Source organism: Manis pentadactyla, chromosome 13, assembly GCF_030020395.1.
Source record: "Manis pentadactyla isolate mManPen7 chromosome 13, mManPen7.hap1, whole genome shotgun sequence".
NCBI classification, from domain to species: Eukaryota; Metazoa; Chordata; class Mammalia; order Pholidota; family Manidae; genus Manis; species Manis pentadactyla.
Genome location: NC_080031.1, coordinates 5,241,752 through 5,384,191, shown reverse-complemented (window position 1 = coordinate 5,384,191; position 142,440 = coordinate 5,241,752). Strand labels below are relative to the sequence as shown.

Below are 142,440 nucleotides of genomic sequence, written 5' to 3'. Positions count from 1 at the left end.
AGTCTCATGCATTAAGGAGTATTTCCCATTTCCTTTTATTTTATACAAACCACATTTATAGAAATCTACTGGCACAGACAGTGAAAGGCTGTCTAAAATTATTGGCTTCTTTCACTACAGGGATGGGGCAGAGTTACAGGTGCTGCATCTCTTTCTGACACCAGATATAGCTAATGTTCTTTATATTTTTCTTAAGTCAACAGTATTATTTCATTTACGAATATTGCTCTTAGTATTAGACACCGAACATTAATGGTGCTTATTGTGGACAAGATACGCATTTCCTAAGAGCTGGAGGATCACATACGCAATCCCAGCAAACAAACAGCCTGTGTTATGAAGCTTATGTAGAGATGTAACTGCAGTGTCATTTGGGGACCACATGCTGTATACGGAACACATCCATGTTTAAACATTACAATAGTTACTTCTGGGAGGCAGGACCCCATCCACCTTTTAACTTGCTATTGTGATTGTTTGCTTTTCTTATTTTAAAATTCTTCTGTCTTGAGTAGTTTTTTAGAAGAGGGGAAAGTTATTATTAGATGCCTAATTTCTACATCATTTAGAGAACTTCTAAGGGAGATCATTTGGTTTCAGTGGCAAGCAGAAAGATGAGTCTCCAAATAAGGTACATTCCCATGAACACAACTGTTGTTTTGCTTAGAACTCAACTAAAATATGTACCACACAAGCCTACAATACAAGAGCTCAAGTCACGGTGGACAGTCTCACGCTCTTTTTTTTCTACACGACTTTTGATTTTCCCCAAGAATATTTTCCTAGGAGTTTTAGAATGCTATGGATTCCTAGGTGGAATGAGACACTGAAAAACGTTAAGTAATTTTTGCAAAAAGTTCATTTTATATTTAGGCTTAGTATTCAACTCTACATTCTGGAGAGCTTACACTGAGATCAGGTGCTGTGTCAATAACAGGAAAATAAAGACAAATTATGTATGGCCCCCATTCGCAAGGAGGTCTCGGCAGAGAGAGGAGAAATGTACACAAACCATGTAATGTGCAAATACCCAAGTAAAGTACTATGGGAATGTTAAGAGAGAACAATCCACCCTGTTATGGGAGATTCACTTATTCATTCAACAAATATTTACTGAGCATCTACTGTACCCCACACATTCTGTCCCTCTCTCCACTGTGCCAGGCAGAACCTCGAGAACCCAGAGGTGAACACAACAGGAAGGGACCTGTATTCAGAGCTTCTATTCCATGTCGGAGACAGACAAAAATACACGAAAGGCCCTCCCGCGCTGGGGCTTTTTCATCCGCTGTTTCTCCTGCACTGAGGATGTTAATCACTGCACGACTGGCTCCCACTCATTGACACTGGGGTCTTTGCTTTAATGTCACCTCTTCAAACTCCTTCCCTGACCAGTCTGTCTAGAATGGGCTCCCCGCCACCAACCGCCCGCCTTTGGGTCACTCTCTATTTGACTAGCCCACTTTATCTTCTGCAGAGTCCTGATACCTGCCACTAGACAGACGACGGTGGCGAGGACAGGGACAAGGTGGCAGCACTGGAGGAGGGGAACGGCAGACAGCTGGGGAGTACAGTGGTCCCTCTCATTACCTCCCAGCGTTCATGCCACCCCGAGGGATTAGTCTAAGCCAGCCACGTCGAGTCACCCTTGCTGGTGACTAGCTTGGGAACAGACATGCTACCAATTCACGTCTATGAGAGGCAAGAAGTCCATTTCGTCCTAAACAAAAGCCCCTCCTCTAAACACTGCCATGACTGAAGGGGATCCTGGGACCCCCGCAGCCATCTGCTATCAGTCAGAAGAGGAAGCATTAGCATGGCCAGCAAAGAGGAAGGAAGGAAAGAATCCAGGCCTTTTCCGACACTGGGAACCCCTGTGCGACCCAATCCTGATGCCTGTCCTACCTCCAGACTTTCTGTCATGTGGGATAAATCATCTTACAGTTTAAATCAGTCAAGAGTTGGGGTTTCTGTAGCCCAAGGTCAAAAGTACCCTGAGTGATAAGCAACAGGCACAGAGAAAAATTATCCACAAAGACTAAAAGGGAGATTTTGAGCAGGGTCTTGAAGGATTACCAGGAATCTGTCAGGCAAACAAGGGAATCTGGGGACCAGGAGAGAGAAGATGGAAGGAAGCAGGCCAGTCCTGGTACTGGGAACTGCCTGAGCCTCAGACACTAACGTGAAGGCACATGCAGTGCAAGCAGCAGGAATTACCTGAGGCACAAGTTAAAATTCAGCTTTCTCACCTCTAAGTCCATAGGTTCTGATTCACGTCTACAGAACACACTTTATGACATACTGACAGATCTAGAACTTTAAGAGTGCAGTGTAGCTACAGAACAAGGAATCTCAAGGGGTGAGGAAGGTGGAGAGCTGCGGTGGAACAGGTAAGGCGGGGTGAGAGGCCCCAGAGGCGGGAAGCCTTGGGCGAGCAGGCTGACTCCGCGCCTACTTGGCAGTTCCGCCCCAAGTGTCTCTGACGCGGTGCCAGGAATAGCGCAGGTGCGCAGGAAATACTAACAGAGAATATTTAAGTGTTGACTAGTTTCTCCCCTGTCTAGTGGGCAACAGTAAGAAGCTTTTGGGGTACTTCTGGCAACACTGAAGACTCACTGCAAGGTGGAGAGATGGGAGCCCCGGGGCCCTGTTATGGGGCTCGTTCACTTTCCAGGTGACCTGTACCCGTGATAAAGGCTACGCCCAAGGAAGGCGAGAGCGAAGCGAGGGGGACTCACGCTTCTGGGGGAGAATCAACGGCAGTGACCGACTGGCTGTGATGAGGGAAAGGGAGGGTGTGGAGACTTACTGGGTTCTTCTGACCTGGGGTAGTGGGTGCGGAGGAGAGGAAAGCGCTGATCAGTGAGTGCAGATGAGCCTGTGGTGGCCAAGCAAGCGAATGGGTAGATTGAGAGGGGCAGAGGCTGAGAAGCCAGGAGAGCCCCAACTTTTAAAAAAACTTACTTGTCTGCCATCTGTTCTTTTAAAAATACTGTATGATTCCACTTACGTGAGGAATGTAAAGTAGTCAAAATCACAAAGACAGACAGGGTAATGGTGGGAGCCAGAAGTGGGGACAGGACAGTGGGGAGAATGAAGAGTTGTTGTTTAATGGATACAGTTTCAGTTTTACGGGATGCAAAGAGTTACGGGGACGGGTGGAGCTGATGGCTGCACGCTGCGAATGTACTTAACACTACTGAACTGTACACTTACAAATGGCTACAATCGTATTTTTATATTTTATGCTATGCGTGTTTTAACACAATAAAAAATATTCCTCTGTGAAAATATAAAGAAATGAAGTACTGATGATAAGTTACAGCAGGGGAATCTTAAAAGCATGATGCCAAATGAAAGAAGCCAGTCATGAAAGGCCACATATTGTACGATTCCATTTATCTGAAATGTCCAGAATAGTAAATCCATGGAGACCAAAAGTCGATCAGTGGTTGTTAGGGGCTAGGGCTGAGGAATGACTGCCAATGGGTATGTGGTTTCTTTCAGGGACAATGAAAATGTTCTGGAATCACGCTGCCCAACTCTGTGAATTTACTAAAAGCCACTAAATTATATGCTTTAAATGGGTGAACAGTATAAGAATTCTATCTCAGTAAAGCTGTGAAAAATTATATTTTTAAAAAGGTTGATTTTTTTGCAGAATCAACTCTCCAGCTTAGACCAACATGCTACCAAATACTCTGAGACAGGAGCAAAATGGCCACCATGGCCGTACCTGCAAACGAGAGCTGCTTTAGGCGGGCGTTTGACCGAGCTTCCTGGACTTTATCTGTCAGTGACTTCCAGGCATCTGTGAAGAAATAAAATATTCAACCAAATATCTCCCAACACCAATGCACGCATGGGCATCATGTCCAGAATCCCTACAGTGTGACACCACACCCCCACTGCAACAGTTTGTTATTTTCTTAGTGCAAATCAGTTCAGTGCATGAGACAGAAGCCGGGAAGGTGCACCAAGTAGAGCTTCTGTGTGTTAGGAAGGGTACAGGAACAGGAGGGCCATACCCTCTGAAAATGACCCCTGAGATCCCAACGCACTCACGTCCCCTGGTGGCAGTTTGGGTCTCCACCTGAACGTTTGGATTAACTCTATTCCGTGTACCCCTAACCAGTGCGATACCAGCAGCAACGATTTAACAAGGACTATGGGGAGATCAGAATTTCTCAGTTCCTTAAAGTTACGGGTGTAACTAGAAAACTTTTACAACCCCATCTTGCTCTAATCTAAAACTCTAGGATTTCTTACTATCTGTTGGATTTCTGACCACCACTCCATGCTCAATACGTCTTATCTAGAAATCAAAACACTTGGAACTAGCTATTTTTTTGTTCTCCTTACATATCCTTTTTAAAGTCATTCAGGCCTGAATCTTCAGTCATCCCTGACTCTTCTCTGTTCTTCATATACAAGCAGTCAATGTGTGCGTTCTCTCCTCTTCTGTCTTCTGGAAATGGGCTGTATTACCTGACACCTCTATGCAGCAATATTCTCCTTAGGGACGTCCGTCCTGCCTTCTAGTGTCTCCAAGGCTGAGAGTCTTCAGTCTCTCTTTATGGAGCTACCACATTAAGCTTCCTGAAATTCTGCTTTTAATTCCATTCCGCCAGAGTGTCAAAGGCCTCTGGTTCAGCACTGAAGGCCCACACCAATCCACCTTCCCACTGTCTCTCCCGCTATCACCTTCAGGATTTCAACGTCATTTTCCACCTGGCCCCACTCGGAAGCCCACCAAATGCAGTCACACCTTTCTAACTTTGCTTGTATCCTTTCTTAGAAGCCCTTTTCCATTTCTCTTTCCTAACCTGCACTCTGTGTGCTTCTTTACCAGAATCTCCTATTACTCTCCATTGGTTTTTTGATGACCCCAACTGACCCACAGTGATCTTCTTTTCCTTCAAGTCCTCTAGTATTTACTGCCTAGAGAGCAGTCACTAGTCCTTCAACAGCTAATGAACACCCGTATGCTTGGGACACGAAGACAAATAAGGTAAAATTCCAGCCTTCATGGCAAGTTCCCTGTAGAGTAAGACACAGATGTAAAAACATTTTAAGCTACGAAACAGAAACATTTAAGATTCTACAAGGAGCAGAAAGGAGGGAGTGGGAGCACTGATCTGGCTCGGAAGGTCAGGGAAGACTTTCCAAGTGGAATCTTTAAAGATGAGCTGGAGTTCTCCAGGAGAATGAGGCTGGAAGAACGTTCCAGGCAGAGGGAAGGGACGTATGAAGGCAAAGATGAGAGAATGGCATTCAAGGTGCATACATAAGTGGCAGAAGACAAGGCTGGAGAGGCAAGCTGAGGTCTCATGCGCTCTGCGAAGGAGTAGTGTGACCTTAAGTACACCATCTGTATCACTGATTTTTCACATAACTTACAAACTACTTCCCTGATAGTACTAACGTCTTAGGACAAGTTACATGCTAATATAATGCTTCCAAGTACCTTCCATAACACCGCGCACACAACTGCCCACATAAGTGGTACAATACACAGAAAATGCAGATCTAGCTGAAATGGGGCCTGTGCGGATGGGCCACGCCAGCTTAACCCACTCACCTTCAATACTTTCTGCACAGATCTGAAAGCCATCATCACTTGAAATTTCAAAAACAAGTCCTTTCTTGGGCTTTTTCTCAGCGATGCTTTCCTTCCGCTTCTGTTCTTGCTGGAGCCAAAGCATCAGCGGAGAGCTGAAGTCCCTTTCTTCCTCCTCCACGGCCTTGGGTTCTGAGGGAGGAAAGAGACAAGGGCCAGAATGGTGGCGACAGCCACACTGAGCTCCAGAACACTGTCTCTGAGCCGAATGATATTCCGTACTGGATATTATTATTCCTACTTATATTATTATTCCATCCTATATATATAGTATTATACATTATTCCCATTTGCAGGTAACAAAACTGAGGCTCAAACAGGTGCCGCAGCTTGCCCTGGGTCACAGCCAGGAAGTGACTAGAACTTGGCTTTTTTCTACATGAAGTTATGCTGACTCTGTGGCAGAGTGTCTGCTATTTCTGACAGTTTTTTGGTAAGTGATCGCCCACGACAGGGCCAGACTATAGTGGTTGACATGCATGGGGTCCCATGAGGCACTCTTCCAGGAACTTCTCTACATGAACCCAGATAGAGCTCACAACAATCCAGAGAGCTAGCTGCTTTATTATCTACCATTTTCAAGGTGAGAAGACTGAGGCAGAGAGGCTAAGTAACTAGCCCAAGCTCATACAGCTGAAGTAAAGCTGGGATTTCAGCCCAGCAGGCCCCAGAGTCCATGCTATCTGCCATCGCCCCTCACTGCCTTCTTACACACAGACACCTACCAGTCCTCCCGAGGAGTGAGCACATCAGCAGAATGGGATTTCACCCCAAAGCTTATGCCTAGGCATTTTCTCTCCCTGGTTCCCTTTCTGGATGTTCCCTTGATGGAAGTGGGACTTTATATCGAGAACTCTCCACATTGACGTGACCAGATGTTTACTGGTCAAATTCATTAGGCAGAGCAAAAGTGCTATGGAGATGTATCTGGTGTTGTGACCAAAATCTGGTTCTCCTATTAAATGAAAAACATTCTTGGTTTTCTTCAGTACAAGCTAAGGGATGAAGTCCGGTTACCACTAACTTTAAGATCACACTGTTATGAGAACAAGAAGAGCAAAGAGTGTTTATAGGTTTTAGTCTTGTGTCCTGCAGTTGACAAATGATCAGAGTGCGTAGTGGGAGAGCAATGGACCAGGAGACACACACTCTGAGTAGCAGGCTACAATTCTGGCCAATCACTTAACTTCTTTGGAGCTTAGCTTTTTTTTCTTTTAGATCTAGAAAATCAGTCGGTAATGTAGGTGGTTTTTATAGTACTTTTGGCTTTGAAATTCCGATTCTAAACTGTTATTCACCCACATACCTGTACTTTCTTGTTCATTTGCTGGATTCTGTGCTGTTTGAATCTCAGGAAGAATAGCCACTTGCCTAAAGGAAAAGAAAATCAAATGTGAGATGTAATATCAGCTAGTCTTCAATTCAAAGATAAAAACCATCTGTACTCTGAGGCAACTGTGTCAGTTACACAAAACAACTCCTAAAAATGAACCACAGGATGCTTTGTGGGTGACGTACTGAATGAACATCACCACCACACTACTCTGCGGTATATGACATAAAACTATCTTGTAGGAGATTCTTTCTCAAATACTGACATGAAGTTTCTGCTTGTGGAGTTATAGGTTGTGTCCCTGAAATTCTTCTCATACCCTCAGTATTAGAAAAAAATGAAAGGGCACCTGTTAGAAACAGTTCTGGAGTTACTGAAGTAAGTTAGCTGGTTTAACTAAAAACAAAAGCAAGCTGCTTGAATCAGTAAAGTACCATCAATTTTCACTTTTTAAAATTAAATAAATCTTGGAAACAATCTAAATGCAGATCAATAAGGGACCAGTTGAGTAAATTGTTGTGGGTCCATACAACAGAACTGGAGGCAGCCATTAAAAAACTGAGGTGCATCTACATGTGCTGGCACAGAAATATGTTCACAAGTGAACAATAAAAAAGAAAAAACAAGTATAGAACAGTATACACAGAATTATTTTATGCAATAAAGTATATATATTTTCGTATACCCACAGCATATTCTATGCTGTACATGCATAGAAATGTCTGCGTGAATGAAAATAATTCTTAGCAATGGCTACCCCCAGGGACCACATTGGGAGGACGGTAGGCAGGATGAACACAGTACCATTATCCAATATTTAAACAACTCTATGCTGTGTTTCTTTTTTTTTTTTACAAGCATGTATTACTTCCATTTAAAAAACTATGGCAACAAAAATCAATACAAACCAGAGCTATTTTTTAAATGAGGTGGACGTAAATTGAGGGCTTAATCGTAGAGAACTCATTTTTGCACTTACCCTGCAGGCTGCCCACACTCCTTTTGGGAGGACTGCTCCGCATTTGCGGTATCCTGCTGCTCCGCCTCTGCTCCTGGAGTCCTGGAACAGAATCATTTGCATCTTTTCAAGAAAAACCACCAATAAATACATACCGAATGTGGAGGTCAGTTTAAGGAAATGACTCCATCAGGATCTTATAAAATTTGTGAGCTGGGAAACCTAACCTGAGACACAGGTTAGACAGTGGTTACTATGAGGGGCACCAAGAGGGGGTGCAAAGAGCCTTCTGGAACACTGGGAATGTCTTGTCCTGATTGGAATGGTGGCTACACAGGTGCACGCATATGTAAAAACTCACTTGTGCACTTTATATTGTTATACGTCAAAGATATTTTTAAAAAGGACTCCTTGAGGATCTCCAACAGGGGGCTTTCCCCTCGAGGCAGGAATAATCATCCTTTAAAATCCTAGGCCTTTAGCAAAAAAGAAACTGGAGCAAAGAGCAGTACTCTTTTAAATCAGAGCAATGAGTAATTAGAGATGTGGTTCCATCCAAGAGACAAACTACCCAGAGATGGAACTAAATTTGTTCTATTAATCACCTCTCTGAGAAAAAAAAATAAAAATAAAAATCCAGAAAAGCCCCAAGTCATAAGTCATGCAACCTGGACAGAGAAGCGCCCCTCCCAGAGCACTCCCACTTCAACAGCCTCGACTCCAGAGCACAAAACCCCGCAGCCCCAGAGCAGCTAGTCGGCCCTCTCACCCTGTGACTGAGGTCAGGGACGTCGGGTTGGCCTCTTGGTCTGGAATGTGTGCTTCAGAACTGGTCCGCAAATGGGAAGCTTTGTGCTTCTTGCCATTCCCTTTGTCCAAAGGCAGCTGAATCCGCTTGATTTTTGGTTTGGGTTTAGTGGGACCCGGCCCCGAGGGGCTTGCTGCCTGCTGTCCAGAGGACGGAGAGCCCCCAGGAGAGGCTGAGCCGGCCTGCCCAGCTGAGGACAAAGCTTTGCTCTGCTCTAGCCCCATGCTATTTGGAGCATCAACCGTCTGGGTGAAGCTGGACCCCTGGGTCCCCGGAGCAGAATCAAGATCACGCTGGGCAGAGAGAACCCCGGTTTTGCTGGCAAGGAGCTGGTTCACGTGCTGAAGGCGATAATGCTCTTCTGCTTCCCTGGAAGGTGCAGCAGCTGGGAGGCCCGGGGTCTGAGAAGAGGGGAGCACACAGATGCTAGAGGTTGCTGGTATGGCAGCAGCAGAGGGAGTCTGCGATGTCCCCATTTGTGGAAACAGTCCTGAACTTGGCGGTAAAGCCACAGGTTGGTCCTGAATCCCCAGGTTCTGCTGGCTAGCTTTGATTAAAAGATTGCTTATTGAGCCCATATCTGGGGTACCAAGCATCCTGGGGTTGGTCAATGCAACATGTCCCGGAACAGACGTGCTACTTGTAGGGGCTGTAGTTTGCATGGACACAACATTCAAGACGGAGGAATTGGACGCCGGGCCGGACACAGGCCCTGATGTGAGGTGGCTAGTATCCTGGCTTATTGTTGACGTGCCCGCCGCCACGGCAGCAGTTCCTCCCACACTCTGTGGTAACAGGGGTGCCTGTTCAAAATACATGATGCCAGATTTAGACCTTTTTATGATGTTGGGGACAGTTCGGTGAGATGAAGTATTAAGTGACCCCAAATCTAAGAGATTGGGATGATTTGGAAGCTGGGAGGGTGTGAAGTTAATCAGTGTCATGTTGGACACCACATCGGAAGGGGCAATGTTTGAAGGGGTACTAGAGGGAGCAAGTTTTTTATTCTTTCGGGTCTGTAGACGAGATATGGGTCTTTTCTTGAGTCCAGAGGATGGAGTGGCTACTGTGGTAGTGAGGTCTGTCCTCTGGCTGGCTTCTGAAACCAAAAGTTGGGGATCTGGAGGCTGAACCCCAATAAGTAGGCCTGAAGGAGGACTGCTGATGTTAGGTGGGAAACTACTGTGAGTAGGTGCAGGGAAGGTGTGCAGGTGCTGGTGATGAGGCATGGGGAGCAGTCCTTTGCTAGCAGGAGGGAACAGAGACTGAGAAGCTGGCAAGCTCGGATTTAGTCCTGTGGTCAGGGTGAGACCACTTCCCATGGGCCCCAGTACTGAAGTATTTGTCTCCATCACACTGGGTGTAGAACTAACAGAAGAGGTCAATTGGATTTTTTGGGTCACGCCATTTGGAAGAGTTTGGAGCACATAAAGCGGCTGCATGTTCTGGTTAACAACAATGAGTTTCTCAGTGGCTGGTTTCAGGTGGGGTGGAGTGGTCTGGACAGCCGCATTGGAAATCTGAGATGGGCCAGGGCTATCAGTAGAATTGGGCACATATTTCTGGTTCTGGATAGGAACGGTAGGGGAAACAGGTACCTGAAGGCCAGGGGTGCTACTGTTTCTAGTTAAATCCTGACTGTTGCCATGACCTTGCTCCACTGAACCACAGGGAGGGCTGGAGATGTGGTCTGCGTCCATGTGTCCTTGGATGAAATGATCGGGGGTCATGTGGCCTTCGGGGGCTGGATCTACTCCTGGGCTCAGCAGAGCTGAGTCACCTTCGGAGGCGGCCACAGATTTTTCTGGGATGGTCACTCTCTTCTCTCCTGAGTCTGAGATGACAGCTAGTCTACTGGGATTCTGGCTAGGGACTGTGGGGCTCCGGGTGGTCAGGACAGAGAGATCGGATGGGAGCTCTAGAGGCAGCTCGAACTGCTCCTCTGCTGAGATAGAGGAAGAGACACTGCTGTCCACAGGCTCCGCAGTGGGCAACTGCTGAGAAAACACTTCAAAAAGACCCATGTCTTTTTCACGATTACTATCAAGACCCAAACCTTCACCGAGATTCAGGAGTTCTGAAGAAGAGGACTCCGGGCTCTCGCCCAAAGCCTGCATGGATGGAGTATTCTTTAGCACAAAGTCCATTATGTCCGAGGGCAGGATATTCCCACAGTCATCACTGTTGTTATTATCTGAATCGGATTTCAGGAGCTCGGTATTGTAGGTGTCTAGCAAGTTTTTGTCCGAGGGGGTGCTTGTGTGGACTCTGCGGCTCGACTCCAATGAGCTGAGCTGAGCTTCCAAGGACTCCTGTCCCTGGGCTTTAACCCGGCCCACAGAGTGGCAGTTATCCATCTTTGGCTCATTTTTGTGGCCAACGGAACTCTTGATGACATGCTCCTTCTCCCCGGCATCTTCCGGCCGGTCGAGCTTTAAGCTCTCTGTCCCATTTTCCTTACCGTTCCTTTTTGGAATCTGGCTGCCTTTCCTTGTTGTGGCTGAGACACTAGTGTCACTCTCTGTCCCGTCATCAACACCATCCAGCTGTGAAATTTTCGGAAGATCACACTGTTCCTCCTCCCGGAATAAATTATGGGACGCCAGCCGTTCCTCTCCGCCTGAAGAGATCACTGTTCTAGTGAAATTGTAATAGTATAAGTCGTCTTCATCAGAAGTGCTTAGGTCATCAGCCCCGTCCACCTGTCCTTCAGCTGACCTCTTGCCTCGCTTCTTCCCGGAGGAGCTGCTGTAGAACGGAATGTCTTCTTCACCATAGGATCTTACTCCATACAGCGGGGTGAGCCCAAAGAACATGTTAGAACGCGCCCGGGCACTGCGGCGGGGGTATCTCCTCTTGAAAGAGCCATCTTCCTGAGGTTTGGGGCCATCGGGAAGCAGAAGGTTTCTCTCCTGTACTGGAAGATTCTGAAAGCTGTTACTTTGAGAATCCTGGGATGAGGTATTATTGGGGCTTGGCTGGGCCACCGGACCTTCTCCTGGACTTTCAGAGGCAGACGCTGGCTCTGCCAGAGATGCTGCCTCTATTTGCAAAGGGGAGCCAGGACTGTTTTCTTTCAGGGTGTTCTTGGATTGACCCTCACTTTCCATTTTTAGAGGCGTCAGAGTTACTTTGACTGTGCGTTTCCGGGGCGTCTGTGATTCCTTGGCAGGTCCTTCTACTTGCATGGATGGAGCTTTGGGGGCTCCTGGACTAGAAAGGCCTTTGTCCCCAGTCTTATCAGAAGAAACATTATTACACGGTCGCTGCCCCATAAACTCAGGAGTCAAAACTTCATCAACAAACTCTGGCTTTAGGTTTCCGTCCTCACCAGCTGTCACCTGACCAGGTTCCAAAAAAGACTTATTGGAATGCTTTTCTTTGAAAGTTTCTTTACAAGATTTTTTCCCTTTCTGTCTCCTGTCCCTGGAACTAGACCCCACGTGTTCATTGATAATGGATGATCTGTTGCTCACTCCAGACAGCTTCAAGGTTTTGCCTTCAGTATCTTCATCAGGAGGGGGGTTGGCTGATGGGTTAGAATCCATATGTTGGTCTCGATCATTCCTTTGTCCTCTCAAATGGAGTGGTGGGAAGGAGAGGGGCTCTTTAGAAGAAAATGGCACTGAAGAGAGTTCAGCAAAAGTGCCAATTTTGCTAACGTTTAATTCTCCAGATGCTGTACTATGAATCTGTGGGGCCAATTTAGGAATGCCAGGGTAAGCCACGTTATGTGTGGACCCCTCAGAATTTTTGGAACTCGGCATTTTCGTCTTCTCTCCCTTCAAAGAGGAGCTCTTGGATGCCAAGTCGGAAGCACTAGGATGCTTCACTTCCAAAGACGAAAAGCCATCCAAGTGACTGGTTTTGGTGCCCATAGTGGCCACTGTCCTTTGCAAATGTGAAGCGGTGGGAGTGGTTTGCCCTGAATTCGTATTTGAATTCAGAGGCCCTAAGACATGATCAACTGCTTTGGCACCTGACTCGAGATCTGTAGCCGCCCCTAGGGTGGAGACCGAGGAAACACTATTTCTGGAGTAAGTACTCCCGGTTCTCAATGGCGACATTATCCGGAGCTTAGACCGTTGGGGTGACAAGGAAGAAGTACTGTGACGCCTGGAGCCGATGCTTCGAAGCCCAGAGGAGAGTAATGGGTCACCCACTGTGACTATTTCATGAGTGGTTGGGGTGGGACTTCCTAAACAAGGGAGAAAAAGCAATGAAGTCTGTTAAAAACAGAAGAAATGTGTGGTAGTCACTGGTGTCGATGTTTTCGCTATGCAGATTTACAGCTAAGTGAAAAATCAGTGTTTTCAATGAAAAAGGACTAAGATAAAGTTGCCTGAAAGAATTACAAACTAAACGTTTGAGCTGACCTTCCTGGGTCACGCAGGTCAGTGAAGTCCTTTACCTGCAGAAGGCAATGGCCGACAGCCAGGGGATCTCTGTGTTGGAGAATAACTGGGTGTTCGAAGCCTAGGGACCTTTGAGATGACATGATAAAAACAGGAGCTGGAGGTCTGGGAATGAGGAGGTCGGTCTGGTGATGGAGGACTTATCCTTTCAGCTGTGTTTTGATTTTCTTTAGATGAAATTTCTGTGGTAGGAAATAAAAAACTCTTACTAAGAAAGTGCAATTCAATTATCAAACACATACACTGATAAAAAAAAGCCAGCTACTGGGTCAGGCCAAATTAGAGACATATGAGGCCTCCCAAGGGAGTGATGTTTCCCCCCTTTAATCACAGTACTCCCCCAAATGATTCAAGTCCCAGCCTGATTAAAGACTAACCTGCAAAAGATGTTGGACTATGAGCAATGGTCCTATTTTCATCGTGTTCAACTGTGCTATTGATATCTGGCTCTACAACTGGAGGACGGCATTCGACTATCTTGCAGGTGTATACGCAGCGCTTGCGAGCGTCTGTGGTGCTCCAGTACACCCTGGAACACCTGCAAACAGATTTGTAAAAACCACAGTAAGTGAGGGTACAGAGGCGGACACTTAACATTTGTCAAAACCTCTTATCCTAGGTTCCCTGGGCTCCTTAACTTAGCTTCATGTCAGGAATTCTTTATATTACAGGGTCCCCTACCTGGGGAGCTCCAAGCTTTCTCAAGTCCTTGTTTTTTTCCTAGCTTCTCAGAAAATAGCATCAAATCTTTTTGATTGTATTGTAAGCAGGGGACAAAAATAGTAAAATACCCTAAAATACAGCAAAAGAAAAATACTAACCACTACAAGAAATCATTATTGGCTCCACAGTGTGTTACAAATCGAGGAAAGAGCAAACCTGAGGTGTTTCCCTTGAGAGAAAAGCCCCACGGAGACACGGAAAACGTAACTGCTTCAGACTCACTGGTTGCTGATGGAGCTTACTTAACATGACGAGCTGCTGGCTGAATGTGGAGTACAGACTGTGTCTTCAGAATTGGAATGTAGATAAATTGGGAAATATACAGTAAAATGAGACTCCACAGGGGGAGACATAGAAAGGGAATTTTAAATTTATATTGTCAGCTCACCAGAAGTTTAAATAATTTGCTACACAAAGGAAAGACTGTAAACTGTTACTGTCGCATCTGATCATTATCTGGGGGGTTTTTTTTAGAAGGGCCTGTAAAATGGAGAACTGAGGACAGAGGCATGAGGTGTTTGATTCATGACAACATTCTGGAGTTTCAAATCCAGATGAATGGAATCCAGAGAGATTCAGTGGTATCTTATGAGACTGACAAATGACTATGACATGTCAATGACACTTTCCTTCTATAAATGGGCTTAGCTAACATAAAAGGATGTTTTAGTCCCAATCTGTAAGAAACAGCACAAAAGGGTAGTTCATTTTTAGCAGATACAAGCAGCTAACAGGTGTGGCCCTCTCCTCGGTGACCTGCCCGCCGCCTCAGGGTGCTCACGCGGTGGGGCCGCTGCCTTCTCCACAGGGCTACTTACTGATATCCGATAGGAAAGAGCTTATCCTCACAGTCGGAGAGATCATTCAGGAGTCCTAAGCAGTCAATTGTCATGGAGCCTGACCAAGGAAAGAAGAACTCATCAGAGGAGCATCACGAGAAGGCTCACTTTGTAACTGAAGACTTTAAAGGTCCCCGATGGCACATCGAGCCCCCCCAAAAACCCAGGCCCGTGTCATACCAATCATCATGTGGATATTTTCTGGTTCCAAGCCATTGAGAAACTTCCTTCTCAAGCTGATTCCTTCAAAATCCACAAACACTCTTCGAAAGACTTCAAACCCATTCTCAGGAACCACCTTCAATGAAAACCCAGGGTAGCCGTTAACAGGCAGTCCCTTTATGCGTTACGCCTGCGAGACCCACTCTCCTGGGGGCGTGCAGAGCACACTCTCACAGTCACCCTTCTGTTTCACTAGCAGGACTTCTACGCTTCTCCTAAGAGGAGGTGATTCCATGAACACCCAGGAGGAAGATAAAACAAGGTTTATCATTTTGCTGTTTTCAGCCCATTCCCCCTGAATTCCTGGAGAATTCAAAAGCAGCTAAAGCTCTCTCACCTCGCCTTTGATCAAATCCCGATGTCGCTGGCAATACACTTTCTTATCATCCAGGAAGACACAGTTCTTGGCTCGGGAACACATGAAGTGGTAGTTGCTCGTGCAGGATGTGAGGCAGCAACCCACAGTGGCTCCCGGCTTTTGGCAGAATTCACATCGCTAACAATCCAGAGAGCAGAGAGTCCTGGTCAGACTTTGAGATGTTTGAAGCCTCTTCCATCTCCTTATACAACCACCCGATTCTGGGTTTCCTACCATTCATTCCGTTTACTGGCAATCGACCGGATCACAGAAAAGTCACAGGAGCTGCGAAGCCCCCCCGCACGCCCTCTCTCCCCATGGCTGTGGGGCCCTACAGCTATCACATTCAAATACTGCAACGGGATTTACTACTTGGACCAAAACCGTAGTTTTTTTTTCCTAGGAGGCATGATTGATTTAGAGAAGATGAAACTTTGCAGATTAATGCTAAAAACATCCTCTTGCTAGACAGCTATTATATGCAAAAGAACTCAGTCTAGAAACATTACATTAGCCAGAAACAATGGCTCTCTAGTTACTGGGCTTAACAGATCAGCATCAGATTCAAAGATGTCCTTCAGCCAGCCTATATGTCACCATCTTATTCTGTCACAGTCACATCCTGTGCTCCTCTCCAGGGAAGACTTGTTGTTTGTGCTCTCCACACAATTTACTTATGTTTCTTTGCATGTGATTTTTTTGTTGTTCCTTTCTGATAATCCTTCATCATCATCACTTTTGCAAAATACAGCTTTTAAAATTTCATTCCTTCACGGCCCCTTCTGATGACTTTCTGCAGCTCCTGATCACTTTTGACACCCCCATTTCGTGTATGTACTTATGTTGGTTTATCCTATGGAACCTCAGAATGCATTTTGTCTAAATCACTTAATACATTAACACCTTTCTTGAAACATCTGGATTACCTCCCAAGCTAGACAAGTCTTTTTTCTCTATTTCTTTTGTACCCATTTCCCAAGGGTCTGAATAACAATCTACCTACAGTGTATACCGATATTTGCTGTTGGCTAATCACTGGACAGGCACCATGAAAAACATCAGTGAGGTAGCATCCAGCCACAGAAAGAACATCTGGAAGCTGAGAGGGAACCCTTTCCTTAACATTTGCCCATCGGTTCTTACCAACTGCTTGCCCCTGATCACAGCCATATGCACGTTCTTCAGCGATCCGTCATCATCTTCAAACACTTCTGCTGACCACAAAGCGCAATTCACATGAGTCCATTCATTCTGGCCGATGTAGAGCAAACGGCCAGCATCCTAGGAGATAAAGAGATTCCTTTTTTTCTTTGAAGAACAAAATGTCAAAGGAAGTTTTCTGTGGTATTAGCCTTACCTCAGTCAAGATAACTTTAGTATATCAATTATAATTCTTTAATCTAGGAATGCCCACAAAAACCGTAATTCATGTTTCAGTGTTTCTGTGTTTCCACTTCTCTTTTCTAGATTACCTTTTCCACATGCTGGAAATATTTTATAAACACAGAGAACTTAAAAATAAGCACTATGTGGTAAATTTATACAAACACTGGGTTCTTTAGAATCCTATTTCAAAGCCAGTTCTCTCAACTTGCATTAAAAAACCTTTTTTTATTGTAAGCTCATTTTATGACAGGCCCTAACCAAGGCTTTACACACATTATTTCCTTTAATCCCTATAACCATTCTGAGGCAAGTATTATGATAATTCTCATTATTCTCATTTTAAAGATGAAACCGAAGGTCAGAGAGGTTAAGCGCCTTGCCGAGGTCCACAAGCAGGCAGTAAAGCACAGAAATGCATCCAGGCAGCCTACCAGAACTGGAGATCTTAACCACTCATCATATTACAGTGAACTCAAGTTACTTAATATGCAACTTGTATTTTATTGACTTTCATAAGATCCTTCCTGTAGAAATTACTAGACATCAGCAGATTAACTTGAGGCAAATCATCTTCTAAATCAATTAAATCAGTTATTAAAAAAAAACCTCAAGTGCCACTAAGTGACAAACATTCATTAAATACATGATACAGTCATCAAGTTTAGACACAAAGGACAAACAGTTCATTTATGGGTGTCAGCTAAGTAGGACCCCATATGCCAAGGTACTTACATTAGCACTATCATCACCATACATTAAACATAATGCACACTGTCTATTATCTTCTATGCCTGGGGGTGGGTTCAGTTCTGGACTATCTTCTCGACTCCTATCAGTACCTGGCAACCCAAAAGACATCCAGTTAAAATTAGTAATACTGTGTTAATTTCCAGGAAAAAAGAAAATAATTCAGCTTAAGTAGACTATTGCCTATAAATATCAGTACTTTCGAAAAGTGTTCAAGGTTTTGCTATCTTACCATGTTACATTAGAATATTTATATCAATTCCTTGTTAACATCCCAACTGAAGTAAAGATAATGATTTTATTACATTTAAGGATGACCTGGAAATTTCTTTCCAGTCTGCACTTTTATTACACTTGGATTCACAAAGGCAATCATTCGCATAGAGAGAGAAATGGAAAATCACTCTTCATTTGGTGCCTTACTCAAAATTGGGGGTGTAGGAGGATGCAGAGGAGTTGGTGAGTCTGGTTCTCCAGGCCCTTTAGGTTTGGGAGCTGGAATGATTTTCTTCATTAAAGGAGGCTGCTCAGTGTGGCTGTTTTCCTCTCGCTCCTGCCACTGAGCATAATTATGGTCAAGTGAAGGTGGAAGCACTGCGTTTGGTAACATCCCACTGCTGAAAACAATTGAGTCAACAAACATTTATGGAACTCCTGCAACATCGCTAGATTATACAAAATAGCCATATTCTTGACAACCCCAGGTCTTGGCCCTGTGCACCAGCCGTTTGCAGAACGTAAGAACAAGTCACAGAATTCGAAAACTGCCATCACAGCACTTCATTATTTTTAAAAATGTAATTTCAATGTATGACTCTTTGGCTAAACTTCTAAAAACAAATGATAACCCTAACCAAAGAATCAAAAGTATGTACTTAATATAAATTTAAGGTAGATGGAGAATGAGGAGCAGTAGAGAGCATCATCTGAGCTATGAAAGAGAAGCCAATTGTTAACAAATCCTACCCCAGGCTCTCTATAGAGCACATGTGTCATACATATCTACAAGTTAATCCAAATGCCCTAAAATATTATCCACACATAAATAAGGGAATAAAAGACTAAACCAGCACTGAAAAGGTATTTCAACTGACTGACTTTTTAGTATTAAAACCTAGTCTGAAAAGACCCTCTATCTAGAAATGTAAGAACTCTCAGAGTTCTAGCTGATGAAGGGGACAAAAGTTAATACTGAATTTACTTACTTGCTTGAAACTTTATTTGGCTCCCAAAACCTGGACTTCTTGACACTGAACCATGGAAAAACACGTTCCATTTGCTAACAGAAAAACAAACAAAATGTAAACACGGGAATATGCATTCGGAAACTACCTAACCACGCCTAACTTCACTCCAGCTTCGCTGCAATCTGAGGATGATTTCAGGCCACCAAGGGAAAGATCCATCGCTCTGGTGACCTCACCAACTTCCTCCCAAAGAATCAGAGGAACAAATTAAACCAAAAGCTGTCTTATACACATGGCAAAGCAAAATGTAGAAGAGAACAAGTCCGTTCTGTTCATGGGGTAACTACCCACAGATAAGCCTTAAAAACATGAACTTTTAATTTTTAATATCATTCACCCGAATAAAGAAGGACTTGACCATGCTGTTGGCTTTTTTAATCTCTGGCTGCCCTCCATCTGAATTAATGGCTGCTTGAATGATCTTCACGATATCATCACTGAACTCCAACTGTATAGAAAAACAAGGCATTAATTATTCATAAAAGAGTATGCTCTCAAAACCACTTCCTCTGCCCTCCTAAATCATCCAGCTCAGAAATCCAACAGAAAATGGACACCTATTTTATTAACATAGTGCAATTTCTTTTTAGTGGAGGCCTTTGGGATTCAGTTCACAATTAACCTGAGGCAGTCAAGAGATGCCAGGCTAGTAAGGCAAGAATGCAAATAAATTAGCTGTATTATGGTAAGTAATCCAAACAGGGCCACAATTTCTTACTTAGACTAAAATGAATAAGCTATTGAATAGCAAATATGGACTATGAGATAATAAATGATGGTTTCCTATATATTCTTAAAACCATAAATTAAAAGGCATCAATTACAAATGAATATCCTATATGGAAAGACACATTATTGAGATCTCACAGGGGCAAACCAATTAATTTCACATTGGCACGTTTCCATTAAGTTGTAATACAAAGATAATTTTCAGAGAACTCAGATGAAAGTCAAAGAACCATTTTAAGACTCTACCTTCCCTATTGTAACCCACCTTCTGAAACACAGAACTAAAAAATCTCAATACTAATCATTTAATGCTTACACCCAGGCCCATCCCCCAAGACCCAAGGAAGCTAAATGCCCACTTGAAATTTTGGTACTTGGCTGTAGAGACGTACCACAGAGGTGTAATTCTCTTGGTCCATTTTCCTCTTGACTCCTTCCAGATCTAAAGGCTGCTGGTCTTCCTGCTTGCTGACCTCAGTAAGCACCGGGGGGTCAGGGCCCTCCGGGGAGCTGCGGGAAGGGAGACTTTCCTCCGTCTCAGGATTTAAGTCTGGAGGCTTGGCCGCCTGTTGCCAGGAAAGATATGTTACTTTTATCTAACACTGAAAATGAGGCATCTATTCAAATTATATTAAAATTAATAAAGATGGCACTGAATGATTTGTATTATAAAACCTAAATAACATGAAAATCCTCAGAGATTTCTCAAATAATAGAAAATTAAAATTAAAATGAGCCAGTTATCTAATAGTTTGGCTAGGCTAACTTATAAGTTTTGCTTGGTAACTTCTAAATCTTCTAACTTTTGAACCTCGTATGAAGAATAGAAACTGTCCAGTTTCCTTTGAGTAAGACACAGATGGCAGCTAATATTCCTACTCAAAAAATGGAACTCTATTAAAAGATAAATCAGCAGCCTAGCCCTTAAAGTTCTCCATGTGATTCTTCCAACACTGTATCTTGTATTCTCAATGACTGTTTTACAGATGTGTAGTTCATAAGTTAAATGGACAAGTAGTGTTTTCAAATTATGCCCCGGTGGCCCACTACCATCACCGTAGATTAGGCCACCATTCTCTCTCTCTGGGGTTACTACTAACCGCCTCCCAGCCTACGCTCCCACCTCCAGGCTCAGTCATCTCCAATCCGTCCTCTTTCTCCAGTCAGAATCTTTTTTTTTTTTCCCTTAAAAAGCAACTCAAATCAGGTTACTCTTTTGGGTGAAGCCTCCATTGGCTGTCCATAGCCTTCAGAATATAAAGGCCAAATTTCTTACTATAACAGCAAGGCCTATGAAGATGTGGCCCCTTCCTATTTCTTACCCCAAAGAAAGTCCTACTCTTGGCTCTAAAGATTTTCTTAACAATTGAATGCCAAAACAAGTAACTCTACAAAAGTGAATGAAGATGGAAGCAAAATAAAAAACTCAACCTATCAATGAACCATTCCATTACTAGCAAAACCTTCTAAGAACAAAATCAGAAAATGAAATGAGAGTTGAGCCTACTTGTCGGTAGCGCAGCAAGTGGCTGGTGGTCCGGGAGTTCAGCAAGGCTGTCAGAACTTGCTTCAGAGATACCTGTAGCTCCCTTTCCAGGGCCAGGCGCCACTCGGCGGGGTGCCGCTCAGTACAGTTCACACATGTGTAGGCCACGCTCTCTGGCAGATTGGACAGGATCTCATACATCTCATCTAGGAAAACAAAAACGTACAATGATGATGTGCTCTGAAGACTAGGAGAGCAGGAAAAGAGTAAACTATTCCATGGGACTTAATATAAAGTTATATGTTAGGAACAGTATTAAGACTCTAATATCCCATAGGAACTCACACACAGTGATCTCTAAGGGGACATGAATACTAATCCAGGATTTGATTCCTGGGGAATCAATAGTTACGGTATCCACAAAATACAGCAAATAAGTACTTTAAAGGGATGTGTCCAAGATAAACAAGCACAAACTTAACACAATGCTACTTATTCCAGAGACCACAAAAATAAATTTAAAAGACTTCAAATATCAACACTACCATAATTTTATGTTCTAGTACTTTGGGGGCTCTAAGTGCAGCTGTACCAAGAAAGAAGAAAACTGTAATAAAAAGACTCCAACCTTCTGTACCTGAAAGATTCTCACACTTGGAATGGACCCAGCGATCACATTTCCCACATTGCATCATCTTACTTTCATAGTCATCATCATCGTAACACTTATCACACAGAGGGCAGAAGTTTCCTGAAAGCAAAGCAGAGTTTTCAACACAGTTTTGGTTAATATCAATGCCTCAAAGGCCTTTGACGTGCATATGCCAACCTGATCTAAAATGACACTATCTTCTGGAACTACTTACAAATGTCAGCTGGACCTACTACGAATGTTCATGCACAATCGGTAGTGCCACTATTCTAAGCTCTTGGAATGTCACTGGTTTTCTTCTTTAGACCCATTATTAAATGTCTTGAGGTAAATTTTGCAGATGACATAACAGAAAAAGAATGGGAGAGAGAACTTGGTCTCTTAAACATTCCAAAGAAATGTTTACATTTTTTAAAAGAGGTGAGGATACGGAAGAACACAGTTCATTTATACTTTTCCCTTATTCCTAGTACTTTTACATTAGAACTCAGAGAAGCACCTCCTAAAATTCAGCACAATGTACAACCTTCATCAATTCACTTTATCCATGTATCCCCTTGATTGTTTTTTACCTAATATGCTTAACACTGATTTGCTTATTTTAAATAACTTCATTAGTGAACTTTATACCATCATTAGCCAATTCCAATAAATAAGGAGTTTAATATAGTAGTTATTATTTTTTCCCAGCATAACTATTAAAATAAATGTTTGATTAAGTACCACCTAAAATCATTTCTGAAATTATCAAATGTGTAAGAATCTTACTTTGGAAAATACTGGCTTAGAGCACTTCTTGGTGGTTAGCTTTATAAAAAGTTCCCTTAATTCGTCCCACATAAACTAACAAAACATTTCTAGTTGCTATAATATTGTAAGGAAAGAGCAAGACCAGGAACTTAGTATATGTGTTTAAATGGTATTCTTGACAAGATGTGTGAGTTTTCATTTCATTCCACTGGAGTGAGGGTCCAGCTCACCTCCAAAACACCAAGTACAACCTCTAAAGGTTGACAAAAGTGGCTTTTTTGAAGTACCTTTAGCAAAGAGTTTGGCACAGTCATGGCACAGTGAAAAATCATGAGACCACTGTGCGTCCCACCCTTTGCCTGGAGTTGTGGATCCACAGCTCTTGCAGCGAACACACTTGGTACAGATCTGGGAAAGTAGAAAAGAAATTCTTTTCTTAGTTTTAATATCCCTTCTTATTAAAAAAATCTCAAATGCAATCAATTTCTAGAGTTGACTTCTCCACTGGAATGGCTTTTCCCAATAACGGGGTAAGGAAGTTGTTACGCCAACGTCCCTGGGCGAGGCCGTTCCTGCCCTAAGCTGTGCCTGCCGCCCAAGCGCCTGGCCACCTCTGAAGTGGCCTGTGTGTGAGTGCTCACCCAGACTTTCTTCTTCTTCGTGGGTTTGGTGGGGTAGTTTGGTCCCAGGCACTCAGGGTGATAGCTGTTTCGGCACTTATTACACTCCAGCAGCTGCTGTAAGAGAACAGGCAGAAAGGTGAGCATCACATCACCTCCACCAGAACACCTAGTACTTTGGACTCCATTTCATATTCCCTACAAGACAGCACAACACATCATTTTAAGTGTTTAAATTTCCTCATGAATGATTTACTCTCAATTAAAACATTAGGAGTTATTTCCTGCCAAAGACACTCAGGGATGTATATTCTTATAAAGTAGATTCGATTTATTTGGGGGCTTTTATCCAATGCCATGCGTTTTGGTATATTCCCAAGGTTAAAACACCAGAACAGGCCATTGACTGCACCCATTTAAACAGTCAAAATAAACTAAGCCACAGAGAAAAAAATACACAAAACCTAAATTAAAAGGCTGAAGCAGAGATCGGGAGGACTACTCTCACGAGTCACTTTTCTCAGTTTGGTACCTTTGTAGCCTGGTGCTGCCTTCCACACACGTGACAGAACTTGCAGCGGCGACAACACCAATTTTCCAGCTGGTCCTCCAGGGGGCGCTCGCTCTCCTCTAAACAAAACTTGTGGAAGGGCTCACAACAGACTTGGCAATACACAAACTACGGTAAGATGGGAACAGAAGTTGTCAAATAACATGGAGTTATCAAACCAATCCTACTTACATTTCAGGCTTTAGGAGACCAGTGGTAAATAAATATACTTTATTCAATAGATGTTCATAAAGCAGTGACTAGTAAAAGAAAAAAGGTGCAATATTGGGCACTCCAAAAGGAAACTGAAGTGGTGATAACAGTTGAATATAAAGTAACAAAATAAATATAATCCAAGATTTAACTGAATGTGCTAAGTATCATACGACAGGTATAAACAAAGAGCTATGAGAATGTAAGAGTGGGAAGGGGGGAAAGAGAGGGTTTTAAAGGTTTTCTACACTAAACAATTATTAAGCTCTGATTTGTCCTTCCCACCTCTACTTTTAGAATTAAGTTATTTTCATAAAAGGAGTTTTTTTAATTCAAATAAGGATGACCCAGAATTTTCTTTTGCCATAAAACAATTACTGGGACAACTGGTCAACCTAAATAAAGTCTACAGATAAAGTAACAGTAATGTACCAATGTTAATGTGCCAACGTTAATTTCCCAGTGTGATTATCTTTGGTTTTAGGAAATAAACACTAAACTATTTAGAGGTGAAAGGACATATGTCTCAAATTTTTAGAAAAAAATGTGTCTATAGATAAAATGTGCGTATACATTTATTCCTTATTTTGTAAAATATTGACACAAAGAGAAAAGGACAAAGCAAATGAAAACGAGTATAATTTGGGGAATCGCAGTAAAGAGTATACGAAAATTCTTTGTAACATTCTTGTAACTTTTCTGGAAATCTGAAATCATACCAACACAAAATTTTTTAAAAACTCAAATGGAAGAATTAATCAAGCAGGTTATGCCTTTTGAGTGCAATGCAGGCAGTGGGCTGTTCATTCTCTGCCTCAGTTTTTAGGAATCCTGTGGGATTGCTGTGTGCAACTACACACTTTAAATTAGAGCAATTATACTCTGAAAAAAGCCCTGCTTTATCACACAAGTGGAAGGACTGTGCTCCACAGGTTATTCCCATGGGTAGCATATGTGTGTATGCAAAGAGTTTATTCATGTAGGAAAACACACAAGGTACACTCCTGGCACTTGTAGATTGAATATTCTCAGTCTCAATGATACCTAACAAACTCCAGCACTTAGAACAATATACTGCTCATAACAGGCACTAAGAAAGTATTAATGAATGAATACCAGGCAGTAATTTGTAATCTTGCTAATGCATTATTTAATACAGCAAGTGGGCAGGACTGAATCTCTTAGCTAGTGAGTGAGTCTCACTGATGGCTCAACATCTAGATTACAATCTGGCTATGGATTTTCTTTATGACCTTAGAATACCAATGTGATAAATAATAAGCTAAGGAAGTACTCCGTAATTGAGTATGAATGACAAACTACTGCTTCCCATACAATTCCCCCAAAAGTTGGCCTACCTTTCTCTTTCTTTCTTATTGTAAAAAGATGGCACATACTACAAAAAACTCAAAAAGGTATATATAGAAAGGTTTATTATATATACACATATATATACATACATATATGTGTTTGATGATTTACCTTAAAATTAATGCCTGGAGTGCGATTGCTGGGTTAGAGGATATAACCACTTTAAATACAAATACATATTTCCAAAACAGTCCCCTCACAAAGAAAGACTGTACCTAATTTAAATTTCCACCAACAAAAAGTCCCCATTTAAATTCCAGTTTTGGGTCACTGGAAGGCTTAACCCCTCTCTCCTACACACCATGTTTTAATTTCTCATCTTGTGAATCATACATTCCTGTCCTTAGCCTATTTTTTTGCTGGCTGTTATTCCCTTTCTTATTAATTGCTAAAAGCTCTTTATAGACAAGGGGATTTTGATATTCAATTATAAAACCACCATCAACAGCATGTCTTTTTCTAGAACACTGCATCATTTTTTCCATGTTTGGACATCTAGCAAAAAAACCAGAACTCCATTAAAGAGTGAATTTAAGAGATGAGACTACTCAACTTTTCACACTCAGTAACTGCTACTCTGATAAGAAGCAGACTCCTTCCTGAAATCACTAAATAACTTCTAAAGCATTTCATTAGCTGGTCTAAACAGGCGACAGTACCTGCTGTATACCAGCAGAACAAAATATAGTGACTTTTTTCATCAGAGCAAAATAATCTACCATTACACTTTCTGGGGTATCAAGAAGCAGGATATCTTACCTCTACGTGCCCACTACTGGCACAGAGAAAGCAAACCACCCTGGGTGTTATAGGAAGAGAGGTCAAGATTCCCAAGCCTCCCATCTCCCACACATTTTCTGCTTCGCAATCCTCCTGTGAAGACAGAAAGATCATTTATGGAAGTTTTAAAATGACACAACTTTGGACTGAAAATAAGGATGAAAAATATAAAATTAGAGTGACACCAGAATGTCAAGAATACTTCATTTCAATGAGTTCAAAAATGACTGCCGACAACACTTTTAAATCTCAAACTGTTAAAAGGCTCATCTATCAGTTCAATTCATGTCAACTGTAATGCAAAGATAAACTGAGACTGAGCTTGCCTGAGTTTTGCTGATATAAGCCATCATCATGGTTTGATAATGCCTATGTGAAAGAACGCATCCTCAGATGCTAAAGAATCTCACCTAAATGCACTTTAGCACTCAGGATGGGCAGAAGTGCTTCAATGCCCACGTTCTTCACTCAGTTCACAAACAGTGACCTCAAAACACTGCCCAAAGTTCTCAAACACCTGAACCCACCTACTAACCCATCGTTCCCCCACTTGGTGCTGAATTTCCTCTTTCCACACCTTTTGGACACATCATTTTTTAATTGAAAGCCTTATTTAAAGACACTCAGTATACTATGTGGTTCCTAACACTTTTTTACCTTAAAGTCCACTCTGATCCTGTGGACTCCATCTGCTGGGATTTTTTGCTTAGAACTGTTGCCAGTGGAAAGAGTGCTGAGGATGTTCAAAGTGCCTGCATTCTCCTGCTTACTGACCGCAGGTGGTTTTTCCTACAGACAGAAAATGGATAAAGAACAAAACCACATCCCACCAGCCTTCACTTTTCCAACAGATAATATAAATGACAAACCTTATTAACAGATCTGGAAAACATGTTTCCAAAAATAAGTATCCTATAGAAACAGAGAAGTAATCTTCAGAAGATATTTTTTTCCACTGAAGCGTTTTATTCATATGTAAGAATTATATCTCTAGAAAAAGAATCCCAGGATTTTACCTCCTGTGTTTTCATCTTGCTACTTCATGGTCCATGAAACCAGCTAAGGTTGTCAGTACAATGAAATTAAACTGATGGGAAGGGAGCAGGTAATTCTGTCATTTTTCTAGATCTTTGAGCTGCATATCAAATTTTGTGCTGACCACTCCACACTTGTGTAACCTGCCTCTTGAGGTTCACAACGATTTTTCCAGCTCTGTGATCATCAATGATTTTCAATTTGCTAACATATCATGTTTCATCACCAAAGTTAGAAACTGGAGGATGACTTTGGGGCACGGCAATGAGCACCTGGCATTCACTGCCTGTCTTTTCAGTATCACTGAGGCTCTTGACAACATCAGCCAGGACATTCATGGGCACCATTAAGGTGGCATGGAAAGATGACAGAAAGAGCCAGAAGATTCTTAAAGACTTCTCTCTCCCTCCACATTGTTAAGAAAGGTGATTGTGGTAGACAACGATCGCTATAGGATGTTGAGGGCAAAAAACAATTATGCTAAGCGGCCTGCAGCATAATCATAAGCGCAGAGGGCTAGAAAGAAGGGAAGAACAAGGGGAAAGAGACCAAGAAATGAGTTAAAGCCTAAACTTCAAGTTTGTTAATTTGAAAAAACTTCACTGTCATCTACTTAGATGCAGAAATGTAGTTTCACTCAATCAATCACAATAAACGTCAAGAGTAAGGCTATTTCCCTACAGAACAGGACACATCCCTGAGAAATGGCACAGAAGCAAATCTCTCCTCACCTTTTCTTTTGGTTTTTGTTTTACAGGAATACTTGGGCGAGGAGCCACTTTTTTCTGCTTGCTTTGTTCTGGACCTGAGGAATTCAAAATAATGCAGTCAGATGCTACTAAACTTACAGTTGATGCTAAATATAATGACAACGTTAAGACTGATTGATCTGTGAAGGGGCATTAGAAAACACAAAAACTACTTAAACCATAGGCCCGAAATAGGAAATTAAGACAGTATCTCCAACTTAACTGGTTTTCTGCTCCTACTTCTTTATTATTACATAATGGTTAAAGGAGAGCTAATTTTCTGGCACCAAAGCCTTAAAACTACACACTTCCGGTTTCCAAAGTCTGCTTAGGCCTCCAGGGTTCTCTTCTGGTACACACGGCCCAGCAGCAACCCCTCGCCTTCCTCACTCACCTGACTCGGACGGTGGAGGCTGCTTCTTCTTGGGCTCACTGGGAGTGGTTTTGGGAACTTCTTTCCTCGGCGGTGTTGTGCTGGGCGGCTGTAGGGGGACGGCTGGCACTGGCTGGGAGGCCTGCTTGCTGGACTTCCTAGAGGCTGCAGTGGTAACTTGTTTGGATTCAGGCCCTGGGGCAGAGGCGCTCCCTTCCTCACTCTTTTCCTCAACAGGCTTTCGAGGAGGAGGCTCACTGTTGCTTTTCTTGGGGGCAGGATCCTCTCTGGCTGATGGGGTAGGTTTCTGACTAGGGTCCACCACGTTCTTCACAGCAATGCTCTCTTTGCTCTCTTTCTTTTCACTGGTCTTAGACTTTTTCTCTTTCTTTTTCACAGCTAGGGAAAAAGAAACCCACCAAGATTATTTATCTATATGTGAGGAAAATTTTATCTACAATAGAATAGAGGGATGTACAATAATCCTATTCTCAGTTTTCTGCAGCTGAAGTTGACAATGAAAGGCTCAAGAAAGTTAATGCCAAGTCGGTCAGGTGAACAGGTACACTTTTATTGCTCTAGGATATGGAACAGACTATAATTTTTTTTTTGGTATGGATTTCAAATTTATTAAAAGTATGATATCACATCTCAAAAAGAACCAAATATACAATCTCAATGGATGACAGAAAAGGTATTTAATAAAATTCTCAAATGCATATATATATATATATATATTTTTTTTTTGAGAGGGCATCTCTCATATTTATTGATTAAATGGTTGTTAACAACAATAAAATTCTGTATAGGGGACTCAATGCACAATCATTAATCAACCCCAAGCCTAATTCTCAACAGGAACAGACTATAATTTTTATATAAACTTATAATATCTTTTATTATGGAATACTAGAAACATACTCCAAGGTAAAGGGAATAGTAAAATGAACTGCCACATACTTATTGCCCAGCTTCAAAAACCATCAATTCTTTGGAAAAGAGCACTGCATAGACCACAAAACAAGACCAGTCTTCTCTTTACAACTAGGTGTGTATGACTACGTGACATCAAAGCAGAAGCATTTTGGGGAGGGTCTTTTTACAACACTACCTTTTGCTTGCTTCTGAAGGTAGGCTTTCGAAGGCATCCATTGCAGATTCTGACATTTTCTCATCCTAGGATAAGAAGGGATACCATAAAGTAGATTACATTTAGAAGAGAAGCAACTAAAACAAGTGTTATTTGTCTGTAAGAACCAGGGCACCTTCATTCAGGTTCACTTTGAGAAAAACAGGGTTGCTCCTTACTCAGATTAAACCCAAGCCTTTGAATCCTTCAATCAGCAATTTTACCTACCTTCAGGATCCAGAAGAGGCAAATGTCAAATTACACTTGAAATGGGACTCAAACTTCTTGTAAACCAGCACTGACAGGCACCCACTCAAAAATAATCAGTATTTCTTGTAGTCAAAGCAGTTCTGCTCCCTTATGAGATTAATATTCATGTAGTAATCGGAATATAAAATGGACTAAAATCACCTAACAAATCCTTTGTCTGCCACTACAATGCTATAGGTCTATCTTTGGGTTTTGATATATATATCCCACCCCTCAATTCAGTGAAACTCAAACTTAACTGGAAACTATCAATTGAAGTATAAAGAGTCCATCTCAACCCCTAAATTCAGTAGCACAATTTTACCTTGCTCACCTTGTTACCATGTACCTTTCTGCGGATCTGTGAACTGTCTCACTTCTTTCCACTAATAGGACTAAGAGAAAAGTCTTAAGGCCAAACTAAACCTGGACCATTTTCTCCTAGAAATGGTCTCCCCTGAAGTAAATAATGTAGCATTTTTCCCAACTATGTTTCATGTTATTCATTTATTCAGCAAAAATCTACTGATAATATCTGTTCCTTGTGCCAGGTACTTTAGGAGATGCTTAAATGCCAAAATTTCTGTTGGTGCAACTGTCTTGATCCATTTTAAACAAATTATCCCAAAGAGCAGAAAGTGCATCATAAACTGACTGGAAAAGGGGAGGAAAGGCAAAATAATGAAAACTTCCGTATCAAAGACTCCACATGCACGAGAACATTCTGAAAGTGAGGAATCACCCATGCTTCTTCAACGCCATAAAGGTAATTTCAGTTGACCTAGTAAGCATTATGCCTGAACTTGTCAGTCTTTAAGTAGAAACCCTCCAAAGCTGCACTGATATGGCAGCCACTAGGCACACGTGCCTATTTAAGATTTAACTCAACTAAAACAATATGAAATTAAAAATACAGCTCTCCAGTCACACCAACCACATTTCAGTGCTCCACAGCCACCTCGGGCTCACAGCTACAACACCGAAAAGAGCAGGTACAGAACGTTTCCACCACCTTCTAGCAGACAGCATTGCTCCAGAGTGCTCCTTACTTAAGCACGCCCAGCGCTAGCCACATCACAAAACCCAGCTCTGCAACTGATGGGGCGACTCAGGGAGACTCAATCCAACCACACGCGGTTTCCCGATGCATCTCTGCAACACCTCGACATAAATGAGCAAAAGTCACGCCAAGCGTGGGAGCCGCAGGGGAAGGCGCCCACTCACTTGCAACACTGTTTCTTTATGTTGCGGCCACCGAACTTGGGCTTATCCAGGCAGTTGGTACACACGCCACAGTCCTCGGGCACCTGGCAGCCGGGACACTGCCCACAGCGCCTTGATCGCCGTCCTTTCTTTACGGGAGGTTCCTGCGGCGCCTTGTTTCTGGTGACAGGTTTAATTGGTTTGATGGGCGGAGCAAGAGGTTCAGCATCTTCTGAGCCAGCAATTGATGACTTGTCTGTTAAAGAAACTGTCATTAGCTCTGAGGGAGGATCCAATTTCTTCTTGCAAGTACAGGCGAAGATCCTCAAAATCCACTCATATTATTATAGACACTCAAACCTCACTTTAATTGGGACTCCAAAAATGAAATACATTATAATAAAAGTATTCAAAGCAAAACTCGGAGCCTGTTTTTAATAATTATTTCCATGCTTTAGAATGACTCTAACTTGTGCTTTGATGCAGTACAAATCCCAACACTGAAAACAAAGCATCTAACCTAAAGTCAAGAGTATGAATTGAATGCTTCTGAAGACGCTCCAAGCCTGGGAGACACAAGACTCGTCTGCCAGTCAGCTTTGCTTAAGGACTTCCCAGGAGCCTTGCCAAGCTTTCTTAAACTGCGTGGCATCTAGAAAAATTCTGCCCCGGCTTCTGACCCTCTCTCTTTCACTGGGGTCAGTCAGACTTGCACAGCAATCTGACAGCTCTCCTACCCTTCCCTGGCTACCTTGCCATTTTTTCTCTCAAGTACTTTCTCCACTAGAATCCTTGCATATTTGACCTCCCCATACCGTCTGTTTCTTGGACGACCCGGACTAACACACCTAATGCTACGAAGAGCCTCGTGGGCAACCCCAGGACAGATGAGGAGCGAACAAACTGAACGTGTGCTCTGACTTCCAGGCTGACATCCCTGACCTACCATCATTCCCCATGGAAGACAAAATCTTTTCTCGTTCTTCCCATGGTAAGGCACTCAGGGTGGGCATGTCATCAGGAAATACAGCTCGTTTTCGGCCCAGGGCAACAGCAGCTCTTCTGCAGACGTGTTTAATCCGGGGTCCACGCACAGATGTCTCCGATGAGTCACTTTCTTGACCCTGGTATGAGGCAAGTCGAACACAGACAGTAACGGGTATGCAAGTTGAAAATATAATTAAATGAAGTCAAGACATAGTTGATTAGCTTAATAATCGAGAATGACAAAAACTCTAATTGTGCCCAGAGTTGATATGCCATATCAGTATACAGAAACCAATTAATTCCGCATCTTAAAATTAGGAAAAAAAGAGACTTCTAATCAAAAAAACAGAAATCGACTAAGCTTCTATTCCCAATTATACAAGCTCTTTAAAATTCCCCTCAAAATTCAAGCTGCCAGTTTGTATTATTAAAAAGTTCAGTCTAGAGTGAACAGGGCTTATCTAACCACAGACTACTTATATCTCCCTGATCAACAGAGGAGGGGGAAATTGACTATAAATGGAAGTATAAAAGGCTATGGCTCTAAACAGAGATTTCCACATTTTAAAGAGCCACCTCTCCTATTACTAAGAGGCCAACCCCCAAAACACCCAAAATAGTATCAGAAATAAGTCCCATCATATTCCTTCTAGAACTCTTAACTGGAAGAATTACTAAATGTAAATATGGCCCTAGGTTGAAAACCGAAGCCTCTGGTCATCTTAACCTAACTTGGTATGTTGGCATAAATATGCATGCATCTACTACATGACAATTTAAAAAAAGAATTTTTAGTTAAAGATCAGCAGGTTTTCTCCAAAAAGGCCAGTGCCTAGCTCACTTTGTAAAAATAACGCTGTTCTTTGTAAAAACGTGTCATCAACTTAACTGAATTCTACAGAGCTTCTCTGTCCCACAGCTTATGGCTAAGTGCTTCTCATTAGTATTCTGCAAACACCTATCTTCTGCTGCTCTCTTCACTCAGTACTCAGGAAACCCCCGCCCCGCTGCCACGTTCTCTATAGTAAACATCAGTAAGACAATCTGACTACAAAATACACGTTCAAACTTACATCACAGATTCCATTTCTCCAAACCCCTTAAGTACAAACAACCCAGCATTCAACTACCTTTCAGTCTTGATTTGACACTTTCCTATGCGGACCAAGTCCTCAAATCTGTTCTATGTTTACATCTCTACCCCTTAGAATGTTCTCCCCTATCATTTTCTACCTGTCAAAATCCTACCAGTCCTTAAAAGCCCACTGCAAATGCCACCCACCTCCTCTACCCTTTTCCTGATTCCTATGACTGGAGGTAACTAAATATTTACCCTAAAACTTGCTCATAGAAGGGACTTGATAAACGGCTGCATTTAAAGGTAAGATGGAAACGAGTACCTGTGCTTTGGGCTGGTCAGTCTGTTTGAGACTCTTGCTCTTCTCAATCTTGCAGAGCTGGGCTTTGGCCTTTTTTAGGAGGCTGGCAACCCTCTTGTCAGTCATTGGAAGCTTGTCTGCCTGAGCCAACATGGAGCCTATGGAGGAAGTGGAATGTTTAACAGTGCTAGATGAAGGAGTGGGAAGGCAGAGGGTTTTCTCCTTCTCCAGGGAAGGGGCAGTTGGGCCGAGGTCCAAGTTGTTTTTTTCCAGATTTCCTCTCCCTTTCTTTATAAGTATTTTGGTTTTGACAGCTGTTGTATCCCCAAGAGTCACAGAAGCAATATCAGTCCCAGAATCAAGCGATGAAGACTTCTTCCGCCCTGTGGCTTTCTTGGCAGAAGATGAAGTGGCAACATCTTCACCAACAACCTTCTCTTTGGAAACCCTACCCACGGGATACAAAGCAGAGCTACTCTGAATTTCTGATCCCTTTTTCCTTTTCTCTTTCCTGGAGCCCCGCTTATTCTCTTTTTCTCTCTCCCGGTCCCTCTCTCTACTCTTGTCCTTCTCCACGCTCCTGTCAGCGTCGCGGTCTTTGGACAGCTCCTCCGGGGCCTTGTCTTTGTTTCTCCCTCTTTCAGTCTGCGAGCCCGGGGTGAACCACGGGAAGAGCGGCGCGGGGCCCCCGGACGAAAACGGCTCCGCGGGGGCGCCAGCCTGCTTCCTCGGCCTCGGGTTTTTCTCCGCGGAGTCCCCGGGCTGAGTCAGGGCATGAGAAGGAAAGGTAAAAGTTGGGTTTAAGGCACTAGTGGCAAGAGAACCAACAGAAATGCTTAGCGAGGAAGAGACAGAAGACGGCGGGGGGAGAGGCGACAGCTCGGAGGCGCTGAGCCTCCCGCTCCGCGTCCTCATGGAGTGCGAGGGGGACCTCGGTTCTGACCGGATCGGGCTGAACACTTTCCTTTTCCGTTTCCGGTTAGACACTCCCGAGGAGGACGTTCCAGCGGAAGTTCGATTACTAGGCAAGGTCACGGACTCGAATATTCTAGAGTGAGCCTCGCTCGGGGTGAACCGCGGCGCCCTGAGGAGGGGGCTCCTTTTGTGCAGATCGAACCTGGTTCCGGAGTGGAGGGGCGAGAAGAGCCGGGCCGAGGCGGCGGGGCCCGACGCGGAGAAGCCGGACGCGAAGCCCACGTCCTCGGGCGTGAGCGGAGGCGGCCGGAAGTTATCAAAGACGGGCTTGCGGATGAGGCCTTCTTTGGCATACTTGGCTGAGGAGAAGTACTGCGGCTCGGCCCGGGAGTGCTTCAGGGACGTCCAGCGGAACGTGGGCTCCCGCAGGATCGACTTGCGCTTCCCCTGCATGGGCGCAGCGGACGCGGGCAGGAAGGGCGACGCCAGCGGGATGGTGGGCGGCAGGAGCCACGGCGTGTGGTCGGCGAGGCCGGGCGCGGGCTGCAGCGGCGGCGGCGGCGTGAGCAGCGGCGGCGGGGGCGACGACGAGCTCTGCGGCGGGGGCGCGCTCTGCAGGGCCGACAGCTTCCGGGCCGCCCGGGGCCCGAAACTCCGCTCCGACACCGAGAACCGCCGGCTCCGCCGCTCGCTGCCGTCGTCGCTGGGGGGCTGGGGGATCGGCAGCGGCGCGTGCACCTCGGGGGGCTCGCTCCGCGCCTCAGGAAGTGCCTGCACCTCCTCGGAGGCCTGGGAGTCCGAGGAGGTGTCCACGCTGGGGCTGCTGGAGCGGGAGGAGTCCGAGGACACCTGGGAGGAGTGCTGGGAGGCGGCGCTCGACTTCTCCGAGGAGCCACAGGAGGCGGCGCTGAACCTGCTGTTCGGCGTGGACTCCAGCCGGGCGATTTTAATTGGAGGGTCATAATCCTCGTCCTCGATGAAGCGCCGGGGGGTTTTAATGATCCGCGAGGAGATGGCGCTGACCACCGGCATGATGAACTGCCGGATGTGCTTGACCTGCGTCTTCGCCTTTCTCCCTTGCAGCTGCGCCGCGGCCTTTTCCATTTTCTTCTGAGCCCCCTTCCTGGCCCTCTGCAAGAGCTGCTTAGCAATGGTCGCATCTGTCCTTTTGGAAGAAGGAATAATCCTGACGGGCTTGATCCTTCGAGGGCTCTGTCTCACCACTGTCTTATCGTCCTTTGTGAGCGGAGGTGTTCCTTCCTTGTCTTTCCTGACCTTCTGGGGCTTTTCCAGGTCGGAGTTAATGGGGAGATCTGGCGGGGTCTTGATCCTCTCTGCCGACGGAGGCCTTCCGCGCCGACGTACAATCTGTACCCCCTTCCTTCCTATTTGAAGCTTCCCTGTCTTAAACTTAGACTTGAGAGGAGAGAGTTTACCTGCTCTTAATTTTTTAATCTTTGTGGCTTGCTGAAATGTAGCAGAAGGTGTCCGCTTAATTTTTTTCAGGCTATCTTCTTTGTTTCCCTTTGGCAACTCTGAAATGTCCTTTCCGTGTGTTATTTTGATTTTTACTCCAGGGAAGGTGGGAGGTCTTCCTCTCTTCTTTTCGATACTTTTAGAATCTTTCTTCTTGACCTTATCTCCAGATTTGGTCTCTGATTTATTTAGAGGGGAAAACACAGATGGATCTGAGAGGATTGCTGAATTTCGGTCAGAGCCACTTCTAGGTCTCCCACGTGGTTTCCGAGGACTAGTTTTAACTGTGTACAGAAATTAAACAATGAAGAACATATATTTAGCTTTGTAGTTCAGGTCTTAACTAGCTGAATATAATTTAGCACAAGTCATTTGTACTGAACTCTACTTGGGTCTCATGAGGCAATAAAACATCTTAATCGTGCTCAGTCCAAAAAACCTGCCTCGAGGAAATCAAGTAACATTCTACCTAAAAGAACATTCAACTGCCTTTCTAACAGAAAAACTGAGGTAGTAATAAGAGGTTTTCAACCGAGCAATTACTATACAAAACTGGTCTTCCTACAACTTGAGGTGAGCGAGGTTTTTTCCTCAATTCAAAAAATGTGTTAAAAAAAAAATCTGTACTACTTTTTCTGTATCCTAGCCACCAAGATCAGCATTTGGGAACATGATTATAGCAAGTCATCCCATCTATTCAATTCAGAATTTTGGCTTTAATACATTTGAACAAGGTACTCTGAAATCAATGATGCACCAACTTCTATAGGAAAAGGCTCCTGGGGCAGCTCCACTTCCTGTATTTTCAATCTGTTTTGCCAAAGTAATCTAAGAAAGTTTGACCAAACAAAAAAAATACCCATTCATGAGACATCAGAATAATAAGATCACTGAACTCAGTGGCATGTGAACTAATCAGTGAAGTGACACAATGATGTGTCCATTAATCTATTCCCCTACCTGCAAGTTCTTGACTAGTCAGTCCCAAATTACAAAAAAGATTTAACCTTAACTGATGTCAAGAGCAAACCAACAAATTATTACATCAGATTTCTTCTAATCCAAATGAAAGGAATTTGCCAATTTATAAATCAACTCAATTTGCTACTTATCAAGAGACTTACGAAAACAAGTCTGTTTCTAAAATTCTTTGTATCAACCTGTATTTTGTAATGTATTAAGAGTTGGCTAGCCTCTCGTACCTTCTCTTCCTGCAAGCCTTTTCAATGTCTTACATGACTCAACATTCTTTTGAGAATAAAACCTCCCCTAACAGGCACCAAAAGAGATTTATGCCATTATGATGAACATTTCAGACTTGGAACCAACTTTCTCACAGAACAGAAATCAACAATGGTCTTACTGTTGAGCTTTCTAAATATAAATGCTTTCCTCACCAATTAACTTGAGACTTCCCTTAATAGATTAAGGGTTCACAAATCCATTCTGAATATATACTAATTACAACAAAAGTAATGGACTAGGACATAGCAGAGAAATTGTTTCATTTCTTAAATAATGAAGCATATCCAGATGGTTTAACAGAAAGAAAAAACAAACAAGACAACATCCACGGTAGACTTGACAGCCAAGAAAAAAACCTGAGGAAACCAACAAGAAAGTTGTGAGTTAACAAAACAAACTCCTACCCAGAAATATACATCACAAGATTCCTTATCATCATAGTAGATGAACCTGGCCACTCATAGGGGTTTTATTAATTCTGATAACCTCTGCTATCCAACTTTTAAAAGAAGCTTTTAATGGACAAGTAGAAAAAGACCAGAAAAGAGTCCGGCTCTTGCTGCTAACTTCCATAATCCACAACACATTGAAAGAACTTGCAAATCAGTTTCACATAATTGTCATGTATTTTTCTGGGCCTCATTTTGTCATCTATAAATGAAGAGGTTACACCATATGATCCTTAAATTCACTTTCCAATATGAAATTTTAAGATTTCATCACATCTTAAAGAGAACATAGCTACTTTCTAAATGGCTCAGATACTGGGTTACCACTGGCTAACTCCTCCCAACTAGAATGGTAATGCCACATCACAAACTAAGTCAGTGTCAGAGAGCAAGAACTGCCAACATCACATTTAACTAGATTGTCTAACTAACAGAAAATCAAAGAAAATCAGACAAGAACTCAGAATGGCAGCATAGCTGGGGATTGTTTTTTTCACCAGAAGACCTACAGCCCTCTCCTACACAGACCAGAATTCAGAAAGCTATTAAACATCACTTCCCAGGAAGATCATCTCTCAGGAAACTGCTGTTAACTAGAATTTCAAGACATGTTCCATTCTAAATGGAAATATCACCACAGCATTTTTATCTTCTTTATTTTAATATAGCCTTTCTAGGATCAGATAAAATAGTTTCATACGGTGCCAAAATTTAATTTTAGTTCTTTGACAATAGTAGACCAAATTTCACCTGTAAACAACAACAGTCAAATTGTTCCCACAGTCATATATACTACCATATAATTCAAAATGGAGAAATGTGAGGATGCTCTTAGCAGGTTAACTTCACTTTGTCTATTAGGTTTTCCAATCAATCATTCCATGGAAATCTACCCACCATGCCTCAAGGGGTTCCCATAGAGAAGCGACATAAAGAATAAACCAAAAGTGGCCTGACAGAGGAGAGTCTATCTAGTTCACAAGCCATTTCTTACTTAGTGTGAGGGAAAGTGAAGGATGCACGAAAAAATCCCAACATTTAAGACCATCCTTTTCATGCAAAGAAGGCAAGGGGAAGCCACAGTCTCTTAACAAAACTTAAAGGCACCATGCGCTTAATTGGCCATACCTGAAGGAGACCTTGTGGGGCTTCGTACTCTGACTTCTTCATCTGAGCCAAAACCTAAGAACTGCTCATCCTACAACAGAGGAAAATTATTGTAAAATCAGAAACAAAAACATGAATATGAACAGATCCCAAAGAAAATGCCCAGAGGAGACACAAATGAAATTGGAAAATTAGCTTCTATTATATATTCATCATCATCAATCATATGGTTATTATAAAATAACTAAGATTGAAATAAATGGGCCCAGCCATACAGCTTCATTACAGACAAACAGGAGCTGTGTAGTGATTGAACAATGCATTGAAATGTCATCTTTGGTGCATAGTACACGGGGGATAGTCCTAAATCTCAAACTATAGATACAGCCCAAAATGGATAAAAAAACTAATTCAAGTAAGTCAGTCAGTATAATGGCAGAAGTATACAGCCCCAATAAAACAAACTAATCTTTTCAACAAGTAGTTAAGTCTACAGACACATAAGGAATAACATAAATAGTTCATCATCTCTTGTCTACTAGAAGTTAACAGAGACTGAAATTGCCATAATTGTCAGTTCCTTAACTCAGGAATTGACATTTAGATGTGATTTCTGTACATTTGAGATCCAAAGATTCTCAACATGCATTTTATGGCATCATTTAAAAATGCCCTGTGATAAGAGACTTAATGGTGGGCAGCAGCATTTGTGAAAGTGATCAGGAACTGACCACATACAGGGTGAAATGCACTCAAGAACAACTTAAGTAGGGAACCAGTTTATTTTTAGTTACAGGTGGAAAAGGAAAAAGGCAAAAACCTTTCCTTACCTAGAACTTTTCACCTGCCCTTAATAATACTAAGGACTTAACCTATTTTGGACAAGTTCTCAAGAAAAACAGTCTATTTAAACAAACTGATTAACTAGAAATTCACTGATTCAGAGACTGAGTTCTTTCCAAAGACACAGAGATAGAGTTTCAGATTCCAGAAGAGCCACATAAAACAAGACCAAAATAAAGAATGACAGATTTTCTTGAACCTCCAATTTATAATAAGCCCCAAACTAAGTTTCAACAATGAAAGACCCCAATTTTCCTCTCAAGAGCAAAGACCGCATGTATGTGGAATACATCTGTGGATTTTCTGAAGGGCTGTTTCCCCAGTTAGTCTAAAGCAAGAGTCAGGTGCTATTCTGTTTAACCACTTATTAACCAGGAAGAGATGAAAAAATACACGCAACCTGATATACATGCAACTAGCAGGTTTGGCTCTTAAATTTCAATGCTTTTGAGGAGCAAAATGTTTCAGGCCAAGACTGCATATTCGGGAACTGAGAGACAATTCTTACTGAGATCTAAAAAGAGTTTTGCCCTGAGATTGCTAAAATCATTAAAGTATTTAACTGTTTAAGAAAATAGTGAATTTATCCTCTCCAAAGAGATTTGTTTGAAAAGCACCAGAATTCTAAGAATCTATTAAACAAAAATTAAAGGAATACATATTATATAGTACTTTTTACACTGTGTCTGCTTTCAGCATTAAATAAAATTTAAAGTTAACTCTTATTGTGAACATCATTTGTGAATAAGAAGTCCATCTTAAAACTAGGACAACCTCAGACATAGGGCTTAAACCCAAATAAATTTCTGGAATGATTTTTTTCAGTATTTACACTTGTAAGCTAGAAAAAAAGAAGGTGAAAAAGAAGTAGGTCACAAAAAAAGAAGCTCTAACTCACAAGACCCAATTAATCCAAATACTTATTATAATAATGGAAATTCCATATTGTTAATTTCTAAAATGTACTTTGAGGCAGAAGAAAAGACATTTAAAATAGTAATCCTAAAATGTACTTTGAGAAAAAAGCAGTCAAATGAAATAGGCCGTGGCACATTGCCTCAAATGCTGTAAAAAAGTCAGTGTCAGAATGTTTGAGGAGGCCAGGCCAGTCCTCTCATTTGTGGGCATGTGACTCCACTGAGCAGAGGGAGGACTAACTGGATGTCTCAGTTCTGGCACTTACAGGCTATGATATTGGACAAGTCACTTACTATTTTTATATCTCAATTTCTTTCTTTATTGGAGTGGTGTAAGTTATGTAAATTATGTCATTTATATAAAGTCACTCTCAAAAAACTGTAAGGCAACATCTACACTGTAGTTCTTATTATTGATGTGGTTTTAGAAACTGAAGCTCTGAGGGGCCGATGATGTGCCCCAGGTCATAGTTATTACAAAGAACTTCTTACCAAAATAGTTACTTACAATTCAAAACTCTAAATATATTTAAAGGAATCAAGTAACTCACCTACAGTACAAAATTTGCTGTCCTTTTGCCTACTATTAAAGTAACATGATGCCCATTTTCAGATCCTTAAGTCTCTGATATAATTCTTTTTTTTTTCCCGCATTACCTTCATTGAACAACCTGCTAATCTAGGTATTTCACAAAGACACCTGGGGATTTCCCGACACCTACTAGGAGACTACATTGCTAAATGCATGAATTTTATGCTCCAAGTGCTACACTGAGAGTTCTAGCACATGACCAACAATTAAAAGCAACCAAGAGTAAGGTAATAAATGATTATTATTAATCTTTAAAAGAAATATGAGATCTACATTACCTGCAACTTTAGTGAGTTGTTTTTCTGTATTTCATACTTTGGCAAAATGTAAACTATACAATCCTAATTGCAATGTCTCCAAAACAGAGTAGTACTGAGCTGTCAAGTCATGATTAACTAACTCTGCCAATGTTTAAAGTTTGCAAGTACTTCCCAAAATGACAGAAAGCATTAACGTTTTCCTTGTAGTCTGGTGATTGGAATTTTTTTAAAAAGTTCTCAAAAAAGACTCTACTTCTTCCACTCAAAACTTTCTTTTCACTTGAGATATAGGTTGACTTAAAGCATAGTTAGAATAAGTACCCCTTGTTTAAATAATCCAGACATTTTAGCCAAAAACAAAAGCCATCATTGTTATGTTAAAGAATGCTTATCTTCTAACTCTCAACTTCCAATTCCAGGTAAGAGCCTTAAAATAATCTAAGGAAAGCCAAGTACGGAAAGCAATGAGAAAGAACTGCTCCACCAGGGTGCTGCGACTGGGAACCCTCCCTGCCTCGTCTGGCACCCATCACCCCCCTTCAACACGTGGGGTTCCTGAAGATGTAATAAACAAGGTAACAGCGCGTGGGCTTCCCCAGGATTCAACTTGCCTAGAAATCAAGACCAAGGCAAAACATCTGCAAAAAAGACAACAAAAGGAGCTGCAATTAAATCCATGTTTGACCCCGTGACATCATAAGCCTAGACAGCCCTGGAGAGAGAAGGTACGGGAGGCACCACGCATCACAGGACCAAGTACTCCTGGGCACGGGGCCCAAACAGCCATTCACTACACATACTTGCGTCAGTATGGCTGAGGAGCACAGCATTCTCAGGCAGAGGTCAGGCAAGAGCCACCAAACCTACTCCTTCTGGACAGTGATGTCCTTGGAGACTAGATCGCCAAGACTTGAACATGTTCTTACCTCCAAAGCTGGAAAAATATCCTTGCTGAGCTGAGCAGTGTACAATACCATTAAGTCATATTTACCTTCTAGTGAGTAAGAATGCAATAAAGGCTATCTAAGGTCACTTTGCAAGTGAAATCAAATTATAAAAATTATAAATGTATAGAATTTCTTTCATTATGCTCATTCCTAACTGTAAGGTAGCCAGTTGAGAACTTAGAAGCATACCTTTGCTAGTAAATTCGACTGTTACTCATAAGTATCTTAACATTTGAGGATTTTAATTTTATTGGCAAAATTTAAATTCTTTAGTGGCTGGTCATATTTGTAAGCAATGAGGCAATAGGAGTATTTTTTCCACAAGAGAACCTAAATGAACCCAAAGTAAGTATTACTGTATATGTAATAATGTTTACATAGAAAATAAAATGATGAAGACACTTTAGAAAAATACATTCAATTCTGTGTTTCAAGGAATCAGGTACTACTGACAACTTTTCAAACAAAGCACTATTACTTTTACTCGTTCATTCATTCCAAAGCTATTTATATGCTATCTTTTCCAGATGCAAAGATTCCCATTCCCAAAGAGCATCTAAGGCAGTCAGGCAGGTGCACAATTTCAGCCTTCCTTTCAAAAACCAGAGGTGCATTAAAATGTCAGTAAAGGATAAATGCTATGTCATTCATAATCTGGAATAAAAAATGTGCTTAAATCTTACAACAGTTCATTCTTCCTCTTATATTAGTATGTGGTTCATGGAGAAATATACTCAACAAATTTGAAAATTCTCTCAAAGCAATGCGTATCCCCATCCTTCAGTGTTGTAATGAGGCACCACTCTAGCATGAGAAATCAGAGAGGGTTTGGGTAATCAAGACCTAAATCATCTGCAGTGATTAGAGGCAACACAGTTCTTACTAATACCAGTGATCTGATAAACCTCCAACTGGTAGACCTCAACGCCTTTTCCTCCCTGCCCCCAACTAAAATACATAGATTTTAGTTCCTCCCTTAAATCTTCCCAATGTACATACAGCAAAAATCACTCACATGGAGTTCTGCACCTCCCAGGCTAAGGAGAAGGTTCCAAAGGTATTTGAAAACTCTTCTATTAAGCAAGCTCAGCCCCTCTTGGCCCCAGGTGAAGGCGGCCTAGGATGACTCTGCCTTCTTCCTCTCTAGCAAAAGCCTCAGCGCTCCGGAGGACTCAGTTAAGCAGCAGGTATCTCAAACAGGCCCTTTAGCAACTGGATCTGAGCGTTCTTCTCTCCCCAGAACGCAGTCTTAATAGTTTAAAAAAATCAAATTTCTTCAACTGCTACAAAGGTTAACGATGAATCAATTGAGAAGAACCTCTATAACCCCAGACAGTAAGTATCAAGATCACCCTGATACTCTTAATTGTTTGAAATTATTTGTTTTGGAGGCTCAGGTGTTTGGTATCATCATACATGGTTTTCCATCCTAAGAAAAAGTAAAAAAATTACTAAAGATGAAGCACCATGGAGGCGGCTTATTATGCATCTCAGCAGCTCCAGCTAAAAACGAGTAACACTTCTCCTTCGGGAATTTATTCCAGGGAGCTATCACTTCTGCTGGCGCACTTCCCTGCGCGTCTGCTGTTACACGCTCTGAAATACCAAGGTCTTGATGTCGCATTTTAAAGACATGCACACATAATCACTAGTATTTAATTAGCATAAGGGATAAAAAAATGTGTTTATATGTTTGCCTCCTTTTCTAGTGTGTTCACTCTTTGAGGATAGAGACCGTTTACTCATTCCTTTCTGTATTCCTAGTGTCTGGCACAAATTTGACACTTAGTAAATGTTTGTAAAATGAAAATAAAGGATAAAGTTTAAAAAACATTAAGTACCTACTGTGGTAATAGTGCTGTAGGAGAAAATACTGGTGGACTCTACAGAATTAGTATGGTTCTTGTAAGAATACGTAGGGAGAATGTCCTCAGGCTGGTAGGACTAAACCAACTCATTCATCACTCACTCATTAAAATATATGTGAGCCCATTTCTGGGTTAAGGGATGAAGACAGAGATAAAAGACAGCTTCTGCCTTCAAGGATCTGCTAGTCTGTCAAGAGCAGATGATTAAATTAATGGAATACAGTGTTGCCTGTTATGCTAGAGGAATACACATACCAGAGAAGTAACAAGCACAGCAGAAAAGCAACTAGCCTGGTCTTGGAGAAAGGGTCGAAAGCCATGGCAGAAAGGACAAAAACTTCATCTAACTTTTGAAGTGAGAGAAATCAGGGTGGGAGGTACTGCAAGCAGAGAGAAGAACACATCAAAGGCACAGAGGTACAAAAGAGCATGGGAAGGAGCGAAGTCACCATCAGGTGAGGATGGCTGAGGTCCTAGCTGAGGCAGCAAAGGGGCACAGATACTGAGGGAGGAAAAAAAAAAGGCAGAGGCAGCTCCTGAAAGGTCTTAACTGCTTTCCTGAGCTCCAAGTTAATTTTTGAGGAAGTGTGGGCCTCATCCTAAAGGTTACAGCTCATCGGTGATACTGCAGGCAGGAGAGAAGCACAATCGGATTCCTATTTTCAGATCACTATGCCAGTAGTGGGGAAGTACAGGCTGCCTGTAAAATCAGAGGCAGGAAGAATAGTTATGACAGCAGTGGCACTGGGGACTTAAGGGAAAGGGCACATTCTGTAGACAGGCAGAATGGACAAGGCTTTGATATAAAGGGTTAATGGGAAGACTCAATAAAGACTTGCAGGTGTTTGGCTTCAGCTGCTTAGGTTTATGGTGATATTTACCAAGACTGGGAATATAAGGAAGGAGAGAGGTTTATAGAAGGGGGAAGGAGACCACTTCAGACATTTGAATTTGAGGCGTCTATCCAAATCGTAAGACAGCATAATGACCTGGAGAAAACACATATGACCCAATGAACAGACACAGGAATGCTTAAACTGTATGCACACACGCAATCACCCAGGGAGAGAATACTGAGAGAAAGGGAGGGTCAGTCATAGGTCCTTGAGGAATACCTACCCACCCTTAGTCAAGTCCAGGGAAAAGGGCCCCCGAGAAAGGAGATGGAGCTGGAATGGCCGAGGAGGAAGATTGTGCATGGTAAGTACAAGAGTTACAGGAAGACTGTATCATGGGATGGCAAGCCGGGTAAGGAATGAAACTTGTCCAGCAGGAATGTCCACACTGGGAGGTATCAACTATGACCTTACCACGGTCAATTTCAACGCAGTGTCGGAGGCCAGAGGAGCCAAACCGAGAAGGGCTGAGGTGTAATGAGAAAGTGACAGAAAGAACTGAGTAGAGGGTGCTCATTTGAGGAAACTGTTACACGGGAAAGGCAAGATAGGGCCCACGGAAGGGAAAGAACAGCCTGGGAGGATTATTTTTTCAACTGAGTATGTTTCTATGCCAAAGGGGAACACAGCAGCAGAGAAGAGACTGAAAATCCTCAAAAGCAAAGTGACAGTAAATGGAAAAGGGCCTGAGAGGGAATTCTTCCAGTAATTAGTCCAGTAAGCATGGACTTAGGTGCAGAAAAGTCTATCTGCAGGAGCAAGCCTAGACATTTCTCTTTAATCACGGGCAAAATTTTGTTTCTATGGGCACCTATCGGGTGAGAAACACAGCTATCTTCAGATTCTCAATAAGGCTCACAACCTACAAAACGTTTTTAAGAACTCAGCTCTGAAGGAAATAAATCATGGACAATGGCTGGTTAATAAATGGGAGAAGGGAAAAATAGGAAGAAATGGAAAATCAGATGCAAAGATTAGTAAAAGCTATGGAAAAGGGTAGCCAGAGCAGGGCCAAGATAAGAGACACATGGAGTATCAGGCAGAACCTTGCTAATTCTAGAGTGGGGTGGTCAATAAGCAGCAGGGAGCTACTGTTGGTTCCCAAACGCAGAAAAGGATGTTTGAAGTTTATTCTGGAAATAGCACGCAAGTGTGCACGCACATACACACACACACAGAACCAGAGTAGGAAAGAGGCCAGATGGTAGTCTACAGCCATAGTTCAAATGTGACTGCCACTTAGCCACCCAGCAGTTTTTTACTGAGCACCACCAGGCACCGTTTTAGACTCTAAAGATACATAAGTGAAGAACTGACAAAACTCCCTACCCAAGAGGCTACAACCTGGCAGGGACAGAAAATAATGTACGCCACAAAGAAACTAGGGCAGAAAGACTGATGGGGGCTAGCTCTGGGGGTCATCACCAGAATGGTCAGGAAGGGCTTCTTTGAGGTGACAGTTTACCAAGGATGGGCAAACTACAGGCCACAGGCCGTATCAGCCTGCCACCTGTTTTTATTCAGTCCATGAACTAACCTAAGAATGGCTTTTAACATTTTTAAAGGGTTGAAAAAAAAACAAAAGGAAAATATTTCGTGCACATGACAATTATATGAAATTCAAGTTTCAGTGTACATAAATAAAGTTTTATTGGAACACAGCCACACTCATTCACTCATGTATTGTCTATAGCTGCTTTGTACGGCAACAGAGCCGAGTCGTTCCAACAGAGACCATCTGGCCCTTTGCAGAAAAAACTTGCTGAACCCTGGTTTAGACCTAACAGATGAGAAATAGACAGACACATAAATATCTAGCTGGAACAGTACTCTAGCTGGACAGTTAGTGCAAAGGCCCAATGACAGCAACCGGCATGGCATGTATGACAGATGAAGAGGCCAGCGTGGCTCTGTAGCAGAATGAGAATGAGAGGAGATGGTGCCAGAGACCTGACCAGAGGCCAGATCACGTACGGCTTTGTTGGCCAGAGCAAGGAATTTGGATTTATTCTTGCAGTGGTGGGGAAGGGGGTAAAGGAAGAGGCTCCGAGGATTTAAAGAGGGAATAATAAGATGTGATGGATTTACACTTGGAATACATGGTTTCTGTACAAAAAATGAACCTTAGTGATATAAGAGTGCAAGATGTCAGAGTAGTTCAGCCAAAAGGTTCTAATGGATAAATCTGGGGTTTTGGTGGTAGAATTGATGAGAGGAAGTTGGATTTAAGGTTTTGGAGGTAGTGCAGACAGAATATACTGATGGGTTAGCTGAGATATGAATAAAAAAGAGGAACAAGGATAACTCTTGAATTTTAATCCTGAGCAATTGGGTAAATGGCAGTCATTCCAAAACAAGGAGAAAATCAAGACTTTCTGGACATGCTGCACCTGAGACACCTATCATATACCCAAGTGCTTCAGTGCACACCTGCCTCCTTGCCTGGGAACGGCAGTGGCTACCTCAGAGGGTGGCCAAGATGAGGTGAGACAATGCATGCGAAGTACTAAAAATACTGCCTGGCCCATAGGAAACATTCAACAAATGCTCACCACTCCTGCTATTATTACAGACATTTGGTTATAGTCCAAGGATTATACTTCTGGGACTCCAAGAAGTAGTCAAGGTTAGAGACAAAGCTTTAGAAGCCCTTGGTGCACGGATGAGGCCTGGGTGAGGTCACCTAGGGAGAGTGAAGGCAGAGAAGGTGGCCAGAGCAGACTGCTAGGTGGCTCCAACAATCAGAGAGTTGAGTGGAAGAGGAAAGCCGTACAGAATACTGAAAATTAAAAAGAAGTGAGTTCAAGGAAGCAGATGAGCATAGCGTGACAGAACCCAGGTCAACTGTTTCAAGAAGGGGGTGCTCAGCTGGTTCAAATACTGCCCCAAGGTTTAACAGCATGAAGATGGAGAAACCTTTCAGCCCTGCGAGAGGGGGCCTTGAGGCCTTGGGTGTGAGCTATCTCAGCAGAGTCCTAGGGAGGAAAGCCCAGTGGCAGTGGGTAGGGGGGAATGAGAGGTGATAAAGAGTGGAGGGGGCAACTACATAAAGCACATCCCATGAGTTTTACTCTGAAAAGGAGCCAAGAATTGGGTAGGGAGGACATGGGGTCAAGGGCTTTTTAAAAGGATTATATTCAGACAATTTCTTATGTTGATGAGACCAATACAGTTGTGAGAGAGAAATTGCCAACGCAGGAGTGGATGAGAGGGGATGGAACCCAGAGCGCATTAGCAGAGCGGTACTTCTCTGATTATAGAAGGCAGTAGAGGATGTGGTGGTACGTAAGTTCCCTTTTAACAGGAAGGGAGAAGCTATTGAATAACTTGGGAATATTTCAGAATCAGTGAATCAGTAAATGAAGAATATTACTTGAATTGCTCTCAAGAACAATTCTGTTAGTATTAAGTTTTAAGAGGTTCGACCTTCAAATTACGAATTTCCAAAGCATCCTGCAAAGTGCCGTAATTTTAGTCCTTATAATGCATGCTGTATTTTAAGCTGAGCTCAGTAAAGAGAAAGAGAGAAAGGATAGTAAGTTCCATGAGGGAAGGACTTGCTCAACATGAATGCCTCAGTACTTGATCACCACCTTCCTGGTACACAAAGGATGTCCTTTGAAAAAGAATTTGATTTTCCAATCTTTGTCCATTTCTAGCTTTGTTTAGTGCCTTATTTAAGAGTGCCACTTAGGGGGAAGATGAGCTTCTGTGCACGCATTTTTTCATCATTTATAGTAGAAGAAAATAGACTGATGCCTGCAAATCATTTCCAAACAGTGGCTTGTAACAATAATGCTGTTGAATCTATAAAGAAGGGGAAAGTATATGTACTTTAATATGCAAGCACAGTCCAATCCACAGACTCAGGGACAGACTTCTTAAGCCAAGATGACTTCTGCAATGCAACCAGTCAAGAAACATATGCAGTTACGGAACTGACATCACAGTCTCTTGTCAATAGATTGGCAGGAGCAGGGCCGAGGCCAGATTCTGGTCATTGGTGCATAACAGAGAATAATGGTTGTTTGAATGCACAACAGGAAGAGATTTAAACTTTTAAATATGATCTCTGCCTGATAATGAGAAATGTTAACGCACAGTCACCAAGGATGAAAGTGTGCAAAGACAAGATGCCGTTCTTCAATAGCTGGTAAAATTTTCACCCACACAAGAATGAAATCCATTTCCAAGTATTTAATTCATTTCTACTTAGCAGTTATCACCTAAGAAACACAAATGCTACACACTTTGTAACTGGAGAAAGCAGCAAGATGTAGGTCCCTCCCATCCTCACTACATGTCAACAAGAACGTCAGAAGCCAAGATCCTCAGGACAGCTAAGCTCATGAGACAGGTGACCTCCACCCATCCTGCTTCAGAAAAAGAGGTAGTCAGAAAATAGTTCGTTTGCCTTCAAAAAACAAAACAAAAAACAGCACAATGAACGCACGACATCAGAGGGTAAGTAAAACTATACAGAATCTTGGCAATGCCCCAAATTACTCTACAAGATCTTAAAAACCAAAACCAAACATAACAAAAAAAATTAAGAAAGGTGTATTTCCAGACTCCTAGATTCCAAGTCTCAACTGGTTTATCTGCTTGCTGAAGCAGAAGAAATAAGCTCATGTAAAAGATACACTGCAGAAACTAAGTTCATCAACACAATCACAGGATTTATTCTTCCCTGTTAATAGGAAACTACCACCAAGTGACCAGATCCATTTGAACAGGCTGGACAAATTAAACAAACACCAACATTGTTTTCAGAGATGGTTCTTTTTATTATAAGAGGTTTCCCATATGCCAACGTTAAGTAGTTAATTTCATTTTGAGCTATTATGCTCATTCAGTTACAAGTTTCTACTATAAAATTTCAATTTTTTTTCCTTCCACCTTGTTATTTTGGCGCAAATGTCAGGGTGCAACTTTCCTTCTGGGAAGATGCGCTGTTGAGTGACCAATAGCAACTAAAGGAACAGTGAGGAATTCACAACTTCCTTCTCTGTAAAGGCAAATAGGGTTCTCTCTCCATAAAGTCAGCTTTCTGAAGGAGCAACATGAAAGGTTAGATGGCAAGAGTGAACATTCCCCTTGGCAAAAAACATCAGAGCTACTGAGTCAGCCAACACAATTTTGACATATTTTTTAGGAATTAATGTTCAATATATGAGTTGGGAAGTTCTGTGTACTTAATATCTTAAAAACCAAATGACTCTCTTTTGACCACCACGTCATATCTGGAAGTTTGCCATCACACTGGGAGAAGCCTACATTATGCGGCATTAACCTATTAAAAAAAGCCTCTCAGTATTTTTTTTATTACTCCAACACTAGAGTCTCTCAAGTAGAATAAAGAATCATTAGAATTATTCTTTGCCTTATAATCTCTTGCTTTCTGAATTTATACCTGTATGCCTGGTGATTAAAAGTTATAGCAAATTAAAGTATGAATCTCATACTTCCAATTCCCAGAGTTTCTCAAATGACACCCAGTTTTACAATTAGGGAATCAAACTGCTCTTCACTTTGCTGCCCTGGTAGGATTCCTGCAACAATCCAGCTTCACCTTTGAATGCCAGTCATTTTATGAGATTGTCTGGTTAAGAGTGGACAGCATTTACTACATGAAACTTAGAAAATATTCATTATAGGTAAATAACCTTAAATAAACCTAGGATAAATTCACCTACAAGGAATTCATACAGTTCCAATACCAAATTCCGAAGTCCTAAAGCTTCAACAACCCAATCAAGGTTTTGGAACTAAGAGTTGGTATGAAAATGAGCTGGCGTTAATATCAGCTCTGCCTCGACTTTTGGTAATCTACACGAATAATCCCAATTCACAGTTTTCATTCTGACTGTACAGGAAATGCTTTCTGCAACCCAACGTATCTAAAAAGGTTTCATTCTGAGTGCTATAAACTCTCCACATGGCCTCAAAAGCCAAGGGTCAGATGCCTTTGTAATCCTCATTCACATGAAGCAAATTTCTATTAGATTGGGGAGGATTTATAAAGCACTTGTTGTAACACGTCCACAGGCAGTGATGACCTAACAAGGGATATTTGAAGCACATCTCTTTACAACTGAAAATGGAACATAAAAGCTACAATAACTACTTGTTTCCTATGTTGAGACTACACCTACTGTTTTCCCTGGTCTCTCTTGACATTTAAGATTCCCCTCTCAGCTTCATTTATTAAATTCTTCTTCTCCTACAATACCACTATAAAATCATTTCTTAAAGACATTTCTCTGGAGCTTACTACTGAAAGTTAATTATTTCCATAAATTGACAATTCAAGTCAAATACTTCTTAGGAGCCAGTGAGGTGCTAGGACCCCTTGGGGAATATTAAAAAGTATAAAACATGATCCATGCCTTCTAGGATCTGAATAAAAATATACATATATATACTTACTGATTCACAGAATGAGAAGATAGTTTGAGAGCTCATTTTATACATATATAGGCAGCTGTACCTTAAAAATTCACCTCAGGAGATCATAAAATTATTTTGGTAACCTTTTTACCATCAATGTTAATGACAACCATCATTAGCAACAAGTTCTTTATGCAACTAGCCCTTGCTTCAGTTTAAAGCTATTTTTCTCTTGATCTAGTATCCGTGGAGCTGGGAAATAGCTGGTTACCATTCCTAATAATGGATCCATTCATGTTTTTTGAAGAGTTATTAAGTTGCCTGTTAACCTTTCATTCTCCCAACCTTTCCTCATAGGACTGACTTCCAATCATATAATCATCTTTTGAGTCTCCTCAGAACCGTCTCCAAGGTCTCCTCATCCCTTCTAAGTTGAGGAACCTAGAAATGGAAACAACACTCAAGTAAGGGGATGATCAGTGCTCGTGGTACTTAGACAGCTCATAATACCTACATAAAAGGCGATGCTGGCCCATCAGGCTACCTCAGCAGCACTTTAAAAACCCCAATCAGGACTTCCACAAATGTTCTTTGATGGCTCGTAGACTTTCCTCTACCATACTTAAGTCTACTGTTTTTAGAAAGTTACTCAACAAAATCCTAACAGTCTTGTACAATAGTTTATATAATATGTCCTTGCAAAGTATTCCTAAAAGTTGTATGTATATCAAATTTTCAATCAGCGAACATTCAGTGATCACATTCTATATGAAAAGTCACCACTATAAACATCAAACATAAATGATGACTTAGAAACAGTCCATGCCTTAAGGAAATCACAGTCCAACGGGGGAAAGACAGACACAATCAAAAGTTTATTTATGACAAGGTATCCTGAAGTAAATTCTTTAAGGGTAGGTAGGAAGTACAACAAAAAAAGGAGAAGTTGAGCTTCAACTAGTATTGGTATCTGTGAAAGGTTCATGGAGGAGTTGCCATCTGGGGATCCAAGCTGAGCCATTCAAAAGATGACTGAGCTTGAAGGTAGGTTAAGATGGGAAAGACTTTAAGGCAAAGGAGAGGCTTTAACACAAGTATAAAGAAAGGCAGGTACACACAGACTGTGGAGAACATCTAATGGACTGGCATTCAATATGGTCAAAGCACATGAGTGAGAATGTGTGGTCTAGACATAATGTTCAAACTGTAGAAATGTAGGCCAGCTAGATTATGAAGGGCTGAAAATTTTGTCTTATTTTTATTCAGCAAGAAGGCAAAGGGTTTTAGGAATAAAGAGACACCGTCACATCTGTATTAGGAAAACTACTCTGAACACCAAATACAGTGAAAAGGCAGAGGGACAGGTTAGGAGATCACGGTGGCCATCACAATGGTAACGGAACTTAAAGCAGGACAGTAAAACAAAAGCAGGGTGAGATTAAAGAAACACTACAACAGTATCAGGGACAAGCCTCAGAAATGGACTGGATGGGGTGGGAAGGGAAAGGGGTTGAAGACGGCCCAGTGCAGAGAGCGTGAATGAGCTTCCAAACACATACAGGTTTGGACCTGAGTTCTAGCTCTGCCGCTTATTAGCCATATGACTTAAGGAAAACTATGTAACTTGTCTGTGCCTCAGTTTCTTCACCTATCAAAGATGCTGTACTAGGTATTCTAGCAAACGCTTCTTTTAAGAGAGAGACAGCAAAACTCTATTTTTCTTCCTTAAGCATACTACCTCTACTAGTTATCCCAAAACTTTGATCTGTTTCCCACTATTCTACTGGTGGTTACTTTTATTACTCAAGTTAAGTTTCAACCCCCTGAACTGTAACCTACAACTTAGTATTTCTTTTATAATTAAATTATTAATTGCATCCATCTCTGCAGACCAACACTTAACTCTCTCCAAGCTGCAACTTGAGAACAAATGTCAAACAGTTACCAAGTACAGACTAATGGATCTGAAGCTGGGGGTCAAGAACCCTGAAGAGCCTCAGAGTTGCTGTAGGGGGTGGGTGACCAAGAACTCATATTAAAGTAAGGAACACTAGTCATAAAGACCAAGAGTAGCAACCCCAACGTAACTTCCTTGGTCTGGTGACTACGCAAACTCACGGCCACACTGTACTCCTTGGTATCCTACCTGCCTTTTTACTGTCTTGTTCTTTTTCCTCCTTTCTTGCCTTATCTCTAATTGTGTTCGAGTTGGACACCAAGGGGACCCATTGTTACCAAGATGTGTGGCTGGCCTTCAGTTCGGTTCCACCCAGCTGACTGATGAACTTGACACCTAGACCCAAGTCAGGAACACTATAAAGGCAAGATCCCAGCACTCAAATAGGTGTACATGAGCACATATATACATGCACACCTCAACGTAATAAAAAACATTTTATCTTGGTGGGAAGAAAAAAAGTATAGCACTTGTGTCTTTTCAATCTCGGAGTCCTAAAAATAATTAGGGATTCCAATGTACCAGGCAAACTGCTAAGCATTTGCATGCATAATTTCAATTAAGCCTCACAATAATCTTAAGAAGCATGATGACCACTAATTTACCAATGAAGAAACTGAAGCATAGAGCGGTTAAGAAAATTTCCCAAGGTCATTCGGCTAATAAATGATGGAGCCAAGATTTGAACCCAGGCAGTCTAAATCTAGAGCCCATAGTCTTAACAGCTCTTAATTACTATGCTATACTATCCCACACTATTACAGAATAGATAACGAGATTCTCCCCCTCCTTTGTAAAGGTATTTATACATGCACAAATAAAAAATCCTAGCCTGAGAGATTACAAAAGGATTTCCTCGTTAACTAAGCTTAAAGAGATGTTACCCACATGGTTTTACTGCTTATCATTAAAGGTAATAATCTAGGGACAATGCTGGATGTTCGTGTTTGAGCTAAAACTCCACCAATAATCATGCATGGATAGAAGCCCAATATAGGCATGTGTAAATATTTACTCCTCTGGGTGTAGATATTTACTACAGATATTTGTGATGAACTTCTTCCCAGTTTTTAGAACTGAGGTAATATAAAAGAGAGTGTAATGAAAAAAAGTTCTCACAAACACTTCTCACAGGTAATATTCCTCTTCTAATTCAAGACAAAAAGCCCCAATTACTCCGATGTTGTAAACTGAGAATGAACCGACACGACTTCAGCAGACATAGATTGTAAGGGATGGATCTCTCTAACTCAGTTTGCATGTTAGAAAGCAGTTTTGCTGCTTTCTAACACAAAGCAGAAATGCAAGAAAACAGACAAAATATATGGAAGAAACTCCAACTCCAGAAACAAGCACCAGTGGAACAGATCCTACCCCACTGGTACCACAGAAGGCATTGCTGTAGTGACAATAAAAGGTAAGATCTGGGGAAATCCCTTCAGCCTATTTGTCAAATAGAAAAATAACCACTCATTTCAGAGAAAGGGGAATTTTCATACACAGCACAGAAAACTGCCAACTAATTCCACAATTCATATCTTTAACTGTTTCCTTAAAATTAAAACTCATCAGGGTAGTATATTTGATATCTGAAAAGTTAAGCCAAATTTGGCCTCTAAAAAGTTTTGAACTAATCCTACCAGGGGACTTAGATCACCCAGAACAACTAGAAATCACACAACAAAATTCTTTGAAATGCCTCAGTCTTTGAGAGTAAACGCCTGGCAGTGGCTACAGCTTCATGGCCGGCTTCCCCTGGTGCGTAACCTGACAAGGTACAAAGCTCACTGAAATATTTAACAGTGGTGGTATGGATTTCTTTGGATAGGTCAAGAAAAGCAGTTCATCCTTTTTAAAAACATAAAGAACCACTTTATGGGATGTCATTGCCTCAGTCTAGTGTCTGTGTATTTCCTCAGGGCTTTCTCAGAGACCTTATTGAGGGGGCAAATGAAAAGGCTAACAAAAGGACCCCTTTTCTCTCCCTATTCCCAACATAATCCACCTCAGCCACAGGGCCAGTAGCATCCACACTGCCATAAATGCCAGCAATTAGAGAGTCAGGCCATAAAACCACCCACTCAGGTAGAAGGCGCAGGCCTCCAGCTTTCTTGAATGCCTGCCATAAAGATCCTGTACTTCCTTCTTTCAGGTCTTCTTCACAACCAATGACTTGACAGTAACAAAAGTAGCCCTTTGTCCGCCTGCCTCATGTTGATGTGATCAATGAAACCATCTGGGTCCAGGTGAAGGATTTAAGATTCCTTTTTCTCAATAAAGACTGCATTTCCTCTAGTATGCCATATGGGGATCCACTAAAGGAGATGCTGTATTCTGAGCACTAATATTGTGGAAACTAAAGTGAAACTACCTTTTCCAGAAAAATTTTTTTACCTTATTCTGAAACTATTCTAGAAACCTATCCAATTCCAGAACTTCTCAAGAAACACTGGGGCCTACAAAACTATTCTCAATTAGCTGAATAATTTCTAGAAACACCTGAAGTTTTTTCTAATCAAAAAAGTTAATTAAGATTTCAAAGTTTTAACTTCCAATCAAACTTTTAAAATCTGATACAATTTAGAAGCGATCAATAATTTCATCTGGTTGTCTTTACAAGCTACCAGTCCACAAAATCACAAATCTGTGATTTACTCCATGGTAAGACGTTATTTATCAGTCTTTAAACCAATCTGGGTTAAGACCCAAAGAAAGATTTGTTAACAGTGAACTCTTTGGCTTCCTCTCCCCCTACTAGTGCCTACGGGGTTAAGAATCTGATTAAAAATGTAGGTACCTCATGTCAGGCTCATTAGTAATTTAACCTTTCTTAATCCCTGAAAATAAAGTATGTAAACACAGAAGGTCCCATCCCAGCAATCCCTAGAATAAAATCCTCCCCAAATAGTGACACTCACAAAGCCTCCTCCTTTCTCAAAGGTCTATGACACTGGGCTCTCCCCGCCTGGGCAGAGGAAGAATGGAAAGAGAGAGATTCACAAAAGGCCAGACTGAAGGCCTTCAGTGAAGGGCTAGAAGGAAGCTGAAGTTGTGTGCCAACACTAGTGGAATGTGGGCAGGCACAAAGACATCTCAATTAGTAGACCTACAATTAAAACTCAGTAAGTCTCCAAGAGCGAGAAAGCATGCAGTCTGACATGCCTCAGAGCAGGCCTGGCACGGGTTGCCACCCCCTCTAGCCACAGGGCAGGGAATGCGACAGGTACTGAGTCGGCACCACTGCTCTATGGAATGACAGCTCCCAGGTGAGCAAAGGTAGGCGACCAAGTCACGATGGCAGTGTGTTCTCGAACTTTCAGCTTCAATGAGATACATCACTGCTTTGTGAACAATGACTTCTTACATGAGCATGAGCCTGAAGATAATTAAATGGAGGGAAAAAAGGGGACACATTGTATGTTTCCAGTAAGAAAAGTTCTGAACACTGTATTTCTGCTGCTCACTACAAGGTGAAGTCCTACGCTGCAGAGCACATTCACGCCTGCCCTCTGCGACACAGGCATCATCGTTTTGGACCCACAAACACATTAGTGCACTGGATTTTTCTTTTAAGAGCTCACATACCTAAAGGAGTCCAACATCCAGACTGAAAAATAACCTCCCAAAGGGACAATCAGGAACCTACGACAGTGAAAACATGGAAAGCAGCCTAACAAGAGGGTCTCTGAACACCAGACAGTGAGTTGTCTTTAAAATCTGGTCTTCATTTTCCTTTCAAATGAAATCGGTCACCTTCAGCAAAGAATGTTTTCCGTACAGTTACATGCTTCTACTTGGTCCGTATAATGAAAACTTTCCCACTAAGTTGAGATCTCTCTTTCTGATAATAATGCCAATTAAATGGGCAAATGTACAATCTGAGAGGAAAAATCATCAAACAGGCCCAGTGACTGACTCTTTAAATAATGTCAGAATTAGTTCCAACCTGACCAAAATGCTAATAGAACAGAAAGGAATCAGAATAATGGAGCAGGAAAGATTCATGAACTAATATGTAGCCCAACCTTTTCATGTTACAGATGAGAAATTTAAAGGTATAGACGTGCATCGCCCAAGGTCCCAGAACCTGTCAGTGAAAGAGATGAGTCAAGGACAGCCCGTCCACGGCTCCCTACTCTGAGGCTACTGCTTCTCCACTTTGTTTCCTTCTGCCAAGCTCAGGACTAGCTGTGAAAGCAATGAAGAACAACTCCTTCTTCTGGTACATATGCCAGTGAACATCCAGAAAAAATCACCACACTCTCCAACCACATTTCAAGCTGAAGTACCATCCATCACCTTTTCTAGGCCCCATGCAAGAGCTTACCTCTGTCCACCTAAACCAACCTGCCAGGTCAAATGAAAACAAATACATACCAACGTTGTAATTTAGTTTCAATCTATTCCGAATTAAAGTGTGCCATGTTGTGATCAGGATTTAACATTTGGTGAGGTGGTAAAGGAGGTAACTGGATTATTAAATTAACAAAGACTAGTTGCTGATAAATGAGCCACTTCTGTAGTTTATATTAAAAACAACCCAAATTCTAGTCAACAGACAGGATGCTATACTATGTTTATTTAGATGGCAAAGTATAATAGCATTAACAATACCTGAGACAATCCTCAGGGAAGGGGAACACTGACACTATGGAGGGGAAAGGGGAGGCGAAAAAGCAGTCCTCTATCACTTCTTGTGGTGCTCAGTAAAACAGAACTTTAATTCTACTTCCTAATTGTCATACAGACAGACCAAGGAGAACAGCAACCCCTGTATATTTTAAAAATTAATCCCACTTTGCTAGCATTCAGTTGTGAAGAATTCTTAAGTATAGCCGTTACCCAGAGAAGTATTCAATGTTCAATACAAGGGAAGTCAGGCACCTGTGGCAGAGGGAAGGACAAGTCTCCTACGGCCAAAGGAGTTTACACAGGGAAGAGATCTGGAAGTTCTGTCGCCTCTCAACCACCTTAACTTACTAGTTCTCTAAGTACTGACTTACATTTTGTTAAGGACAAGTTATAGTCATAACCCACTTTAAGCAAATCAAAATTTAAAGAGGCTAGAATCACTCTGAGTCACAAAACCATTTCTTCATGAATCCAGACAAGACTCCAAACAGATCTGTGAGTGAATATGGAAACACAGTCTTTAGAACCCTGTATCAGTCCAGGGGAACCTTAAACCTCTCTTCTGAAACTTCATCATTGATTTGTAAGACTCTATAACAAAATGCTCGAGTTCTACACTAAAAACTACCAGGTCAGAGGATGTGATCACTATTGCTTAGGAGGAAACCATACTATGGGTTAGCACTAATCAACCCATAACATCTACCCATACGAAACTGCCTCAAACTACCACTTGAAAAGCTTACCAATGCAACAACAGCTCATTCAAGCCCAATTCAGAAAAAAAAATACTGAAGTTTAATGCAAGGAGTCAACCACTCTTCTCATAATGAAGTAGCAACTACTTTTCAGGCAAAACTCTTTAAGGAGAAGAAACTTATTAATAATGACCTTATTTGAAATAACTGTAATTCCTTCACAGGTTTTGCACTACATGCTACTACTAAGCAAAATAATGCCAGTGGATAAGAAAATGTTAGCACCTGATTAAAACTTTAAAGGTGACTTGTCAAAGACTAACAGATAAAATATTCTGGTGCCCAGACATTAGGTCCCTGAATCCAGGTGGCTCACTTTCTAACCAGTCTCTTGAAAAGCTATGATTGGAAACTGTCAGCATGTAACTTTGCTTTTGAATGTGATAACATTTGGAAAGTGAACATGTGGTCCTTCAATACTGAATATATAAGCATGCTAAACAAGAAGAAAATGCTACTCAGGATCCCCTTAAAATAGACTAACTTCTCCTAATAGAGACTTTCTTATCATACTCAAATATACATGGGGCTCAAATTCTACATATTACCAGGCAAGTCTCAATTTTGAAAATAGGCAGGTAAATGAAATCTCAGTAAGTCTATTTGTTTCTTTTTCTTTCTTTTTTTTTTTTTTTTGCTGCTGTATCTTTTAAAAAAGCAAAATCAACTCACATTTAAGCACCAACTCCATGCAAGTAACCTGAACGGTTCAGTCTTTTTGTCATGTATGAGGCCTTTGGTTCTCCAACTACATGGGATCTGTGTTGTTAGCTTAAAAAATACAGAATTGGCCTTTCAAAAAAAAATAATAATCTACAGCAACCAATAAATAGTCTCAAACAACCCTGCTGCCTGCAGCTGCCTTCCAAAGGCTGGGAAAAGGAGGTGGAGATAGAGCAGAGAGAGGCAGGGAAGAGGGCCGCGGCAGCTAGCTAGAGAGCAAGGAACACGCCCCCATCATGTCCTCCCGGCTTGTCAGAAGGCGGGTTGTTGTCAGTCTCCTGATCAGGCTGCCTTACAGACGATTTTTAAAAAAGGAGGCAGAAGACTAACAACTAAAAAACGCCAGCTCCTGAAAAGGAGGGGCAGGGGTCCCTGGGATCTCCTTCCTCCCCTTCTGCCCAGGACCTTTCCGTATACACCTAACGGGGGGCGGGGCACAGTAGGGGACAAGGGGTTTGCCCAGGACTAACGGCAGTGCACGCAGGAAACGGCTGGTTGTTATCTTTCCCTTTCTGTTTCAATCAAGAGCGCTCCAGAGCAGCAACCCCCTACCCCCCTTGCTTCAGCCCCTAGCAGCTGCTCTTCCTCCTCCAAGCATGCCCCCATCCCTCTCTCCCTCCTCCCCTGCAATTCAAACTCCCCCTTCTGCGTCCAATGGAAAACAAACGCGCAACGCCACTGGCTGAACCTGAACTCAACTTCCCTTCCCAGGCAGGACAACTTTCCTTTTTTGCTGAAGGGGGCTGAATAATGCTTATCAAAGCATCCCTGTTTTGGTCCCAGCACTAACGGGGAAGGGCCAAAGCCCTTGACCCTTCATCCACCTTGGGTTGCCCCCCACCCCGACCCCCCGTAAGAGTCGGAGATAACCCAAACTCCTCCTGCTAAGGAATAACTTTGCTTCCTTACCCTCCTCTTTCTCCCAACCAAAACCAACCACCACCACCACCACACTGAAGTAGACCTGAAGCGGAACCCTTATCTACTCTCCCCACCCCAACCCTGCTTCTCCCACCCCTTCCAAGCCCCAGGATCGGCCTAGGAAAAGGTGGATCAATAATGAAATGACGGAGGGAAGGAGAAGGGCGGGAGGGAGCTAGGGCTGGGACTGCGTGCTCCCCGGCGCGGTGGGTGGGGTAGGAGAGCAGCTGCTTCCCCCGGGAGGATGCTGCCCAGTCCCCCCACCCACCCCAGACACCTCCCCTCACAGGGCCCCCTCCCCAGAGCTGAAGGGGGAGCCTGCCCCCTCCGCAGGGGGAATGGTGGGAGGCTGCTCTTCTCTGAGCCTGGGGGACAGCGGACTGTCCTCCCCTTCAAGATGCCACTAACCCTTCATTCTGAAGGAGGGAAAGGCAGGAGTGAAGGTCCAGTAAGTCCCCACTACCAGCAGGCTGGGAACTGCAGCCCCGTGAGACGGGGGAGACAGGCCGCTGCGCGGGGAGTTCACCGTTACCTCCGGGGGGGGGGGGTGAAGGGTGGCAATCGGAGAGGGGAGCAGATTTTTCCTGGGAGAAGTAGGGTGCGATGCGGGAGGCTCTCTCTGCTTGGGGTGGGGAGCGGGGGGTAGGGGGTGGAGGTGGAGGAAGGGGGAGTGGCTGGTAGTGCAGGGACCTGGCCCGGGACCGGGCGTGGGTTCATCAGGTTTTCGGAAGCAAGGTGCTGGAAGGGACATCGGTCCCCAAGGGTAGGGGAAGATCGTGGCCCCGGATGAGGCCATCACCAGAGGGATGCCCAGGAGGAAAACTGCCCCAGGAGTACAACATCTGCCCAGAGAGGGAGGCGGGGATGTGGCGGGATCAGGTCTCTAGGAGGGAGGGGGGAGGAATCTTGCTCGGATGAGGTAATCTGTGAAAGGGAGGAGGGGTTCAGTCCCGGGATGGGAAACCCCGGCGAGGGGTCCGTGCCAAGGGATTTGGGGAAGGGTCAGGGGAAGGAGGGCGGGGGCGGGGGGCGGGGACAAACGCCCTTAGCCAGAGGGGCCCAAACCCCGGTGTGGGGGCGCCTGGGGTCTGCACCCGCGTATGGGGGTCCCAGATAGGCGGGCCATTTGCCCCGGGTCAAGGACCCCGAGATGGTCCCAGAATCGGGATGCTCCACAATCCTGGATGGGGGAGGGGAGGGGGCTCCGCAGAGGGTCGAGACCCCGGGCCTGGGGGGTTCCTCGCCCCCTTACCTCTCCGCTGCCGCCTCCCCCGCCGCTCTCCCCAAACACGGCCCGGAACCGGCGCAGGTTGGTGCCGATGGCGGCCGAGACCTGCAGCGCCGCGTCGAAGCCCGGGCCCACCCGGAGCAGGGCCGGCCCGGAGGAGGCTGAAGACGATGACGAAGACGAAGACGAGGCGGACGACGAGGAGGCTGCTGAGGCGGCGGCCGCTCCCCCTGGAACCCCAGCCCCGCCGCTTCCCGCCGCCGCCGCCGCCGCCGCCGCGGCCGCCACAGCCGGGGGGGAGGGGGGCGCCCCGGGGCCGCTGCCGCCGACCGGGGGCCCGGGGGGCAGCAGCAGGGCCGGGACGCGTTGCCGCGGGGCGCCCCCCAGGCCCCGGCGCCCCCCGCCGCCGCCTCCCCCGGTGGTCCCGGGTCGGGCGGGGAAGCGCCACCGACAGCTGTGCGCCATGTTCGCCCCGTGAAGTGAAGCAGCGAGAGGGAGAGGCGACAACACAGGGGGGCGGGGAGGCGGAGGGGGGGGGGCCGAGGGCCCCGGAACCTGCCTAGCGCGCTCGGCGCCGCTCAGCGGCCCGCACCCCGCCGGCCGTTACGCAGAGCGCCGGGCGGCGCCCGCCCGCCCTGCAACCTGCATGCCGGGCCCGGGCCTCGCCGCCACGCCCGGCCGCGGCCGCTCATCCCGAGGCCCGGGCCGCCGCCGCCCGCCCGCCTGCCCGCCCCGCAACCTGGATAACTGCATGCCCCGCCCTCCGGGAGCGGCCGGGCCGGGGAAGAGGAGGCGGAGGAGGCCCGGGAGCCCGACGCGGAGCGCGGGTTCCGGGGGAAAGGGAGGGGGCGGGCGCCGGGGAAGGCTGGGGGCGGAGGGAGCCGGGCCGCCCGCAGCCTCGGGAGCCGCGAGGCCGCTTACGCTCGTTCCCGGGAAGCGCTGGGACTCGAACCGCCCGGGAGAGCCGCTTCCAGTGTAAGGCGGCTGCCGGGTCGGGGCGAGTGAGCCTTCTCTGCCTCGAGGCGCGGATACTAGATGGGTTAGCGCGAATTAACGCTTCTAGAATAAAAGAGCCATTATTGTACTGCCTGCAGAACGGAAGCGTCGCCCAGTTTACATATGCAAAATGAAAGGCTCTCAATGAGCGCGCTTTAAAAAATAAAGAGCCCCTCCCATTTTCATGCTGGAGCTGTCTCCGCGTCGCACACACCGAGTGGCAGGTCTCCCGCCACCTCCTCGCCCTGCCACGCTCTCGGGGCTGAGGGTCCGCTAGCTTTCGTACCCTTCCGCGGGGAGCTGGGTTGTGTTTCTCCAGCCCGGGCACCGGGGCCACGGCGTGCTCCGCTAGGCAGGCGGTGTTAGAACGAAGCTGAAGCTGGCTGGCTAACGGGGCCTGGAGGGAAGAGGCGGGCAAAAGCGCCCCCGCCTCTTCTTCCTCAGTTCTCGGCCTGCCGCTGCATGCAAAGCAGACCCTAATGTATGCATGCAGAGGGAGGGGGCTCGCGAGCACGTTTCTGATTAAGAGAGGGGGAGGAGAGGAGCGCTGGGCATTATGATACACTGGGTGGAAGGGGCCCGCCGGCGGCGAGCTCTGCGCGGGGTTAGGAGGCTGGCGGGGAGGAGGAAGAAAGGAGGAGGGACAGGGCGGGGGATGGAGATTCACCGGGTTTACTTTACTGCGGGGAAAGAGAGGAGGGCGCCTCAGGCTGGGCGTTAGAAGTCTGCAAGGCTGGGAAAGCAGCGGAGGGAGGGGTTTGTACCGGGGGAACTTGCGTTGGCTGAGGCAGGAGGATCGATACGCAGCTTGCATCCCCCGAGCCGACGTGGAGTTCGCTGGAAGGTCACGCAGCCTTCCTGGACTCCCGCACGGGTACAGCGCTTTGCATGTACAATATTACAGCCTGGGGCGACGGATTTGGGAAGGAGGGGGAGGGTCGTGGTGAGCAGGTTGCAATCAGTCTGGCCCTGTGGAGGGTGCACTGCGCGCCTCCAGAGAAGGTCCACGGCCTCCTGGTGCTGAAACCCATGTCCCTCCGCCGGCGAAACGTTTGTGCAGAGCGAATGATGAGATGGGGGCCAGAAGGGAGCCGAGAAGGAGAGAAGACACAGGCAAGCTGCAACTCCCCCAACTCGTCCCGGATCGATCGTCGTTCCAACCGCGCAGAATGGAGCCCAGATGGTTTGCACACTCACACGAAGCACACACCACCAGATTGCGTTGTTACATCGGGTGGTTTACTAGGTGCAAAAGGGTGGGAGTAGCGGGAGAGTCCGTAAACGGCAGCCCCGGGACTCTTCTAGGGACATAGACACCCCATTGTGGACGGTTTCTCCATTGCAATATATTTAACGTTAGGTGCTGGGGGTTTGCTTCAGTGTAGCTGCTCTGATCAGTTACAGATTGGCGACCACGTGGATTCCCTCAAGCATCCTGATTTGTTCCCTCTCTCACTCTCGTTTATTTTCTTTTGTATTTGCCCCCCCCATCTTTAATATGCATAACGGTCTGCAGAGGTAATAGGCAGAGAACTGAGTGACACGCCTTATATAACTGAGTCAGTAGGATTTCTTCCCGTCCTCTACTCCTGAGAAATCGTAAGTCGGCTAGGTTCTGAGCAGCGTCCTCACTTCAAGCGCACTTCATTTGGCACGGTGGGAAGTCGGCAGGTCGGGTGGAGGCAGCGGGCACAGAAAGCCTGTGAAGACTGCGTGAAGTCCCCAGCTCAAGCCTCTAGGTAGAAAACTCATTGAGAAATCGTTGTTTGTCTCTTTGCTTCCAGACTAGCCCAAAAGGAGCCAAAACAAACCAGAATTTGGGCTATTGTTGGAAGCTTTTAAGGCAGAAATAATAATACCTTTGTTGAGTGCTGTCTGTGAGCCTTAGTGCTTTATGTGCATTCAGTTTTCACTAACCCTCTGAGATAATTCTGATTTTACAAACGGGGAAACTGAGGCTTAGAGTAGTATCCAAGATCACAGCTAGTAAGTAACAGGACCAAAACTCACTGGGGTCTGACACCGATATCCATTAACCATAGACATACTGATCCCAAAAAGATGTACTATGCCCCCTCACACCCATTAGGATGGCTACTGTCCCAAAAACCCAGTGCTGGCAAGGATGTGGAGAAACTGAAACTCTTGTTGGTGGGAATGTAAAACGGTATAGCCTCTGTGGAAAACAGTATGACAGTTCCTCACAGAATTAGAAATAGAATTACCGTATGATCCAGCGATTCTGCTTCTGAGTATATACCCAAAAGATTTAAAAGCAGAGTCTCAAGATATTTGTACACCCATGTTCATGACAGCATTATTCACAGTAGCTAAGCCATGCAAGCAACCCAAGTGTCCATCTACTGAAGAATGGATAAATAAAATGTGATGATCTGTGCAGTGGAACATTATTCAGTCTTTAAAAGGCAGGAAATTCTGCAATATACTGCAATATGGATGAATCTGGAGGACACTGAGCTAAGTGATATAAGCCAGTCACAAAAAGACAAATAGGCTATGATTCCACTTAATGTGATATTTAGAGTAGTCAAAATCATGAAGACAGAAAGTATAATGGTGGTTGCCAGGGGCTAAGGGCAAGGGAAAAGTGGGGAGTTGTTTAATACGTACAGAGTTTCAGATTTACAAGATGAAGAGTTATGGGGATGGATGGTGGTGATGACTGTACAACAATGTGAATGTATTTTTTAAAAATATATGTACCTTGTACAGCACAGAGAAGACAATTAATGACTCCATCACATCTTCCTATGCTGATAGACAGTGACCACAATAGAGGGGGTGAGGACTTAATAATATGGCTGAATGTTGAAGCCACTGTGTTGTTAATTTGAAACCATCATAAGATTGTATATCAACGATACTTTAATTAAAAAATATATATATATATATGTGCCTTATTCATAAGGTACCTTAAACTGCATGTGTTTACTTCTTATTTTAAATTTAAATTCAATTTCTTTTTCTTAAATATGTAGCTAATATATTCACTATGGTTAAAAATCTTAGGGCATTAAAGTCTTCACTCCACTCGTGTTCTGAACTCCCCTCCCTTTTCCCAGGCATGTCTTACTCTTATCTTAGGAGCAACTAATGTTATTGGTCTGATATATTCTTCCAAAGATAGTCTGTGCCTACACAAGCAAATACATATAGAATTTTCTCATAAATGAAAGAATATCAAACCCATTTCCTGGATCTTGCCTACAAATATCTATCTTGAAGATCATTCCTATAGCATTTCCTCATTCTTTGGGCTGCATGGAATACACCTAGCAACATTTATTTAACCAGTCTTCTATTGGTGGGCACTTCAGTTGCTCCCAAACTTTTGCTTTTTCAAACAATCATGCAGTGTATAACCTTGAATATGTGTAGTTTTGCAAACGTGCACCTTTGTCTGTAGTGTAAGTTTCTAGAAGTGGAGTTTCTGAGTCAAAAGGTATATACATTTGTAATTTTGATAGGGGTTGCCAAGTTGTCCCCAGTAAAGATTGTACCAATTTCATACTCTGACCAGCAATGTTTGAGTGCCTCTTTCCCCACACCCTTCCAAAAAGGATTTTTTGACTGCTTGAGCTTTGCCAACCCAACAGAAATGCACATATTACATATTAAGCTTTTTTTTTTTCAAATGACAAGAGGAAATTTTTAAGAAGCGAACCTCCAATTTTTTACCTTTCTTCCATCTCATGAGTTACTTCTGCTTTGGAGGGAATTCTAGATGTTCACTCCCTTTATCCCTCCCTGGAAAAACTTCACATTGCAAACCAGTATTGCGGCGGAGCCGGCATGGACTCGGAGTCACAAATCTAGGTTTGAATTTCAGGTCCAGTAATTGTAGCTATGTGATCATTATGCCTCAGTTTCCTAATTTTCAAAATTAAGAATTTTCATAGCAAGTTCACAGGATTATTATGAAGATTGGATGACATAATCTAACTAAAGTGCCATCTCTCTCATTTAGATAGAAACAGTTACCCCCACAGGGATGTCCTTAGTCACTGGTGAAGACACCCTCTCTCAAATCAGCAATTTCCTTTCCCCAAACAGGACTCCAGTGGAAAACATTGCATTAGTAGTCCCCAAAGTCCTCAAACTATGAAAAGAACGGTGGCTGAGTTACTTAAACTTGCCCATAGGAAGGTCTGATCATCACTGAACAGAGGGTGTTCAGAATCCTTAGTTGCTGCTTTCTTTTAGGGAAGGAAAGGGCAAGTCCATTATTCTTGTAGAAGGGCACCCTTCCATTAAGGAATCAGTGGTTGCATTTTGCTAGTGCACTGAACCCATGAGTTTCCATTTCTGAACTCTGAAAGAATTAGGGATAGCTCTAAATACTGACCACAGCATGGACTGCTGGCTTCCTGTAAAGGGTTAGGTGTAGTCCTGGCTAAAGGCAAGGACAGGCTGATTTTTGAGCCATGAGCTCTTCGAGAATAGGAACCATGTATTGTTTATCTTTGTATCTCCTGTAACAAGCAGCTTCTATACCGGCCCAATTAATGTTTGCAGAATATATGACCCTTTCCAGCTGACTCCTGGACCGTGGGATTCATATGCAAGGCATCTTGTTTTGTCACAGGATTTTGGCAGTTACATGTGCTGTGCTGATTTGTTTGTTTTTTAAAGATTTTATTTAAAAATGAGTCAAATCGTCTCCATTTGAAATAGTACCAATGACCAAAGGATGTATCTCTCAAAGAGAGAAAAATAGTCGAAATAATTATTGATTACTACTGTTTCACCTTGTAGAAGCTTGGAGGAAATTTTCTGCCTAGTTACCTAGATTCACTCTATGGTAGTCTTCTGATTGGTATCCTTGCCTTCAATCTCCATGCTTTCTGATTTTTCTGTCCTTTTGTTTATACAACAAAGCATTTATTGAAAATCTACTTTGTACCAGGAATTATGTTAGATCTGAAGACACACAGATGCTAATGTCACAAAACTTTCACAGAAACATGAAAAAGAAAAAGGTCTTTGAGAAACAAAGAGTATTTCAGTGTTGCTTTGAACATAATGTATATGTGGGTAAGTATCAAATGATGACTGTCCAGATCATATTAAAGAGTTTGGATTTTATTCTAGAAAAGTTAGGAATAAATCACTTCAAATAGGGACTGACCTGATGGATGCACATCACTGTGGCAATTGGGTATAAGAAGGCAGGCTGCTGGTGAGACCAGAGGCAGAAGATGCAATCAGCATATTTCTGACCTCTTCCCAGCGTTTCAGACTCATATATCCACATGCAGTAGTCCAGATGATGGGTGCTGTGGCAGGAAAGCTGTAGTAATGAAGACAGATTCCAGAGCTATTTAGCTGATGAGTCACTTTTGGTGTCCATTTAGATATGGGGAAAGAAGAAGAGGAACTTTTCTCAGGTTGCTAGCTAGGGTGGATCAGGCAGATGGTGAGACCATCAACTATAGCAAGGACAGCAGGAGGAAGAAGAGGGTTTTGTTTGGTGGTGATGAGTTTGGTTTTAGAACTGTTGAGTTTGAGATGCCTCTGAAATCTGTGAAGTGGAGCTGTCTAATAGGCAGTTGGATATATTGAGTTGGAGCTTGGGAAGAAAATCTAACAGTAGAGATCTGGGACTTGGAAGCACAGAGATGGGAGCTGAAACCAAGGGCATGGATAAGGCCACACAGAAAAGGTATGTGTAGCAAGTAAAAGGAGCCAAGAAGAGAGCCAGAAGAAACCCAAGTCTACTGGGTGGGCTAACAAAGCAGCCAATGAAAGGAGACTGACAAAAAATGCTCAGCAGCAACATTATACTTAACAGCGAGAAGCTGAAAGCTTTTCCTTTAAGATTGGGAACAAGACAAGGATGCTCACTCTCCCCGCTTTTATTCAACATAGTGCTGGAGGTCCTAGCCATGGCAATTGGACAACACAAAGAAATGAAAGGCATCCAGATTGGCAAGGAAGAAGTCAAAGTTACCCTGCTTGCAGATGACATGATATTGTACTTAAAAAACCCTAAAGAATCCACTGCAAAACTACAAGAACTAATATCTGAATTCAGCAGAGTTGCAGGATACAAAATTAATACACAGAAATCTGTTGCATTCCTATACACTAACGATGAACTAGCTGAAAGAAAAATCAGGAAAACAATTCCATTCACAATTGCATCAAAAAGAATAAAATACCTAGGAATAAACCTAACCAAGGAAGTGAAAGACATATTCTGAAAACTACAAGACATTCATGAGAGAAATGAAAGAAGAAACCAATAAATGGAAACACATCCCATGCTCATGGATAGGAAGAATTAGTATTATCAAATGGCCATCCTGCCTAAAGCAATCTACAGATTCAATACGATCACTATCAAAATACCAACAGCATTCTTCAATGAACTAGAGAAAATAGTTCTAAAATTTATATGGAACTACAAAAGACCCCAAATAGCCAAAGCAATACTGAGAAGGAAGAATAAAGTGGGAGGAATGATGCTCCCTGACTTCAAGCTCTACTGCAAAACCACAGTAACAAAGACAATTTGGTACTGGCACAAGAACAGACCCATAGACCAATGGAACAGACTAGAAAGCCCAGATATAAACACAGACATATATGGTCAATTAATATATGCTATAGGAGCCATGGATATACAATGGGGAAATGACAGCCTCTTCAACAACTGCTATTGGCAAAACTGGACAGCTACATGTAAGAGAATGAAACTGGATTATACACAAAAAGCAAACTGAAAATGGATCAAAGACCTGAATGTAAGTCATGAAACCATAAAGTTCATAGGAAAAAACATAGGCAAAAATCTCTTGGACATAAATATGAGCAACTTCTTCATGAACATATCTCCCCAGGCAAGGGAAACAAAAGCAAAAATGAACAAGTGGGACTATATCAAACTAAAAAGCCTCTGTACAGCAAAGGATTCCATCAGTAGAACAAAAAGATATCCTACAGTATGGGAGAATATATTCATAAATTATTTGATAAGGGGTTGACATCCAAATTATATAAAGAGCTCACGCACCTCAACAAACAAAAAGCAAATAAGCCAATTAAAAAATGGGCAGAGGAGCTGAACAGACAGTTCTCTAAAGAAGAAATTCAGATGGCCAACAGGCACATGAAAAGATGCTCTACATCCCTAATCATCAGATAAATGCAAATTAAAACCACAGTGAGATATCACCTCACACCAGTTAGGATGGCCATCATCCAAAAGACAAACAACAACAAATGTTGGCGAGGATGTGGAGAAAGTGGAACCCTCCTACACTGCTGGTGGGAATGTAAATTAGTTCAACCGTTGTGGAAAGCAATATGGAGGTTCCTCAAAAACTCAAAATAGAAATACCATTTGACCCAGGAATTCCACTCCTAGGAATTTACCCTAAGAATGCAGCAGCCCAGTTTGAAAAAGACATATGCACCCCTATGTTTATCGCAGCACTATTCACAATGGCCAAGAAATGGAAGCAACCTAACTGTCCATCAGTAGATGAATGGATAAAGAAGATGTGGTACATATACACAATGGAATATTATTCAGCCATAAGAAGAAAACAAATCCTACCATTTGCAGCAACATGGTTGGAGCTAGAGGGAATTATGCTCAGTGAAATAAGCCAGGTGGAGAAAGACAAGTATCAAATGATTTCAGTCATATGTGGAGTGTAAGAACAAAGAAAAAACCGAAGGAACAAAACAGCAGCAGACTCACAGAAGCAAGAATGGACTAAGAGTTACCAAAGGGAAAGGGACTGGGGAGGGTGGGTGGGAAGGGAGGGACAAGGGGGGAGAAGGGGCATTACAATTAGCACACATAATGTAGCGGCAGGGGACACGGGAAAGGCAGTATAACACAGAGAAGACAAGTAGTGAGTCTATAGCTTCTTACTACGCTGATGGACAGTGACTGTAATGGGGTATGGGGTGGGGACTTGATAATAGGGGGAGTCTAGTAACCATAATGTTGTTCAAGTAATTGTACATTAACGATACCAAAAAAAAAAAAAAAGAACGCTTAGCGAGTTAAAAGGGGACAAGAGGGAAGCCAAAGGAGAAGGTTTCAAACAGAGGAGCTGTAAAAAGTGTCCAGTAGAGCAGAGGCTAAGAAGGACTGCTGAGCGTCCCTCACATTCCTAGGGTGGCCTCAGGTGATCTCTGTAAGCACGCGGCAGTGGGGAGGTGAAGTCTGCAGTCGGACTGTATTTGGTTGCGGCGCAAAGAGGGCAAGGAGAAGCAGGGGGAGGAGAGCAGCTCTTTGGAGGGGCTCAGCTGTGAAGGGAAAGAGAAGGACTCTTGCTGGAGCCCCTTAATGTGTGGTTAAGACTTTGTGGTTTCTTAAAGGTAGTTTTCATTATTATAGAATAATACATGCAGGGTAAATAATTTCCAATAATATGGAAGAATAAAATAAAAAGTCTAAATACCCCTCCATTCCCTCAAAAGGCAATCACTGTTTTTTGTCTAGTATTTCAGAATATAAACAAGCACATATACATAATTTATACCTTTATAAATATGGATGTATACACATGCATGTGCACACACTCGCACATGTGCACACATGCACACATGTGCATTTCTTTACTCACTGTGGATTATACCATGCAAACTACTATGCCTGACCCCTTAATCTTTATCACTTAACACTATGTCCTGGAAAGCTCCCCATCGCTTTCGGATCCTACCTCCTGCCTCTCTCTCCCAGTTCCTTGTGTTCCTACTGCTTCGACCTCCTAGCAGTTCCTGGAACAGAGCAGGCACACTTACACCTTACGGCTTTTGCACTTGCTGTTCCCTGTGCCTGGAATGTTCTTCCTCCAGACATCCTCTTGGCTTCCTCTCACTTCCTTCAGATTTATCCTTAAATGTCACCGCGCAGGCCACCACCTCGCCTTCAGGAAGACTTACCCTGCTGTGTTTTTCTCCACAGCACTTACTATCATGGATCTGTGGACTGGTTCGGTTCAGTTCAGTGTCCCCCACAGGGCATGAGCTCCCTGGGGGAGGCACTTCATCTGCTTTACTGCCCTGCCTCCGGAGCCTAGAACAGTACCTGACTCTTACTACGGGCTCAGTGATACAGGGAAGGCCCACAGAGCCCGCCTCGCAGAGCACTGTGTGTAACAGCAACATGATCAAGAAACCAGCTTACACTGCTTGGATTCTAGTCTTCATTTCCCTTCGGTGTGGGAATTGGTTTCCTCTCTGCAAAACGGGGTCATATTCACGCCTCTGTCCCCAGGTGCTGTGAGGTTTCTTGTGTGAACACATGGATCATGCTCAGAACGCTACCTGACACGTAGGAGATTGTCATCATTGCTGTGATAATTACTCGTGTTCTGTAGCGGTGATGCAGCCGCTCTAATGCCAGCGGCTCCTGTTTCTCGGCCCTTCTTCACCTCTGTGATTGTTCCTTGTCAGCGTCCTCTCTGTGTCCTTGGCCCCTTGGACCCTGGTGTCTCCCGAGCGCTTTGCACATCTTGCATTCCCTCTGCGGAAACTCATGGCTGCGACCCCTCTGCAGACCGCCCTGCCCCCAGGGCCCTGGGACATGAGCGTACACCTGCTTCCAGCGTTGCCAGTCTACTTACTCGGGGTCTACTTACTCGGGGGACTCTGTGACTCGCCAAAGTGTGGCTTCCTCAAGGGCAGGAACAGCTTCTCTGCTTCTGAAGGGGAGGTCTTCTTGGTGGGTGCGCGTGGTGGGTGCTCACAGTCTAGCACAGACCAGAAATAAATGCCTACAGTACATCAGATGGTGAGAAGCGCTCTGTGAGCAGGATAAACAGAGCGGAGCTCCGGGCGAGGCCGAGGTGAGGGAGTTTAGAGGGAATCCTGGGAAGGCCTTCAGAGGAAGGGGATATTTGAACAGGGCGCGGAAGGAAGTGTGAGCCTAAACCGGCCCGTGCAGAGGGCCTGTGTGGCTGGAGCAAAGGGACCGACGGGAACAGTGGTCGGCAGTGAGGGGAGCACAGGAATGGGGGCTGGGGGATTTTAGATTGTATGGGGACTTGAAACGAGATGACAAGCCGTTGGAGGGTCCTAAAGAGAAGATAACAAAATATGACTCAGCACCAGGAAGATTCACTCTGGCTGCTGGTATAAGAATAGACTAGAGAGGCGGGGGGTGAAAGCGGGGAGATCTGTTGGGGGGTCATTGCAGCGGCACAGGCGGGAGGTGGCGGTGTCCTGGTCTTGGGGGGGGGCTGTGGAGGTGATGAGAAACAGATTAAGGATGCACTTTGAAGATAGAGTGAGGATTTGCTGGTGTATTAAATGCAGGTGTGAGAGAAAGAAGAGGATGAAAGGCTACACGCACAAACAAGTGGACCGGCTGTAAACGTGTATCCGCTATATAGCGATACTTGACCAAAGCTGCCGAGGTCAGGAAATAAATACATGCGGAGCTTTAGGAGAACTAACAGGAGAAAGGATGCAAGACACACACCTTCCGTTCACTTGTAGAGAAGGAGCACAAAAGATGGGTCAGTAGCTTGAGGGTGAAGAAAATGGAAAGGTTGGAGACGGGAAAATGCCCCGGATGGGGAGACCTGAGCCTGTGTGTAGCTTGAGGGAAGTAGCAGTGAAAACGGAGGGGAAAAAATTGCCTAATGAAGATGCTGAATGAAGTATCGGAAAAGAATCATCTACATTCAGTCTCCACTCCTTGCCTTTGAATCGTTATCACCTGCCGGTGGCCCCCAGGAAAACTGCCGTCCTAAAACACACCAATGGCTTTCCAGCTGCTGAAACTAATGGAGGCTTTTAGTTCCTGGTGAACTTAGTCTTTCCTGGCTTTGTTGAACTGGAAGCTCTCCTCCCTTGGCTACCCACCCTCTCCCTCCTGCTTCTCCTCTAACCTTTCTATCCCAAACCCCTTCATCGGCTTCTCTGCCTGTGTCCATCCCAAGCGTTGATGTTTCTCTGACTTACGATCCTAGCCCTCTTTTCTTTTCATTATTTCCTTCATTTACTTAAATAGCTACCGAATCCTTGCTACATGCCCGGCACAGTTCTAGGTACTGGGGATAGAGCAATAAGCAACCTCCGGAAATGCCTGCCTTCCCTCATGGAGCTTACCCACTCTTCCTAAGCAATCTCACCTTATTCTCAAGTCACCCTCTGTGTGCCTGTGACTCCAAATTTATACCTCCAGCGCAAACCACCCTTCTTAATTTCAGACATACGTAACCAATACTGTGTTGGGCATCTTCACCAGTATGTCCTTAAACTGAATTCCTCTTCCCACTGCAGCGTGCCTCTCTCTGCGTTCTCTCTTCTAATCACACCACCATCCACTCCCAGTTGCCCATTTCTCCTCAGCATTCCTGCAACAGTGCCCAGTCCCATCATCCTCTGATACGGGACTGAACCCCCTAAAATGTAGGTCTGACAATATTACTTTCATCTTCAAAATACTCCAGTAACCCCTTCTCCTCAAGATCCTCTATTACTTGGTCTAACTCTCCCTCTGCCCTTGCCTCCAACACACAGCTCTTCCTTGTGTTCCTGCAGCCTTACGGAGCTTGAATTCTCTTGTTCAGCCCTTCCTTGGTGTCTAAAATGCCCTTCCTTCCTCTTTTCTCCTCTTGGCTAATGTCTAGACTCTGCTCGGCCGTCATGCCCTGCACTGCAGCCTCCTCCAGCCCCTTCAGTGTGCCCACCAGAGCGCCGCGTGCCCACTGGGGCTGTCCATCTCCACATCCTGGGTGCTGGTTGTGTGGTCCATAATTGTTTGCTACTCTCCTCTAGACTGTGAGCCCTTTGAAGGCAGGAAATGTGTCTTTTATTTCAGTATCCCAAGCACTTAATGTGGCCTGTAACAAGAGTGTGATACATGTTTGTTGAACAGATAAAGAAATGAAATTGGAGGACGGCTAGGGAAAGGTCACTGAGGAGCAGAAAGGAAGCAAATCAAAGGCAAGTGTAGAAGGATAGTTTTGGAAAGAATGTCCTTGATGCTTTCCTCTAGCACAGGAGAAAGGACAGAAGGGTATGATCAGGAGTAGATCTGTTCGAAGTGAAGGGGAAGGACTTGAAGGAGTCCATGCCAACAGTAACTGTTTCCTCTTTAAGGTATAGGGAAGAGTTCCTCTTTTCTGGAAGACCCGCAAGTGACTGAAGGTGTGTAAGAGCATCTTTGAATCTCAGCTTTCACACCAGCAAAGCCCTCAAATCTATGCTGTCCCTTAAACCTTATCTCTTGCCAAGTTGTAAAAACCAAGGAGATCATATAGGACCATATACTTACCTCTAGATAAGTAGCAATGGACCTACTGATCATCGCTTAAATGTGACTTTAAATCCACGCGCTTGAGACCTGTGGAATTCCAAAGCCCCTCCCATCCTATCACGCTTCATATGTGGTTCTGTGTATTGTCGGTGCTGCACTTCCTAGAATTGGAAACATTTTATTCACCTCCAAATTACTTTGAAAAAATTCACTAGACCTAAGGGGGGAGCCTAGTAAACATAATGTCCTTCATGTAATTGTAGATTAATGATACAAAAAAAAAAATTCACTAGACCTAACATTAGTAGGTCATTTTCCTTACTATAGGGAGAAAATGGGTAAAACTGACTGATATTATCCTCCCATTGAGATGTCTAGGTTTTTTTTTTTTTATGAGTCACACTTAAAAGTCTAACTAAAATAGCCTAAAATTGACTTAGGATTCCTTTCAGCCATCAATGCCAACTTATCGTGGCTAACAGGACTGGAGTTGGGTTGATCTAATTTAGACCCAATTTTTATCTGTAGAGGGGATGGAAAATCCAGGTGAGGATTAAGGTCATGGCCTATGTACAAGAGGAGGAGGAAGTCTGAGTTAATTATAACCTAGGTTCTGCAGTCTTAATTCCAGGAAGCGGTCCCTTAGCTAGATGGACAACTTGTTGATTGAGAGGCAGTCTTAGAGGAAATAGAAGCTACCAATTCCTGAATTCTGAGATGAATTTCCACAAACGAAGGTGTTAATACCGAAAGACCAGAATTTCTTGTCCCTTAAAGAAGCCCTTTGGGTAGTTAGCATTTGGTTATTTTCTCTCCAGCAATCTGACTGGCCTGGAAGATTTCCCAAAGGTCATCTTTTTCAAGGCCTGTTGCATAAGGTTGTTTTGACATGTGTTGGAATCTACATTACAATGCATGCATTATGTTTAGTTGTTTATTTCTAGACTTAAAAAAACTCATTGTCTATCTTTCAGGAAATAATTAAAGCAAACGAATAAAACCATGAGAATGTGACCATCACTGCCCAAGGCAAAGACCTCATAATCTCTGACACAAAAGTGTAAGCCTGAATTAAAATGTGTCTCAGATGTGAAGTTATATGAGCTTCTGATATCAAGTTTAAAAACTGGGAACTTATTTTGAAACATTATGGGTAAACACTAGGTCGTCAAATAATGACTGCATAATTCAGCTCTGAAGATGTTTAGCATCAGTCTCTCCTCTTTAGCCTTAGTCTCTTGTCTATTCTGAGCCCCGCCTGTTAACATCTAGCCAATCATATGGCTGAAGAGCCAGAAAAAATCATGGTGTCTGGGGCTCTGATGCCAGTTAGATGTTATGAATCATCACTTGCTGCTGCTGAAGTTGAAATGGAGTGCCTTACGTGTGAGTTCAAGTTCAGATGTTAGTATTTGAATAAACATAAAAGGGAACCATCCTCCTTCCCCACTCCTGCCCTTCACAGTGCAATGACCCACTTAAGTATGTGAGAATGAGAGGATGTGGTTGGAGTCAGGAAACCAGGAGTCAAGTCCTGCATCCCAGTCCTCCGCCCCTGACTCACTCACCTCAGGCAAACGTCCCACTTCATTTCATTTTTGCACTGAAAAGTGACGAGACCATTTTGTCTCGAATCTTCCAAGATGAGTGGTTCTGCTAACCCGCAAGAAGCCTCAGCTGCTGTTGAGATGGACAAATAAGAAAAACATGCAGCTAGAGATACTGTTTTAAGAGAGGGGAAAAAAATGGTTTTTGTTGCTGAACTGTGTTCTTTCCACAGATCGCTTTGAGAGCTTCACTGCTCGGTCTTTATAGGCAACTTTCTTCTGGGATGGGTGGAGTCGGGGGGTAGATGGGATAGCAGGGCAAAGTCAGGGATCCCAAATCAAGGACCATTTGGCTCCAGTGTTTGCCCTCAGTGCAGTGGGGGTGAAATTTGGAGCCTCGGGGGAAGTGGAAATTAGTTTCCCCAATGTAGTAGTAAAAGTGACTGTCACATAACAGAGCATGCTTCTACTAGCACATTCAAGGCAGAGGACACCATAGAAGGGTTCAAGGTGGAGCAATGACCAAAATAGCATCCCTGACTTCATATTTATTTGGCTAAGATTACTTGAAAAAAAAAAGAAAAAAACCAATCCTGGGCTTTCATGATTTCTTTCCATTACTCGTCCTGAAGGTCATTACGATGGGTAACTCCTTTTCTACCATTACTTTAGAATTCACTGTTATCTCAGAACTATATTTATTCACTTGTTCTACTAAGTTCTCTACCCTCTCGAGACCCGGCATGAGATGACATCAAGGTAAAAATGCAGGCTGTCCTTAGGGGAAACAATAGCTATTTTAACAAGCAGGCTATAATTCAAAACCACACAATAATTTTAATTGCTCTTGGACTTGACAACACTGGAATGCATTAAAACTTGGAGCCCCTAAATATAACCTTTCTAACTTTATGCAAAAAATCCAACATACAATTCTTATAAAAACCCATCTATAGGTTGCATGTGTAAATCCTATGAGGAAAAGTATGGCACTATAAACCTATATGTAAGCCTATATATGATTCTTTCAGCTCTAGTAAGTATATAAACTCTGAAATGCAGGCTTGGCAAAGAAAGACGGAGTTAAGATGATCAGTTCCTAAGGAATTCCTGGGATTTTCAGATTTCAGGCTATGTCTTCTGTTGAAGCTCTTCTGCTGCCCATCCTCTCATTCTTCCCTCCTGGGCCTTAAGCAAAAGCAGCCCTCTACCTCCCTTGCTTGGTGGAGACGGGCTGCAGCTAATCAGGGATCCAAGTCTCTGTTTTCAAGTTAGAGGTTGAGAAGCAGGAGTGACTCAGCCGGCATCAGCTTGGTGGCAGTTTCAGCCTGCAGGCCTTCAGGAAATGAGTCCCCCAGGCCTGCATCTCCCTCTGTGGAAACTGCCACTAAATTCTGCTGTTTATCAACCCAGTACCAAACACAGTATGTAGAGTTTGCTGTTTCACTGTTGGAAAACCTACTGTATACAAGCCAGATAGATGTGACAGGCTAGGATTACAAAGGTGAATTAGATAATGTACCTTCCTTAAAGAGCTTACAGTTTAGTAAGGGAAAGAAACACATGTAAATATATCACTAGAGTACAGTGATGTCTGCTACAGAGGCTCAACATGAGGGCACAGAGCAGCAGTTTGGGATCACCAGAAAAGACTCCTCAAAGTGGAACAGAGATGTGCCAGGTAGAAAGAGCCAGGATGAAGGAAACAGGAACAGCATTTATAAAGGTATGGATTCATTAATGGATAAATTCATTCATTCATCACATCTGTATTGAGTGACTTCTGTGTGCTGGGAAATGGGAATACAGCCATGAACAAAATAGACTAAAAAAAATTATTCCTTCATGGGGCTTCCATTTATTTTAGTGAGGTAAAACAAACCATAAACACAATAAACCAGTAAATCATATAGAATGTTACAAGTTGAAATTTTGGGGGAACAGAGGTTTCTTGCAGGTGTCATTGTGGTTGGGAAGTCCACAGTAGAAACAGGGTGATTTGAGGGAGCCAGCCCTGGCACTACCTTGGGGAAGAACATTTCAAGCTGAGGAACCAGCCAGTGGCTAAGGCAGGAGTTGCCTGGTGTGTCTGGGGTGAGGCTAGGAGCCAGCGAAGCAGGTGAAGAAGGGGAAGAGTGGCGGGAGATGAGCTCTCGGGGACGTTTGGAAAGCCAGCTCGTCGGACCTTGCGATCCACTGTAAGGGTTCAAGCTTTGGATCTGAGCGCGGTGGGAGCCGTTAAGCCTTCTGAGCAGAGGAGTGGCAGTGGTCTGGCTTGTATTGTGAAAGGATCACTCCGACTGATGTGGGGAATAGACTGTAGAGGCAAACTTGGAAGCAGGAGGCCAAGGCCGTATCAGCAATCCCAGGGAGAGAGGGCAGTGCATTGGTGTTAGCAGTGGACGTGGTAAGAAATGGTCAGATTCTGGATATATTTTGAATGTAGAACCACCAGGACTTCTGGATGGATTGATATGGAATATGAGGAGTCAAGAAGGACTCCAAAGGTCTTCAGCCTGAGCAACTGGAAGGACTGAGTTGCCACCAGCTGAGGAGAAAACTGTGGAACAGATTCGGGGTGGGGATAGTGAAGAAAATCAGGAGTTCAATTTTGGACATGCTAAGTTTGAAATGTCATTAAACACCAGAGGGATGTATCGAATAGGCAGTTGCATGTATGTCTAGATTTCAGGAGAGTAGTATGGACTGATGGTACAAATTTGAGAGTTGTCAGTGTGTAAATGTTATTTAACACCATGGGACTGGTTGAGATCACCAATGGAATGAGGACAAAAAGAGGAAGGACTGAGCCTTATCTTTGGGAGGCCAGAAGAAAGCTCTGGAACAAAAGTTTACCAGTAAGTGCATCAAACTGGAGGAAATATTGAGTCAAATATTGCTGAAAGGTCAAATAAAATGAGGAATGAGAACTGACTCTTGCATTCAATGTGTAAGAAAAGCAGTTTCAGTTGGGTGGTAGGAATGAATGCCTGACTGGAGTAGGTTCAAGAGAGAACAAGAATTGGAGACAGCAAGTGAATACTAACCAATATTAGTATTGATAACTTTTGAGGTGTTTTGCTGCAAAAGGGAGTTGATTTTGTAAAAGATGGGCTGGGTAATAGTGATACACTCACAGGAACAATAGAGTAGGAGAGAAAACTAATGATATACGTAAGGGGAGAAATGGCACAAACACATCTAGTGGTGGGATACAGGCAAGGTGGAGAATATATAGACAGATGGGTGCAGATAGTAGATGATGTTATGAGAGTTTGTGGAAATTCTCCAACTGCTTCAATTTTCTTAAACAGCAAGTAAGGTCATCTGCTGACAGAAATAATTATGGTCCAAAGAAATACTGTGATTGTCAGGTAGTGTTAAGTGCTTTCTTAAGGAACCAGCCAATCTAAGGCAGGAGTTGCCTGGTGTATTTGGGGTGAGGTTGAGATCATGAATATAAAATAAGACTAGCCACCTTGGTTTACCGACTATATTCAGCTTCTCGGGTGCAAGTGCAGAGCAGGTACTCTCAGCCAAGGATGGGGTTTTGGGAAATGAGCACAACACAAGGAATTTGAGGGTATATTCTAGACAATGATCATGACTGACCATGGAATAGAAGTTAAGTTGGGTGAGGAAAAGAGGACTTGAAGGTCGTGAGGGGGATGGTATCAACTTACTGATGGTCACGGTGACTCCAAATCAGTATAGTTGGGATATTAGAGCTAATGGGTTGGAAGGAAAACAGGTGTTGAGAGAGAGGGAAACATGAAATTGAAACCATGGAGTGACTGAAATTATTGGTAATTACATGGGAATGAGTACCCAAGGAAGGTGAAAAACATAATCATTGGACTTTTTAAGGGAATTGAGAAGCCTAGTTTGCTGCATCATTTATGTCAATGGCTCTCAAATATTACATGGAGACAATTATTAACAGAGATTGCTGGATTCCACCCCCTGAGCTTTAAAGTAGCGCCTGAGAATTTTCATTTCTAAATTTCCTTGTGCTGCTGTTGCTGTGGTCCAGGGACAATACTTTGTAAACTACTGATCTGTGTGTGTTGAAATTGCCATGAATTAAGACAGTAGTTTTGTAGAGTGACAGTGAGCCAGGAGAAAAAAAATGGCAAGAAATAAAGAGCACCACTCCTAGGAATTTACCTGAAGAAAACAAAATCCCTGATTTGAAACATATACACCCCCTATGTTTATTAATGCTTTGTTTGCAACAGCCAAGATATGGAAGCAACCTAAGTGTCCATCAAGAGATGAATGGATAAAGAAGTGGTATATATACACAATGGAATATTCAGCCATAAAAAGAGAATAAATCCTCCCATTTGCAGCAACATGGACAGATCTAGACGGTATTATGCTCAGTGAAATAAGCCAGGTGGAGAACAACAAATACCAAATGATTTCACTCATTCATGGAATATAAAAAAAAAAGCAAAACAGAAGGAACAAAACAGCAGTAGACTCATAGACACCAAGAGGGGCCTAGTGGTTACCAAAGAGGAGGGGAGAGAGTGGGGAGGAGAGGGGAAGGGGGATAAAAGGGCACAATAATTCACAATCACAATGTAAGTTGATCATGAAGACTGTCAAACCACTGTGATGTATATTTGAAACCAACATGATTGTATATTAATACTTTAATTAAAAAGAGTGGCCTGGTGATCAGCAGAAAACTGCATCAGGGGTTGTGGTCAAGGTATTTGCTAATAGATTTAAGGCTGGGAGTTTTCATGGGGATTGGGTTAAATTGCGTGGCCGAAACAATGGCTTGGTAACAAAATGAGATTAAGGCTAAAGGCACATGTCAAGGGCTGTACGTATCTAGCCTTTTATCATCATCCAGGGACTTTATTTGGTAAGCAGGTCTAGTTAAGTTGCCTAAGAGAATCTCTCGTGGAACTGCTACTGTATTCATCTCAAGAGTGGTTACAATTATGCCAAATCATGTTCTGGTAGAAATAAAAACTACCGTAACTAGGAAATGTTAAGCCCTACAACACTGGTTATCACTTTACATAAGATCAGGTACGCTGAGAACTTGTGGGACAAGAACAGCTAGGTAGTAGGGCAAAATAGCTCTGAGAGTACAGAAAGTAATACAGAGTGGAACTGTGAAGAGACAAAGTAGGGAGGTCTACACAGTGGTCAGGAGAAAAGTCAGGGTACAGACTACATACAGTATGGATCATTACCTGGGACCAATTTGTGGTTCCACCACTTACTACTCATGGGATCCTAGCCAAATCCTTTGAGGTTTCTCCTGCTTAGTTCCTGACTTATTAAATGGGCCTGTCGTCTATGCCACGCCATGTGCCTCAGAGGAAAGCTAACGGCTAAATGAGAGTCAAAGCAAGTGTGTTGAAAATATCAAGTACTATACAAATACGGAATACTAAAAAAAGTAGTCATACTGAGCTGTCCTTAGAAATCAGGGCAGAAATACTTAGGTATGTTGAGATGAGTGTGAAGGGAGAAACTTGCTAAGGAAAATCCTTAAGTGTATTCTAGAACACAGGATTAAGTACACTATGGGGGCAGTTTCACATTCAATGTGGTTTTGAAAGCCTCATAAAAAGGCTTTGCTTTACTGACATTTATGTTGAAGAATTCATAGAGCAGTTCCCATAGGAATCACATCTTTGGACCATAGTCTGTTATACATGTAGAACTGGCTTGAACTTGAGCAACTACAATCTCCCCTCTCCTCATGATGCCTACCGCTAAATAGGTGTCTATTCTACATACTGAGAAAAATGCAGGACCACATGCACCCTTAGATGCACCTTTCCATCTTAGCTTTTGTTACTTGGAATTGAAATTGCCTGGTGCTGTGAAGATTATACAAACTGAGGGCAGGAGTTGTGCTGTCAGAATTCTCCAGTGGCTTTCCATCTACCATCCTTAAGATTGTCCAATCCTTAATACGGCAGCATAAGCACTTCCCATCTGGCCCCCACTGTCTTACCTCACTGTTCTCGTCTGTACCTGGTGACTCAGCCATACTTCATTATTTCAAACCCCCAATGTGCCAGACTTAATTCTGATTTAACAGCTTTCGTTCCACTGGCCCAGTGTACCTTGTTCCATGCTTCTTGGCTCTTACTTACTTACTTTTGATGTTACTTCCTGACAGCCACCCTTGAACCCCCTTCTGAAGTTTGGGTTAGACCCTTTCAAGCATACCTTCTACTTCCCTCATTATAGCACTTCTCACACTACTGTAACTCCATGCTTAATTACCTGTCTCACCAGACCAAACTTTGTGAAGCAGACGAAAAGTCTTGCTCATGTTTCTACCATTTAACAGTGCCTGGATTTGGGGTGTAGCCTATCTGATGTACATTGAAGTTGTCAGTGGCAAACACTTGGCACAAATTCAGTGAAAGAAGACCTGAACAGTTCTATACTAGGAGACAAGGCATTTGGGGTTTAGGAGGGCAAAAATAAGTGGCCCAGCAGGAGCTTCAAGGAGCCTACTGCTATTTTAACCTAAGAAAATTTTGTACACGCACTATTAGCCACCATAAATCAGAGGTGTGCTGTGTGGCAGGCAAAGAGCAGGAAGTAGCAGTGAAGTTAGTAAATACCTATTTTGAGGACTTTCTGGGGTGACCATGTCATCAAAAAAAAAAAAAAAGATCAGATTCATATCCTGAATCAACTTGGCCTCTGTAGGTTCTTACTAGCGCTACTGACTCAAACCTTTAAATTTGCTTTTGTCTTATTTTAATACTCACCATGCTTCATATATACTTTGCGAGAGAAACTCATAAAGGTCGTTGTTGTAGTAGTATCTCTTCAGTCTTTTGCTATACATATTTTAAGTCATTTTGAAAAGAGGTAGTTTCAGTTTTGACCTGTGTTCATTGCAGAAGCAGTAAGTTAGGCATTACTCATTTCTGAAGAGCAGCAGTCTCCATGGAGACTTTCTTGCTTATTGCTTAGAAAAGTTGTGCCTGTCCTAAGCTGAAGCAGCAGCGTTCTAAGTGCAGTGGGTAGATTTGGGACTGACTAGATAAATGTTTAATACTATTAAATACTATATTGTGGACCATGTTTTTCCAATATGAAATAATCTTGTGGTTATCACCAGCTGGTAATGCACATTTTATAGTGTCTGCAAGAGTACAATGGATTTAGAAATGTACCAGTGAGCCATTCAAAGATGGTAAGATCCCCAAAAGCCAATGAGTAAGTCTCTCCTGCACAAAGACAGAGAGCAGTCATATCTATTTACTTCAGGGCATAATATTTAGACCCATGGATATGTTACAACCCTGTTTAAATATCCACAGGGAATCTTATTTTTGCAAAGATAGTTCCAAAAATCATAAAACTGGATATATCAGTAATATAAAACACATCAAAATTAGATTAAGAATGTAGAGCATGGCTCTTGTTCACTCTATTCTGGTGTAAAGATGTTACAAAGATACATACTTAGAACACCACCAAGTACCCGAATATTTACTGATACAGGTGTTGTCAAAAAGCTAATTTTAGCAAAGAGAAACCATGCATATTTTATTGTTTATACTATTGATGTGATTTAACTGCAACTCTGGCTTATGGTATTCCCATTTCTCCTACTGTAGTTAAGTTCTAATTTTCTCAAGGCCTTTTTCCTGACTCTTCTGAAAATAAAATTATCATACATTTCAAACTTTCAAATTAAAATATTATCCTGATAAAGGTGCCAGGTTGATATATTCACATATATCCTTTCTAATTTCAGGCTAGGCAAAGACAAGCATTTAGAGCTGTATTAATGTATTAAAGTAAAAGACAATCCAACTTAGTATCAAGAGAAATTGTGCCCTTCCACGAGGTGTGTGATAGAGAAAATACTGGTTTTGATACGTTATCTTATTTTATTCAAGTAAGTCTGATCACACATGGTCCAAGAACACTCAAAAACAAACCAAATATAAACATGTTAAAGGTTGGTCTTCAAACATCATAGCCAATGATGCCACGCTTGCCTATAATCTCACCAACATAAAACCACATCCACACCTCAGTGGCCACCAAACCATTCAGCAGAGCTTCCTGAAAAAAGAAGCACAAATTTTAATGCACATTTTTTTCCTTACATATTTAAAACTATTCTCTTTCGGGATTAAGTGACAGAGAATATAAGGACGCTATTCAAATAAGGGGGCAGTTTTACTCAAAGTCAAGAATTACTGATAACTTTGTTCAACTGCTGAGAACCCTTGAACTTACAATTATGTGGGGTAAGTAGTCCAGAGCTTATAAATACTTTCAAAGCATTCTTTAAAGACCTGAACTGACTTAACCCTTTCATTATTAGTTTATGAGATACTTTATGAGCCCTAAAACGACCCACATCCTGGAAATAGCTGACACATTTAGACAGGGAATTCTTATAAAGGATGGCTTTAAGCAGGCGGGTCTCTGAAAAGACCTTTCTGGTGGGCTAAAGAAAACCTGCAGAAAGATAAAGGACTCTGCCTTCCCCTTTAGACATCATTTTATTCATTTCTTATCTGGCTTAACTCCTTCCAAGTTTCCAGTAACTACCTCTTTCACAGATCAATGTTTCATTGCCCTGAGGAGAAAAAGTGCAACCACAGGTGCAGAGAGCAGCGTTTCATCCAAGTGCAAATGTGAGGCTTGAGACTGCATTGAAAAAAATACCTTTCCAACACCAAAATCAGGCCTTTTCCTTTTAGTACCTTAAGGTTAATTTTGCCCTTCAAATCAGACCAGAAATATTGGAAGTCTCCTGAAAAATAACCATATTTTCCAGGATGTAGGTTCTAAAGCCAGAAATAATTTATTTTTTAGGGTTTTTGTACCTGTGTTTAGATCAAGCAAGAAAATATAAAATCCAAAGTCAATTTCTTAGTCTTTAGATTTTTATCTTACTGCAATTCAATAACCCTTCATATTATATTATATGCTTGCTGGGTTTTGGTATCTTTATCCTTTATACAAGTGTTAGCCGCCCAACTGTGACATAGTCCAAGAGATCTTTTGGCCAAAATGGGGATAGTTCCAAGACTACAGAAGGAAAAAAGTACAGAATCAGCAAAGTGAGCCATCCTATTTTAGTACACTAACCAAACTAAGAAAGGGGAAAAAAATATCTGCCCAGAAAAATGTTCATGTCTTTGTTATAAGACTAACAGGAAACTAAAACATAAAATAGCTGAATTACTTTAACTCCAATGACAAAATTATAAAGATAAATATCTTTTTCAACAGACAGGAGATTCTCTCTCATTATGCTGGTTTCAGCCTCACTGGAAAGTACATATATTAATCAAAACAATCAGAAGAATCCCAAGGGAAGACATTTTCTGTTATGCACATACGTTTTAGTTTAGCCCATAGTTACCTTAACTGTGAGCTGTTTGAAGCTACCAGTCTGAGCACTCCTGACTATTTTTTTCAAGCTCTGAATAGCTGTAGGGATCTCAGTAGGGGTTGGAGGAACCAGCTCAACCTTGGCATAGTACCAAAATGTGGCCAATCGAGGCTTCGAGTAAGTCACAGCAGCTGGAAAACAAAACAAAACAAAACAAAACAACCTAGGATGAACTCACTAGAGACTGAAAGAAGCAGATGTGTGGGCCGGACACAAATATTTATTCATGCATCACTTTCATTCACTGCTTGTACCAAATGTGCACCCGGTGTGAAAAGTCAAAGCTGCTCCGTGGTAACAAGAGGGTTTTAAAGATGCAGAACACCTGTGTCACAGGGACATTCAATCGGGTAGGAAGCTGTAAGCACATTCAATTATGTTAGGACTTCACTAGTGGCTAGCTAGTCCTGTTACTTCATTTATGAGTGGCAAATATAGTTAAACTGTAAGGTCAGCAGATGTTGAATCCAAAAGCAAGAAAAGAGTAACAATGTAAACATATTTTCTTGGTAAAAAGACTAGAAAATTTGGAGGGAAGAGGTGCAGAAGGGGAGGGAAGGAGCTATACAGAAAGGCATCCCTCAGACTAAGATGGAAACTTGTCACAAATTGGCTGCAAATACACATGGAATTATATACCAATTAGTACCCATTTTTGGTATCTTCATCAATACATGCTGGATTAAATCTTTTAACAAGAGCACAGCTGCTGCTCCTTCAAAACACCAAATAAAAATAAAATCTACATGTATTGTTGTATCAGCCAAAACTCACATCAATCACTAAGCTGAAATTCCTCAAGGTATTTACTGTTTCAGGGAAAAACAAAATCTTAACATTCAGGGTAGATGTGAGACTTTGGTAGTGATTTTGGCAAGATAAATGCATTAAAAAAAACAATCCAATACAAATGTAAAAAGAAAATAGCACAAATGCATGAACATCCATAAGGTGTCTGCTGTTCAAAAATGGATTCTCTAAGTCTCTTGGCACTTTTCCTATTATTCATGGCCTGCATTTAGGTATTTCACTACTCTTAGAATTACTTATCTCCATCATACTCTGTGCTTAGGGCCATGGATAAATCTTTAAGCAGACACAAAGCTGTAAGAGACAGCTCTTAACAGAACTGCCAATGCCTGCAAAGTGGGGCCATCAAGAACTACAGTACTAAGGGGTATGTGGGGGGGACTTGGTGAAGGGGGGAGCCTAGTAAACATAATGTCTTTCATGTGATTGTAGATTAATGATACCAAAATACAAAAAAAAAAAAAAAAAAGAACTACAGTCCTGTGTAACTGTCTTTAATAAATTACCTTCAACACACAGATATTCCACCTTTAAAAAAAAAAACCACTGCACTGTACAATTACTGTACTTTAGTTGGTAAATTTCTCAGGGAGTATAGATTAAAAGGTCTGAAAGGGATGTACAAATGAGAAAGTAAATGAATGTTGGATGAAGGGAGCCTCTGCAGGAGAGGGAAGTTACAGATAGGCTACAAAGAAGCAAGACTGAATCCTGTGGAACCAAATTAGAGTTGGATACATTCTTATGAACTTTATTTAGTTTAATGTATACATAAATGGACAGACATGGAAACAACTACATATATGCACTCTAGATGTGGGTTAGTGTACACACACACACCCTTGTCCACTCAGAGTGCCTAGAAGCAACGATATTCTAGTAGTCCAGTAACAGGAACATACCAGTGCCTAGATCTTAGTTTCAAAAAACCACTGTCTAATAGAAGGAACTAGGACTCCTTGGAGAAATGGCTGATTCTAAGGTTGGGGCAGGGAAAATACAAGATGAGTCTGAAGCACCTTGTAGTACCAGAAAAGCATGGGTGTATGTCAAAGCAACAGACGTAGCCATGTGAAAGAGTTCTGTGTCCAAGGCTGCAGCAATATAAACAGCACACTACTGGAAAAGGGAAGCATGAAATAAATGTACATGAATCCATACAATAAATTAAATAAAAAATGGGAAAGAGATGCATCTTTCTCAAAGAAGAATTCCATTTAAATATACGTAGATACTCCCTCCTACAGGAGATGGAATCCCTGCTGTTGGTGATTCTTGCTCCCATCCCCTCTCCTGGCCTACACTTAGTTACTTGCTTCTGAAGAATAGGGTATGGAGGAAAACGTTATATATGTAGGTGGAGAAAACTAGTAACACTACCTAATCCAAGTGTTGAAAGCTAGTTCACCACTGAGGTTATATGGTTACCAAGTGCCTCCTGATATATGATTGGGTACTTCCCTTTGTGGTATCCTTTATCAAAATCCATAGCTACAGGCTAACCATGAGAACACCAGTCAAATTCACACTGGGGAACATCTTTATAGGATACCTAGACAAATACCTACATAGATACCTTAAGACTGTCAAAATCATGAAAGTTAAGGAAAGATTGGGAAACTCACACCAGCAGAAACTAGAGAGATTGACAACTCAATGCAGTGTGGTACCCTGGAGTGGCTCCTGGAACAGAAAGATTAATGAAAAACTGGTGAAACCCAAATCAAGTCCCACTTTAATAAGTAAGAAAACAAACCAGACTTTATGACCTTTCTGGGCAAGTCTGATGATAAAATTACTTCTGCAAACTTCTTGGTCCCCCAGGTGAATTAACATGTATAGTCAGTAGTACTTATTAGGTATTTAACTCACATTTAATACACTGAATTATGCTAGAAAGTGAAATATATTTCCACTTTAATATTATGACCCTAGTTGAATTCTCCTTTTTGAGTACTTCTGGAAGAATAACAACCATTATCGTTCAATTATTCACAAAAGTAGTGGAAGTAGCTTATTTATTTCATAATGAAAAAAAATTATTTTCATATTACTTTTCTTTTTGGATTTTACTATTAAAGTGAGTTTTCAATTCCCCAACACGCACCACCTAAAGATTGAAAGCCATGATAGGAAAAAAAAGTCCACTTGAAATTTAAATAATTTTGCCTCAAATCACCCACAAATTCCAAAGAAATGAAGCTGCAACAATTCCTTCTCTTTTTACTTATGTAAAACTGTGAAGCATTATCCTAACAGTTACCTTGTTTATCTTAGTAAAGTTGCAAATGTTAAGTTTTTTGCAAAAATATGTAAACTAGCAGACTGGGGTTCTATAGGAACAAGTATTTTGGTTTCTGGCACTGCAAGGCCTTCAGTAACTCACTGGCTACTGCTGGAGGCAAGAGAGGATAAAATGAACAAGTAAATACGAATTACAGTAAAATAGGTTCAAAAATATTACACGTATTAAAAAGTTCTTTCTATTCACATTTCATTATCAAATTTGAGCAAAAGCTACTTAGAGATAGATCTACCCTTCAGCCGCTTACTAGAACATAGCACATCTAAGCAAATACGCTTCCGTCAATTTTTGGGAATAAAATGAATAACCTGTCACCCAGCAGACAACTGAAATATTTTCTGACAGAACAGCCTACTACTCAGTGCTGTGACTATTCGAGGTTGTTCTGAAATACGGTTATCTAACCGTAAGGCTTTAGCTTTTTCAAACGGAAAACCCCCATGAATTCCAAACTCTAAAAGGAATACATCCCTTTCTATGCTTACCGGGGCAGGGATACTCGTTCATAAAGTCCGATTCCACCTAAAATTTCTCTCAGATTAAAAAGCAAAGTATCCCAGAATCTGGCCAGGAAAGAAAACAAAGTCAACACCCCAAAGCTCACCCATCCTTAAAAATTCCTGTTGACTTCTAACACACCACTGAGAACCAGACAACCTGATGAGGCCGAATTTGCGCGCCCGTCCACGTCTCTGGCCGCTCCCTTTCCCTGACTCTACCAACAGGCCCTACGCTCCACATTCCTACTCCTAGAGATCTACGGGGGCGTCAGGGTGGCAGCTGCCGGGCGACTCCAGACGTCCCGCGCACGCCTGCCTTCACGGTGGTGGTTAGAACTCAGTTTCCGGGCCGTACAGAGAACCCGAGCTGCAGGCCAGGGGGGCGGAAAGCCGGAGGCGCCGCAAACCTGCCTCTGGCCCCCCACCTTCAGGCCGTCCCCGCCACGGCTAAGCCGGCCCCTCGGGTTACCACAGCCCGCGCCTTCCTCCCAGGCCCGCGGTCCGCCCGCCTGCCCGCGGCGGCAGTCCGACCCCGCGCTCACCGTTCACCAGCGCCGGGGTCTTCTCCGCGAGGTTACGGACGAACCGGGCCATCGTTCCAGGAGCGAGAGTCCGTCGCCCTGAACGGCCGGCTGAAAGTCACCCCCCGGAAGGACCCGCCGCAGGACTCCGTTCCGCTTCCAAGGTTGGGCTTCCTCTTTCCGCGCCGGTCCAAGATATTTAGATGTCCTACTATCTTTTCGGAATCTAGTTGGCCAGGTCATTTTCTTCAGTCACAGAGGACGAAGTGGATATGAAAAAATGAGATCAGAGAAAACGTGGAGAACAATGGGATTCCGCAATGAAACAGGCACTTCTTGGGGCAGCCGCGCAGGGAAGTCCGGAAGGCCGGCGAGTGGAGGGAAGGCGCATGCGTCCGGGCTTCGCGTATTCAACTACAGTCTTCTGCGAAACGTACTTTGGCCGCTTTTGTGAGAGAATCGGGGTAGTTAGGGCTGGACGGTGTCACTGAGATTTTTCTAGACCAATATGATTGTCTTATGAAGGCAGAGAGGGTCCCAGACCAAACATGTGAAGTTAGGGGCAGAGCAGGCGCCACACCAGCTGTCACCTGACTCGTGCCGCTCTTTTGCAATCTCGGTCTCCGTGCATCCTGTAGCAGGATTGGAATCCCATTTCCCGTAATTCCCTAACCAGCCACAAGGAACTATGCAGATATGAGGAACAAAATCAATTCACTGAGGGCCTCCAGTAAGCCAGAAATTTTGGAATTTAAAGAAAGCTTGTGTATTAGGTAGTGTCCCTTTTAAGATAGATTGAAAAATGGCCAAATAGTGAGTGGCAGACTTTGGGATCTGAAGAGGTTGAGATGTAAACACAGAGACGGGGCATTTGTATCGGATCTGGCGTGGGGCTGATCTGGAAGACTTCCCAAAGGAGAGGAGATCCTTTAGTTGATGTGTAACTAAACAGCTATACAATACTGCCAGCTGACTTTATAGTTTAATATGACTGGAAGGAAAGATGTATGTAGGGTAGTGGCAACTGATAAACTAAAATGATAAATATTGTACCCCGGGGAACCCTGAGCAGAAGTAAAACTTACTGATGGAATGTTAAAAGTGAAAAAAAAAAAAAAAGTGATATTAAGGAGTCAAGACCTCCAGTGAAGGAGTGGAGTGATTCAGCTGCTCAATATTCCAGAGAAGTCAAATTAAGGATGGCAAAGTTAATTTAGCAACGTGGAAACATTAGCTAGAGTAGTTAAAAAAAAATTAAAGCCAGAGCCAATGAGTGAAGAAATACGGCCATAAAAGAATACAAACCAGGAAACCAAATTAAGCATGTAGAACTCAAGGAGAGGCTGCAGATGGAGAAGGGGGATTGTTGACAAGATTACCGAGGAAGCATGGAAGGAGGTCGGAGGGATTAGCCTTGAAATGGAGGGGCTTTCTTCCGCAGATGAGAGAAGTGTCAAAGTGGAAATCTTTCCATGAAGTAGAAGGCAAGGTCTTCAGTGACGGCTAAGCGGGAGGGTGGGAGAGAATTTGAGCAAAGAGGTTAAAAGTTTGGAATAGCTGTTGAGGGACACAGAGAAGGTTGTAGGGCAATGTCAGAGACAAGTTTGTGGTTGTGCCACCCTAAACATTGTGTCATTTTCCTCCAGCAGCTTGGATACTGTAGCAGAGGGGAATGGTTGGGTTAATCTAGGCAGAGGTACCTCTACGTATATTTTCACATGACAGAGGTATAGAAACAAGAGGCAAGAAAGGCGAAGACAAAAATGAACTGGTTAGGAAAAAAGCCTGGAGACTCATCTGAGAACTCCAGGGTCCAGACACCTGGTAAGGCAGGTCACACACACAGGATCACTACCTTAAAAAGGGGTGAAAATCAGAGTCCTCAAGACTTGGAGAGGGATTTCTGAAGCTGTCACTAGCTTTTAATACTGTAATAAGGGAAGTGATAACAAGGGTTAGTCAGGTGTTCATTTATTAAATACAAGCTTTGAACAAACACCACCAGGCAAGTTTGACAAGGAGTAACCTTCCTGGAATGTTTTAAAATAGTTATGTTGATCAAGTTTTATTTCAATCAAACTTTTTGTTGTGTTCTTTTTGTTTCTAGGTTTTCCTGTTTAGCAATTAGAGCATGTGCATTATTTCCTCACATGACATCAACAGTGCAGCATCAGCCTCTGGCTTGTAAAGGCACCCAGTAGACTTATGCTCAGGGCAATGGCTGCTTAGCAACCAGCATCCGATAAAGTGATGAAGCTTTTGTAGAGTGTGACACCAAATAGCAACTGGCACCTTCAACTGTACCATGAAACTAAAGTTTCTTTCAGTTTTCACATATCACTAAAAACTACATTTAAAAACAAACCAACCAATCCAGATTGCTTGATAAAACCTACTTACATAATCTTTGAAGATTAGTATTACCCTCTTAGTAAGCAATGCTAGAGCTGACTCAAGAGACTTCATTTTCCTATCATACTCCAGCAAAGCCAACACATAAAACTAGGTATATCAGAAAGTCTGCTCTAAAGGATTAAGAGCTGCTTCTGAGTTCCAGATGACAAAACACTTCTTTAAGCTTCCAAGTACATATATGCACTGCATTGTACCAATATAATGTTTTCGTCTCATTTATGGGATGTTCTTACATTGCTTCAAGGAAAGAAAAAAGGCACAGAAGACACTAGGTTTTTTTACCCATTGTGGCCTTAAGCTATAAACTTGCCTTTGTGATGAGTTTAAAGATATTCAGCAGCATTAATGGTGCCATAGCCATTCATAAAAAGTTTCAGGAAAAGAGCTTTAACAAAAAAAAGCTTGCCAGAAAAGGCTTACAATTTGAAGACTAAATACAGAAGTAGAATAGATACAAGAGGCAGCATAAAGGTTGTTAACTAGAAAGCTGCTGGGAGCAGCTGCCTTCTGAGGTTTTGTGCCCATATTCCCTCCAATTTTCTCCTATGAATCTCTGGTCTTTTCCCTACTTCTTTTAAAAATTAAAACATCCTATTAGGCTGGATTTGGAAGATAAATGCAAGTAGGTAGAAGCTTATTTTATGCACAGTTCATTCTCAGAGGAGGGGGATATTAAATACGAAATGAAGTTCATTTTAAGAATATAAACAATTGCTTCCAAAGGCCTTTAAAGGCCTGGGGAGCATGCTGAATTGGTCTCTTACATTCTGGCATTTGCAAGAGTCATTGACTTCTTTTACCATTTATAAGCACAGCAACAGGCAACATCCACTTATATCTAGTGTGGGATGCCCGCTGATTTGAGGTTTTCCAGGTACCATCAAAACACACCAAGGACTGCTTATAGCAACTTGTGTTGTAATATCAAAAAACTACCATCTTATTTGAAAGAGGCCATGATTAAAAATAATGTACTTTAAACTAAGCAACGACCTGTGTTTATAGATCATACTATTCTTCTTGTCAATTCTATTTTCAGGGTTAGCAGGATAGTGACACCCCATAGGGGAATGTGCCTCACTTAGCATGTTAAGCTGCACAACGAGTAGAGAGCTCAAACTCAACTTGTAGAAGTGGGCCCATCCACCTACTAACGACATAGGGCTAAGTGGATACTTACTGAGGACAAGGTTGTGTTCAAATCCCTACTTTGTTAACTGACGACCTAAGGCTGAGTCAGAAGCAACTCTTGGAACTTAGATCACAATCCCAAACAAACACTAACTATATACATGTTATAGTCTTAGAATTTTGTCTAGAGTAAGTGTAAATATGATCATACACTGCATACATTTTACCATGGAAAAGACAACATAAAGCGGTACTGAGTTTACACTAGACCAATATAAAAACACATGGTGTGTGTGTGTGTGTGTGTGTGTGTGTGTGTACATACACTGTTTAGTGTCTTAAAATGACATTTTCCATGGTTACAATATTTGTCGCCTAACTTTTCTACTCAAGCCTCATCCTTACAGCCAACAGATTTCCTTCTGTAAGATAAAAAGATCCCCAAAGCTTCCTTTATTCTTTCACCTCCAGATTTTTTGAATGAAGTGTCAAAGCTCAAAGGTTGTTCTACCAATCCTCCTAAAAATATTTAGGGCTAACTGTTCTGTAGTTATGACAACCCTGTGGGAGAGTGTCCTCCATGGCGTCACTGAGTTATGAGATAACACAAAATTAAGAGCTGCCAACAGAAGTTGCAGTAGATTCCCTTGTTTTCATCTCATCTATCATCATATTCAAAAGTCTACTCAAACGTCAATCTATCTGCTTTTATGTGAAAGATTATTTTTTAACATTGCAGAGCTGTAACAAGGAAAAGGGCTGAAGGCCGGATCCTGAAGACTAGTAAATGCCTTGCTGACACAGGACTTTCTGATGACATTAGCTGTCCCTGAAATATGTGACATCATATATTTAAAGGCAGTGCTCACCAAAGACATCTGAACAGTTCTTGGAAGAGAAACAGTAAAGTGGAAGGAAGTTTTAGTATTTTAAGTTAATTATAATTCAAGGAAGGCAAAGGAAGAAGATGGACTAGGGAGAGAGAACAAAGGGTAAAAACTAGTGATGACTTTTAAGTTTGTCGATGCTATAATCAACATAATGTCCTATCAGCCGGGAGGGCACTGTGAAGTTCTTAGGAATCTTACCACAATTAGAACAAGAGCAGATCTCCAATTTAGTAAAGAAAAAAAAGAAAAAAGGAAAAGGAACAGAACCAGAAGAAACCACCAACAATTGTTTGTCTGCACTCTGGAGTTGGTTTTTGGTTTGCTTAGTTCACAGTATTTATTCAAGTTGCTCCTTTTGTTGCTGTTTCCTCTCTGCGAGCCACCGCTGGATTTTTTCTTTTAGTTCTGTGTTTGGCCGGATCTGGTCCATGGTGAGGGGACTACGGTTAAAGGGATCTGTTTGGTCACTGGGACAAAGAAAGAAAGGGAAATGGGGTTATTTCCGCAAGTTCTAACATCCTAAGTCAAAAACAGCACACCTGGGCGCCTTGCTTTGAGACTGAAGCTAGGGTGCAGTGTAACTAAATCAAGTGCTGACCTGAGGTTAGAAAGAATGAGATGAGAAAGAGTGATTCAGGAGATCTTTTTTTTTTTTTCCTTTGCCAAAAATACCTTTGTCTTTCTGCTTCTTAAACTTTGTCTCAACATTGCTGTCCAGATGGTATCTGACTTGATTTCCCTAAGGCAGAGAGACCCCGTACACTTATGTCAGAGTAAAGTGGTTTGTAGTTTTAGTGAGAGACCCCTGAGCTAGTCTAAGATGTTAAGGGATAAAGCTGTGTAAAAGTTGACATTTGACTTCGCTGATTGCTAGACAAGTAAATGAAGATCATGGTTTCCTGACAGGTAAGAAGGTTTATAACATAGTTTAAGGACTGATGTATCTTTTGTTTGTATTCTGAGGCCACCATGAAATATAAATTTTTTCAGGCACTTTGCCCACTTAGCAAAGCATCATGCATATAGCAAATGCTTAATACCAAATACTATGAAGCAGAAAATCCTTTTCTTCATTATTTAAAAGAGTATTCCTTTAAACTTGGGTCATCTTATAGAGCTTAGTTTTAAATAGGCAGAGTCTCTCAGGACCCATTTCTGTCTAATGCTACACTCTGAGCGGCAGGCTGGGGAACACTCACGGCCCCACGGCTGAATACAACAGCTGCGGCAGAATGTGGACTAACCCATATGACGAATATAGTGTAAAACCTGAATTTAAAAAAAACCACTTTTATGTTTTTACAGTAAAATAAAATTAAGATAATTTCAAGTCAACTTAGACTCCAGGTTGACATATTTTATAACATGTTGGTAGAAATTGTTTCCTTAAGGAAGGAAGAGGTTAGGTTACAGCCAGCATTTCCCAACAGGTTATCTTGTTTTACATGTTTAAATCCTTAACAATCAAGTGATGTATCTCTGCCAAAAAGCCACCCCAATTCATTAATCAATAATATGGGGCACCTACTGGGTGAACAGCACTGTATTAGTGACCTGGAAGAAAAAGACGACAGGAAACAAATAGAATGTGTGGTCCTGAGGCTGCGCCCTGGGCTGGCTCACCTGAGCAGATGTCTGGCAATGGTGGATCTATCCACAGTGACTCTGGAAGACGGCAGCACCACAGGGTCAGACATCAGTGTGCTCATGATGGGATCCAGGAACTCGTCACAGGCGTCTGCATAGGTCTCCTCTTCCTGTTGCTGGAGGTCTGCGAGAGACTGAGCGCACAGACACCTGAGAGTTAAGGTGAACTATTCAAAATGTTCAGTGACTACCCCTTCATCTTAAAGGGTCATTAATAATCCTTACAGTGACAAAGACATTTCTCAGCTTTATTTTTGAAACAAGCTAAGATGGATATTATAGGAGCAAATTTAGCATTCAGCTGAAACTTAAATTTGGCTCAGCTGCTAGCAGTCATAGTTGGAAATGGTTTAAGTGTTAACAGAAAAAGAAACACATCACATACAACATCCTTCTGTCAACAGTCCTGCTGTAAATGTCATATTTCAAAAGGGGATGGGGGTGGGAGGATTATTATTTGCATAATTAGAGTCACTCATGCAGTCTGTCCATGAAAAGCAGTTTCCGGGTTTATTTAGGTGCAAACAGGTATAGAAATTTAAAAATGGCTCCAACATTTGATTCCTTCATGACTCTAGTTCCTCACGGACCCACCTGGCTAAGCTCTAGGCAAAGATGAAGCCCAACTCAATAAATAAGTAACTTGATAAAGGTTAAGACTGGTATCAGTAAGGAAGGTCTTCTCCTAGATTCTGTGCCATGGTTTTCCTTCTTCATAACTGCCAACAGAGCTCTCTCATGCTCCAACCAAAGGCATTAGCTGAATGCAATAAAGTATTTTAATTTTTGAAATGTATGGCTATTCCCATATAAGCCAACTGCAACTACAAACAGAACAGAGAAAATCAATGACTAAAAAGACTAATCTTGAATTCTATTCTAAAAAGTTCTTCTGCATTAACAATATAGATTTTCCATCTATTAGTAACACTGTAGAAAAGTTTTCATAAAAAATAACATATAAAAATCTGTACACTCTTTTCTTCTAGCAGAAGCTTCTTACATCAATTTTCTATTCTCACCCTCATGGTGAAAACAGTATTAAGAAGATGGTAGTCCTAGTTATTGACTGAACAGGAAGAACCATCTGTTGTTATTTTCTCAAGGCAATGCTCTTTTTCCCCCTGAAATATGGTAAAAAGTAGAAGAGCTGAGTCAACAATGTAACTGAACATATTAATAAATTATCCTCCTCCTCACCTTGATTCTCTCTGCTAGGTTGCTGAAAGCCACAATCATATTCCCAGGCTTATTAATTTTCTTCAGGACTCGGACTGTCTGGGCAAAGAGAGTTGGGGAATAGGAACGTCCATCCTTGGGCACAGTGGCACAGAAGTTTTCCTCATCCCTGGAAGATCACCATCAGAAAGAAAGTGAGCGTCAGAGAATAGGTCTAGGAAGGAGAGAATGGATGGGCTAAGGAACAAGATCCCCCAATACTTATATGCCATGAATGCTCTTTTGATACAGAAAGATTTCTTCTAATTTTTAGGACAGAAGTCTAGCAAGTATCCTGTGGCCTTAAAAGAATAATGCTTTTCAAAACAATCCTACAATTGGCAAAGCTTACCTCTGCACAAATCAAGCAGAACATTGGGAAGTCTGAACAATGTACCACAGGTCATACAAGATTTCATTATTTAAAACTATAGGAGATTCCTTCGTCAACCAACTAGAAATGAACCACTTATTTTCTATTTCCACATGGTTACCAACCAGTCATTCCATGATCAAAACCCCAAATCAAAGTATTAGCATCCCCTCTGGCTTGCTCAGTTTAAATTTCAGGTACCCAAGATTTAAGTAGATGGTGCAGATATCTGATACAAGCTGCTGGGGTTTAAAGTCAAATTCGCTGAAGTCCTTGACTTTCAAGGCCCCCATCTTGGGGCCAACCAGGTGCTGCAGGAAGTAGTTCAGCATGGAGATGATGCGCTCAGCCAGGAAGGGGTGCACGAAGAGTGACTTAATCTCTGGAAGAGAAGCCAAAGTCTGTGACAACTTGGTCCATTAGTAATCTTTCCCTTATTATATCTTAAGAGTTTTACTCAAGAGACCCCTGGGGCCTACCATTTAAAAAATTACACAGTACATTTCATTGCAGCAATATGAGAAAATACAGTCAAGGAAAAGCAGACAGAATACAAAAGGTACCACCCAGAAATAAATACTGTTAACATGTTGCTAATACATTTCTAGCTTTTCGGTCCATATTTATACACATGTACATTTTTAAATTCATTTATGAAGTGTCACAATGATATACCTTAGTGTGGGGTTTTAAAAATTCTCTAGGCTTATAGTCTTTGGGTTTTATTTCTTTGATAATTTCCTCCCCTGCATTCTTCTCTTTTGACACTTCCTAGATTGAGCCTTTCTCTTCTAATTTCCATCTCCTTTTCTTTCTGTTTACTTTCATGGAAGAGTTCCTTGAATGGATCTTCTAAGTCTTCTACTGACCTCATTTTCCATATCCAAAATGATTAGCATATTGTATATCTACTGTAACTTAATATTAACTATATCACAAATATCTTACATTTTAGTGAATGTTTGCCTCTGTGCTGTCCAACATGGTAGCCATTGGCCACATGTGGCTTTTAAATTAAGATTAAATAAAAAATTCAGTGCTCAGTCACACTAGCCACATTTTAAAATTGTTCAATGGTCACATGAGGTTTGTATCTGTAGTACTGGACAGTCCAGATTTAGAGGACATTTCCATCACAGAAAGTTCTATAGGGTAAACCTTTTCCAACAGCCACATGGTTTTCCAGTATATGGCCCACTGTAAGTTATTTATTTACTTTACTTTTATTGCTGGATGTAATGGTTATTGTAAATTTTTCCTGTTATAAGCATTTCACTTGATGAAACTTTTTTTGTTTATTTTTTTTACGCTCAATTTTTAAAATTAAGGTATCATTGATATACACACTTATGAAGGTTTCACATGAAAAACATGGTGGTTACTACATTCGCCCATATTACCAAGTCCCCCCCATACCCCACTGAAGTCACTGTCCATCAGTGTAGTAAGATGCCACAGTCACTACTTGTCTTCTCGGTGCTACACTATCTTCCCCATGACCCCCCCACACTATGTGCACCAATCATAATACCCCTCAATCCCCTTCTCCCTCCCTCCCCACCCACTCTCCCCCACACCTCCCCTTTGGTAACCACTAGTTCCTTCTTGGAGTCTGTGAGTCTGCTGCTGTTTTGTTCCTTCAGTTTTGCTTTGTTGGTACACTCCACAAATGAGTGAAATCATTTGGTACTTGATGAAAATTTGATTAACTTCAGCATGGACATATCTTGTAGACTAATTACTTCCTTACAATGAATTTATAAGGAACTACGAGATCACAGTTTTAAAAAATAGATACATACATGTCAAGTTTAACAAGCAAAATAGGAAAAGGCTTCTTTAGTACTGCTGGTTCAGGTTTAGTCATTATCTACTGGTTTTGCTACGGATGAGTTTAGCTCTTATTTCCTGTCCCTTGTCCCCAAATACAGATCCCCTCAGTATATCAAATCTTTGCTTAAATAGAGTTTATGTCATTAAGATTATGTAAATATCATTCATAGCAGTCACAGAGTCCTAATGAATATATATATATATAAAGTAATAGAGATACTTTTTAATACTTTTTGTTTTCAGACTATCTATCACTACATCTTTCTAAGCCCTTCAACAAAAATGTAAAACCCCCAACAGAATCATTTCTAGCACTTCTGTATTTTTTGGACATGTTCTTTCTGGAACCTTCCATCCATCACTCCAGTCTGGGCTCTTTGCTCTGTAGGCCTGCTGAGTGATGGTTACACAAACTCTCTACCATCATCCTGAGAACTTCCTTGGTGTCTCTCGTACGGGATTCCACCTTCTTCCTTCTAGACTCACCCTCTCATTTTGATAGAATGTATCTTTCTGTAGCTTCTTAAGAAAGGATACATTGGAAGTACATCTGATACCCTCATATCTGAAAATGTCCTTACATTTTACCCTCAAACAGAACTGATAGATTGGCTGGCTATAGGATTCTAGGCTAAAAATACTTTCTATCAGGAATGTCTTCCAGCTTCAAACGTCACTGTTGTGAAATTCAAAGACATTTTGGTACTTAAACCATCGTACACGACATCTGCGCACCTTTTAGGATCTTTACTCTGATTTTATGAAGTGTCACGATGATATACCTTAGTGTGGGGTTTTAAAAATTCTCTAGGCTTATAATCTTTGGGTTTTATTTCTTTGATAATTTCCTCCCCTGCATTCTTCTCTTTTGACGCTTCCTAGATTGAGCCTTTCTCTTCTAATTTCCATCTCCTTTTCTTTCTGTTTACTTTCATGGAAGAGTTCCTTGAATGGATCTTCTAAGTCTTCTACTGACCTCATTTTCCATATCCAAGAGCTTGTTCTTGTTCTTTGAATAACCCTTTTTATTGTCTCTTTGTTCTTGTTTTATGGATGCTGTATCTTCTCTCATTCCTTTGAGATCATAAAAAGTTTTCATCTACTATCTGTGTGTCACATAAGAGGATTTCCTCAAATGTCTGGTGATCTTTGGCTGTCATTTCGTATGCAATCAATATAAAAATTACTAATGAAAGATTTTACATTCTTTTAAAAGTACTACATCCTGCAAGTGTGTATTTAAAAAAATTTTTTTAAATTAAGGTATCGATATACAATCTTATGAAGGTTCCACATGAGCAACATAGTGGTTACAACATTCACCCATATTAACAAGTTCCCCACCTCACCCCATTGCAGCCACACTCCATCAGCGTAGTAAGACTGCAGTGTGTATTTTATTCTTATTGCACATCTCAATTCAGACTAATCACATTTTAAATGCTTGATAAACACAGGGGGAAAGGGGCTACTGAATTGGGCAGTGTAGATCTAGAGGAAGTAGAGATAAATGTCCCTGTTTGATCTACCACATTTAACCACTAGTTCAAGAGTATTTTTCAGATTAACACACACACACAGATTTTTTATGGTTAATACACATACCCATATATTTATATGGCTAACTTGCCCTCAAGAAAAATCATACAAATTTATGCTTTCTGACAACTGTTTGAGGGTGACTATTTCCTCATCCAACGCCAACAGTGGGCATCATCATTCCTGAAGCTTCTCTAGTGATTCATTTCCCTCTCCGACTATGGTGGAGACTGTCACCAGTGAGAATTCTTTGTTTCAGCTGGACTGATCCCTCAAATGAAGCAGATTTTTTGGAAAGGCAGTGCTTCGTGTCCTTACCTGATGTTAGAAAGGCAAGGGTACCAATTGTTTCATTTGACATGATGTTATGGAAACGTGCCAGCTGTCCAAACATCTGTAGGCCAGCCTCCTTCTCTCGGCGGGCTTCTGGAGTCAGACTATCCCATTCACCTCTGTCCTTTTCGATCTGTTGAATCTTTATCTTGCTCAAATACTGCAGAAACCGGAGGTGGATGTATCAGAGAAGAAAAGTGCAGTCGAAGGGAAGGTGATATTTAAGAGGTCTTACTTAAAATCTAGTCCACTGAGCCGGGAAAACCAGGGACTACATATGACACACAAGTCTTTATTTCTCAGCATAGGGCTGAAGCTTAAAAAAAATTGAGGAATTAAGAGAAAAAGAAATTGTGACTCTATATAGATCTGTTTTAGCTGGGGTACACTAATGGTAATTCTCCTAGGAAATATTATATAGTCCATGAAATAGAAAGGAGGATAAATAGTATAATGCATGAAACCTGGGCAAAAACAAAAAGACTATGGTGAAAAAAGAACCAATCCTTCCTGAAGGATGGAAAAAACAAACAAACCCCCAAACCACAAACCCAAAAAGATGTCTGAAAGGAGAACCATAAATATTTAAAACCTTCTACCTCTCATCACTCTTGCTGTTGTAGCAAAAAACGTGTTAAACTTTTAGTCACATGAAAACACCATCTGTGTCATTCTTTGTGTCACACAGCTCTTGCTTAGAAGGGTCTGTTTATTATAGGAACTTGTTCTTGTTTTCTAAGAAAACCTATCAAAAATCTTAAAGTACAGGATCACAAAAAAAGCAGGAAACCTTTCTCACAAATTAAATACATGTTACTTGGGGGGCTGCTGATCCATATGAGGAGCTCTGGCTGTCCAGTGGGCTACCCTCATGATTCACCTGTTTCATCTTCCTTTGCCCTTTCTTAACACCTGCTGCAGATAAGGCTGTGAAACTCATGATTCAAATACAGCTAAAGATCTGGGGAAGTGGATAAATGAAGAGTATTGATGACTTTGAGTCTTTATATTGAAAAATAACCCAAACCAGAGACTTTTTTTGAAGCAGTGGCACAAAAATCAGTGTCTTTTAGGAGAGGGATAGGAAACACTGCCTTAGCGAGCTACTGCTACTGATGCACCGGGATGGAAAAAGGCTGAAGGGCACTGACTGGACACCGGGTCCCGATCTCCTTCTGCAGTGCTGGCCCGATGAAGCCTGCCCAGGGCACCTTATTTTGGCTTCCTCATGCCTTCTGTCCTACTCTCCACAAAGGTATCATCCCAGCTCATGAGGCCTCAATGACCCTTGATCTTGGTCTCTAATGGAACAATACCTATCAGGCTCTATAATGACAAGACTAGAGTCCCACCTCTTTTTTTTTGGTTGTCCGAGACTGTTACCAGGGGCGTAAGGATTGCTCTATTACAGTTAAAAGTAAGAGGTATGGACCGGTCATGATTTGATAATGACACAGTTAAATCTGGTTTTGTTTACCTGTATGGCTTCATCCAAAAGGAAGATGGCATCGTTCATTAGCAGGTTAAGAAAGCGAAGGAAAAGTGGGGGATTCATGGCTTCTAAATTCTTAGAGGCATAGTCAGCCAAATCCTGTAAGTCCCGGCCCAAGCGAAAACCATTTTAGTACTGAACCACAACTCAGTAAGGCTTATCTGAAGCAAAACTCAGGAAACTCAGTTTTGGTTGCACCAAAAACTCTCACCTTAATGCTCTCTCGGTAGGTATCTGTCCCCCACATGTACCTTAGGATGGGATACATGGGACGGCGGTAATTGAACTTCTGTTCAAATTGATGGGGATCACCTGGAGTAAAGAGCGAGCAGAAAACCAGCAAAGGTGGTACTTCACGAGAAAGAGTAAGAGCTTACATCTACGTGTGTCATTTACTTTTATTTTGAACATGTCTGGGCTACTGGCAAAATATGCCCTGTGAGTTTATACAGGCCTAAAGTTGTAGCCAGGTGTTTGCTTATTTCCTTTCTGACAGAACAAGATGGACACAGACGTCAAGGACACCTTATGCAGACTAAGACAAGGACCAGACTGTACAAAAAGGCCAAGGGAAACAAATGCTTTCACATCCAAATGCAGAGTATTTATCAGACTCTGAATGAGGCCTCTGAGCGGGCCATTGTGGCAGTGACAGCCACCTGCAGAATGGGATACGTCTGCAGAAAGCCCCACTTTCTTCATGGGTAACATCCCAACTGTGTAGCCAACTGGTTCTTAATTATTCTAAAAAGTCAGACCAGGAGCTAAAAATCTGAGGCCTACACTGCTTTTCACAAACCAAAGGAACCTCTAAAGCTCTTTAGATTGGGTCACAAAATAAAGGAAACGCATGGGATCTGGAGTTAGATGACCTAGGTTTTCCTTCTGGCTCCACTTAATTCAAGTCTCTTAAGCTTTTTCAACTTCTACTTCCTCAAAAATAAAATGAATTATAATATGTCCTCTACCATTACAACCAAAGGGTTCTAAGAGTCATATAATGAGATAGCTGCAGGATTTGTTGTGCAACTTCTTATGAATTATGAAGACCTACATACAGTATCTCATGTAAGTATTGCTGCAACCCATTTTACAGATGAGGGAACTAAGGCTCAGAGGTGAGCAAGTGACAAAGTCCTAATTCAAATATGGAAAGGCAATCAGCAAAATGTTGGTTGTACTTATTGGATGGTAGGACATCCCTTTTAAAAGGGGTCTTTAACTCCTTGACATATTTTGTTTATTGGCTGAGATGGAGGTACTATTTACTAAAATACAGCATCTCAGTTAGATCTCAAAAGGTCAAGAGAGAAAGGGAATGTTGCCTGCTATTATCCTTAATCTAACAATTAGATTGTTAGAGAGTTAGTCTGGATAAGACAAAAAAAAAAATCTCAATTTGCATACTGTCTCATTATTCACTGTACTGTAATTATAAGGTAGAGAAAAATAAAGACCCAGGTTAACTGGACAGCCTAATTTGTTTCATTGTGATCTACTCAAGCAATGTAATAGAGCTGGTAAGTGTATGTGGTTTTCTCTAGGTTAGACAGGCCTGATTCTACCACTCAGTTGTATGATATAGACAAATAATTTAATCTTTTTGCACATCCATGCTCTTATATGTAAAATGGGATAATACAGTAAAACTTTCCAGACAGTGACAAATTAATGAGACAAAGTAAATAAAAGCACTTGGTATCAAGGCTGGCATGTAGTACCTATTCAATAAATAATGGGTGAAACACCACCAGTACCAGCTTCTCAGCTCTCGACTGCTTTACCTGTAAACTCAATGTCCACAAAGACCTTGATCAGAGCTTCTGCAAGGTGGGCTGCATAGGGAAAGTTGCAGAACACACGTTTCCGGTGGAATACACTGGATACTAAGGGATTTGGGGTCTGATCCAAGTGGGGCATCACTGCTTCTAACACCTCAGCTAGTTTGGCCCTTAGGTGGGGATTCTTCATCCTGCAAATAGGACAGAAAGCAAACTGAGCTCATAGAAGACTTAACCTCCAAATTTATGACTGCTTTCTCCATATAAGGGCCAAAACATCCTATACCAATGTTACAGTCAAAAACAGGATTCGCAGTTTTGAGTCTGCCAATCTCGGAGGGGGATAATACAGTTCAACTCTTGAGATGACAGCTTACCAAATATGAGGGTGAGTACTTAAGTTTCCATTTAATGCTCAGCCATTCTAAATAGTCATTATTTTCTATAACAATGCATTATTTACTGCTTACTATTCTCTAAGTTTGATCTGGAATAAACTTGCCTCTCTTAAGTTTTCTGAGGATAAGGGCCAGCATATAATTATTCTACATTACTTATAATGCATTCTGTATGTGCCTTATAAATACTTGTTGACTTAGGATTTCTCATTAGGTCTGCTCAGTTCCATGAAGGGTTGGATTCTACCTACTTCTCACTGCAATAGCTCAGGGGATTATGAATCATTCTCTTCTTCGTGAAGCAAACCTTCACATATGTACACAATGTTTCCTTTGGCCTAGGCACCAAAACATCAGCGAAGTAACTCTCTAGGTCAGTGAGTATATTCCTTTGGGAAAGAGGACTCCAAACTATGAATCAGAAGACCTGAGATCCAAAAGCATTTACCTAGGTTTACTGCTTATCAACTCAGGATTTTAAGAGCAAATTTTATCATGCAATTTCTAGATCATTAGCACCTGGCTGCCATTGGTAAGGTTTCTGGCATTAACTAACTATTTTAACCAGGGACAAGCAGTGGAATTCCCATCAGGTAGCTTATATGCAGGCTCATATTCTCCGTGGGCAAAGTCCTTTGCTTATTATGCCTCTCAAGAGTGGGATTTTTGACTACCCGTAAGGATGGTCAGGTGATTCATTAATGTTAACACAACTTCTGAGGGGAGCCCCTTATGATTCAGCCTTGTTTATTTTTCCATTTAGAAGACTTCTGAATGTTTTGCAGCTCTGAACAGTGACAGAGCCAAGCTTTCAGCACTTCACCTTTCTATGCTTCCAGTGAAAATGGTGATAAAGTGAAGGACATGTTCCAGGGAATCGGCTGATGTCTCCAAGATGTCATCGGCAAAGCGGCGGAGAAAAATAAGGAAATCACCTAGGTTATCTGCAAAAAATTCTGAGAAAGAAAATATTCACTGTAATTAGCTAAACATCTGACTGTCTGTACTAAGCAATATTTAAATTCCTCTCTTTCACTCTATGTAATGAAAGTCAAAAAGCCCAATGTCTTGTAGGTACTAGGAATGGTGGTAAGTTAATACATGTAGAATCTCTTGCACAGCTAAGTCAATTTTATTTTTATCCAAGTAAATATAAAAATAGTAGACATACAAAATATTGTTAATACACCAGAGCAGTTTAAGAAAGTGTACTAACATATACATACATATATATTTCCACACTTAAGGTTAACTGTGCATTAAAAGGCCCTTGGGATGTATGAAGAATCTGGAATAAGGCCAAATACATCAGTGACTATGGTCACCAGTGTCCAGGATGGTCTCCAAAGGCCCTGGCCTTCCTTGCATTCATGCCCTTGTGTGTCCCCTCCTACACTCTTCCAGAGTGGGAGATATACCCTGAGGCATACAGAAGTCGTGGTATGCTATTTCCATGATTAGGCTGTAAAAGCATCCAGCTTCCATTTTGGTCACTTGCTCTGGGGTAGGCCGGCTGCTGTGTCATGAGCAGTACTAAGGAGAGACCTGTGTGGCCTGGGAAAGAGGCTAGCTGGCAACTGAGGTCTGCCAACAACCACATGACTAAGCTGTAAGCAGACCCTCCGGCCCTGAGTGGCAGCCTGGCTGCACCCTCCCAAGACTCAGAGTTAGAACTATGCAGCTAAGCTGCTCCTGGATTTCTGACCCAATGAAACCGTACAAGATAATGTTTGGTTTAGGTTGCTATGTTTTAGGGTAATTTGTTACTCAGCAATAGATGACCAATACACTGTTCAAGAACATATGACCTGATTTTGATGGCCAGCCCCTCACCAACATACACACACAATCTCCCTTCTGGGTTAACATCTCCAACAGGAGATGGCTTTTTTTTCTAAAGAAAAGCACAGGAAGAGTTAGAAATAATTTTAAAATAGGAAGAGTTAGAGGTAAATTTACAAGTTGAACAAGAAACAATATTAATGATACAAACTAGCAGCTTTGAAAACCCTGACTGCATTTAATCCTCTGAAGACTATTTTCTGGGCTGCAGAGCAGTGGGGACACAATGCTGAGGAGCAAGGTGTCAGTTCTCCCGTACTTTGACCAGTAGGTACTGCCTACGAGTTTGAATTGCTCCTCCAAAAGCAGCTGAATGATAACTAAGGAAGGGTCCTTCTGAGGATCAAACGTCCACAGTGGCCCAGTTAAACTTCGATGGCTATAAACAGGAAGTTGCCAAGGGAGAGCCTGCTTACCTGGCACATAAGCCAAAGAGCCGTAGCCATCTGGCAATGGGAATGTCAGCTCTATCGGCTGGGGGCCCTCGTTGCCTACGGCCAGCTGAGCTAGTAGGGCAGCCATGGACACCTGCAGATTCAGGCAATTTTGCAGCATCTGTGGTTCAGTCATAGCCGTCTTGGTGGAAAGATAGATGGTCATCAGTCGTTCAAACTGCTCACGGAGGTTGTCAGCAGCAGGGCTAGAACTGTGCTGAGCATCCCGCCAGGCAACCTGTAGCCGATGTAGATTTTGGTTGATTTTTACCATCTGATCATGCAACCTGCCCCCAGGAAAGCAGAAGAGACTGGGTTAGGAGGCTCACATAGGGACAGCTGAGTACAGACTGGTTCAGTGAAATATGACCTCATTCATTAATTCTCTTTTAGGATGTAGGGAGCTGCAACTGTGGTGACATAGAAGGTGCTCACCAAAGTTACTGACAGGTCAGGCAGGGTCATAGCACCGGGAAAATGTTACCAAGTATTCAACACAACTGAAGCTAATCACAAAGGGGTAGCAGCCTTCACCTGAAATGCACATCCAAAGACAGAGTATAGGCTGCGCTGCATGTAGAACAGGTAACTGTCAGGCAAAGTACCAGAAGCTCAGCAGGACAGTTTGACATCACAAGTGCAAGGATCATACTTGGATGCGGTTAAACAGACAGTCTTCCTATGGTTAGTTCAGAATGAGTTGGTGAAAAGGACTCTAGATTAGTAATGACCACATATAAAGTAGTAGCCACCTGGGATGCAACCTAAGAGCAGCTTCCAGTTCTCTGCTGTTCAACATAAATTTAAATTATTCTTCACAAAGGGTCAGTCCAATGTTCTCTAACAAAAGGAAGACTCGTAATTCAATGTTATGGGTAGTTGTCTCTGTGTGTACAGTCCAACATCATCTTCTCTGACCCTGTAGATAATGCCCAGGGTCAGCGAGCCAATACAGATGACAGTCACTTTTGCTTTTGGATCTAGGCAGTTTAACAGGTTAAACACATGCTGAATTGTTATCTACTGGCTCATTTAAAATGTCAATGACAGGGACAGGAAAACTCTCTAATAAATACATAATTGTATTTTCCAGAAATTTACTGAGTTTTGAAAAACTTAAGTATCCCAAGAAAGCATTAACAGTTGTCATTCCCAAAACCCCTTCCTACACACTGTAGCTATGAGTAAGTAGCTATTTTCTCCCCTAATTTCCTATTCTTATAGTCATAACAAGCTAAATCAGAGGGAAAAAAATCACAGAGCTAGCCAGAATCATTTTTGGAAGTCATATCTTCTCGTTCTCAAACCTTTACACTCCTTATCGGAAGCCTTTATAAACATTTCTTTATTTTGCCAATTTTGTCTTCACTAAATAGTACAGCTGGGTCTTTTAAAATAATGACAATTCGAGAACAGAAAGTGAAATATTAAATGAAAACAATGCCACTGTTGCAGATGACAACAGGAAGACAGTGATTTAAAAATTTGCAAGTTTACAGAAAAATATGAGTGTATCTTTAATTCAAAAAAGTTTAACAGGTCAAAAATTAAAAATAACACGGGGAAGGCAGTATAGCACAGAGAAGACAAGCAGTGACTCTATAGCATTTACTATGCTGATGGACAGTGACTGTAATGGGGTATGTGGTGGGGACTTGACAATGGGAGGAATTTAGTAACCACAATGTTGCTCATGTAATTGTATATTAATGATACAAAAAAAAAATTAAAAATAAGCTCAAAGTATCTGGACAAAGCCAATTCATGCAAACAAAATCAGTGCATATAATGCCCTTTTCCTACTCAATCCTAAGCCTTCAAAATAAAGTGAGATTATACCTGTAAGACACTTCTAACTTCTTGGTCATCAGCACCACTAAGTAGTTCTTCCCTACTGGCATCAGAGGAGTTACCTGTGAAATCCCAAGTACAAGGTGTACTCTGTCAGGACAAGGTTCTCTGTTACAAGGTTGTAGTTCTGGGGAAACTTTGGCTCCTGCACAGCTGGGATCAAACAGGTTTCTTTGTCCAAACCTAAAGGAAGTTAAAAGGAACAGTAAGCGGCTTGCCATAGACGTGTTGGTCGCTCTCGTGTCTCCTTACTCCAGTTCAGCTTCCACACTGCCACCAGCCATCTTTGTATTGTTCACATTTTCTCTAATCTAGCCCCAATGTTCTTCCTCTCCAGACTCATTTCCTGCCAGTTCTCATACCCCTTTCCCTACCTACCTCTTGCTCAGGTCACACTGAGCTTCTCAATGTTCCTTCGTCAAGTCTTTCCACAGCTTTGTAACTGAACTTGTTATTCCTCTGCACAGAGGACTCTCTTGCTTCTTTGCCTGATAAACCCAACTCATCTTTCAAGACTCAGCTATAAAGACCTCCGACTTCTGTGCAATTTATTATTCACTCTCTCCTCTGTGTTCCCATAGCATAGCCTTACCCCAAATTACAACTACTTGTTAATATACTTGCATTCTTCTGGAGAATGATCCAAAAAAGACAGTGACCATGCTTTATTCAGTTTTAAAAAGATAAAATGAATGAATACCCAACACTACCAAATTCTGAGACATCTCACTAAAGTACAACATCTAAAAGCTACCAGTTTTGTTTTTAAGTCTATCTTTTAAAAATTTCTAGTTCTTTCTGCCTCAGCTTGAGAAAGAGGAATCTTTGTGAAAAAGGACAAGAAGTGAGTTGCTTTAGATGCTACACACACACACACACACACACACACACACACACACACACACACACACACACACACACACACACACACACACACACACACACACACAGTTTTAAGAATTCCAGTTCCCCCTACCTCTCATGTGTACATTTTTTATTTTTCGTTCTTCATCATTCAGCTCCTTGAGGGCACAGTAAGTGGGATTAAAGGTGAGGAGCCGAGAGGATCTGGGTTTGCAAAATGGCTGGCAGAGCTTCAGGAGAGCAGCACCCAGATTCAGAAAGAAGGCATCCGAGGCATACATTTGGAAGAAGATTTCTGGCATCTGATTGGCCCAAATCTTGGTGCGGCCTGCATTTGCATGCAAACAGTTTCCAAGCCAGGACAAGATACAGTGTTTGGTTTCTGGAGAGAGCTGGAGTAAGTTCTTCAGCATCTGGTAGATCTTTTCATGGAACTGAGCCATGAACTGTTTGACCAGAAAACACAACCACAAACATTCCAGTTTCACAATCCTAATATTTGTTACTCCCAAACTTTAGTCATTGGCAATTTCCAAAAATATGCTAACTATAATGTTTCCCTTCACTCTCCCTATGGCTTATTCTCCAGTTCTGATTTAAAAAAAATTCTCTGCCCTTAAGAGAGATTTCCTGAGGAGCTGCCAACCTGCAGACGGCATTTACATAGCTTTAGGGTAGGGGTCAGTAGACTTTTGCTGCAAAGGGCCAGATGATAAATATTTCAGCTTTGCCTGCCATATGGTCTCTGTAGCAACTATTCAGCTCTAACATTGTGGCATAAAATCAAGCCATAAATAACATACACGAACGGGCATGGCTATGTTCAATAAACTATCACCCAAACAGGTGGTGGCCTGGATTTGGCCACTGCTGCAATTTGCCAACCCCTGCTTTAGACAGTTGTGACAGGAGATTTAAACCGTCCCCAATTCAACCATTTCCTGCCTCGTGTTGGCCTGACTTCTACTGTAATTGATGTTAACAAGCCCAAATAGAGAGGACATGGGTGGCAGGAGGGAAAGGAAAACAGTTGGGCTTACAAGCTGGAGTTCAGTCAGATTTTAGGAACTAAAGTGCTAAGAAGTAGCTTGGTGAGAAAACAAGGGTCGAGAGGAAGCCGCTGTGCTGTGGCATATGGCAAAGAACAGCAGCAGCTTATTGTTAACCACACAAAGGTTTACCCTCTGGTCTCAGCACATGCTAAAAAGAGGGCACTTTCTTTACATGATTAGTGTAGAAAGCCAACCAGATCAATCTGCCTTCCCAAAGAGGCTCAAGTAGCCATATCTGTATCTGCTTCTTGAGGAAACTATACTATAAAATCAGAGAGCTGGGCTACACAGGTAAACAGTTCCACCTGGTGGATGTTGGCCTCTTGTACTTTGATCTCCTGGGGACTGGAGCGAGACGGATTCAGGAAGTAGCCATGATTTTCTATTACACCCGGAGTCTTTAATAAGCAGGAGATATTCAAGATTACTCCTAGTAAGGTCTTCTGGTACATCTGCCCATTGCTTGAGTCCTTGGGTTGAATGTATTCCACAAAAACCTGTAGGAGAAGACAAGTCCTACTTACTCGTCTGTACGATGAAATAAAGGTGATGGAATGAGAGGGCCTCAAAGAGATAAGTCTATACAACAACCGATATATTTTCCTTTTATTCAACAGATAACATTACAGTGCCCTCAGGATAGGGAAGCATAAAGAATTAAATCTCCAGCTCAACTGAATGTATACCACCATTCAGACCCACCTTTGCCATATCCTTTTGCCTAGTGAAATAGAGAAGAATATCCAGATACGCAGACAACAGGATCTGGCAGAGTTCTAGGTCTTTTATTCGGCCCAACAAAATATCAAACACTGGGATCATGACTTCCGGAAATGTTCGAACTTCCTCGTCCAATATCAAGGCTTCAATGACCTCTTCCAGAAACTCAGCTACATCTTCAAAATCTGACAGAAAAAGAAAGAGAAAAAGAGGCCATAGGGATTTTTATGTGCCTTTATACATGGGCTCTCTTTACTTTTGATATCTTTGATAAGCCTACTGGTATCCAACCACAAAGATCAAGGTCTGAGCTCTCTTCTTTAATTTATATTGGAACTGTAGTGGCTCTGAGGCTTCTTAATGCAATGAGAGGAATTGTAAATTTGGAAAGCAAAATGCAGAAGCTCACAGATCTTGCTTCTGTACTCACGGGCTCCTTGGATGGCTTCCAACATCAAATCTACCAGCTGCTCATGGATGTTTTGACCAACATAGATCTCTGGGGTGAGGAGAACGGTTCGGGTATTAGACACAGTGAGGTTTCTGCACTGCACTGCAAAAGGTAGCAGGTTCTCTGGAACTTTGGTAATCTGGCAACAGCATAGAGAAGAGAGGGAAGAGTCTAACTCCATGACTTGGGTCAACAGTGAACATAGCCAATAGAATGGGTAAGACATTGTGTCTCAAAACAGGATTACTCTCCTATGGATACTTCAAAATTCCTAAGAGTTCATTCTTTGGTTTAAGGAATCATCTACCCATTAGAATTTTAATTCTGGAAGTGACCAAGCTTAGCCTATTTTATTATTTAGTGGAAATAAACTTACCAGATTTTTTTTTAAGCATGTGAATTTTTAAGAGGTTTGTAGAAGAGCATAGGAGACACTGGTTAATTTGAGAAAGGGTTGGACCCCTAAATGTCAGAACGAGAGATTAAAACTTTACAGGACAAACTAATACTGTCTCTGATATCCAGTTATAGATAGAGTATGATATATATAAACTGGTATCAAAGATACTGACCCAGCTTTCTGGCTTATATGTTAAAGATAACCTAGGAGGATAATAAGTACTTAACAGGGACTATTTACCTCTTCCTTGGCTCTTTGGAAGCAGGAATAAAGGTAACAAAAAATGTGCCTCTCCCCTGCATCTCGATCAGCAGAGAGATTCAACGTTGTAGAAGATGTCATGTTAATCAAGTGGTTGCCTGGATCTTGAAGTAATAAGCGAGTGAAGACAGCCTAATAAAAAACAAACAAACAAACAAAAATACTAAACCATTGCAAAGTTAATCTTAGAACACCAAGTGTGAAAGTTAATTTTGACATAGGTTATTGTGAGAATCACAGGATGTACAGTGAAGGGGAAAAAGAAGACCCAGTGTCTTATTACTTGAGAAATATTATACTTCAAATGTAATTGTATATATAAAGTTATCCTAAATCTGGCTCAAGTGCCTAATACAGCCCCTGGCTCAAAGTATTAAAAGAATATTTGTTGAATGATGTAGAGAATTTAAATGATTAAACTTTATGTGAAATTATTACTCTGTGTGATTGCTGACCTCACTCATACTTATATATACATAAAGTTAAACTAAAGTTGTCAAGTGTCTTTTCTACCAAGCTTTCATTCCTTTAGTATTTTACCTATCAGGTAAAATAGACTGTTCTGATTTTGGAAAACATACTAAGAAAGAGATGGGCCTTGGCCTGGACAACTTAGAGTCAAATAAGAGAGCTAAGACAGGTATATAAAAAGCCACTACATGAGACAGAAAATGACAATTCCTTCTAGGCAGAGCTTTGTAAATAAGATGGCACTTTACTGGGTCTTAGAGGATGGACATGAGGCCATGGTAGATGAGAAGATTCCAAAAGAGGAAGGAACACCACAAGCAAAGTAAGAGATGGAGGTAAACAAAGTCATAGTGAGGAAAGGTGAGCAGAGTTCAGCTTCATGGCCAATTTCTGCTGAAGGCACATAGAAGGAACGTTAAGTGGGTACCTGCTCAACGTTGCTCATATCAAGCCAGTCTTGATCTTCTAGGTCTACTGCCATTTCTTCCAAATACACACAACGGCTGGGGATGCCATTCCCACTTTTCAAGCTTGGGTCACCTGGGAAGTGGGTTTAATTTGGTAGGTTTAGGATAATGCTTATGTTTTCTACAGACAACTGATTTTTGCAGCATTTCTCTTGAATTCCAAGTTTGACTCTAGTAATATCAGAATAATCTTTACACACAAAGCAATATCTAAAGATTTAAATCTTTGTTTTTCCTTTTCCCCAAAGAGCACGGGCTTTGTTAAAAAACCTAACATCATAACATTTAAAAAGGGAATCCCAGACATGAGCGCTAACTTTGGGGTTTAACCAGAGATAGGGCACAGGGGGGAAACCCTGCCTGACACCTCTTGGGGCTTCCATCTACATATTTAGGTCACCTCTGAGAAGAAAAGGGACATGGCTGCCATTCCCATTTTTCTTTTAAGGTAGGAAAGGCAAGTAGCTATACGGCCCAGTAAGAAGCACAACGGGAAGGGAAGTTGTACCTGCATTTAAATACTGTTTCCAGATCACATCAAATGCTTCACTGAAATATACACCCTGTGTTCCAGGGAGTACAGTGGGTTTGCTTAAGTATTAGACGCAGCAAGAGCAGTTCCCTAGCCCCAGCAGGAAGGCAGAATAATGAACAGACTGGCTGTAAGTCTGGAACTCACTGTTATCCAGAGTAATGAGGAAGATCCTTTGGATCATGTGATTGATGTTGAGTTGCTCACATATTTCCTGCTGTGAGCGGAATGAGCGGCTAATCTCCGCCACGGAGTAATCAAATTCATCCAGGCTCTCTGACACACTATTATCAGAGTCATCCGGGCTAGCTGGGAGTTCATCTGCCAGAAAATGCAAGCCATTGAGTTTACACTCCTCTCTTTAAAAGACAACCAAGTACACTACCAAAAATGATCAATGTAAACTAACCAAGAGAAGGGATAATTTTGAATGTGAAATAAACTAATCATCTAATCAGAGAACATCTCAAGTCGGGCAACTTTTTTTTTGAGGTACAATTGACTGCTAACATACTAGTTTCAGGAGTACCACATAACTACTTGATATCTGTATATATGATCACAATAAGTGTAGTTAACATCCACCACCATAGTCACAAAAATTTTTTTCTTGTGATGAGAACTTTTAAGATCTACTTTTTTAGCAACTTTCAAATACGCAATACAGTGTTATTACTCTAATCACCACGCTGTTCCTTACATTCCCATGACTTACTTATTTTATAACTGGAAGTTTGTGCCTTTTGGCCCCCTTCACTCGTTTCCCCCACCCACTGCTACCACCTCGGGCAACACCAGTCTCTTCTCTGTATCCCTGAGCTTGTGGGTTTATTTTTTTAAGACTTCACATATAAGTGAGATCATACAGTATATTTCTTTGTCTCACTTATTTAACTTAGCATAATGCCCTCAAGGTCCAACCATACTGTCACAAATGGCAAGATTTCATTCTTTTTTTATGGCTGAGTAATATTCCATTGTGTCTGTATCACATTTTCTTAATCCATTCATTCTCTGATGGACACTTAGGTTGCTTCCATACCTTGGCTATGAACACTGTTCATACCATATGCTGCAGTGAACATAGGGATGCAGATATCTTTTTGAGTTAGTGTCTTAGTTTCCTTTGGATACCCAGAAATGGAATTGCTGGATCATACGGTAGTTCTATTTTTAATATTTTGAGGAACCTCCATACTGTTTTCCACAGTGGCTTCACCAATTTAAAATTCCACCAACAGTGCACAAGAGTTCCTTTTTCTCTACATCCTCAACAACTTGCTATTTCTTGTCTTTTTGGTTCTAACAGGTGTGGGATGATATGTTGCTGTGGCTTTGATTTGCATTTCCCTGATGATTAGTGATGTGGAGCACCATTTGTGCACCTGTTGGCCACATGCATGTTTTCTTTGGAAAAATGCTATTCATTTTTTGCTATTCAACATCTTAAATACAGGATTTCAAAATCTTTGGCTATAAATTCTATCACATCTTATAAATCATAAGTTTTATTTTGTCAGAAGCAGCAATAGTATTTTCCCTATGGAATCCTAGTGAACAAAGAATTATCTAATTATCTAATAGTTCAATATGCCTTTAATTATTTTAAGCATATGGCTTTTTCCTGATTTGAAGAGAATACATTTGCTTTACTAATTCCAAACTGTACCAGAAAATATAATACACAAAGTCTCCTCTAAACCAGTTCCCTATATCACCATGCCGGACAGTGATTTAACTTAGCAAAAGTGTTCCAGATTTCTTTCCTATTCTGGTGCTAAAGGTTTACTATAATTTTCTTTTTTTAAAAAGGGATCACTCCATATCTGTATTTATATCCATACCACTTTGACCTTGATTTTTAAACTTAAATCAGCAGCAGCCCCTTTCTCCGTTACGTCATTTACCAGCCTATCTCATTCTTTTCAATAGCTACATAGGACTGCATTGTTTGCTCACAGTGATTTACGTAGCTGCTTTTCAAGTGATGAACATTTGGACTGTTTCCAATTTCTTCAAGATTTCAAACAATATTGCACTAAATATAATTAAATTCTTTTTGTGTCCTTGTATGAGTATTTCTGTAGGATGAATTTGTAGAATTGCTGGGTTAAAGAGCTTGAACATTTAAATGTTAACACACACTATGTAATTACCCTCAGAAGACTGCTCTACTTTTCATGGCCACCAACAATGTATGAGGGAGTGCCTCTTTAAATCTTCACAAATTTCCTAAGTTAAAAATGATCTAATTGTTTTAATGGCCATTTCCCCAATAGTGAGACTGGATTTTTTTTAGTCATTTGATTATTATGTATAAATTGCTTTTTCCCATCTTCTGTTCTTTTTTTTCCTCTCTAGTTTGTTATTTTTTTCTTATTGCTTGAATCCTTTAATTTTTTTATAAAACAACTTAGGAGTGCCTCCCAGAGCAGCACTCATGCTGAATGAGTACAAACTAAAAGCTACCTGAGTCTGTCTCTGCTTTCCTCTCCTGACAAAATGGTTATTCTAAAAGTCTAGGCAAAACTCTCAGAAGTAAGAGTTGCTCTAGTGCGGTGAGGTTAGTAAGTAAAGCTCGATACAGGAGGCCAAAGGTTTTGCCAGAGTACTAACTGTTGGTGGAAAACAGGTTAGACCTGGCGGCGTGATAAACTCAGTGTAAACAAACTAAGATGATGAGGTGCCAAAATAGTAACAGAAGGGCATGTACCTGCTTTGTCCCCAGTGCCTGGTGCCTGCAATGCTCCCGACTCCAGCCAGCCTTCTGTCTGTTTACAGCCAGAAGGACAAGTGTTCTGGCACTCTACTCCTTACTGTACTGACTCCAAGAATGATAGGACGTATTTAGCAAAATTTCTCTTAACCACATGTTCATAAATTATATTTTTCATTTCCCTTTTGTCCCCTCTATTCCTCACCCTCCTTTCTCTCTTACAGTCTCCTAATCCAAGGTTTCCCACTCCGAGCCAGTATTTTAGAAGTCTGGGAGATTTCAGACCCAGAGCCGCCTTTCTATCATGTTAAAAAGCCAGCATTACATTTATTTCTCCCTTGTGTCACCCATCACCTTCTGTCACTACTCATCTGTCTTACCCTTACCTCCTTTTTATTCAATCCTAATTAGAAAGCAAGGCCACAACGCAGCTATGCATCTGAACACTTTTGAAATAAAACAAAATAAAGGGATAATATAAACATTCTCCTTTCCTAAAAACAAAACACACTATTACTTTTAGAGGGAAGAGATGGGGAGCAATTTCTGACTTGAGGTAACATTCTCAGAAGACTAATAAGTTTGAGAAACATAACCTTAATTCTTCTAGAATTGTGTCTCCTTATAGGACAAAGGTAGACTTAATTTTGGTACCAGTTGAGGAAAACCCTTTTATTAGTGAGATATTATTTTGCTTTTTTTCACATTAAGGCTAAGGAACAGATTTTCTGAGAAGTCTGTTCTAATAGTAGTAAGCTATAAAAGTGGCCCCTCTATGGAACGGAAGAAGCATTTTGCTTGACATAGACTCTGAAACACTGGGCTTAAGAACAAATCTCATTCATTTGCCCATGAGCCAAAAAGCTTTTAAAAGTCTTCTTTTTACATATTTGCTTTCTATAGCTGCATATGACTTGCCTTCTATACCTATGCCTACAACCTCAGTTTCCCAGGTTAAAAAAGATTTATTAAAATATATTTTACTAGGTGATTTAAAAAATAAATAAAATGGCTTGACAGCTTTGGGATCATGACTGTTAACTGTTACTACAGAACCACCTGGTCTCTTTTATGCAGAGGGGAGGACAGGGAGGAGAGGACCCCAAAATGAAACAAACAACAAAGACGAACAAAAAAACAACCTCTGCCCCAAATTTAAATTCCAACGGCAATCAAGGACCCAAAGAATACTTAATCTGGGAAGACCCCATTCTAGGTCATCTCATCTGCTGCTGTTGGCAACTCCACTTACCAGATTGCTGCTTCAGCTGCTCTTTTTGGATTGCTGCAAACTGCTTGGCATCAGCCAGGGAGCCAAAAAGAGCAGCAAAGGGGTTACTTGAGATGTTGTTGTTATTCTCCTGGTCTGTCATTTCACTTTAACGTATCCTCCATCCAGACCTAGGGGCAGGGGCTACAGAATGGGCAGGTATTAGAGACAGAAGGGCAGATAACACAGTTGTAAAATACCCATGGTTTCTTTTCTCATTTCTCAAGTGTAAATCATTTTAAAAGGCTTTGGGTAAGACCTTCCTATTCCAAGATACAAAACATATTTGGCAAAATGGTTAGAAACCTACCAGCTGGACAAGTTGGCCTGATTTGGGGGTAGCTAAAACCAAAAGGCTTAAAAAATGTTCTGCTGGAATCCATTTATGGTTGACATGTTTCTGTTTGCTATACCTTTAAAAAATAGGTTAAGTAGAAAGAAGTATTGAAGTTACAGAGGGAACTCATCTACTAACCGTAGCAACAATGTGGCACTTAACACAAAAAGAACTCGAATTTCCCATAAATCTCTGGCTGACTAATTCTCACGCACCGTAAGCATAAGATGGCGCTTGTTCAGGCTTCTATGACTTAGAGGTGGAGCTGGGAATTCCTCAGCTACATAAAATCTAAATGTAAGCCTGTATCTCAGATACAGAACGGCAAATCAGGACAGGGACCAGATTAGCATCATGTTGTGGGTTTTAAATATACATATTAAGCAATCTGCATCTACTGCTGGGCTTCTGACTACTGATATTTCTTCCATTAAAAACTAAATGGTCTTTGATTAATTCTATATTTAACTTTCACCATTTATCTCATTTTTTACCACACAGAAGAAACACACAATTTCCTAATGTGTAATATGAAACAGATATACACCTCAAGGGTATTTAGTGGAGCTGGCTGAGCCTGCATGTGCACTGTTCTGATTACATGTCCTCATTCAAGCACCCAAGGGGACTCGGCTGCACAGTGGGATAAGCAGAGATCCCTGAAAGGCTTTCTTCCCTTTTCGAAATTCTAAGATAACAGACTAGAAATACAACCCTGAAAAGGGTGGGAAGAGACAGAGGGTATGAATACTTATGAGGATGCTGAGCTGCAGCAAGGACAGAGGCCTTAGTAGGAATAGGGGCAGGGTACAAGGGAAGGAGGAGAAAAGACCATTCAGCCTACCTTTAATTTACTGAGGTAAGACAACTCGCAGAATCATGTTAACAGCCAATGCCAAGTCAGAAAAGTTACCCTTATTTACTGGAGGAAAAGTTACCCTTATTTACTGTCAATATGTCTTGACAATTCTGAGGCATCTTCACCAGTTGCTTCCTGCTCCTCTGTCATGTTTTTGCGTAAGAGCTAATGGCTAAATAGCTATAGTGACTTAGGCAGACAGTCTAGTCTCCACTCAGCATGGTGCTGGGCTTTACTGCTTCAACAACTGAACTGTTAGATGTTACTCTATGTATTTTTTTTTTTGCTATGTATAGTTTAGTTGATCTTAATAATGCAAAAAAGATAACATATTTCATGTTGGAATTAACAACAATCCTGGAGAGGATTTTTTGCCCATTTATACACTGCATAAGCCTAATTATTACCCTTAATTCATGTAGAGGCACCAAGAATTGTCTCATTGTTGGCTGACTGCCACCTGACCTCTACTCTAAGGTACCTTGAAGTCTAGAGGAATGCAAAAAGTTTAGTGAGCTCTTGTTATTTTCTGTCTCCAAAACATGCTCTTTTTTCAAGATGACATCCCACACTTCCCTGTGGGGATCCACTCCATTCCCAGTCCATGTATTCAGAAGGGGATGACCTCACCCACTAGCTCCAGGAATGGGCATGTGAATCTAACCTGGCCAAAAAGAAAAGAGCATTCTCTGGCCAAAGCGACTGATTCAAGAGTGGGCACAAGACCCTAGCAAGACCTATGAGAATTAATGAACACCAGTTTCAGGCCTTCGGCTACATCTACAGAAATAAGGAACTCTTTTTTTCCTGCTTGGGTTGTTAGGTTAGTAACATATAAACCTGGAGTTGCCCTCTTTCCACCACCTAAAAAGGGTCTAGCTTAAAACTAAGCCAACATATAGGAAAAGAGTTGAGAGACGAAAAGAGAAACTCTTTTTCAGTTATAAAAAAGCCAATAGATTCCCCTATATTGTGTAAGCCAGTTCTAATGAGTTTTTACAAACAACTGAAGAGAGTTCAGATCAGTACCAAGGAGACCAGCACCACCCACGCAGAAAGGAAGTAAGCTGAAAGCCAGGGATAAAGAATGTATGACAGAAACAGGCCCTTAAGACTATCAAGAGAGATAAAGAGGATTTATAGTCATAAATTGCATTATTTCTTCCTTTCTCAATACTATACCATCACAGTATAGAAAGAAGCTAGCCTCCCATTACATTTCACTAATATTAACAGAATTCACAACTTTCTACCCTGAACTCCTCATACAGATCTTCTACTTCATTAGATGGTAAGCCATTCAATCACAGATGCATATCTGATTATTGTTTTCTTGGGTGTCTGGCATTATATATCACAATCACAAAATCCCAAATAAAATATTTATGAAATGACTTATTTGGACATTACCCCTGATCTCCTTGTAATCAACAGCAGCACCCACAATCCCACTTCAAGCTAAGGGCTTTACTATTTGCCTTGGGTTACAGTGCCAGGTCAAGCTACAAGGTCAGGCACTTGTGGCTCTTTGGTATCTCCACAGGTGTAGAATGGAGACTGGAAATAAATCCGCTGCCATCTGTTCTTTTGGAAAAAAAAAAAAGAAAAATGCTTTGCCTACCTCCCTAAGCTCATCTTTTTTGTATATACTTCAAACTGTGCACAAATTATTTTCATAGAAAGAAGGGCTAACACTGTGTAACCACTTGCAGAAAAGGTTTACAGGAAAAGGGAGGTCTGATCACTTGATGGGAACCTTTGTGGAGATGTCAGTTTAGATTTGTTCCAAGGTCTCACACGTGTAAAAAAGAGTGCCTAGATAATCATCCACTCCAAAAGGTCTGACAAAACAGAACCGTGATATTTTGTTTAATATTCAATGCCACCAGGAATTTATAATCTCCTGTTTTCACCTGCTATACAGATACAGCACTGTCCTTTTGTTGGCCTTTGGGATGGCACAGCCAGCAATCCTTAGAAGCTTTGTTTTTTTTTTTTAATTATGTCCTCCTTAAAAACACGTTTCAATCTGATATACTCACTGCAAGGATTCTACATCTGTAATAGCTATCTACCTCCTGCCCTACACAATCCTCTCACCCTCTCCTGATTCAGTCTTTTGTTTATGAACAGTCTGCTAATCCCTTACGCGCCATTTTCAGCTTTTAAAGAGCTGAGCACACAAATGTTTTAACGTCAGCTGTTGGAATACTTGTAAAACAGGGATTGTCAAAATCGAGCCCTGTGAAATCATACTCTGCACGGTCTCTGTCCTGGTGATCAATACATACATCAAACCAAAAAAGGAATTTTAAAACATGTTTTTGTTGTTTTATGTTCTCAAGCGTTTCAGGCCCCTCTAACGTGGCAACAGATGGTTCCAACACATCAGCAAGCTAGAAGGATCTCGTCAAGTGAAAAAGCAGACAGCATCCTTTCCCTGCTCCCACATTATCTCAGGAGGGCTCCCGTGTGAGACCCAACCAGTCCATGGCAGTGAGACTAAACACATCCTTGCTTTGGGGGTAAAAAAATGATCCCAAAGAGGAGACCCATCAAATATAATACTGAGCGCTGGTTACTCAACTGGAGAACTGTCTTCTAAACCCAACTGCTGAGGGAGCATGAAGCGTAATGCCAGGAGAGTTTTGGGTGGTGAACTTATCACCTGCCTTAAATGTCAACACCTTGCCATTTAAGTTTGATTACTGCAACTCGCTTAACTGTATCTTCTTTGGCATCCGGCTACCTGTTGTCTCCCCTTTATAATTCCTCCAGGTTCCATAAGGGATTCGCGGCAGAGAGACCCACCCACTTAGCGCGCGTATTCTAGAGAAAGGAAGTCAAAGATACTGCAAGGCCAGTACTTCGGCCCTTTCTAGAAAGGGAACGGCAAAGAGGGGCAGGGATGCCAGAAACTGGGGCACAGTAAGGGGTTCCCAAATCAGACAGGGTCGAAGTTCCCGAAGGAGAGCGCTGGTGGTCAGGGAAGCACAGAAATAATCTGCGAGAGGGAACAGTGCCAAGGCCTGGACTGGCATTCGACTAGGAAAAAAAAATCTCGTCGCGGACTAGACGATCCCCACCCTCAAGCTATTTCCTTTCTTACCGGAGCCTGACGGTCCAACAGCGACGGCGACAGTCTCAGTGGAGCGAGAGGATGCCACTTCCGACACAGCACCGCAACCGGAGCTTCCGTCATGACTAGGCGCCGGGCCTTGCGGAGTCTCAGCCCGGCGCCGGAAACGGGGTTTGCTGCCCCGCGCGGAGAAAGGGTGCGCAAACACCCCCACGGCGCACGCGCCAGCTCCGGGGCGGGGCGGAAGTGGCCTTGGGGTCCGTTTGGTGGGTGGGGTGGGATGAGCCGAGGGCGGGGCGGTTTGGGGGCGGGTTTATAGGCTGACTGTGGCTACGTGATCTCTGGCCCAGCTGGCAACCACTGTAGGCTTGTGCTTTCTATTTTTCCCGTACGTTCTTTTGAAGCAGCTTTTGCAGCTGTTTAGAGCTTGTTACTGTGTATGAAGCAACAGCGGCGGTAAGGCAGTAACAGTAACAAAGTTTTGAGGTCTTACTAGATGCCAGACAGCGTGCTAAACTACGCTATCTCGGATTGGATTTCAGTTGTCTTTTATTTGTAAAGCGGGACAATATGCATCCTACAGGGTTACTTTGCCGTACTCGAAGGCAATAAAAATGGCATACTTTTTGAGAGTCTAAATAAAAAGATAATTCATAGAATGAGAGAAAATATTTGCAAATTATGTATCTGATAAAGGAGTAATATCCAGAATATATAAAGAACATCTACAACTCAACAACAAAAACAAAGGATGGATTTTAAAAATGGGCAATGGACCTGACTAGACATTTCTCCAAAGAAGATACACGAACAGAAGACTAATCGTTAGGAAAATGAAAAGCTATACCACAATGTGATACCACCTCCCACTCAGGAAGTCTATTATAAAAAAAAAAAAAAAAAGGAAAATAAGTGTTGAGGATGAGAAATAGGAATCTTTGTGTATTCCAGACCAGCACTTGGGAAAAGCTAGTGGTTCCTCAAAAAGTTAAACATAGAATTACCATGTGATGCACAACTCCACTTCTGGTTATATACCCAGAAGAAAGCAGGTCTACTCAAACTGATACTTGTATACCAATGTTTACAGTAATATTATGCATAATAGCCAAAAGGTGGAAACAACCCAAAATGTTCATCAATAGATGAACAAAATGTGGTATATACTTAAAATTGACTATCATTGAGCCTTAAAAAGGCTGCAATTCTGATGCATGCTGCAACATGGATGAAACTTGAAAATATTATGCTAAATGAAATAAGCCAGACACAAAAGGACAAATATTGTATGATTCTATTTATATGTGGTACTTAAGGAGTAGGCAAATTCATAGGGACAGAAAGTAGAATAGAGGTTACCAGGGGCTGGGGAAGAGAGGAATAGGGAGTTACTGTTTAATAGGTATGGAGTTTAGGGTGATGAAAATGTTTTGAAATTGATAGTGGTGATGGTTGCACAACATTGTGAATGTACTTAATGCCACTGAACAGTACACTTAAAAATAGTTAAAATGGTAAACTGTATATTATGTATATTTTACCCCCCCCTCCACAAAGTGCTGTGCCATCTCTGATTGCCTATCTTGTTCCAGCATTATTCCAGTTCCCGAAGATACTGTAGGGAAAGAACACACATCTTTTCCTTCCTGGGGTTTACAATCTGGTGAGACTAGAGAAGTAACATAGCATTTAAAGTCAATGAACACAAGATGGATCATTCAAAAAATAGTTCTGGAATAACTGGGTAGCTATGTAGTTTAAAAGTTAGTCAAAATGTTAGGTCTTCATCCTAAAACTAACTCAAGATGGATCAAAGATTTAAGTGTATAAAATGAAGCTATAGAAATGCTAGAGGGACTCATGTGAGAACTTTTTAAAAGAATAATCTTAAAATGGGGAAGACCTTTCTAAATATGCAACAACCTAGAAGCCAGTAAAGAACAATAAAGTCGGGACTCTCTTGTCCCCTCCTGGCGTGAGCCGGGAGCTCTGTCCTTTCACTTCATCTCCAAATAAAAGCCTGTACCTTGCTCTCCTACCTTGACTGTTTGTGAAGCTCATTCTTCGGCTTGGCATCAGTAGAGTAACTTAAAGTCCCAAAGAAGATTCAGAGATGAATCATTTATTTGAACTAAACAAAGAGTAATGTCACCCTGGACCAATTGTATTAAAAAAAGCACAAGAAAAAAAAAAAAAAGAACAATAAAGTCTACGATGTGGAAATATTTGTTAAATGTGCATAGAAAAACAACCACAAGTAAAGTAAAAACAAATAACAAAATTGGAAAAATATTCGCAACTAATATCAAACAAAAATCTAGTTCCCCTAATATAAAGGGCTGTTGCAAGTCAATAAGAAAAAGATAAAAAGATATGAACCTGTATTTCATGAAAAGGGAAAATAAGTGGCTCACTCCCATTTTTAATAAGAAAAATGCAAATTAAAATGACAGTGAGATGCCATTTTTAACTTATCAGATTGGCTAAGTACAAGAAGTTAAATAGTACACTGCTGGAACACGTGTGGAGTAATAGGTACTCTCATTTATTATAATTGGGAGTATCCATTGGCCCAATTGTACTGTGAAAGTGCAATTTGGTAATATTTAGTAAAATTACAAGGGCAAATACATTATGGCCCAGCAATTCCATTTATTTGTATTTGTTACAGGTAGTCTTAAGCATGTTGAAGATGACATTTGTTAGAAATAAAACAATGAAACCTTAAAAACTAAAAAAAAGACATAGGAGTCTTTGTGACCTTGGGTTTGGCAAAGATTTCATAGACATGACACCAAAAGCACAATCCGAAAAAGAAAAAGTGGATGAAACGGAATTCATCAAAATTTAAAACTTCAGCGCTTCAAAGGACAGCATTGAGAAAATGAAAAGACAAGCCACAGACTGGTAGATATATTACAAAGGACTTGTATCCAAAATATATAACAACTCTTACAACTCAGCAGTAAGAACACAAAAACCAGATTAAAAAACAAGCAAACAAGATTTGAATAGACATTTCACTAAAGATACAAGAATGCTTAATAAACACATGAAAAGATGCTCCACATCATTAGTCACTAGGCAAACACAAATTAAAGTCACTATAAGGTATCATTTTATATCTAGTAAAATGGCTACACTAAAAAAAGATAGTAACAAATGTTGGTGAGAATGTGGAGAAATGGTAATCCTTATCCATTGCTGGTGGGAATGCAAAATGGAACAGCTGGTTTGGAAAGGAGGAAGTTTGTTAAAAACTTCCAAATAAATTCACCATACAACCCAGCAATTCTTTACTCCTGGGTATCAATCCCAGAGAAATGAAAATGTGTGTCCACACAAAGACTTGGATAAACATAAAAGAGGTATGTTGTATAATTCCAGAAAAGGCACATCTAAAGACACAGAAAAGAGATTAGTGGTTGCCTGGGGCTGAGGGTGGCAACAGGGAATGACTTCAAACAGCAACAGGGATCTCAAGAGAGTGATGGAAATGTTCTAAAACTGGATTATGATGATGGCTGTACAACTGGGTAAATTTGCCAAAAATTACTGAGAACAGATGAAATCACTCAAAATGAGTGAATGTAAATTACACCTCAATACATTTTTCAAAATGACATTTATACAATGCTAGTCATTGCAGCATTGTTAGAGCAGAAGATTGGAACCAACTTAAGTGGCCATCACAGAAGACTGGTTAAATAAATTATAGTGTATCTGTAAAATATGGCTGCATTAAAAAGAAGGAACTTCTTTATATTCTGGTATGCAATATTATGGTTTCATTAGGTGAAACGTGCAAAATTTATAATATGATGCCATTTGTGTGAAAAATAGGGGAAGGAGGAATGCATGTACTTTAGAGTTTGCTTATGTATGTGTAGAATACTTCTGATATGTAATACCTTATATACTTTTTTTATTGAAGTATCATTGATATACAATCTTATATTGGTTTCAAGTATACATCACAGTGGTTCAACAGTTCCCCATATTATTAAATACTCACCCCCACTAGTGCAGTTACTATCAACACAGGAAGATGTTACAGAATCATTGGCTGTATTCTCCATCCTGTACTACCATCCCTGTGACCAACTTATAGTATGAATGAGAATTTTTGTGCCCCTTTATCCCCCTCCCCTTCCCACCCTAGCCACCAATCACTTCTCAGTGTTTATGATCTGCTGCTGTTTTGTTCATTTTGTTTTGTTTTGCTTTTTAGATTTCACAAATAAGTGAGATTATATGGCATTTGTCTTTCTCCACCTGGCTTATTTCACTTAGAATAATACTCTCTAGATCCATCCATGTTGTTGCAATTGGCAGGATTTCTGTTTTTTTTAATGGCTGAATAATATTTCATTGTGTATATGTAATACATCTTCTTTATCCATTCATCTATTGATGGACAGTTAGGTTGCTTCCATAACTTGGCTGTTGTGAATAATGCAGTGATAAACATGAGGGTGCATATGTCTTTTCGAACTGGATTTTTTTGGGTATACTGGGTTTCTTTGGATATACTCCTAGAAGTGGAATTACTGGGTCTCCCTTATATATTTTATAAGGATAAACAAGAAACTACTATGTTTTTTGCCTGTGGAGAGGGCAACTGGGTGGCTGAGGATGGAGACAGAGGGAGACCACCCACTGCATATTTGAACCATGTAAATTATGACCTACACAAAAGGTAAATAAAAATTTAAACTTAAATTATATTCAAATAGAGGGATTATTTGACATTTTCATTTTTCTTTTACAGAAAATTACCTCCCAATAGGTGGCGCTCCTGAAACACCATACATGTTTTGTTTTGCTTTTATTTTATTTTGAGAAAGACTCACATTTCCTCTGATGGATTTTATTCTCCGTTTGTCACTTCCCGGAGCCGTGAGTCTAGATTTAAGACTGAAAGTGTCTCTGCTAGGAGTGCTCCAAAATGCATTGTCTTGTTTCTGAGAACTGGATAGAAGGGGAACACCTGGACTGAAAGAAGAAAAATTACAATTGATTTAAATAATGCTTGGGCGTTGTTTCCCTGATGGAAACTTCTGACTGATTGATTAATTGAAAGGTCAATATGGATTAGTGGTTCTTAACAAAGGGAGATTTTGCCCCTGCAGGGACACTTGGAATATCTGGAGATATTTTTGGTTATCACACTGGGTACTACTAGCATCTGGTGGACAGAGGCCAGGAATGCTGCCGAAAACCTTACAATGCTCAGGACAGTCCCCTCATCACAAAGATCACCTACTCCCCACCCCCAGCCCCCATCATTATGGTTGCCTAGGGAAAGGAGACTTGGAAGCAGTCGGGAGGGCAGTTTATGCAGAAGCACTTTCTTAAAATTGGAGTAGAAGGACCCACCTACTCTTGAGTCCTGAGCTCAATTCTTCTTCAACTGGTTTCCTTGAAGGTGACTGTATGGGTCATCTTCCCGGTCCTTGAGGGGCTAAAAAGGACAGCGCAGTGATAAGCTTGTTTTACCTCATCCTCTATGAATAAATTTGATGCATGTTTATTGAATGCTTTTTATGTGCAAGGCTTCAGAGTGGGTGCCTCATGGCCCTGGAGACAGAAAGAGGACCAGGAGATGGAGGCTCCGTAGTCTCTTTGTGTGTTCCCTGTTCCTCTCAGTGTGATCTTCAACTTTTTCTCACTAGATCGCGACCCCAGTTTCTCTCAGTCCTTCTCATTATTTCATCCATTCTACCCAAAGGGATAATAATCTTGCCATCACCTGGTATGCCCTAAGCAGTTCCTTATCTGTATAATGTCTTCCAAATAACTCGCTTTCCTCTGCTCATCCCCAAATTTTACCACCACTGATTGTAGCAATGTCTCCTTCATCCCTAAATCCCTTACCTGGTAGAGCTGGTCATTGGACAGCAGAGTCTGCTTGTCTGAAGCTGCATAAAAAATAAACAATATACACACATAGACACAAGGTAGAAAAGATAATAAATTGGGTTATATTCACACAGTCGAGTACTAACTAGCAATAAGAATTAGTGAAATTCACCCACATACAACAATATAGATAGATCTCCCAAGCATATTGCTGAGTGAAAGTCACACACAAAAGTGTTTTCTGTGTGAGTTCATGGACATAAGGAGCAAAGCAGGCAAAATTAATCTGTTTTATCAGATGTCAGGATCGTGCTTACTTTTGGGGATAGGTGGAGGCTGAAAGTGACCACAGGGGGAACCTCTAAGGTGTTGATAATACGCTCCTTCTTAAACCAGGTGCTGGATTCAGGGTGTGTTTGCTTTGTTGAAAAAAAAATTTTTTTTGTCTGTATGCTTGAGATTCATATGCTTTTCTATATGTGGGTTTTGCTTCAATGAAGAGTTTTAAAAAAAAACACAGAGGCTAATCAGAAGGAGTTGGATCTTGAGAGGCACTGTGGAAACACCAAGTACCCTTTTCTCCTGCTAACAGAGACAGAACCTCACCCAAGCGTGCTTCTTAGCAATGTGTGCCTATTCAGACTCTTTCAGTGGGTCTATTTTGGTAGGAAGGACGCTGAGGGTCCCCGGGGGTCTCATCTCTCATCTAAGAATATTATTTTACCTCTTGACTGGTGACCTCCATCCTGTCCAGCAATGAAGTAAACCCCAACAGCAAGGAATAAAATGCTGATGATTTCAGCGAAGACGAAGCCGGATACAGTGGCTGCAGTCAGCTCAATGCAGTTCTCGCACACTGTGGAAAAGGGGGGCACAGGTCTCTTTCAGGCTGGGAAAGGGGGTCTCCTGAGTCTCCTCTTCTGCCTACCAGTGCAAGTGCCTCTGTCTAGGGTAGCAGACTCTTCTCTCTGTGGGAATTACCTGGGAAGACCCTTGGACAAAGAACCCAGTGGAGCTTCTTGATGTCCCTCCATCCCCCTGGAGTCTTGGAGAAGCCCAGGCAGTCTTTCTACCAAGAACTATGTGAAATAGAAGGAAGACCAGATGTCCTTCTCTTGCCCAACTACCTTCCAATTTCACTGCTGTTCACCTTGTAATCTCTCATCTCCCCTACTTCCCTTGACTCAGTGTATATAAGTTGCTGACTGCTTCAGTCAGGGGGCCCACCCAAAGGTAAACCAGGCTCTACAAACTGGCTGTGCTTATTTCAAGGAGCTGGGGAAACTGTCTTGATATATTAAAAAAGAGGCAAACTGAGATTAAGAGAGGTGGCTCTTATATCACTGCTTAGCGTGTATTTCCACACTCACCTAAGACAGGAAGCGCACCAGAACAGCAAGTATTACCTAATTGCACAAGAAGCAAACCAAAGGAGATCACATACTTCTATAATACACTTGGAGTGGTTTGGAACGGTCCTTTTGTCCTTTACACCAGTACATCCCTTGAGGGTCCTTGGCACTGCTTCCTAGATTCCATGTGTTTTTACTTGTATTTAGGGAACTTATTTTCTTCCCATCTTTAAACCAACTGATTTTTTGGTCTTTCAAGTCACAAGTCAGAAGTACAGAACCATCTTCTCGATTGTCATCCACTATTACCAGTTTTTCTCCTGGAAAGGGAAAAACCATGGTCTGGTAAGAATTTGCCTCTGAAATTCAAGATCCTTTCTAGCAGGGCTTCTCAAACCTTAATGTACTTATGAATCACATGAGGATCCAGGTAGAATTTCATGTTCTGTTCAGCAGTTGTGGGAGGAGCTGGGAGTCCACATTTCTAACATGCTTCTGGGTGGTGGTATTACTATTGGTTCATGGGCCGCACTTTGAGTTGTGCCTAGCTGCTAGGGTCCTGTTTCTCCTCCAAGAACCAGAGAATTAATTGCTTAGCTACAGGGAAGCTGCCCAGAAAGGTTATGACTGGCCACTGTCTCGGCTGACAGTAGAGAGGTTTGCTAACTATCATCAACCTATATCCCTTCTAAGCTATTTACTCAGTTTCATAGACGACTGCTTAGGAAGCCATATTTCCATAAACTTTCTCAGAATTTGAGGGTAGAAAAAAACCATTTCTCTTACCTTTCAACTGGGCCATAGTACCTGTAGAGACAGAAGAGAGACAGAGGATCAGCTGGGTATAGAATTGTACACACGCCCTGAAGTATCATTTCCATGGTCAGCTGAGGCCAACAGGGAGAATGACAGTATCTATACCTGAATCGTAGCCTAAATCACCAAACTGAATTCAGGGTGTCATATAATAAATAATTTGCCTGGTCTTTGCTCTGGGTTCCCGGGAGGGAACTTCTAAACCCTTGGCATGTCTTGAGTGACTGTCTTTGTTATGCTTGGTGAGGGCTGGTCAAGACCCACCATGCGATTAGAGAATTGGGACTTTGAGCCCTGGGAGGAGAAGGAGGCTGGAGACTTGAGTTCAGTCAAACGTGGCCAATGATTCAATCAGTTATGGCTATGTAATGAAATCCCAATAAAAACTCAGTGCAGCTTCCTGGTGGGTGAACATGTCAAGGTTCCAGGAGGGAGATGTATTCTGATTCCACAGGGAAAGGGCACAGAGACTCTGTGTTTAGGACTTCCTCGACCTCACCCTGTGTATTGCTTCATTTGACTAGTCCTAATTTTATTTTTTATAATAAAACTGTAATGTTAAGTGTAGAAGCTATCTAAGCTGATAGCGGTAGAAGCTATCAATTTTGCTCAACTGTGAGAGACAGGGAAAGCTTAATAGGGAAGGTGACATTTGGCTGGGCCCTGAAGAATAAGTAGGAATTCACCAGACAGAGAAAGGTATTCTGGGGAGAAAGAATAGCTGAGCAAAGATACCGGCTTGGAAAAGGACAAGAGAGGTAGTGTGGCTGGAGGTAGAGCGTGTGATGGGAAGAGATGGGGCATGAATCAAAATATGATGGAAATAGTTGGAAGGAATCCACTGTCTTAGAACTTCATTGCAGGGCTGAATTGTATCAATAGTACCCAGCACAGTGCCTAGAACATAATAGGAGCTTTATATTTATTGAATGACTGCATGAATGAATAAATGAATGAATGAATGGAAAAAGAAGCAGAATAAATAGTTAAGCAGATTTCTCACTAGTCTTCCTCCCTGACCACCTTGTCTCCACGGGAGGGACAAGAAGGTTCTTTGTTTGAACTCCGATTCCATAGAAGAGAGGGTCCAACTGATTTTGCTTATCTGAGACCTATTTCCTTTTAGGACTTAAGAGCTGATGAAATCAAATTTCCCAGGTTGACTGGTGAGAGAACTGAGCCCAGAGGAAGGGGTCCAGGTTCACACAGCTCATTGGTGGCTGAGCTGGACCCAGAACTCAGTGTCCTTTGCTCAGGCCAGTGACCTTTCTGCTACACGGAGCTGCCGCACACAGGCTTTCAGTACTGCTCAACCTCTACTGTCTTTAGCTGGCTATTCTTCTGTTCCCTTCAGAAACTCACTGTCCCTTGCTCAACCATCACCTGGCTCGGTTTTAATAGCCTCCCACTTACTTCATTAAGAGCATAGCTGCTGTCACGGTCCTTTTGTTTTCAGCTTCTGTTCCGCCTACAAGCCTCATTACGGCCAAATCCACCTGTTCTTCCATCCTCCTAGTCTCAGAGGGTAAGGCTGCCTTCCCCTTGTGCCCTTGACGCCACTCTTGATGCCATCTTGTCAACATCAACTCCAGGACCTTGCTCTATTCACTATCTTCTCCTGTAGCCTAGAAATATGCTCACACTTCTTTCACACTCAAAACATATTTCTTCTCCTGTAGCCTAGAAATGTGCTCACACATTTCTTCCACACTCAAAACATATTTCTTTTTTGTCTCTATTTCCTGCTCTGTGTGCTACTCAAACTCTCCTCCCTTCTCATCCAAACTTCTTTAAAAAACAGTCTACAGTCGCTGCTCTTTACCACCTGCCTTTCACCTTCTTTTCATGTCCATTTGACTTCCACTCCACTACCTCAGCGAAACTGTTCTAAATCACCTGTGACCTTTAGTTCGCCAAATCTGACAGACTTGAAGTGTTAGGTATATTCTGACATTAGTGCACCTGTCTTTAGTGCTTCACAGTCTTAGCGATTCTCTCCTGGAAGCTCTCTACTCCTGGCTTCTGTGCACTGCTTTCATCTGATTGTTTCAGCTCTGTGAGCATTCCCTTACCTTTTCCCTGAGATGTTTTTTCTCTAACTGCCCCTTAAAGCTTGGTATCCTCACAGTTCCATCCTTAGCCCCCTCCTCCTCACATCTCACATAGCATCTGAGTGATTTCAACCACTTTTATGGTTTTAGATTCCCCCAGTGTGTGGAGAACCATCTCTAGTCCAGACTCCAGGCATCGGCCCAGTTCATCCACTTCCTTGTGTATTTCCAACGGATTACTCATACGGGCACCCAATAATGTACCTTACATTCAATCTGGCAACGCTGAAACTTATCTCCAGTTAGACTATGAGCTCATGAGGGAAGAAGTTTTATGCATCTTTATATCCTCCTAGCCTATCATATACTAGGATCTCACTCACATTTGTTGACCAGTTGACCAGCTGGCCAACCGAGTGAGTGAACGCTTCACAGATCTACTCCTAACCCCAGGTCTGAGTCAAGGAACACGCACCCCACCTTCTCAGGTTCCTGGCCTGTGCCCTCCGGGGCTGCATTCGAACCTAAGATGGCGGCACCCACCTGGCCCTTCCCTCTGGCTGGCAAAGTCCTTGATTTCCTAGAGGCAAGGACCCCATCTCTCCCAGGGCCACGACTTCTCTTCAGCAGAGAACAGTAAGAGGCTTCCTTTTTGTCTGCCTTCTCTGAGCTCCCGGGTAACAGCTGAGGGAGGCTGCAGGTCAGGGATCCCAGTGTTCTTGTCTCCCTGGTGATGGCCCTTCCCTTAAGCCCTTCTCCACACCTCCAGCCCCGCCAGTGGGCCCTTACCTTGAAGGACAGTGATAGCCAGGACGAGGCCGGCCAGGTGCTTCCTCTGCTCCATGTTGGCCTCTGTCCTTCCCGGCAGAGGCGCTGAGCAGCCCCAGCAGCCGGCCGACCTGCGCAGCAGCTGGCCTGGCTCCGCCCAGCATCCTTTGCGCTGGGGCCCCCGTGAGAAGCCAGAATCCGAGCCTCCACCCTCTGCTTCACGTGTGGGGGCTGGGCAGGGTGCAGGTGCGGGTGCCTCTTGCTTTTTCCGTTAAGGGGTGGTGGGTGGGGAGTGATGGGGAGAAGGAGGGAGCGTGCTGGATTCTCAGAGACGCTTGCGCAGAGAACCACTGGGTGCTGGGTAGGAGATGGCCTGGGCCCCTGTCTTCATGAGGGAGATAAGCATCTCTGCCACCCCTGGTCGCTAGGGTCTTCGCCGGCCGTTCTTGCGGCTGGTTGTTGGTGGGACTGCTGAGTTCAGGCAGGAGCCCTCCTGTGCTCCGCGCTGGGGCTCTGAGCAGAAGGCCACCTCATTCCAGGCTCTCGCTCAGGAAGTTTTCACTGCTTTTTTGAGACGAGGTCATCAAAAAGGCGCCTGCCTGGTGGAGAAAGACAAGTACCAAATGATTTCACTCATCTGTGGAGTATAAGAACAAAGAAAAGCTGAAGGAACAAAACAGCAGCAGAATCACAGAACCCAAGAATGGGCTAACAGTTACCCAAGGGAAAGGGACTGGGGAGGGTGGGTGGGAAGGGAGGGATAAGGGTGGGGAAAAAGAAAGGGGATCTTACGATTAGCATGTATAGTGTGTGTGGGGCACAGGGAGGGCTGCACAACACAGAGAAGACAAGTAGTGATACCACAACATCTTACTACGCTGATGGACAGTGACTGTAATGGGGTTTGTGGGGGGGACTTGGTGAAGGGGGGAGCCTAGTAAACATAATGTTCTTCATGTAATTGTAGATTAATGATACCAAAAAAATAAAAACAAGCCACACAGATCAGAAAAAAAAAAAAAAGGTGCCTGCCTGGAAGGGAATAGGTAGGACAGTTCCAATAATGCAGGCCATGCCTTTCCAGGGCCTGAGCTGCGTTTTCAGGATCTCAGGCCACTTTCTCCCTCAGCCAGCCAGTCAGTGAGTCATACGCAGGCCTCCTGTTATGTGCCAGGTACAAACTAGGTGGTAGAGATATGGACGTGAACAAGACGTACAAGATCCCTGCCCTCTGGTAAGTCACAGTACAGCTGTGGCAGTGGAGAGAGTTCGGATGCCCACAGGCCCTGGGGAACAACATCCATTTGTCCCTTGGGGTAGCTCAATTCTGCTTGTGAGTCAATCATACTGCTGTTAACAACTTTCTCTTACTGAGCACATATGATGTGTCAGGAACCTGCAAACATTTTGTTTGAAATCTTATCATAATTCTGAGGGAATTTGGTTCTGGAAAATTCCTTGACTGGCCTAGGCCCAGGGGGTAGGTAGTTTTGGAGCCAGGATTCAAATCTCTGGCTGGGGGGGTGCTCCAAAGCTCAGCTTCCCACTGGAAAGAAACTATTTTGTCTGATGTCCCAGGCCGCCCAAGGAGGACCTTGGGCAGGGTCCCAAGAAAGACCACAAATGGGCAGAACCTAGCGGGTATGGCTTAGAGCTCACAGCTTCTCTCAAGGGTTTTAGCAGTTTTGAGGTGGTGAGTTAATGTAGTTATATTGCTGACAGAAACTCTAAAGTTACTGTTTTTATCAGTGACTCAGGAAAGAACCCTCTAGATCTCCTTTGACTTTCCTTTGCCATATTCTCTGCTCTCTCTTCTGCCCCACTCCCAAGCTCTGGCTCAGTAAAAGAACAACATGCACCTGCTTCCTTCCTGCCCCCCCTCCAGCCTCCCCCTACCCTGACAGTCTCCTGTCATCCACATCAGAGAGCAGAGAAACAGGCGTCTTCTGCTTCCTCCCCCACCCTTTACTCTTTCCGGGTACCCATGAGTCAGTTGGGGGACCGCAGCTCTCAACCTGGCTGATAGCTCTGTGACCTGGGTCTGTCTACTGGCATTAAATTCTGCTGGAAGATGGAACACAGCAGGTTTCTGGCTGGCTTGATACTCGCTGCCCTTTTCTCCCAAGGTAAGACTTCTCCAGGTAGGCGAGGTCATCTTGGAGAAGGGACCTGAGAAGGACATTACCACCTGAGTGAGGTCCACTTGAAAGTCCCTTTCCGTACGAGTTTCAATTCACCGGGGAGGGCTGTCAAGGAGGGCAGGGCTGGGATGCAGCACAGGGTCTTGGCTCTGAGGGACTCCAGCTAGGGGTGTATCTTAGCCTTGACTGTCTCTCCGAAGGCTGTAGACCAGAGAACTGTAAGATAGTTGCGTGTGTGTGTGTGTCTGAGCCTGTGGCTGGTAACGGGAGTCTGTTCCTTCTGAGGCAGAAAGCCTCCGGGATCCAGGACTCTTGGACTCTTGGGCACTATTACACTACCACCTAGGATCATGCCCCACCACTTAGGGGAATATTTTAAGAAAAAAATGAACTTCAGGTTGAGTGGGAGGGAGGGCAGATTTGGGCAGTGATGAGTACCTCATGTCGGTTCGCCTGGTTTTAAGACTGATAGTCCCATGTCCCAGGAACTCCCTCAGGCCCAGACAAACTGGGACAAGAGATCACCCTTGTAGTCAGCTGCTTTGGGACATCTGAGATTTCCACTGGAAACAAATCCCCAAGGGAGACATGCCTGTGGGATGTGAAGCATCTGATGGACAAGTGTCTGTCTGAGGATGCACGCATAGGCTCCCGGCCTGCTTTGGAGGCATGAGAGACAGCTTTTCGGGGGAGGGGGGTTCCTTACAGGAAGTTCTTGTATGCAAATTGATAGCTGAGTAGGATGCCCAGGGAGAACATAGATCCCGCTTCTCCCTGGGATTGGAGGTATAGATTCCAGAGCCTCTGTGGGCTGTGGAGATTCTCTTAGGCAAAGCGGTTCAGTGGATCTAGAAAGGCACTGCATATGCCTCCAGCTCTTAAGCTCTCCACAACACTTCACTTGTGTGGAGCCCCAAGAATGCAGTCAACAGAAGTTGTTTTTTGTGCCCCTTCCCCTAAGCAAGGGTGGAACAACTAAAAATCTGTACATGAGATTTGCTCTGGGTCTCTGTCTGGGCCACTGGGCTGGTAATTCATAACGGCGCCTCCCCTACCCCCAGCCATTCCTGACCCTGGGGAGAAAGGCTTTAGCAGTGAGAGTCTCATGCCCTTGGGGGCTGTTGGGGAAGGGGCAAAGCAAGAGGGAAGAGGGCGGGAAGTGGAAGCGGGGATGTTGTAGGTGGCTGAGAAGTGGAATTAGAACTTTTTTTTGAAGGAAAAAATGCAGATTTCTTCAACTGAGGAATAGTCTTCTGCCTTTCCCCCTGTTTCTTGCGTGCCTCAGCAGTCTGTGCTTCTCTCCTACTTTTAATAAGTTGTGTGAACTCATTTCCAGGAAGGTTCTTGTCTGAGCCCAGCCCTGTGGTTCCTCTCTTGCTCTGTGTCCACCGGGGCCTGTCCTCTGCTTAGGCTGTGTCCTTGTGTCCTTCCCGGCTCCTGCAGTACATGGGCAGCCTCCTGAAGCCTTCTTCTCATGAATTCTGTCTCTTTCACTCAACATCGTAAACTGTCCTAGACTTATGTACAAGCCTTGGCAGAACCAAGGATCTGGGGCAGACGAAAGAGTTGGTTCCAACTGTGGTATTTTTTTTTCCTTAGTGAGCCCCTTCAAGATATTCGTGGAGGAACTGGAGGACAAAGTGCTTGTGAATTGCAATACCAGCATCAGATGGGTAGAGGGAACGATGGGAAAACTGATCTCGGGCAATACAAGTCTGGACTTGGGAAAACGCGCCCTGGACCCACGAGGAGTATATATGTGCGAATGGACAAATGAGCAACCCAGCAGGATGTCCACTGTGCAAGTATATTATCGAAGTATGTGCTTCCTGGACCCTTTGGACTGGAATGGGTAGGGTCTCTGGATCTGAGAACCTTCTAGTGAGAGGGGGCTTTGGGGGACCAATCTGTTCTCTAAACAAACTGGAGTCCCTCTTGCAATGGTAGGAGCCAGATTCTGGAGCCGTCAGAGTGGGAGAGAACTTAACGAATGGAGAAAGGGCAGCAGGGGCCGTGTGACCCAGGCAGGTGGGGCTTGGTTGGGAGAGTGGTTTAGCCACAGCCGTGTCTCGGTCCCTGTGAACCTGGGGCTTCTCGGCTCTCTTCGTGGCTTCTTTGGGATGAAGGGCAGAGGCAGCCATAGCAAGGCCATCAGCAGGCCTTTCTCCAAGGATCTCACTAAAGTTTGGGTCTTGGTGTGAGGGATCCTTGGGTTGCCCTGGGAGGCACAGGTGGTTTCTGATCTTGCGGGCTCTTGGCCTCTCCTCTCTCCTCCCTTCCCCCACAGTGTGTCAGAACTGTGTGGAGCTGGACTCAACCACTCTAGCTGGCATTGTCTTCACTGATATCATCGCCACCCTGCTCCTCGCTCTGGGAGTCTACTGCTTTGCTGGACATGAGACCGGGAGGCTCTCTAGGGGTAAGTGGAAGGGACAGAGAGAGAGAGAGAGAGAGAGAGAGAGAGTGTGTGTGTGTGTGTGTGTGTGTGTGTGTGTGTGTGTGTGTGCACCTGCTAAGGAATGAGGCTGTTGGTGGCTGTGTCTCCTCTCTGAGTCACTCAGAGGCCTCCCCCAGCTGGTCGTTGAAAGGACCTGTGAGCCCGTTTGCTCGTGCACGTCTGCGGGTGGAAGCCCCTGCCGTCCGCCTGCAGTGCTCGTGGGGTCTCACTGTCCCATCCTCGTGGGCCCTTGATGACTCTCCTTCCCTGGTTCTTCTAGCTGCTGACACCCAAGTTCTGTTGAGGAATGACCAGCTCTATCAGGTGAGCCCTGAGGGGAAAGAGGGGACGTTGTGGGGAGGAGCAAGCCGGGAATGGAGAGGCTGACACTAGGTGGTGAGTGTATGTAGGAAGGCTCCCAGAGGGGAGTTCATCCCTGGGGGTCTGGAGCTCTCATCCCAGGGGCTGGGTGGGGTCCTCCCTGGGAGAGTTCAGCCCGGTCTCACTGTTCCCCCTTCTCATCTCTTAGCCCCTCCGAGATCGGAATAATGCTCAGTACAGTCATCTTGGTGAAAACTGGCATCGGAACAAGTGAACCTGTGACTGGTGGCCTGCAGGCGGAGCAGCTATCCTCTGTACCTTCTCTCCTTGCTCAGCCAATAAAGGTGTCTTCTTCCATTAGAAGGTGCCTGGACTTTCCAAGGCTCCTTCTGGGTCAAGGCCAGAGAGTCGGCCTGACAGCCAGGCCTATGCCCTGCCTGCCCACCTGTGTCCCTCCTGCATCACTTCCCTTTCCCTGCCCCACGTGGACAGTGTGAGGGGCCGTCTCCCACCACATCCCAGCCCCCAGGAGTTTCCGGCCTGGCGGGCTCCCTGGGTGCGGGATCTGCCCCAGCACACTCCCCAGTCGCTTGCTGGCCCCAGGCCCCCGTCGCAGCCCTTCCAGGACTCCAGCTTCCACATCACGGCGGAGCATGGGGTGACATGTTTAGGGACCCGGCTGCTCAGAGTTCCCATGACATCAGGAGCTGAGGTCGTAGAGACATCCAGGGCCTGGGGGACCTTATTAAGACTCAGGGTGTGTGTGACAAAGTGCCACTTCTGCTGAGGGGCCAGCCTTAGCTTGGTGACCCCTGTGGAGTGGTAGCCATGAGCCGTGAGGAGGTCTCTGGACCTTTTTCTCCTGTATGGAAGGTACCATTCATCTTCCTTTCCCCAGAGTCTGTCCCTGCCCTGACCCTGCCTTCTGCCTGATAAACTGGCATCAGAAACCCTTTATCCACTAAAACACAGTATCACTCTCTGCCCACTTGGAGAGCTGGAGTTTCAGACTGATGGGGACTTGGGAGATCTTCAATAGGCATCATATTCTGCTGGTAGGTTAGTGGTGGCTCTGAAACTTTGGGATTCTGAAGGATTTGTTACAAGTATATACACTTGAGTTCTACTCTAGGCATGTAGGCTCCAGGTGATTCTGAAGCAGCCCCAAATCAGAGATTCTCTGGTTTAGAGGAAGAACTGAGGTCACTTAGTCTCTTGTGTCCTTTATGCCAGTTCCTGTCTCCCATAGTTGGCAACCCCTCCTTTTGTTCTCAAAGTAAGAGTAATTTAATGAACTTGAGGATAGTTTAATGAGAGTGGGAGTTTCCTATACCAGGGTTCCCAAAGGAGAAAAGAATTAACAATTGCGTAGCCAGAAATCTGGACAATTCTGCCCACTATCTCCTTGAGAGATACTCAGACCCTAATTTTGCTAAAGACAGAATGAACTTCCAGTTGACCCATGCTTCCTTCATGGTTATGATTTATTCCTATCCCTTAAATCCTTGTTATAGTCCTCCTAACCCCAGATCCTACTTTCACAGTGGATCCCTCCACTTTGGGCAGCCCTTCGTGGCTTGCATTGCACCAGTGCTTGTGTCCTTCCCACACCTTCCACACTCCCTTTTACCTTACATTCCTAATATGCTCTTACATTCCCTATACCTCTCACCAGTTCTCAACATTGGATACACGTTGGAATGTCCTCAGGAACTTAAAAATCCTGATGCCTGGCTGCACCTCCAGAGATTCTAATCGTATTGGGATGGGGCCAACTTTAAAACTGCTTTTAAGGCGATTCTGACATGAAGCCAGGTTGAGAAACAGTGCCTTCCACCTGAGCCCTTCCAGAACCTTGTGCCTCTTTGGCTCTCTTTTTTTGTGCTTTCAGAAAAATAGCTTTACTGAGGTAAACAGACAAGGCTAAATTGCATATATTTAAAGCATAAAATTTGACAAGTTTTGGCATATGTATGAACTTGTGAAACATCACCACATCAAGATGATAACATATCCAACACCCTAAATAGTTTCCTATGCATGCAATCCCTCCTTCCTTCCTCTCTCAACCCCCTACTCTGTCATTGTAGATTGATTTCTGTCATTGTTGATTAGTTTCCACTTTTCTAGAGTTTTATGTAAATGAAACAATATAACATGCACCCCTTTTTGTTCTGGCTCCTTACATTCAGCCTAATTCCTTAGATATTCATCTGTCTTGTTGCATCTGTCAGTAGTTCATTCCTTTTTATTGTTCAGTAGTATTCCCTTGTATAGGTGTACCACCGGCTGTTTATCCACTTACCTGTTGATAGCCTTTTGGGTTGTTTTCTGGTTTTGGCTGTTACAAATAAAACTGATGTGAACATTCACATATAAGTCACTGTGTGGACATATGCTTTTATTTTTGTTGGATAAATCTCAGGGATAGAATGGCTGGGATACAACTTTTAAAGAGAATAGCTTGGCTGTTCTAGGTCCTTTGCAGTCTCATATGAATTGGTTTATCAGTTACTATAAAATGCCTGCTGGGATTTGATCAGAATTGCATTGAATGAATTGCAGTTTGGGTAGAATTGCCATCTTAATGATAGTGAGTCTTCTGTTTCATGAACATGTCTTTTGTCAATTTGTACCTGTTTTATTTTTTTGATGCTATTGTATATGGTATTTTTAAAATCCCAATTTCCATTTGTTCATTGATAGCATATAGAAATATTGTTGCTTTTTGCATATTGATCTTTATCCCGCAAGCTTCCTAAACTCACTTATTAATTCTAATAGGGTTTTTTTTTGTGTGTAGATTCCATTAGAATTTCTATATAGATGATCATGTTGTTTGTGAATAGACAGTTTAACTCATCCATTTCCAGTCTGGATACATTTTCCTTCTGTTTTTTGGCTTACTGCACTGTCTAGAACCTCCAGTACAATGTTGAATACAAGCAGAGAGGGCATTCTTGCCTTGCTTGTGATCTTAGGGGGACAGCATTGTCTTTTATCATTAAGTATGTTGGCTACAGGTTTTTCTTAGGTGCCCTTTAGCGGGTTGAGAACATACCCTTCCCTTTCTAGTTTGCAGAGAATTTTTAGCAAAAGTAATTGTTGAGTATTGTCAAGTGCTTCCTCTACATTCATTGAGATGAATACAGTTTTACTTTTTTAGTCTGTTAATATGGTAAATTACATTTGGTAGCATGATCTGTTAAACCAACCTTGCATTCCTGAAATAAAGTGTACTTGGCCATTATGTAAAATTCTTCTTATATATTATTAGGTTAAATTTGCTAAAATTTTGTGAAAAACTCTTGCACCTATTTATAAGAGATATTGATCTGCAGTTTTCTTTTCTTTTAATGTCTTTGTCTGGTTTTGATATCAGGGTATATTAGTCAAGGTTCTCCAGAGAAACAGAACCAACAGGATGTGTATGTATATTGAGAGAGAGTGGGGGTGGGGGAGAAAAGAGGGTAGAGAGAGAGGGAGAGATTTATTTTAAGGAACTGGCTCATGTGCTTGTGAAGGTTGGCAAGTCCAAAATCTGCAAGGTGGGCCAGCAGGCTGACGACCCAGGAAAGAGTTGATGTTGTAGCTTGAGTACAAACACAGTCTAGAGACAGAGTTAGTTCCCTCCTCCTCAGAGACTGCAGTCTATATTTTTTCCCCTAAGGTCTTCAAGTAATCAGATGAGGCTTACCCATATTATGGAGGATAATCTGCTTTACTTAAAAGTCTACTGATTTAAACGTTCATTTAATCAGAAAAAATACTTTCACAACATCCAGATGTGTTAGTCCAAATACCTGGGCACTGTGTCTCCACCAAGTTGACACATGAAATTAACCATTAAGATATATTTAGTCTCCATAAAACGATTTGGGAGTATTCCCTCTGCAATATTCTGCAAGAGTTTTATAGAACTGGTATTCTTTCTTCCTTAAGCCTTTAGTAGATTTCACCAGTGAAGCCATCTTGGCCTGGTTCTTTGTGGAAAGGTTTTTAATGATAAATTCAATTTATTTAATAGCAAAAGGCTATTTAAGTTATTTACTTCATCTTCCTTTGCCTTCAAATTCTATCTTTCCTTCCCTTCAAAGCCCAGATTGAGTCTTTCCTCCTCTATGGGACTTTCTGGAACTGCCCCAGCTCTGTCTGTTCCTCCTTGGAACCCGTAACAGGGTGGGTAGTGCTAACTAGGGCTTAATCAAACTGTCTGTTGCTGCTTCACTCTTTGCATACCTGGCCACTCATGGAATTGCAAGCTTCTTGAAGACAGGAACCATCTATCTGTATCCACTTAGCACAGTGCTGGTCTGCCCATGTTGGCTGAAATAAACATGGCCTTTGCATTTAAGAAAAAGTTTATTCAGCCTCTTAGGACCACGACCATCTCGTATTCTGATAAACTGCCCCAAAGCCCCTTTGCCCCTTTGTTTGGGAACATCTTAAATACTTTTTTTTGCAACAGGGGGTAGGTGTAAGGAAGAGGTTCTATCAGTCAATATACCAGGACAGTGTGTAAAAGAACAGAGAATGAATATTCTGATGCCATCTCTGTGTGAGAGGAAGCAAAGATTAGGAAGCTAATCATTCTCCTAAAGTATTCTACTAGGGACAACAGAATCAGACCGGGTTTATCTTCTTTTGAGCATTC

General features: G+C 42.5%; 6 protein-coding genes and 1 pseudogene across 16 annotated transcripts in view; 2 read left to right on the top strand and 5 right to left on the bottom strand.

The window, feature by feature from the left end:
* The window catches only part of KMT2A (lysine methyltransferase 2A), a 68,800-nt gene extending 7,266 nt beyond the window's left edge, over positions 1–61,534 (bottom strand). Inside the window, exons 1-33 of one of the 7 annotated variants that reach the window (XM_057490674.1) lie at positions 61,060–61,534; positions 58,836–58,934; positions 38,125–38,194; positions 32,933–35,586; positions 31,492–31,669; positions 30,567–30,801; positions 29,076–29,140; positions 27,986–28,363; positions 27,574–27,647; positions 26,465–26,596; positions 25,787–25,900; positions 23,426–23,572; positions 22,915–23,010; positions 22,561–22,681; positions 21,500–21,622; positions 20,893–21,077; positions 19,778–19,951; positions 18,994–19,104; positions 18,615–18,688; positions 17,833–18,026; positions 17,395–17,501; positions 16,420–16,557; positions 15,256–15,414; positions 14,877–14,994; positions 14,676–14,754; positions 13,512–13,672; positions 13,131–13,316; positions 10,318–12,917; positions 8,681–9,522; positions 7,933–8,013; positions 6,927–6,991; positions 5,582–5,752; positions 3,737–3,811 (exon numbers count right to left, since the gene is read on the bottom strand). In XM_057490674.1, the coding sequence (XP_057346657.1) occupies positions 3,737–3,811; positions 5,582–5,752; positions 6,927–6,991; positions 7,933–8,013; positions 8,681–9,522; positions 10,318–12,917; positions 13,131–13,316; positions 13,512–13,672; positions 14,676–14,754; positions 14,877–14,994; positions 15,256–15,414; positions 16,420–16,557; positions 17,395–17,501; positions 17,833–18,026; positions 18,615–18,688; positions 18,994–19,104; positions 19,778–19,951; positions 20,893–21,077; positions 21,500–21,622; positions 22,561–22,681; positions 22,915–23,010; positions 23,426–23,572; positions 25,787–25,900; positions 26,465–26,596; positions 27,574–27,647; positions 27,986–28,363; positions 29,076–29,140; positions 30,567–30,801; positions 31,492–31,669; positions 32,933–35,586; positions 38,125–38,194; positions 58,836–58,934; positions 61,060–61,500 (10,447 nt within the window). In that variant the 5' untranslated portion in view covers positions 61,501–61,534. Of the gene's footprint in view, positions 1–3,736; positions 3,812–5,581; positions 5,753–6,926; positions 6,992–7,932; positions 8,014–8,680; positions 12,918–13,130; positions 13,317–13,511; positions 13,673–14,675; positions 14,755–14,876; positions 14,995–15,255; positions 15,415–16,419; positions 16,558–17,394; positions 17,502–17,832; positions 18,027–18,614; positions 18,689–18,993; positions 19,105–19,777; positions 19,952–20,892; positions 21,078–21,499; positions 21,623–22,560; positions 22,682–22,914; positions 23,011–23,425; positions 23,573–25,786; positions 25,901–26,464; positions 26,597–27,573; positions 27,648–27,985; positions 28,364–29,075; positions 29,141–30,566; positions 30,802–31,491; positions 31,670–32,932; positions 35,587–38,124; positions 38,195–58,835; positions 58,935–61,059 lie in introns of all 7 variants that reach the window. The other 6 variants (XM_057490675.1, XM_057490669.1, XM_057490671.1 and 3 more) reach the window with 6 other exon arrangements.
* LOC118929650 (40S ribosomal protein S15a-like) lies at positions 26,603–27,562 on the bottom strand (annotated as a pseudogene).
* A 1,385-nt stretch (positions 61,535–62,919) lies between the features above and the next one.
* On the top strand, positions 62,920–63,297 carry LOC118929699 (putative uncharacterized protein MGC13053). Its single transcript, XM_036920057.2, has one exon. The coding sequence runs from the start codon at positions 62,920–62,922 to the stop codon at positions 63,295–63,297; it is 378 nt and encodes a 125-aa protein (XP_036775952.1).
* A 20,406-nt stretch (positions 63,298–83,703) lies between these two features.
* Positions 83,704–89,576, bottom strand: ATP5MG (ATP synthase membrane subunit g). The gene is made up of 3 exons (XM_036919915.1): positions 89,404–89,576; positions 85,217–85,377; positions 83,704–83,901 (listed from the first exon to the last, which is right to left on the bottom strand). The coding sequence occupies exons 1-3, from the start codon at positions 89,453–89,455 to the stop codon at positions 83,803–83,805; spliced, it is 312 nt and encodes a 103-aa protein (XP_036775810.1). The 5' UTR covers positions 89,456–89,576; the 3' UTR covers positions 83,704–83,802.
* Positions 89,577–91,336: 1,760 nt separating this feature from the next.
* UBE4A (ubiquitination factor E4A) lies at positions 91,337–122,221 on the bottom strand. 3 transcript variants are annotated; one of them, XM_057491122.1, is made up of 20 exons: positions 122,069–122,221; positions 117,746–117,907; positions 113,925–114,098; positions 113,206–113,318; positions 112,287–112,439; positions 111,605–111,785; positions 111,178–111,380; positions 110,781–110,972; positions 109,536–109,869; positions 108,622–108,742; positions 106,691–106,995; positions 105,256–105,388; positions 104,038–104,225; positions 102,465–102,565; positions 102,239–102,352; positions 100,747–100,921; positions 97,258–97,438; positions 96,666–96,813; positions 95,442–95,599; positions 91,337–94,285 (listed from the first exon to the last, which is right to left on the bottom strand). In XM_057491122.1, exons 2-20 carry the CDS (start codon positions 117,864–117,866, stop codon positions 94,156–94,158), a joined length of 3,225 nt encoding a protein of 1,074 aa, XP_057347105.1. In that variant the 5' UTR covers positions 117,867–117,907; positions 122,069–122,221; the 3' UTR covers positions 91,337–94,155. The 3 variants fall into 3 exon arrangements, 2 of the variants coding, with proteins under 2 accessions (XP_057347105.1, XP_036775787.1); XM_036919892.2 differs by having other exon boundaries at positions 111,626–111,785; XR_008993507.1 differs by lacking the exon at positions 91,337–94,285 and adding an exon at positions 96,060–96,225 and having other exon boundaries at positions 95,464–95,599.
* A 4,632-nt stretch (positions 122,222–126,853) lies between these two features.
* On the bottom strand, positions 126,854–133,061 carry LOC118929641 (T-cell surface glycoprotein CD3 gamma chain). Of its 3 annotated transcripts, none has more exons than XM_036919908.2 (7): positions 132,909–133,061; positions 130,039–130,059; positions 129,345–129,572; positions 128,625–128,756; positions 127,916–127,959; positions 127,418–127,502; positions 126,854–127,033 (listed from the first exon to the last, which is right to left on the bottom strand). In XM_036919908.2, the coding sequence occupies exons 1-6, from the start codon at positions 132,961–132,963 to the stop codon at positions 127,437–127,439; spliced, it is 546 nt and encodes a 181-aa protein (XP_036775803.1). In that variant the 5' UTR covers positions 132,964–133,061; the 3' UTR covers positions 126,854–127,033; positions 127,418–127,436. The 3 variants fall into 3 exon arrangements, with proteins under 3 accessions (XP_036775803.1, XP_036775805.1, XP_036775804.1); XM_036919910.2 differs by having other exon boundaries at positions 126,854–127,028; XM_036919909.2 differs by having other exon boundaries at positions 127,422–127,502.
* A 1,802-nt stretch (positions 133,062–134,863) lies between these two features.
* LOC118929643 (T-cell surface glycoprotein CD3 delta chain) lies at positions 134,864–138,149 on the top strand. Its single transcript, XM_036919914.2, has 5 exons — positions 134,864–135,013; positions 136,628–136,846; positions 137,316–137,447; positions 137,746–137,789; positions 137,995–138,149. Exons 1-5 carry the CDS (start codon positions 134,959–134,961, stop codon positions 138,058–138,060), a joined length of 516 nt encoding a protein of 171 aa, XP_036775809.1. The 5' UTR covers positions 134,864–134,958; the 3' UTR covers positions 138,061–138,149.
* The last annotated feature ends 4,291 nt before the right edge of the window (positions 138,150–142,440 follow it).

Coding starts and splice junctions, on each gene's coding strand:
- LOC118929699 (XM_036920057.2), top strand. CDS start 62,920: ATGTACAATATTACAGCCTGGGGCGACGGATTTGGGAAGGAGGGGGAG.
- ATP5MG (XM_036919915.1), bottom strand. CDS start 89,455: ATGGCCCGGTTCGTCCGTAACCTCGCGGAGAAGACCCCGGCGCTGGTG. Junction 85,378..89,403: donor GACCCCGGCGCTGGTGAACG/GTGAGCGCGGGG, acceptor TTTGTTTTCCAG/CTGCTGTGACTTACTCGAAG. Junction 83,902..85,216: donor TCAAACAGCTCACAGTTAAG/GTAACTATGGGC, acceptor TTCTTTTTTCAG/GAAGCTCTGCTGAATGGTTT.
- UBE4A (XM_057491122.1), bottom strand. CDS start 117,866: ATGACAGACCAGGAGAATAACAACAACATCTCAAGTAACCCCTTTGCT. Junction 113,319..113,924: donor CCTCATTACTCTGGATAACA/GTGAGTTCCAGA, acceptor CCCACTTCCCAG/GTGACCCAAGCTTGAAAAGT. Junction 104,226..105,255: donor TTCACTGGAAGCATAGAAAG/GTGAAGTGCTGA, acceptor TCCTATTTGCAG/GATGAAGAATCCCCACCTAA.
- LOC118929641 (XM_036919908.2), bottom strand. CDS start 132,963: ATGGAGCAGAGGAAGCACCTGGCCGGCCTCGTCCTGGCTATCACTGTC. Junction 128,757..129,344: donor ACTCCAAGTGTATTATAGAA/GTATGTGATCTC, acceptor CCTTTTCCACAG/TGTGCGAGAACTGCATTGAG. Junction 127,503..127,915: donor CCAATGACCAGCTCTACCAG/GTAAGGGATTTA, acceptor TGTCCTTTTTAG/CCCCTCAAGGACCGGGAAGA.
- LOC118929643 (XM_036919914.2), top strand. CDS start 134,959: ATGGAACACAGCAGGTTTCTGGCTGGCTTGATACTCGCTGCCCTTTTC. Junction 135,014..136,627: donor CGCTGCCCTTTTCTCCCAAG/GTAAGACTTCTC, acceptor TTTTTTCCTTAG/TGAGCCCCTTCAAGATATTC. Junction 137,448..137,745: donor GACCGGGAGGCTCTCTAGGG/GTAAGTGGAAGG, acceptor TGGTTCTTCTAG/CTGCTGACACCCAAGTTCTG.